General features: G+C 33.8%; 1 pseudogene; it reads right to left on the reverse strand.

Moving 5' to 3' along the window:
- Positions 1 to 40,469: 40,469 nt before the first annotated feature.
- LOC149553637 (protein argonaute PNH1-like) lies at positions 40,470 to 113,365 on the reverse strand (annotated as a pseudogene).
- Positions 113,366 to 144,179: the final 30,814 nt, after the last annotated feature.

Here is a 144,179-nt window from a genome sequence, read left to right on the forward strand (position 1 = left end):
TCATCATGATTCATCATTGCATTTTCATATCAACTTAGAGATATATTTTCTTTCATAGATTAATCTTGCATTGTTAATTCCTTTCATAGATTAGATTTCCTTTCTTGCATTGCTTTTCATTGTTGTCATTTAGATTAGCTTGCATATTTATTTGCATATATATTTGATATCATGGAAGCTAGCACTCTTGTTTTTCCATTTTGAATCTCTCATTTTATGGTATACTTGCATGGGCACAAACTAGGTCAAACTAAGGGCCTCCATTACACACCCTTGCACTCCATGAATAGAGAGCTATGAGTCGCCATTTTAGATCTCATTCTTGAGAAATCTTGGATATAATGACTCATAGAAGTGAATCAATATTTTAGCACACATTTTTGGCACCCACCATGGGGCAACCCACCTTTACATGTTGGTTTTGGCTATTTTTTGAGCTAACCCCCTTTTGCAGATTTGTTTGGAGATTAAAAACCCTAAATTTTAAAGACCTAATCATATTTCCTAAATGAATTGGTCTTTTGGTCTCAAATTTATTTTGTAGGTTGGAAACATTTCAGAGAAGATATGGTTAAAAATTCAGATTTTTCTAAGAAAATTTGTATTTTTATAGTTTGTTCTTTATTTTTCAAAACAAATCATTTTTGGGTGCAAATTAGCAATTTTTTTAGAAAATTCTATATTTTTGGAAATTTCTCTAAATTCCAAATAGGTTTATTTGTTTTCTTTTTGAGTTTATAGTTCATATGAGGGGTCAAACACCCAATTTACAAAAACTAGTCTATTTTAACAAAATGGGTCCCTAGGGTGCAAATAAAAATATTTTTCTAAAATTATGACATTTTTGGAATAGTTTCTATTTTTTTATTAGGGGTCTCTTTTGTGTATTTAGGGTTTTGGGTCCAAATTCATGGCATATAGATCCAATCTTGTTGACTAGGTCAAAAATCAATTATTTTTTTTAAAAAGGGCATTTAATGAGTAACTTGAATTTAATTTTCACATGGTTTAATGCATGATGTTAGTTTTTATTTGGTTTATTTGCTAGATATTATTACTCTTAATAATTAGATTTTAAGATCTAACCCTAGGGTTTGCATAAGACATATCTATCTTATACTAGTTTTCTTATTGTTTACTTGGAGTGCTTGCTTGGTTCATTAGATTAGTGGAGTGATATGCGCACAATGATTTGGATCTAAGGTGTTCTTATACATCTCTATAAAATTTAGACTTTGAATTAAAAGTGAACCTCTCATGTGTTTGGCTTGAGTGTTTTACATGCTTTCGTAATTCAAATTTTGATTGGTGCTCTAAAATTGGACCTAGATTTTCTTTCTTGCATACATGTTTCACATAGTAATTAGACCCTATGTAGACTATTTGTGGTGATCTTGAAAGAGTGGGCTTCATTCACTTGCCTTACATGTAAATCTCTTCTTGACAATAGATCCCCTTGTAGGTAGGGAAGGATTTGATATTATTTAATTGTCTCGCTTGGTTTGTCTTTGACATTTGCTAGTACTTTATCTCTTGAGATTGGTGATGATTGTTGTTGACTTTTCAAACCTCAGTGAAGTGATTTCAAATTAGTGTATCAATGAATTTTTTTTCTATGTTTGGGTGAGGTGAAGAGGCTAGAGGAGTATGTTGTGTTCCCTTTTAGGCACATCAAAAACTTGAAACCCTCAAATATAAACTAAGTCCCCATCTAGTCCAATTTTGTGATTCTTCCTTGATTAGAGAGGGTTAACTATAGTGGACATTCCTTTTATTAGGTAAACCACATGGATGGAACCTCAAGTGGTAGTAGCCACTTTCGTCGTGGTAGCAACACTCGCTATATAAATATCCTTATGTAAGAAATCTCCATGGGTGTAGTCTTTTGTTGGGCTGTCAAATTTCCTCAGCATCTCCAATTGATTAAATTCTCTAAATGTGTCAAAACCGTAGTGCGCCAAGATTGGATTTTTCCCACTTGAGATTGCAAGAGTTGCAGAGTTGACCAATAAGAAGAACCATAGTGCAACCCATTTTTTCTTGTCTAGGACTATATGTGTGATTGGAAAATATTTTGAGAACATACTAAGTAGTGGTTCTACGAATTAGACTCATACTAAGACACTATTCTTGTTTATGCACAATGTTTCTTTTTCCCTTGCCCATTGCTTGTAGATGTTTACCTGAACTCCTTGAATGCTTTCATGTGTGCCTAATTTATGATAAAAATATATTGATGCATCTAGTTGGTCAATTAAAATGAACAAGAAGACTTAGTTACCGAGTTGAAACCTTTCTTGATTTTTTATTCTATTATTTCTAGTTCTCCTTGGCTGATTCAAGTTAGATTAGGTCACTTACATTGCTATTGGAAGTTTGTTTGCACCTTGGATTATTGTGTTTTGACCTCTTGAATTAGTAATCTTTGATTTTACGATTGACCTTGCTTGGATCCGGTGAGTTAGAAACTATCCTTGTTGAGAAGATAAACCTTTGGATTCTTTGATAACACACTTGGAGAGTCCTAGCAATCTCTTGTCCATTCACTTCCATTCAAATTAAATTTCAATTAATTATAATTTGGGTAAATCATCCTCCTAATCCATATGTGCGATTGTATTCACCCAAAGTAGTGGGCACCTTTGTGGTAGTGTTTGTTTATACCTATTGTGAAAATTCTATCATATCATCTCTCTTTTGGACAACTTAGTGTTTTTACTATCCCAGTTTGGTACTAACATTTCTTAGGGTTATCCTATCAACTAGTATCTTTTCTTTCATATCTATTACAAAAAAATATCAAGTAGATCAAGGAAAGTGACCTCAAGTTGTTTTTTAAACAATAACCCTTAGTTAAAACTTGCCAAAGACTTAAGAAAAATGAGCATAAAAAGAAAGCCTTCCTAGATGAACAAGCTGCAAAGGAAGAGCAATTTAGACTCCTAGAGTTGGAGAGACAAGACCTTTATCTCACTAGCACATAATGGGAATGGAATATGAATTTTAAAATTATTAGAGAAGAAGATTACATCAGCACATGAATCATCTTCTTTAAAGTCTACATCTTCTACTCCAAGACATTAATTATCTTCATCTTCTAGATCCAAAAACCTCTTGAGAGAGCAAGTGAGTAATAACTCCTTTGCACAGATGTCAATATTTCATGATGGACCTATCTTTGACCAAGATGAGAATGACAAAAATGGTCCTATACATACTTTTGAGAGAAATTTTACTCCTTTGGGATCTTCATGTGACATGGTGCTTGAGACCTTAGTTACAAACAAGATCATTACTTTACCATACAAATTTTCTACACCTTATGAACCTAAGGTAAAAACTTCATGGTAGAGAGATGATCACTATTGTGGCAACCATATAAGAAAAGGTCATAAAACTGAAGTTTATATTGCATTAAAATGTATAATTCAAGATCTTATTGATGATGGAATCATTGATGTTGAAATTCCCAAAGACTTTAATGATGAATATACTTCTATTGAGCAAGATCATGTTGATGAATCTATGTCTAGTGATGGTTTCCTTGATACCTCCACTTCTTCCAATATTTATGAATCTCTCAAAACTTCAAATATATCTAACATTCTTTCATCAAAAAAATATCCTAATACCTTTTGCATTGACTATGTGTATCCTCAAGGGCTGCCTCTAAAACAAACTCAAGCTACTCTACACTTGGTTGCAAACATTTTTCATGCTACTAAGACTAAACATGTTCAACCTTCATGTGAAGCTATGCCTACTATGCTCACTTCAGCTAGTCCTTCATTACCCCTTCAAGATCCTATCATGCAAATCTCATACACTCCCTTAGAAGTGGCTCCATGTCAAGAGGACTCTAAAAAAGATAAAGCTATGAATGTCAAGAAAGATCAAGATCAAGCACCCTTCCATCTCCTTCAAGATGTCACTCTTCCATATCCTATGTCTTATCCACTTTCAAAGTATGATGAAGACACTACTTCCACTATTTCCCTCAAGCTTACTAAAAATCATGAACAAATCTTATGCTTATGTTATCCAAAGATCCTTGTCAAGATCAAAGTATTCCATCTTCTTGTTCTACCACTCCATTTTCGCTTCCACTTTCTACTCTTCCTAAGTATTATCAAGCTCCAAACAATCCTATCAAAGAAGTTGCTCCTATTCAAGATGATCATTATCCTATTGAAAATCCTAATGTTCACTCTAAAAATGTTGATGTCCTTGGTTGTCACATAGATGTTGATGGACTTATTGATTATCCTTTCTCATCTTCCATGTCCATCCTTGGACTTCCTCCATCAATACTAAGGGCTTCATGTCTTGCTTCCATCTTGGATCCTTATGTCCCTTCATTTCCTCCTCCTAACTCTCCTAATTTTTCATCCATCTTGGGTCCTTACATCCCTCCATCTCCTATATTTCTTCACGATCCATTTAGATGCATATCCTTGAATGCTTTTCATCTACCCATCCATCTAAACCAATCATATCCTCCTTTTTCTTCCATTTGTCCCAAGTCTTTTGGAAGTAAATTGAATGTTCAATACAAGAAAAAGAAGAAATAAAAGAATCCATTTAAAAAAGAAGATCACCATGTTTCCTCTAATCAACATAGAGGGATAAAGTCAAAAGAGATATCTAAAAAGAGAACTACAAAACAAGTATGGGTTCCAAAATCCATCATTGTAGATAATCTCTCTAAATCATCAAAAAGAAATGAAAAGCCTATGACTATATGGATTCCAAAGTCTCTCTTAAAGAGTTTAATGTTGAACTTCAAGTGAAGTTGACATTTAAGCTTCCAAAGACTTCCACTTCATCTTCTTCCAAAATAATTCTTCCATTCCATGTGCTTAAACGAACTCTGCTATCCATTCACCATATTCCTTCACATATTCCTTTGTTTACATTTCCTTCATCCTCTCGCCACCCTTCAAGGTGTGTGTTGGCATTGATCTTTCCTTCCTTTCCATCTACCCTTTCACAATCCTTCCATTCACTATCCTTCTACCTTCTATCATTTTTCCTCATTTTCCTATTCCTCCTATATTCCAACCTCACTCACTTTCCATAAAACCTTATCCTCCATTTTTCTCTCCTATCTTCCTTTCCCTATCAAGATCTTTGAGCATATAATTTTGAATCCTTGGTATATCATGTTTTATCCTTTCAAGGAGCATTATCTAAAAGCTTGCCTTCTTCCAAATTTTTCGAAAAAAAAAAGAAAAAGAAAATTAAAATGAAAGTGTGCCTTGGTGAAAACCTAGAAATAGGTGCCTTGGTAGAAAGAGTAAAGAGAAATAAATTCATCCTATGGTGAAAACCACTCCCTTATGGCACCTAGGATAAGTACCATGATGAAAACCTAACAATCAGGCATCATGCATAGTTCCTTTACATCTTTCATCCATTATGTCATCTCTCTTTGATCTTGACAATGTTGACCTATACACAAATAGTTGGCTATCTTGTGAGCTATCCTATGATGATCTTGCTTTCATTCCTTTCATGTTTAGCCTTCATATCTATTTTCCTCCATTCCTTCTAGCCCTTTTCTATCCTTTTCTCATTTTGTCTTCATCTAATAAAAAAGAGAAAAACATGATGCTATGAAGTCTATTCACATTTCTACTCCTTTGGACTGCATCTTTTCATGATTTTACATTACTCTTACATGACTTATCCTATGTTGGCCTTTCATTTCTTGTCCAAATGTACTTTACATGACAATTTTTCCCTAGCTTGGGTACTCTTAAGGAGTTTTCCCTTGAGAATGTCTTCTCTTCATTCTCTTGTCTTCCATCTAATCCACCAGCTTGTTAATCCATCTTGTCATCCACTTGCTAGATATTGGGACTACACGATGTGATCTTTCTTGGGAGTTTGATGCTCATTCTATCTGAGGGCATCCTTTGTATATATTTATTGATCTTGAAAAAATCTTTTAAAATGATATATTTCAAAAATCCAAAAAAACGTTATATTTCAAAAAATCCAAAAAAAAAGATATATTGTCAAAAATTCTAAAAATTAGAAAATGTCCTAGAAAATGATCATCTTAGTGAAAAACTAGCAATAGGTGCTTTGATGTAACTCCAAAAAATTCATATATTCCAAAAAAAATGATGATGATGAAAAAAATATTGCAAGAAGATCCAAGTGGTGAAAACCTGGAAACGAGCACTACTTGAGGCCTTTGCACCCCTATTTCTTAGTGCATGTCCTTGACACTTAGCCTTTGTCCATCATTCATTGTCCTTGTTTCTTTGGTTTGGAATTGGTATTTGTCTTTGTCTAGGGGGCATAACTATGTTAGCTTTGGTCTCTTGGATGCGTTAGTCTTTAGGATGCCTCGCAAAAAGTATTTTTCAAAACCACCCCAACTGTATTTTGCAATACAACCACTGACAACAAGTGTTTTTTTTATTGGTTTGGTCCTACCCAGTTTTGTCATGTGATCTTACCTACTTGCAAGCATTTGATCCTTATCCTCAGAACTCAATATCAGTTAACACACTTAAAGTTTTAAAACATAAATAGTTAATGCTTGAGCTATGTCATGATCTTTTCTTTGTGTGCTGACTATTATTAATTTTTGTTGAGTGTCCTTGACTAATAAGTCTCTCCAATATGCATAGCTAGAGGACTTGGGGCATGGGGCATATTTTTCTTTGCTTTCTGCTTGTTGGTGTGGTCTTAAAACTATTGAGTGTCTCTTGTTGTCCCCTTGAAACACTTAGGAGATTTTAGGCATCATCCTTGACTATTTTTGTGCAACTATTCTTATGGTCCTTCCAACATCTATGCCTTGATGCAAATGTGGTTTTGCTATATTAAATTGGGTAAGCTAACATCAAAATCATCTTGACCTTTATGTCTTTGCTACTTATGTTAGAATTTTTCCACATTCTAATCCAATATAACTCACATTCATATCTTCATAGTTGTGCTTGTGACTAGTGATGACTAAGTGATTTTTTGATGTCCATTAATAATAGCTCAATGATGAAAATAAGTACCTTCGCACTCTTTCATGAATGATGAACACAAAATCCTATGTTATAGTTTCTCTATTGCAAGTACACCTTTGCATTTTCATGTAGCTTGCATTGTTAGACTTCATGCTACTTTACATTTTTAGGCTACATTATGAGTTTGAGAAGGTTTTCCTTCATCTTTCTTATGGACTTTTAATCAACTATTGTCATGTCTTGATCTTAATTTCCTTATCTTCTTTCATGATCTCAATTAAAATTTTCTAGCTTAAATAGTTGATTGATTTTGAGGCATTCTCCTTCTTGAGGAAAATTATCTTTCTTCTTTCCATTTCTTTCCACCTCTTCCAAACTTCTATCTTCCATTTTCTTTCACCCTATTTCTTTTCTTCTAATTCTACTTTGGGGCATAATCTTTCATGCTTGATGATCTCCCTTGGTTCTTTGATCCTTATATTTTTCATTTTATATCAAGAACCTTATGTTTAGTTTGATTTGATCAAATTTACCAATTTTTTGTTTCTCCTCTATTTCATTTTGATTTCGATCATGAGGGGGAAACACCTATCAAACTTCAATCCTTGATTCAACTTTATCAATATTCATTTTTCTTGTGATAGCCTTGTCTTTGTCAAGAAAAAATTGTTATAAAAAATTGTATTCTTTGTCCTAATGTGTCCCTAAGTTGACCACACACATGTATTGTTTTGTGATCCCAAATCGACCTCACACTTCAACTACATTCTTTGGCTACGTGTGTTCTTGAAATGATCACACATTAGTCAAAGAAGGGCCAATGTATGCACCCTAAAATGGTCACCTAGACTATGGGCCCCCATTCTTCAATTTATTAATTTCTTGAATTAATTTATCAATTTTCTAAATCAATGCATCATAATATTTTATTGAATCATTTCAAATCATTTTCCTTGATCAAATTGCAATTAATTTAATTATTTCAATATTTCCTAAGATTTGATCATTTCATCAATAATCTTATTTAATTATTAGAAAACATCCCTTTTAAATAAATAAAATAATATTATTTAATCAAAAGAAAATCTATCTTTTAATTAAATAATTTTATCTTTTTTTTGTACCCCACCATATGGTATGTTATAGTAGGTATAAAGTTACGTTTTACTAGAAAATAACTTGGGTCTACTAATTACTAGTCTTGGTTAATGCATTGCATCACTTGTCTCTATCTTATCTTATCAAATCTATCTCATCTCTTACTTTCTCATAGGTGTCAAACATTAGGCATTCAAGCCTTAACTCAAACATCTTGTAACAAGTCATCTCGTTCTATTTCATCAAGTGAGAAACTTACACACATCTTATTTGTAAGATTTTGCAACCTAGTGTTGCAAAATAAATTATGAATCTGGTAAAAGAATGAAGCCAAATTGAAAATAAAAAAAGTAGAGTAAACAAAGACACTAAAACAAAAAAATTTCTTTGTCATTGATTGATAACAACAAAGACTTATGCATGTGGTTAATGATACAACATTCGAGCTGAAGTTAAACAACTTCTTACGTAAATTATGGATAATAACATTGGTGAATGGTATGAACAATATGTTAGAATTAGTAAACACTAATACCCCCTTTAATTCTACCTAAGGAGAAAATTCTAGGCAAAAGAAAGATGGAAGAGGGAAAAGTCCAATGGGAATAAGACCATCCCTCAAAATGAATGTTGAAAGAGAAATAAAACTACTGTAATAAACTTTCTTTGACCCCAAGGAGATTTCTAAGAAAGTGAAATGGAAGAGAAGATAGATCCCCCATAGTGTGTAGTGAATGGTAGATGCTCAAAATTATGTGTGAAAGGTGGTCCATGATCTTTGAACAACATTCTTCCCTTTAGGAAGAAACAAAATTGAAAATGTATGAATGAAGTCTCCCCAATCCTAAAAATAATATGTAGGAAGAAAACTCAATATGAATGATACCTTTAAAAATATCTCCATTGTCTCCATGTAGATCTTGAAATGGCTAGAATATTTTAGAAACTGATGGATAACATAATCAAAATACACATTTATCTCCTAAGAAGGAAAATATATCTCCTCAAAATATTGTGGAAATATATTGTCATCTAGAACCGAAATGAGAGATTCTACAAACAAAAATGATATGTCTCATAGAAATTCATCCCAATGAATTGAATCCTGAAGACACTAATGGTCCTGCTGCAAAGAAACATTGGAAGAACTCGATGAAGAAACTCTAATCTTTGAAAAAACAATAGGAGCACTAGGGTTATCAATAAACTGATCATCCACAAAGGATGTGCTCACACAAGATGAGGCAACTAAAGTATCACCCATAGAAGTTTGGTTATCCAAGGAATCATCACTTTCAAATGAAGAATCAATGTCTCCATACAATTGTCAGATGATGGTCCAAGCAATGAAACGGCACTTTGTGTACTCTATATGAAATAAAATATCCTCAAAAATAGTAAGACATATTAGTCCATATACAATGTCATTACTATTAAACCATGAAATTTTCTATTCACAATTGTTGGGCTTAGAAATGTTTCTACGAAGATAGGGCAATAGATCTTGCTCAAGGTAGTGATTCTCTATCTCATTTTTCCAAGATAGATAATTCTCTAAGGTTAGCTTGACAATAGAAGGATGAAAATAAATACTAAACATCATTGATCTCCCCAAAAAATGGAACTTTATCTCAGTTCATGATTGCAAAAAAACACATTAACAACCCCCAATCTAATGAAAAATTGCATTTTAAACAAGCTCTAATTTGAAATACCTACAAATAAAATCAATGCTTCTTCTTCCAACTCCCGTGTGCTCCGATACCATGTAATATTTTGCAACCTAAAGATGCAAAATAAATTAAGAATCTTCTTTAAAAATGAAATCAAATCGAAGAACAAAAAAGTAGAGTAAACAGAGTTGCAAAAGCAAAAAAATTCTTTCTCATTAATTAATTACAATAAAGACCTACACATTTAAGTAATGATCCACCATTCAAGCTGAAGTTAAACAACTTCTTATCCATAAATTGTGGATAATAACAATGGTGAATGGTATGAATGGTATGTTAGAATTAGTAAACACTAACATTATTTACCAAACAAAGAAGTCAATAAACTCTAGTTGTCAATTAGCTTAAATGGTACACTTTTTATGCCTAACAAACTAGGATTCAGAGGAATCGAGTAAGAAAATCTAATTTTTTTGACAATTGTTTTGTCGATACTTATGTACTTGGATAGCTAACCCATTAGTTGGATTTCTTTCAAATCTAAATCCATATCCAAGTCAGGGTCATCTATATCTCTAGATCCAATGATGGATCCCAACCCCAAAAAAACCATGGATAGTCTTATGGGAAAGGAGAGTGAAGACCAATGATACTAAAAAGAATAGGCCGCACAAGCTTAAGCACAAAATTTTTCCAAATGCACATCCCAACACTCATCTCAACCTATTGATTCATTTTGTGACAATGACAAGGAACCTGTTGATGAGGACATTCTCTAGTTTCAATAGGACAAGATGAAATAGAAGCTTATGAGCATCACCCTCAATCAAGAGAAAGAGAAAAACTTCATACACTTCCTATCTCAAGGAGTAACTCTTCCCCCTAATTTTGATGTCGAAGGACTAATTCAAAAATAAGAATTGTCTCCTTTTTTAACTTTGAAAAAATAAGTAGAGGAGATGCAAAAAGAACTTATACATCTAAGAAAAGAAAAAGAAAAACCTAAGATAAAATACTCATTGGAGGATATTTGTCTTTTCCCATTTGAAAAAAATGCTTCCTTTTTCTTTAAAAGTTTAGATCTCAAAGTATGACAAATATGATGGGAAAAATGATCCTCAAGACAACATAAGGGATTTTTGTGCCCTTAGTATGGAGTTCATGCATGAACAAACATACCTAATGAGACTATTCCCTCATAGTCTTAGCAGTCAAGCCATGGAGTGGTTCACCAAACTATCTCTACCTAGACAATCCTTTGAGCAACTACTAAAATGATACATACAACAATAGTCTTACAACATCCAACACATTGTGAGCATGTTGGGTTTCTGTAACACTAAACAGTGTGCTATGAGTCATTTGCCACTTTTCTTTAGTGATGGAGGAAGATTTCCTTATGCTTTTTGGAAAACAATTTTTCCCTTAATAGATATGAGCTTGATATCCTTGCTTTTGAGAAAAATATCAAGTTAATTTAAGAACTATTTGAGTTTCTACAAAAATGAAACCCTCTTCTTGTGTGTGTGTGTGTGTGTGTGTGTGTGTGTGTGTGTGTGTGTGTGTGTGTGTGTGTGTGTGTGTGTGTGTGTGTGTGTGTGTGTGTGTGTGTGTGTGCACGTGTGCACGTGTGCATGTGTGTGTGTCTTAGCACTATTAGGCACAACTAACCTTCTGAAATATATTCATTAATTGTCCATTACAAGATAATGTCTCTCACAAGTATTTTTACCAAAGAATACTAAAGGCCATAAAATTAAGTTCATCAAAATGAAAATAATGTGCAATCTTAAAAACCATTCAAGTTTAATAACATTGATTATTACTATTATGAAATTGAAACTATAGCTTCAACTTTTCTTCCCTCAGTTCCTTTCTATATCAAAATAAGGATTCATCCAAGATAAATCAAAAGCATCTTCATATATAATATATTTCCATAGGAAAACAAATCACATACTAAAGTAGACACCAATATCAATGATTGAGAGGCTCTAATTATAAAACTAACAAAATTTAATAACTTTTATTGTAAAGTTCTTAATTCAATTAAAAAGTATAGATACTAATTTAAAATAGTTTTTCTTTGTACCACTAAGAGTCAACCTTAAACCAATATCAAGTTGTTACATATATAACCCACAGGGATGCAATAAACCATGATCTAAATTACTCCACTAGGATTTAATAGTTTTGTAGTTGCCTAACTATGAAAACTTTTAAAGCATAATAAAAGTAAAAACTAGACTATGGAGATCATCTCCAGCTAGGAAACTCCAGGTCCCACCAAATCCTAGGATTTATCCATTGAAGTATCAGCAAGTCAGTCATTTTCTAGTTTTTATATGCTGAAAGTGGAGATAACCGGCTGGTAAGACAAAGCAAGATATATGAGATCCTTTGTTTCCACACCTCCTTTTCTTTGTAAATTTCTTTGACCTTTTCTTCATGCATTTCTAGATGTTTGTAATTGATTATCATCATTTCTTATACATGAGCTACATTGGAGAAGTCATGTGTTGTTGGTGTTTTCTTTTCTTTCACCTCCTAGAATTTCATTTACACATCTTTGGTGATCTCTTTCCTAGACCTAATTGAATTCTTTTCTTCACCGATGAATTATTTATCAAACCATTTAAGATCACCTTGGATAATATCATCCACAATTTTGAGCCAGTTGAGAAATTCTTTGATTTTAGAGATACCTTGTACAATGGCTTATTTCCTTCATTCGATGCAGTCTTTATATACATAGAAAATAATTTCATCTAGTCTTGGCACTTGTCATTCTGCAAGGAATTTATGCAAGTCATAGTCATGTACTTCTTCCATTAATGAAACTTCTTTGACCCAATTAGCTTTTTCTTTCTCATGAGAATCAATGTTAGATTCTATTTTCCTGGTCACATCAATAGTTTCTTTTCAAGTTCCACTCAAGGGATTTACCTATTTGATTGTCTCAACCTAGAAAAATTTAAGCCATTCCTCAACATTTTAGAAACTATTTTTCTCCTCTATAGATGATCTAAAAACTTTTGGTTAATTGGGGACTTCACTAAGTGGCCTTAGTTCCATGTGTTGGATAGCTTTGATATATTGGGCCATGATATGCATTGTCTCTTTCATATCTTGCATATCTTTGGCCTCCTTCTAGACTCAAGCAGTGATCTTCTTGTTAGAAACCTTGAAGATCTTCATATCAACTACCCTACTTCCTCTTCAAAGATCTACCTTTGATACTTAGTAGTCTTGAGTAGTCATTTCACCCTCATCCTTATCTTGAAATGGCTTGGCAATATCTACCAATCAGTGCCCTATGTCTTTATGGAACTCGAGCTTGGATTCAGTCTTCAATTTCTTGGTCTTAGATGGCTTTTCTGTACATTACTTACTAAGTCATCAATAGGTAAGGCCAAAGGCACTATACTTCACTTCTTAGCAATTGAAGTATCTAGCCATTTGGGCGTTGTGTGGGTCTCCTCTGGTATTATGAAACTATTAGTTGAACCAAGAGAATCCATAGGAATGCTACTTTCTCCACCCTAAGTTTGTTGGTTTTCTATCATGTCTAAAATGTTGTTGCTAGGAATTTTCTCTATTCTAGGCTCCAATCTTGGAGGATCCAAATCTACTAGTATCTCGTGGCTCTCCTTGGGGTTGTGTTCCTTTTGTTTTTTCTTAGTACTTGAATGAGTTATCCTTTTGTTAGGTCATGCTCTAGGTTGAAATTGAACCTCAGATGGGGTTGGTTCAACTTCAAGTTCCTATTTACTTACAATAGAATCATTTACGACATGGCCAGTGAGAGAAATCTATCTTTTGGAAGGCTTCTTTTTCTTAGACTTTGAATGTTGCTTTGATGACTTAATGATAGTTTCTTGAGTCTTATTTTTTGTAAGCCATTCTTCTATCCTTTTGATCACACCTGCAATTCTAGATTGTAAATCATCTTTTTTCCTTTTCTCTCCAATCTAGTTCAGGAATCGAGAAGCATTCTATTTGTTCAATATACCAAGAGTCTATCACATCTTCCTTCTCATCATCTTTTACTCCATTAATGTCCAGGTTGATCTTGAAGATTATCACCTGATCTAAGGTCATCCTTGACCACAACTTTTTTTTGACTTCAAATTCATCGGAACTCTTAGTGAATATGATCAATTAAACTATTTTGTAACTTATAATAACACTTGTGGATCTTTTATGTTTTTTCCAAGTTACTATACAAACAAATATATATATGAAATAAAGAGGCATGTCACTTGAAGAGACATGTCCCTTTAACATATTAACTTACATTAGTTATAGTTATAGCACAAGTAGTATATCCTCAATATATTATAATGGTTTGATAACAAGTTAAGAGCATATATATATACATACACTCTTAACATAAGTTAATTATTCCATATATATTATTTGTCATATATTATTTATATATCTCATATATATAATATAATTTATCTAACAGAATTATAAAATTAACAAGAACAATTGGCCCAATAATCCTCGATATGAGAAATATGCCAAAATTTGGGTGTGACATTGAGATTCTCTTTGGTGAACCCTACATAATCAAAAGCTTTTATCATGGCATAAGGTTTAAGACAAAGGTTGAGGATCTCCTCTTCCACCATCATAGCATGTTTGAGGCTTGGACACCTGTAATGACCCAATTCTAAAGGGAAGAGTACCCCTGATGCTTTCTTAGAGTTTCTAGATAATTTCTCAACAATGATTAGTTGTCTCCATATCTCCAATAGAGCAATATTGTCTAAGCAATATCGAGGTAACTTAAGGGGTTCACCATCAAAAGCTTTGACTCTAAGGTAGGTTAATTTTGGGAACTAGATGAAATGGAAGTCATAGGTATCAATCACCTACATGGCCTCTTCTACGAATTTGCAATTTTCTTTCCCTTTGAGCTCAAAGACTATCCTTCTCAAAAATACATCATTCATTCTTTTGAACTCTTGAGAGGGTTTACTGGCTTGAAGATGCTTATAGTATTGATATATGTTCATGTCTTCCATCCATGGCTCATGAGGAAGACCTTCCCAATCTTTTGAAACAACCAAAATATAGACAATGTAGCATGACATGAAGAAAGGAGAAAAAATAGCCAAACTCAATAACCCTTTGTGTAATCTTTCTACTATTAAATCAACCTAAACGATGAATTTTTCACCTTTTGTATGAAGAAATAAATCCATTCCTCCCAATGGAAAGCGTGTTCATTTCCTTTCACCCTATTCAAGAGGAAAACTATATCTACAATTTCCTTAATAAAATGCTCAATAGTTAGAGGTTTAGGAAACCTTGACCCCCTTTTATCAGTCTCAAAAGCCAACTTTGTGTGACTAGAGAATTCTAATCTTTCTTATTTTCTTTGTATAATTGTGCCACTTCTTCAAAGGTCCAAGGCTCATAATATTCTTTATGGAGAATCTTCAAAGTTGATACAACAGTAACCCTATCAATTCTTGCCAAGACTTCTCCTGAAATATTCTTTATGCACCTATTTTGGGGGTCATAATGATTTGCACATTCTATTACTAACTTAGGACACACCAAAGCGGGAGGAAAAGTTGTAGCCTCTAATAACCCACTATTGGTTAATTTCTCAACTATAGTTCCACTCTGGTCACTTCTGGTTCTTTCCACTAACTTTGTTAAGTTTACATTTACTAGAAATGTGTCTTGAATTTTAGGAAGAGAACTAAATAAACATGTCTTTTCAAGTTTGGGAGTTTTGATCGAAACAACCCAACATGTTAATTTGAAAATGAAACTAACCCACCACATTCAATTGCCTGAAATTCTTAAAGGGAAATCATAACAGGAAAATCACATAAGGAACTACTTGGTACTCACCGATTTCATGTATGAAACTACTCCTACAAACCCTTACTAGCTTCATTGCTTCAAATCTCCAAAGTAGCAAATTAGGAAATAATGGCAAAGAAATCAATACTTATGGTGCATTTTTGTGAAAGATTAGAAATGGATACAGGAGTGTGAAATCATTAATACATTCATATGAAGATTTAATTGACAAGACATTTTAGTCTTTTCAATTAATTACTCCTGTCAAATCAGCACACAATCTCACTTTTGATGACCTCAACTTATAATCGCACTCTGTTTAATGATGACTTGTACTTTGGCACACGCTCTCCAATTGTCACTATCATCATGCCTCAATGTCCGACAATTCCATTATGTAGGACTTTCCAAGATTCGGGATTGATACCTGTTATTTGGAAATAATACCTGCATAGATAAATTGTCCAGCCATAATTTATTAGTAAAATCATAACATTGAACTTGAACTTGAAATCGGTAGGTTCCAAATTCAAGTTCAACTTCAACTTCAACTTGGAGATGGGTAAAACCAAAATGCACAAAATAATAAGAATTACTATAACTATAACAACGATGTCCCATGAACACTCTAGAAACTGAAAAGATTGACATCTTTGTCAATAACCTCATCCCAAAGTTACATTACAACTTGTGGAAACAACTACAAACTACCTTTGATAAGATGCTATAAAGTGTGTTAAGAGTCAAAGATGTCTTAATCAGAAAGGGAGAACTCGCCCTTAGAATTCAATAGTTATATACATAAACATAATTGAATCATCATAGTCATTTCAAATGAAAATAAAATATAGAGAAGTCCAATTCTTTGACAAATCTACATAAAAATCCACCAAGTATCTACGTGAAACCAATACCCAGAGCCAAGATGGTAAGTAACTTCTCTTAGTAATGACCCTACGGGTTAGGTTTCTCGATACTCGATCTTGACTATCACTTTAGGCGGCTTTATTGTGAGGATAACTCTTGCTTACAACAATTTAACCTATGATATGTGGTTGATGGGATCCACCATGTGCACCACCGTAGAGAGTTTATAAGAAGATATGTGGTGATTAATAGTGGGACATAGTTATCCTCCATACAAAATATCACTCAGTATGTAGAGAATTATATCAATTGTACATATACGTGGCATACATACATTTGATATAGTGTGCTTTGATTCAAGTAATAGTAATGATTTTCTCACATTTTGTATTTGCTCATTCACCACCATCATGTCACAAAATGCTTTCTATCAATAAAAAAAGAAAGAAGCTTTTATAGTCACTATACCACCCATCTATTTTTAAGTCTAGTTACGATAAGAATAATATAAGACTACCTTATACTCCTTTAAAAAGACTCCCAATTATACTACAAACAAAATATATATACTTACCTCTACAAAATTTAAACTTATAACCTCTATTTGTAGAAGATGATGGTAAAGACAATCTTACCATACCATACCGTTATATAGAGATTAGCTACAATGATAATGACCGAAGCATAGACAAAATCTGATTATTACACACCATAAAGTGCCCATCCAATCACCTTCTAATGGTTTTGTATTGGCGTGGTAAAACTTTGCATGTCTCCTATGACAGATGAACAAGAAAACATCCGAAAAGAAATTACAGTCAAAACAAATTCCACCCGATCAATTGATTTCACACCAAGAAAAGAATACGAATCCATTAGGTACACGAGATCGGACCAACCCAGGGCAGGAAGAAACCCCCAAAAGGCTCCAAATTCCGCCCACAAAATCTCAAATTTGTTCTGGACACAACATTAATGGCGGAGGAAATCAAAGATTACAATTTGTGCAGAGCCGAATTTGTGTATAAACTCCAAAATTCGAAATCAAAATCGGAAGGCACAATATGGGATTGTGACAGCACTCTGTACGACTCCTTTGAATTGCGGTCTTTTTCGTTTCAGCTGAGCAGAGCGCTCAGGGTGGTCTCGAGTTCGAATCCACCCGATGCTTCTCTGCGACCAAAAGCTGGCAGCTGCTTTCGTGCTTTCTCAGATCGGCGAAATGAAGAGGAGATCGATTCAAAATCCGATTTTTATGTTCCTAAACGCAAAAGCCTTGCGTCATGGTCGCTCAAGAAATTGGTTGGTGCGTTTCACAGGAAAAGCAAAGAAGATAAAATTCTCTGAAGAAATCATGAATTTTAATAATGCGTTTTGTTAGTCACAGGATTCATCATTTGCCCACATTGGTTCTATTTAACAGCACAATAATCCTGATTGATAGTGTACAAAATAAAGTAACGTCATAGAATTTCTGTCACCTAAATTCATTTATCTATATGCAGGTCAAAATAATATCATTATGGCTTGAGATGTAATTTCATTACTTTTGTTACATGTTAATGGTTCATTGGTCTACTGGTTCAAATCTTGTCGAGTGTAAGGTTGTGAAATGATAAGGGGTGAGGTTGGGATTGTACAATCTAAATAAATTTGGTAAAATGGATACACCTAATCCTTGGCTCTTAGCCTAATACGTTTCAACATAAGATTCATGCTCCCATAAAGAATAATTAAATACGACTTTGTGGTGAACATCTTCTATGAATAGTATTATTGTTATATAAATGTTGTCATGGTTGTTTGTACTTATTATTTTTCGATTCCACTAGTTTGGTTTTGAGCATATAATGATTTTTTTTTAATTTTAAAAGGTTACAACTCTACCAATACTTATCATATGTAGTAGCTTTTTAAGGAATTTGTAAAGTAATAAATTCAAAGTCTTAAGTCATGAGTATGCTTCCCAAGATCCTGGGTTCGCAATTGAGGCTCAATTTTAAGTGATGTGCATGTGCATGCCTAGGGGGATTAGTCTTGCCTGAGCTCACCTCAAGTACTTATGATATGGATTGATAAGCATTGAGTTGGGTTGCAAGGATACCCCTTAGGCAAACAAAAAAAAACTTTTAAAGTAATAATCTCAAAGACATGTTATGGTAAGGGGGAGGTAAGGGCTATTGTTTCTCAACTTTGGTAGTTTGGTTTTGGGGGGTAGATCTATTATCTTAATTGTATGACGAAGAAATAATATTATGGGATTGTTTCCCTTTTCTAGGGTCATATGTTTATGTTGGTTCTTAGCTTTGTCAATTATGACTTTAGGGTGTAACTTTGTTGCCTCTATTTTATGTAAATATAATATTATTATACATAGGACCAACTGTACTTTTATTTTTTAATCATACTAGTTTGGCTTTGAGGCATGATTCATATGATGTATATTTTTTTGAAGATATTTTAAATAATAGTTTCTCTATGTAGTATTTCCACTAAAAAGTAGTGTTGCAAAGTAATAATGTGAGAGACATTTTATAGTAAGGGGAAAGTAAGGGGTGGTGTCCCTTAAAGGTGGTAGATAAATATTTGACCTCTCTCAAAGACCAAATATAATTGTATTACTTTTAGAAGGATAATGTTGCAACACACTGTTAATTGGTCTTGGATGCATTAGGTACTGAATTCCTTTTCTTAGTGTCAAGGATTGAGAGCATATCTATTATGTCAAATTCATATAAGATTAGGCTGGAATATTTCATATAATCATCAAGCTTCTTCAACTTGGTTCCAAGGATTGAAGAATAATTGTTCCCCAATTTTTTTCTTGAAACTCAAACTTAACCTCTAACTAAGTCATCAACTTCCTTTTCCTTAGAGTTGCGGATATAGGGACCTATGCCTTCCATCACACTATCAACATTATTCAATGTCTTGTCAAGGACTTAAGGCATTCATTATACCAATTTTTCCAAGTCTTGAACTTGGCATTCCACTAAATCATAGACCTAGAACTAAAGAGTATGCATTCCACTCAATTTTCCTAAGACTCATATTTGACATGTTTCCAAATTATCAACTTCTTTAACTTAGTACCAAAAATTGAGAACTCTTTGTGTGCCAATCTTGTCTTAACCTTGAACTTAACCTTGTCTTATAAGTGATCTATGAGGATTTTAGTTGCTAGATTCCACAATAAATTTAAGTTTTTCTCTACTTCCCTTGAAATATTATCAACAATTTGTTAGCATGAATACTGATGATATTCCTATGGTAGATTATCCTAGCATTGCTGGAGAATGTGGAAGATTGTTAGTATGACCATATGTTGCATTTAGGGAAGTGTTTGTCATTGATGTCAACATAATGGTTATTTTGTGAAGATTGGCATAGTAGCATACAAATATTGAGATCATATGATTAAAGGATTGAATATGAGGTCAAGCACAATTGAGGACATGTTCTACAGTGTCCTAATATCATGGTTAAGAGTGCATGTAGAAAGTTGAAGATTGGTGACAGTTATTTGAGATTTTCAAAAGACAATATATAGACAGAGTTCCTGAGAAGTGGTTTCTGGTAATCTGATCACATCTACTAATAGTGATAGAATCAGGTTGAGCACATTTAGATAGAGGTAGTAGACATCATGTGATGATGTCAATGAATGTGTGAAGTCCAATGTTGCATGTGTGAAGATTTGTGAAGACTCTGAGCCCGCAGTATTATGTAACTATGAAATTATTTAATGTAATGTGTATTATTTTATCTTAATGAAGTCCTATTGTAATTGAAAATTGAGAAAGCCTCAAGGCCAATTGAATAAATTAATTTGAGGACTTGTTATAAAGGAATTTTTTTCCCCTTGTGATTAACAATGAATATAACAAAATGTATTAAAGTAAGCAAGTGAATTGTAAGTGTGAATTATATGCGAGTAATCAATCTAAGAGATTTGTGTGATGCAAGTTTGTAGATCTGGTATCGAGATATGAGAAGTATTTGGTGTAATAGAGGTGTAGTGAATAAATGAAGAGATTATATTTGGCAGAGAGTGCTAGTGAACAACTAATCATTTGGTATTGTTCTGAACGCAATAGTTCATAAGCCATTTGGACAATGAGTTTGGTGGTCTTGCCCCTGATGCCATTTGGATAGTGGCTCTTTCTACCTTCCACAACTCCTAATAGGGTTGGAACCTCCTCACATGGATTCAAAGTCTCCTACTAGGGACTGATATGTATTAAATGTATTTCATTGGCTCCTAACAAAGTCCATCCTCTTGCAAGGAATTTATATATAAGTACATCATTGTGTGGGTACCATCCCTACCAAGGTTTTCCCTCTAATCAAGGGTTTCACTAGTTAACAAATCTGGTGTTATTGTGTATAGTTATCTTCTTGCGGTTATTGCACTTTCTGATTACATGTTTTATATTTAATAAGGATAAAAAAAGTCGTTTTGATTGCATAATTGATTCCCCCCCCCCTCTATTCCTTGAGACTTAAAGTGGCCAATGATTGTGAGTATTAGTAAAGTGAATATAAAATAGTTTGACTTAACCAACATTGAACATGTCCCATTCTTATATACCAATGTACATATTGATATTCTTTTTAATTACATTAAATTTCTAAGAGATCTTATAGGACAAAAAAATTACAATTATAATCAAAAATATTTTACAAAACTAGTACACAATACAACCTCGCTATGATAGGTCTACACATGTTGTCACTTGTGTTTTTTTCTATCTCCTTGTTCATTTGCCCACTACCCAATTTTGACCAAGCTATTGCAATAAATTGTTTCCACATTTATTAAATCTATTTAATTATGATTTTCTTATTGTGTGCTCTCTAAGGCCTTGGATTAGAGGAATTAAAGCATATATCATTTTGGAGTAGTGTCATGGTGTATCCAAACATTTTTTACATTTTTGTAACTACTTACACAAGGTTCTAATACAAGAAATTTAAGGATTGAAGCCCATGTAACCTTTTCTCATAACTTTCTACACATCATTAAATTCATGTATATCATTAAGTCATTGATCAAATTTCCCTAATCCATATCTTCAATATACATTCCTCTTGCTTGATTGTTCATGAAATGATATTTTTACCCATATTTTAGTCAACTTGAACTCCCATCAACTAGATTGGATCAAAGTGGCACTAAACAAGCCCCTAGATCAAAAGGGCTTGGAATGGAGACTTATTGATTTGAACAAAAAAATTATAATTAGGTCTTTTAAGACTCTATATCCATGAAATCATATCTTTTACTATATTAGTTAACCTTAATCTTTCATTAGTTGGATTGGACTGAACCTCTTGTTTAAGGGACTTTATTTAAGTCCTTGATGTTACCATCAAACTTGAGAGATTACATTTTACTCATATTGTTTAACCTTAAATTTTCACAAATTGACTTAGATCAAACCCTAACGTTGTCAATATAGCCTCATTTCTAAACTAGACTATGTTAGCCTTCATTGACAACATGGATTTAATATAATTCTGGTCAAACTCTTGATATAATCAAGTATTGAACCCCTTGATCTAGGAGTTGACCCAAGCAAAATGATAGATAAGTTAAAATTGAGTATCATTTTATGGATAAAGAGTGTTGGATTGAAAGCCTAGAATTATCAATAACAACTCTCATATTAGAATAGTTCACCAACCAAATAATGCCACAACACCATACAAATGCTATAAAATTCTTGATCTAATCTTATTAATTTGAGTACACAACCTACATTAAGTCTGTTGCATTAAATTTTGTAAGCATGTAAGGAGGTCTCTCATTTCTCATTTGTAAAAAAGTAATGCCAAAATAATGGGTCGCATGTTTTATATTTAAACATTGAAAAGGCTCCAATTAAAGGTGAATAAATTGAACCATGTTTTGCCACTACATAAGACTATTGATGTGCTACTAGTTTCTATTAAATAAAGGTGATTTTAGGTTTGATCTATGTTTTCTTTTCTCCAAAAAGTGGGATTCAATTTATGTGAATTGATTCAAAATTGTTAGAGCAAGTCCCCATGCAACTGTTTAGCTTATTTTTTCTAGCATTTGTTTCTCAAACGTTTTAATATCAAATTGTGGAGCTAATGGACCCATGGTCATTATATTTTTCTACTTATTTTTTAGCAGCCATCATAAATGCAATGTTTGAATGAAATTATTGATAATAACTTTTAAAATTAAAATTTAAAGAGAAAAATGGAAGAAATAAGAGGGAAATCAATTTGTGATGTCATGTCTAATTTTATTCTATTTTTTCTCAATAAGTAGTTGCTACTTATTTCAGCCCCCCATCCCATGCTCCCCATTTTTTCTAGCTTATTTATCATTTTAAAGTAGTAGTTGCTCCACTAAAATAGGAAAAGATTCTAATTTATCCTTTAATGTTAATTAAATATTTGCATGGGAATACTCCCTCTACTTAAAATCAAGAAAATTTTTCCTTTAAGGGTGGGTTCTCATAGAGGGGGGTTTCCTTTTAATGCAAGGTTGATATTTTTTTAGAAAATTTAAAAGGCGAGTCCTTGAATTTTTTAGTGAGAAGTTTCAACTCATAAGTTTAAGGAAAATATTTCTAAATTTTATATCTTGGTAACTTTTTCAAAATTTAGATGAGAATAAAGTGTATCATTTTTTGACAAGTTGCTAAATCTTCCCCCTAGTTGGTGGGGCTATTTTAAGCCCCACCCCATTTTTACCCGCTCAAAATAAGAGGCCTAAAAAAGTGGGGCTCCTACTTTAAAGGAAAAAATTCTAATTAATTATATAGCCCCCAAAAAAATCTTATGGGACCTGTTATTTGAGGGTGATCCCACAATAATGGGTTCCACTTTTTGACCAATTTTGACACTAAAATCAATATTTTTTCAACAAACGTCACGTTCAAGTGACTATATCTCCAAAACTATAAATAATTTCTCGATGACATAAACTAGTGATTTTGAGTACTTTGTTCCTACTCTGTAACCATATTTTTTAATCTAAAAAAAAAAATTATTTATGTCAATTTTTTTTATCTCCTCCAAAAAGTGGTACATAATAAAATTCAATATTTTAAAAAGTGACAGTCCGTTTGACACACATAACTTTTTTTTCTAGAAATGATAATGAAGTAATTCTTTCGGTGTTGGATTTGTAACATCAATATCCAGTGTCTGCATTTGGTTTGATTTATTTTTGTTGAATATTGTATAGTTTATGAAGTTTTGAAGTGACATGAATCGTAATTTAGACATATGTTCCATTTGACACAGATAATTTGAAGTCAATTTATCATAAACCATTTTTTTTTTTTTGAATAGAAAGGTATCTCAATAAGCCAGTGCCTCCATATTTTTCAAAAAAAATTTGACCTAATTTACTAATTTTTCCGATGTGTCAAAGTCGGTTGATGTTCAATCGGTAATGAACCTATAATGAGTTAAACTCATATTTGAAAGTCTTAATGATTAAATTATGTAATAAAATTATAGTCGTTGGAAAGCTTGCTCCGAGCAGCACATTTTGACATTTTTTATTTTACAGTAGGAGATCACTCTCCTGCAATTATGGCAGTCAAAAGAGCAAAATAAGAAGAAAAAAAAGAAAAAAAGGTTAAAATTTTTGTGATTTTGCATGTTCGTGCGAACACGTTTACCATGTTCGCGTGAATGTATGTTCGCGCGAACATGCAAATCATGTTTGCGCGAACATATATATCACATATGTTCGTGCGAACATACAAAATATGTTCGCGTGAGCATAATTTTAAAAAAAAGTTCGCGCGAACATATGGTAAACTCAATTTCTCATTTTGCAATTTTTTTCATTTTTGTTCGTCCCACTAAAGTGGAACCCATTATTGTGGGTTCACCCTAGACCTAAAAAATAGGCCTATAGCCCCCCCTTATGGGACCCTTGCCCAAGCAACCACATGGGAACATAGGGTTGGTTATTGTTTGAATGAAAAGTAAGTTAAAATATAGGGGGAACAAGCATAACCATGTAATTCAATCATTATGGGTATTAACTTATTTGCCTTTAATTTTTATTTGAATTTTGTTTAGGTGTTTATGCTATATCTCTACCACTCGAACCAATATTGTGGTTTTGTTTTTGTTATTTATAAATGATTCTTTAGAGGTGTTATTCTTGTTTGATCTACCAAGCTAAAGAATAGTAATGTGATTGAAGAACAATCAATAGTATTTAGATCTTTTCAAGATTTCAAGAATTTGCCAATCATATTTTCTATATTATTTTCTAATTTGTTCTAATCTAATAATCTATTGATCACAACAAATGTGTATATGTATATAAATGCAAAGACTGATGTATATGCATGTATACACACATACTTTACCTCTTAAAGAATAATATGCAAATATGAAAATTTTGAAGAAGCTTTGTGCACTCATATACACATTATCTTTTTAATAATATAGTACAAGCCCCCCACACACATATGCAAGTCTTAAAATTTTGCATTGAAACTAATTATTCTAATGAAGTTCTTAGTTGTCAAATAATTAATACTTGAATCTCGTAACATATTATTCACTTGCACACATAATCTTTTAAGAAGTACTCTATTTTTAAACTTATATATAAATAAGATTTAACTATTTGTGCATGAAGTAATTTCTTTTAAATATTAATAATTTGACATAAAAGTTTTAATGGATTAATATATTGTGATATGGATGTTAGAAATCTCATGTTTCATGAGTTAGTAAGTAAAACTCATCAAATCATGTTTCTTTAGTAATTATCAAGTCATTTTTAATCCATCAAATCATGAGAACGAATGATACAATTAACCTCTTGTATCAAAACCATTTATATCTTTGATAAAGTCTCTAATATAAACAACCAATAGAATTAGTGATATCAAATTTCCTCAATTATTACAATAGTTTATGACTTGTTATGATCATGTTATAGCTTTTTATCGAATTTTTATAATAATTGAACTAATAGTAGAAAGTTCAAAAAGATTAAAAAAAATATTTAAAATATTGATTAAAAAGTCTCTAACAAATCTATTTCTAGCAACTAGTAAGAGATAAGTTTTATTTTATGGAAGTCCTCCATGAAATCATTTTCATCCACCTGAGAGCACAGCCATCCATATGATTAAACCTCTTCTATTAAGAACCAAAGAATAAGAGGTATCTATTCAATCAATTGACTTGGTGCACTATCCCAACTTCATCTGTTCAATGTGCAAGTAACTAATATTAATTTAATAGAATGAACAAAGATTCCCCATATTTTCAGGAAGTACATGAATATTTTTCATCAAACATTTATAAACATCTATAAACATCTACACACTATTTACATGAGAAAACCCCAAACCTCAAAAGAACCCTAATAAAATCCAGAAAAAAAATCTCAATTTAGACAAGAGCTTTTCTGTACTCTGTTCTTCTTCCAGTGAAATCCAGCGACCGCTTTCTTGAGGTACCAAGACGAATATCTCCTTCGCTTTGGAAGCAAAATTTCATCTTCCAATTGCTGCTCATAATTCACCTCCCGATTTCGTCGAAGCGAGAAACTACGAAAACATCCAAAACCCTCTTTTTGAACAGAAGCGCTGCGGGGACTCGATCTCGAGACCATCGACAAGGCTCTGTTCAGCTGAAAAGAAAAAGATTGCAATTCGAAGGAGTCGTAAAGGGCGCTATCACAGTCCCATATTTTACCTTCGGATTTCGATTTCGACTTGTGCAGATTATACCAGACTATTTCCTTCACCAGATCATCATTTCTTTCGTCTTCCGCCATTGTATTTTCATCTTTCGCCATTGTTTTTTCGTCTGAAGCAAATCTGATTGTGTTCCGTTTTAAAGCTGTTTTCCACGCTCTCTTGACTCGGCTTTTTAAACGCGCTGGTGTGTTTTCACGTGGTATATATTTTATTTATGTCCGCGTCATCCCTTCCTCCACGTTTAAGGCCTTTGTTAATGTGAATTTCATTTCGTTCACACGTATGGGTCCTTACCTAGTATTGTTTTTTCCCATACAAGTCAAGTATTATATTGGGAGAAAGTACTTGTAAGGTTCCGAGTAGTGGTATGGTACCTCTCAATGATTTGATACGATTTTGTTGATCCAAAATTCAATTTTTTAATAATACTAGCTATATATACCTCTATATATATTACGTCGAGAGTAATCGTTCTCGAGGCGCCTATTTTTATTTAATCTCAAAGTTATTTTAATCAAAGTTGGGATTAATGAAAATAAAAATAGGCGCCTTGAGAACGATTACTCTCGGCGTAATATATATAGAGGTATATATAGCTAGTGGCAGTCGCGGCGCAATAGGAAAAATATTTACTTTTTATTTTTTATTTTAATAAGGTTACTATAAAATTTTTAATTAATTTTTAATTAGAGCTGTATGAAGTTAGTATAAAATTATACTTCAAAATATTTTTAAAAATTTAATATAAGGAGTTTAATATAGATTAAAAATATATTTTTAATTTTTGGGATATTGTAATGTAAAATGTTATAGTCATACATAGATATATGGTTAGGGACAAAGTTACCATTATAGTTAATGTTAACCTTAGGGATATAATTAGGGTTAGGGTTAGCATTAGAGTTAGGGTTGGAGTTAGGGTTAGGGTTTGAGCTATGGTTAAGGTTAGGGATAGAGTTATGGTTATGGTTATTGTTAGAGTTATGGTTATGGTTTAGATTAGAGTTATGTTTATGGTTAAGGTTAGGGTTAATGTTATGGTCATGGTTAAGGTTAGGGTTAGAGTTATGGTTATGGTTATGATTAGGGTTAGTGTTAGGGTTATAGTAAGGCTAACGTTAGAGTTATGCTCATGGTTAAGGCTAGGGTTAGAGTTATGCTTATAGTTAGGGTTAGGGATAGGATTAGAGTCCAATTATGGTAGAGTTAGAATTAGGGTTAGAGTTAGGTGTAGAGTTATGTTTATGGTTAAGGTTAGGGTTAGAGTAATGCTCATGGTTAAGGTTAGGGTTACGGTTAAGGTTTGAGTCAAATATTATTTTAAATTTAATATAAGGAGTTTAATTTAGATAAAAATATATATTTTATTTTTGGGATATTGTAATGTAAAATGTTATAGTCATACGTAGATATATGGTTAGGGACAAAGTTAGGGTAAGGGTTTGAGCTAGGGTTAAGGTTAGGGTTAGGGTTAGATTCTAATTATGGTAGAGTTAGATTTATGGTTAGAGTTAGGGGTAGGGTTAAGGTTAGTGTTAGGATTAGAATTAGGGTTAAGATTAGGATTAGAGTTAGGGTTAGGATTAGGGTTATAGATAGGGTTAGGGTTAGGGTTAGGGTAAGGTTCTAGGTTAGGGTTAGGGCTAGGGTCAGGTTTAGGGTTAGAGTATGAGTTAGGGTTAGAGTTTGAGTTAGGGTTAGGGTTATAGTTTGAGTTAGGGGTAGACAGAGCATTATAATTTGGGTTAGGATTAGGGTTAGGTTTAGGGTTTGAGTTTGAGTTATGGTTAGAGTTAGGGTTAGAGCTAGAGCTAGAGTTAGAGTTAGGGTTAGAATTAGGGTTAGTTTTAGGGTTTGAGTTGCCAATAGAGTTAATTTTACAGTTGGGTTAATGTTAGAGTTAGGGTAAGGGTTAGAGTTTTGAGTCAAGGTTAGGGTTAGAGTTATGGTTAGGGTTAAAATTAAAATCCAATTATGGTAGAGTTAGATTTTCAGTTAGAGTTATGGGTAGGCGTAGGGTTACGCTTATAGTTAGGGTTAGAGTTAGATTTAGGGTTAGGGTTAGGTTTATATTTAGAGTTAGGGTTATATATAGAGAGAGTTATATCAATGTTAAGGTTAGGGTAAGGGGATTGAGTCAGGGTTAAGGTTAGAGTTAGGGTTAGGGTTAGGGTTTCAGTCAGGATTAAAGTTAGGGTTAGGGTTAGAGTCTAATTATGGTAGAGTTGGATTTACAGAAAGAGTTAGATTTAGGGTTAGAGTTAGGGGTAGGGTTAGGGTTAGGGTTAGGGTTAGAGATAGGGGTAGACAAAGGGTTAGGCTTAGGCTTAGGGTTAGGGTTAGGGTCAAGGTTAGGGTTAGGTTTAGGGTTAGAATATGAGTTACAGTTAGAGTTTGAGGTATAGTTAGGGCTATAGTTTGAGTTAGGGGTAGACAGAGTATTAGAATCCTAGCTACGATTAGGGTTAGGTTTTGGGTTACGGTTATGGTTACGGTTAAGGTTAGAGTTAGGTTTAGGGTTATAGTTATAGTTAGGGTTAAAGTCCAATTATGGTAGAGTTAGATTCAGGGTTACAGTTAGTGGTAGGGATAGGGTTACAATTATAGTTAGGGTTAGGGTTAGGGTTAGAGTTAGAGGAAGGGTTATATTTAGAAGTTTTCTTATGGTCACAGTTATAGTTAGGAGGGGAGTAAGGGTTGGGATTTTAGATTATATTTATTATTATATAAGGTGCCCTATATAATAATATGTATATTCCCACGCTCATGGATAAGGTTAGGGAAAGAAGTAGGACTGTGGTTATTAGTGTTACATTTAGAATTTCATTTAGGAGGGCATTGTGTGCTATTTTTTCCCCCTATTCAACCCATCACTGATGTCTGATCTAAGAGACCTTAAATGGGATAGGTTCTTTGCAGAGGGTTAACATCGCTAAAGTTGGCGGCTAACATTTTGTGTTGGCTCGATTTCTTCATTGACCACGCTGGATCATTTTTTCTTGGTCGGGTTGATTCATGCTGCGAGATTCGATACCTCTTATTTCTTCACGAGCTATCTTCCCATCTTCCCAAAAGTGCAAGATGTTGCCATGCATTCCCATTCTAACGTTTCTTTATATGGTAGTGTCTTCGAAACACTCTAAAGCCTAGAATTGCACAAGATGCTGCCATGCATCTCCATTCTGATGCATCGTCATGCTACATTGTTTCTTCAATTCTTTGAAGCCCAAAATTGCATCATGCTACCACGCATTGCCTTTCCAACATTTCCTCACTCCACAATGCTTTCATGAGTCTTTAAGACCCAAAATTGTGCCACATGGAGGGGGTTCACACCTTTTGTGCTATCTGCTTCGTTTGTTGGGAGGAATCTCTTCACTACATCTTAGTCATCCATTGGAAATAAAGCCAATCTTGATCGACGAATGTGACTTAATCCTTCATTGGGAGGAGTTTCCTCGTTGCATCTCAGTCATCCTTTTTGAGGGGAGAATCTACATCGACGGTTGCGACTTAATCCTTCATTGGTGAGGATTCACGATGCATCTATGCCGTCTATTTCGAGAGGAAGACCTTCATCGATGACCATCATTCATTTTTGGGGAAACCAAATTCCCCCTTGGGATCAACCTTGCATTTTTTGTGGGAGGTTAAGACATCATGTTATCTCTTTTCATAGTTTTTTGCCAGCGACATGAATGTCTTTCCTCTTCTTTCCATGAGTCTTCATTCTAGCACCTCCTTAAGCTGCATTGTTTCTGCAATGCTCTAAAGCCCAAAATTGCATCATGCTACTACATGTCACCTTTATGACATTTCCTCACTCTGTAGTGCTTTCGCAAGGCTCCAAGACCCAGAATTGTGCCATGTAGCGGGGGTCCCCACCTTTCATGCTATGGTTACAATTTAGATTTTAGGGTTATGGTTAGAATCAAGGTCAATTCTAGAGTTTATAGAATATTTAGAGTTAAGATTAGGGATTAAATATACATGAGGGTTAGCATTGGGTTGTATGATAATTACAGTTAGGATTATAGTTAGATATATCATTTAGATTAGGTTTTAGTCAGGGTTTAATTAGACTTAAGATTAGGGTGAGGATCAAGTTGAAGTCTATATTAGGGTTCATATCATGGTAGGATTGAAACTAATGTTAGGGTTAACATTGAAATTATGATTAGGGGTAAGGTGAAGATTTATATTTGGTCATGATTGTGGTTTGTGCTAGGATTAGGGTCTAAGCTATGATTAATTTTATGATTGTACCTTTAGGGTTAGGGTTTTGTTTAAGTTTATGATTATGGTTACAACTATGGTTTATGGTTCAAGTTTAAAGTTGGGAATGTGATTAGGATCAGGGATTAGTAAATTTTTTAAGAGTTTGGTTATAGGTTTACACCATGGTTAGGACCTTGGGACTGGATTTAGAGTTTAATATCATTGTTATCCATATAGGTAGGTTTAGGATTTTGATCAATATTTTGGAGTTTTTTTTTACATTATGGTTAAGGGTTAGATTTTAGGGTTAGGACTATAACTAATATTAGTGTGTAGGTTTTTGGTTTAGATTATGGTTTGGACTGAGATTTTCGTTATATCAATAGGGATATGTTTTAGTGCTATAATTATAGTTTAATGTTGGATTATAGTTATATTGTACATCATTGTTGGGGCTAGGGCTAAGGTAGGGGTTGTTGTTAGGGTTAACTAAGGATGACAATTAGGATGGTTTATCTTTTCAAGTAGAAAAAAAAACTCATATTGATTCAAAAACAAAGAAATTATACTTTGAAAATATTTTTCTATGTCATAATAGATTCATTTATTTTAATTATTGTATTAGTTAATTAGTTGTTTGATGTTTCAAAGTAAACATGGCTTATTTTATTTAAATTTAAATAATATTATTATTTTGAATTGAATTTAGCTTAATTGTTAATGATCATATTTATATTTCTAATATTAACTCCAATTTGATCAAAGACCAAATATATTTTTGGTATTTTTGTAAACGAACTTGCTTAACACTTCCCTATTTCAAAGTTAATAAAATATCATTTCTATTGTCTTAGATTTGAGAGTAAGTATATTAAATAAGTAATAATAAATGAACATTATGATTAATATATTTCTAAAATAAAAATATATTACTTAAAAACTTGTTTACTTTAAATGAATAAAGTACTCATTTACTTGTAAATTTTAAAAATAGAAATTAATCTACATATATATAAAATATTTATTCTTTTTCCTATTTGCATACAAATTAATTAAAATCTAAACTTTAAACTACATAAATATTTTTAAAATATATATCCATCAATAAATAGTTTAGAATAAATTAAAATCTAAAAATTAGACACATATAGAATCTTTTTAATTTCTATATACATGTTTTTCTAATTTATTTCTACAAACATGCAACTGATATTTCTATTATCCATTTTTTTCCATTCTAAAAAAATCTAGATGTAAATAGAATTTTTTTAGATGCATGCAATCTTTCTAATTTTTTCTACATACATATATTAACATTTCTATTTTATATTTTGTTTTTACATTATGGTTATTTCAATCAAAATATCTAGATGTAAATAGAATTCTTTTCAATAAATCTAGATGTATATAGAATTCTTTTAATTTTTTACATACATAAAATCTTTCTAATTTTTTTCTACATACATAAAAGAATAATTTCTATTTTCTATTTTTAAAAAAAAGCTATCATAAAGATTGATAAAAAAATTGATTGCATATGCATTCTTTAGTTTGTGCACTAAATGCACAAAATAAATTGTATAGATTAAAACTTCCTGTGCTGGGCACGGGAATATACAATAGAAATATCAGTTACCAAGAATAGTCGGCCATAAGCAATCAAATCTTAAACTCTGCAAAATTTCTTGCAAGCAATCTTTGTTCTGTCTTCGGCTGAAAAGGAAAAAAAGAATTTCAGATCTGAGATTGTTTAGATTGCCCTATTCGATTCAAAAAGCCATGGAAGTCACCGCAATTACATCTCCAAGAGGCCTAATGTGCCTTGATTCAGTACCCACATGCTTATCTCCACGAAAAACTCTGCACAGGTCCTCCAGTGGCCTCAATTTCGGTCATATGAACAAAATTCTAAATCTAAATGAAATTAATTAAAATTGAAATATAAATCAAAGTAGAATATTATAACTAATTTTGAATTTCAATTTACTTCTACATCTAAATCTAAATGAAAATGTAAATAAAAAATAGAAATCTCACCTGCAAAAATGTTACTCCAAAACTTCAATTTACTCCTATTCAAAAACTCCAATCTAATCCTCCAATAACGTCCACCTCTTCCTTCCTGCAAAAACATAAAATGAAAATGAAATGAGGAGCCTTGGTTTTATAACTTCTGAGAGGCTCCTCATATCCCCCACAGATGTCTCTTCACATTCCACGAATTTGTTTCAAATTCCACCACTCCCCGCAAAAAAAAAGTATTAATGTGCATGCAAAATTATATTTAACAAAAAAAAAAATCATATTGAAATTATTTCGCCCCTATTTTTTTGGGTCCTACTTTTTCGGGTCCTACTTTTTCGAGCCTATTATTTCGGCCTCCATTTGGCTTCCTATTATTTCGGCCAGCTATTATTTCGGGAATTCTTTTTTAATATTTAATTTGGAAGTTTGTAACTGCTCCCAATTCTTTTTTATTGACAAGGAATCTTGGCATATTCTCGTGCTGGGCATTTGTGCTGCCATTGTATAGAACGCCTCTCGGCGTAATGATATTAGTATTTGTAGTTTTACAGTTTTAGTGTTGATCATAAGTTTTATAGTGTATTTCTTAGATTTAAAAATTTGATAAATCGTGTGATGTCATATTCTTGCATTAAGGGTTCATTTGGTTTTTGGAAGATGACGGGAATTGACTTTTTCAAAATTTGGATTTGAAATTTTTTGTGTTTAATTGTGATATTGCTATCACGGTTTAGCTGTGTGATTTCAAGTCAAACTCATTGACCCATGTTTCATGAGTGCTAAGTGTTCCATTTATTCTCATGAGAGATGGATTCATGTTGAATCACTACTCATGAAACATGGGTCAATGAGTTTGACTCAAAATCACACAGCTAAATCTTGATAGCAATATCACAATTTGACTTGCTGTGCAAATTTCTTGCTTATCAATTTTTGTGTTTGTTTCAAAATTGGAAAAATGGAATTAGCATATCGGACTTCCAATTTTGCCTCAAAACCAGGTTTTCCAACTTCTTAGTAGTAAGTAGGAATTGAAAATCAAAACTTGGTTTTGTTTTTTAAGGAGTGTAAAAACAATAGATTGGACTACTTTTTGAAATTTTCTTTCAACTCCAAGCTTAAGCATAAAAATGTGTCTTCGCACGCATCTTCCGAATGAAACAAACAGTTCAAGCAAAATCTCCAAAATTGGAATGAAGATTTGCAAAACCTTGATTTGGCTAAACCAAGGTTTATAGAAACCCTAGTTTTTTAAATTCCACGAACCAAACAGACCCTAAGAGAAGATGATTTGGTGTATAACTTGTAGTTTGACTTTTCTTTCGGGTCTAGTTAGATACTTTTATAGGAGTTATGATGATGAAATATTATATTTGATGATGTGGCCCTAAAACCCTTATCATAAGTAGAGAGACATGCCAAATAAGCTACTATCAAAAGAATGAATTGATTTGAAAATTTCACATAAGATTTTGAGGTTTATGAAGTTAAAGCAATCAACCACAAGCTCCTCTCCCCTATTATGAAATAAAATGCCCACATATTTATTAAGCATGCTTTACCAAAGAAGCTAAACAATCAATCAATTAGAGCCTAAAGGACATTCAAATATCACAAATTTAACTCATTTTCACATTATCGATTTCACCTTTGTAAGAGATTCATGTAAGGTTGTAACTAGTCTTTGAAAGCCATTAAAGAAAAAATTTGATTTTATAAGACATTGCATTTTTGTCATTACATCGTTAGACATTATACTTATAGACAGATGGAAAAACCTTCGCCAATCAAAATAAAAAGTACAGTCTATTTATTACATTTTTAATAGAAAAGAATAATGAAAAAAAATGCAACGACTTTGATTTTATAATTAAAAAGCACAATTATTATTCCATTAATTAGGTCGATGTATGGGATAGGGGGTCTAGGCAATAGATTTGGTCTCTAGTACTAGAAATGAATTCTAAAAACTGCAAAATATGAAAAATCAAAGTAACAAAATAAGGGCAATGATTAATTGAATCAACCTAGGGGATAGGGGGTCTGAATTCTTCTTCCAAACTCTAAAAAGTAAGGAGGCCAGAGAGAGGAGTGACCATATATGTGAAGATGAAGTGCAACTAACCTCCCATAAGGGCATCCTCAAGGCCTTTATCAATTATTACTACAAGTTATTTTCTACTAAAGATGATGGCCTTAGGATGGGTTGATAAGTAATATTAGAAACATTACTCTTAAAAGGATCTCTAATGAGAATGGCATTGATCTATGTAGGGATCTAACCATTAAAGGGGTTTAAAATGTCATTCGGAACCTTAGTAATAATAAAGCTCCAGGATCATATGCGATACTAGTTGAAATCTATGAGGAGAACCTTGATTAGGTTTGTGCTAAGCTATTGGAAGTTTATGAGGAATCCTGTTATAATGTACCTTTGGGAACTAATATTAATGTTGGCCTCATGAAGCCCATTTCCAAGGAAGGTGATGAGACCTTGATAAAAAAATGGAGACGTCGGGCTATTAAATATTTCATATAAGATTGTAGCCAAGATCTTAGCTATTAGAATAAAAAATATCCTCCCAAAGATTATTAATCCTAGTCAAATTGGTTTTGTTAAGGGGAGGTATGTTTTGGAAAACCTTATTACTTGTTAGGAAGCTCTAAATTGGGTCAAAGTCATTGGAAACAAGCTCAAATGCTTCTCATTGACTATAAAAAGGAATATGAAAGGCTAGAGGGGAAATTTATTGATATGATGTTGGATGCCATGGTTTTCCCCAAAACTCTTCACAGTGTGGTCTTCACCTTTCTTTTTGGAGCTATGGTTGTAGTTGAAATCAATGGATGTAGGTCTAAAAATTTTAAGATGACTAGGTCCATCAAGCAAGGATGACCTCTTTCTCCTTCTCTCTTTGATGAATGTTATCCTCTGATGGAGCCTCCATCACCAACTTCTCCCTTACTTCCTAGTATTTCCTCTTCTTCTCTACATGATTCTTTATTCTTTGAGGAAGATCTTGATGATAATCCACCTTCCCCACCACCCCTTGATGTTCTGCGATTACCCAAGTGGGCTTGTGATACTATTGATGCAGTTGGACCTATGGCACAAGATCCTTTAGATTCTCATCACACTCGTGCTTAGACACCTAGTACTAGACTATTGAGTCATGCCAGTTCAAATGATCTACAAAGTTTTTCATAGGTGACAGGACACTCAGAGTGGAATAGGTCTATGGAGAAGGAGTACTCTTCTTTAGTGAACAACCACACTTGGGATCTTTTTACTCTTCCAAAAAGAAGAAAGTTGGTTCGATGTAGGTGGGTTTATCGTACCAAGCATGTTGCAGATGGTTCTATTGATATTTACAAATCATATCTTTTCATGAAACATTTTTCATAGGTGGAAGGTATTGATTACTCCAAAACCTTTGTTGTTGTCACCAAGATTAATTCCATTCACCTTGTCCTCTCTCTTGCATATTCTCAAGGATGGAGAGTATTTCAAATGGATGTGAAGAATTCCTTTTCACATAGAGACCTACATGAGGAGATCTATATGGAGCAACCTCAAGGTTTTTTGGAGGACTCTTAAATGGTGTGCCAACTTTGGAGGTCCTTGTATGGTCTCAAACAAGCCTCTTAGGCTTGGTATGATAAGATGGATTCCTTCTTGCTTGCATTACACTTCACACACTGTCATTTTGATCCTACATTGTACATTTAGCATCATGGAGTTGATCTATTGATACTTGTGCTATATGTTGATGATCAAGGATAAATTTAGTGGTGAATATTCACCAAATGATGAAGTTCACTCATTGAGAACCCTGAATTTGGCAAAATACATTGCATTTCAATGGTCCCATGCTTAGGCCAATTGCCAATAATGATACATATTTATTTTTATTTTGGCAATGACTTTTCCAATGTAATCTAATCTTTCAACATGATAAATTAAATATTTTTGCCTACAATTTTTGAGGCATGTCTTATTCGATGGTCACATTTGCCAATCTATGGTAAAACATTAAGTTAGATTATATGTAAAGTACATAAACTTGACAAGTGTCTCTATCTGAGAGACTTTCCAAGGAACTTTTTATCCTTCTAATCTATGGCCCAAAATACATTTTATTTTGGAAACTTTCTCTAAAACTTGTTGTTCTTTAATATTTTATGCTGAAATAGGATTTATATAATTTATTTAGGATCATCTAACAATTATTAAAAAGGGTTATTATATTTTGGATGATATAAAATTATGGTTTCTAGTTATTTATACTTCTGGTCATGATTTTATGAAATAATTAAAGATTCAACAAGGTTTTACAAAATTTACATACGATGGAAAAAAATCACTAATAAAATTAATTTTTTCCTATTTTGAAATTTTTTTGTTAGAGTAAATAATTAATTTACTAATTATTTATTCTATTTACTTAAGCTTACTTAGGTAAATGCATTCATTTATTATTTGTAGTCTAGGAGTTAGTTATAAGTTGTTGACAATACGGGAGTTTGTTCTCTCCTAAGTCATACTTATCCTCTCACATTGTTTGAGGACTTTCCACCTTATGTGGATGTATGCTTAGTTGTCACACTTATCTCCTAGCATCTTCTAGCTTGTTCTGGAAGATTCTTGGAGCTCTTTATATTTGGGCTCCCTCATTGTATTTTCAGAACAACAACCCATTCTCATTGTAAATACAATTTCATTGTTTTTGCATACTTGTTGTCTCTCATGTCTGTTTAGGGTTTTTTCCTTTTCTCCACACTCTTCTCTCCTTGGCTTCTCTTTGTTAGGTTTTTGCATGCAGGTGATCTTGGGTGTCTTTGAAGTTGGATTTCATCAACTCCAACAAAATTTCCAATACAAATTAAATTATTCCCCCTAAAATAATGTTGGATTCGATACAATTTTATACATTTTTCCAAATGGGGTTTCTTAAAGTTATCCCTATTGATGATCTCATTATTACATGTAGCTCACCCTCTATGATGTAGAGTGTCCCCCTAAAATAATGTTGGATTCGATACAATTTTATACATTTTTCCAAATGGGGTTTCTTAAATTTATCCCTATTGATGATCTCATTATTACATGTAGCTCACCCTCTATGATGTAGAGTGTTCAAATGAGCTTTGAGAGTGTAGTTTGAGATGACATACTTTGGACTTTTGTATATTTTTTGGGCCTACAAGTTGTTTAGTCTTTAGATGGGATAACCATACTTCAGTAGAAGTATGCTCTTGATATGCTTCAGAGATCCAACATGCTTGATTTCAAGCCTACTCCAACACCTTTTTAGTTGAGTTTTGTTTTATCTACCACTTTCTCTACTCCTACAATGGATTCCACTTTATATAGACAACTTTTGGGTAGTTTTTTTATACTTGACACACATATGCACCCTGATCTTTCCTTTGCAGTTGGCTCTATCTCTCAATTCTCACATGATCCTCATCAGAGTCATTGGCAAACTGCCAAATATATTTTGAGGTACATTTGGGGTACGACATGTTATGACATCCACTATACATCAAAGGATACTCACATTTTTGGTTATATAGACATAGATTGGGTTGGTGATATTGATGATCAAAGGTCTACTTATGGCTTTGTTTTATGTCTTAGTTCTAGTCCTATTACATGGTCTTACAAGAAGAAGCATACTCAGACATTATCATCTATAAAGGAAAAATATAGGGAAGTTGTGCTAGCTAGTTAGGAGGTTGTATGGTTTCGATAGTTGATGATAGAGTTTGGATTTCCCCTTGATAGTTTCACCTTTCCTTGGTGTGACAATCAAACTGCCATACACATTTCTCGTAGCCCACTTGAGCATCAGTGGACCAAGCACATTGAGATTCATATGCACTTTATTAGTTTTTTTTTGCTATGATAGTCAAATGACCATCAAATTTATGCTCATCACTTGTTGACATTAGAGTTGTATTAGCACTCCTAGCACCCCTTCTGGTTCTATTTGGATCTATTGACATTAAGTTTAATTTTTCTAGCAGTGACTCAACACTTAGTTAAATGATTACATTGCTATCCAGCTCTATAGTTGCTACCGAGCTTATCATTCATCCTAAATTATTAACCAATTGTTTCAATTGCTCCCAAGCCAAGTAGTCAGAATGCAGTGTCTATCAAGCACTTGAGACAATTTACAATGTTTGTGTAGTGCCTACCCTTGTCCACATCTTTTCTGGACATATTATTGCTATTATTATCAGACTATGATAGACTAGCTTTATGTTAATGGATTAGTGGTATTGTTTTGACACTATCAGACATTATGTTATGGATTCAGTTGTTATATGATGAGATCATTTAGACTTTACATTTCATGTATGTATGATGATCATTATATTGTTTTTAGTTATTGTTGATGATTAGTTAGATGGTTTATTATCTCATGTGTTTTATTATGGATACTTACCCCATACTTGCATGTGTATGGTGTGCATTTTTTCTTATTGTATGGCGTTTCTAATGTGGTTAAGGAAGGGAGTCGTAGTCACCTGCTTAGTCAGGATCTACATGATGCAACACTTCCTGCCATTTCCTGTTTAGCTTAGCACTATATATATATATTGTATGTACATGCATGGTTTTTCTGCAGGTTGCAGGTACTGGGTATCGACTTCCTTGAATTGCCAGGATGAGCGTACCCTATTATACTATCTCAATGATAAGAGAGGGGAGATAAATTCTCAAGTCCAAATCCCAAACCCTAAAACCATTTGTCCTAGTGAGTTAGGACAAGTATCAGAGTTGAGTACCCACTGAATGTGTCAGATGACATATTTCATGATTTTTAATCCTTTAGACTGATTTTGTATGAATTGTCCTATGATGGGTTTTCATATTTTATCTTGGAGGTCTATGGTGAATTTTCTATTAATTAAGTCTCAACAAATAGATTTAATTAATAAATTAATTATTTGAGAAAATTAAATATCATGATCTTTGATATTTTGATTATAATTAATTAAAGGAGAATTAATTGGGAGAAAAGAATTAAATAAAAGAAAATTAGAAATTAAAATAAATAATAATTATAAAATACTAATAAATTAATAAACAAATAATAATAATAAAAGTTATAAAAATTAAAATAAAATTTATAAAATTAAAATGAGAGTTATAAATATTTAAATGGAAATTATTTAAAAAGTAATTGGAGTTATAAGCTTGCATGGGAATTAACACAGTTCTCTATTTCTCATGTGTCAACAACACGGGGGTTAGTGCATCAATTGAGCACATGGTGTCTACAACCCTATGGCTCATCAAAAAGGTTTGAAAAAGACCCATGCTTAGTGGGTGACACCTTCCAGCTGTTTCTAGAAGCATTCTAGAGGTTTCCTGAGAGCTCTTTATATTCAGGCATCCTTAGAAGCTTAGATATAGCATGGATAGTGTGGAGAGCAATTGGAGCATTGGAGGATTCAAGAATTTTGAAGAAGGGAGCTTGTTCTGCGGGTTTTCTGAGGAAGAGTGAATTAGCATCAGAATCCGGGTAGATTCTTGTGATTTTACTTATGCTATTTCTGCATTATGCATTCCTGTCTTCTTCGTGTCTTCTGAGGAATTTCATGTTTCTATTGTATAGTTGAGTAGTTATTTGTTTGAGAATTTTATATGCATAGATCTAAAAGGATAACGGGGCTAGGGTTTAAACTCATGACCAAATCCATTAGATTAGTGGATAAATTTGGGATTTAAAAGTTTATAAGAAAATTCTGAGAATTAGAATATATTGTGTATTTATATGTTTATATTTTTAAATCTGCAAACATATATATATATATTATATCTATATATATATATATATATATGCATTATTTATACATATACTGTGATATAAAATTTGTATATGTACATATACATATATATATATATATATATGTATATATATATTTAATTGAAGAATCGAATATCAAATCGCAGTACAGATTCATATTAATTTCGCATGAGAACGTTTTTTATAAAAAAAATGTTATTAAAAAAAAAATCGCATTGGAAAAAAAAATATAATTGTTTATGCGCAGTGGGAGGGACAGTACTCGTACCCCACGCGCTTTGCCAGGTGCGGAGTACTCGTCGTCATAGGTACTATGACGTTAGCAGGTACTACGTACCCGCTGTTGCCGCAAGCCTGCGATCGCAGAGCTCTGCGTACCACGACAACAGTATATAAATGGAGTTATGTGTTTTTTTTCAAAACACATTTTATGTCATGTGATATGCTTTTTTATAAAAACGTTTATGTGGCATAAAACGTTTATGAAAATCGATTTGCATTGTTATTTAATTTTCATATGATATATGATGTAAAACGAAATTGTTAATTCGATTTTATGAAATAATAAATATTTATATATTATATATGTATGTATATATATATATATTTAAATATAAATATAAATAAATAAATAAATAAATATATATATATATATATATATATATGTATGTATATATGTAATATGTAAATATGTTATTAAAAGATTTAAAATTATTTGATAAAAGATTTAGGAATTCATCTTTAATAATGATGAATAATTTTATAATTTTATAATTTAATTATAAGATTTAATTAATAGTTTTAAATTATAAAATATATAAAGTATATGAAATTTAATTAAAAGTTGGTGGGGAACGATTTCAACATAATATTATAATTGGAAATTGGATTTTAAACTTATAAAGGAAAACTTTTATCCATCCAAAAACAATACATGGAAATACGTACAAAACGTTCCTTCAAATTCTTTCTCTAAATTTGGAAAATATAAACCGAGACTTTTACATTCAAATTTGAAAACTTAGCAAAACCAAAACATGTGTTTACATTGTGTATTCCTTATGCTAATGTTTTGGGTTTTGGGTTGACTAGTGTTGACCAGTATAGGATGTCTACCAGAGGCTTGGGGGTTTTGTGATTGTGATGTCATGATGATGTTTTATTCTCGATCTTTATAAACCCAACCATGATTATGTGATGGAATGCTCTATGTATTGGTTGTGATTACTGATTGTTAAAGTTGAGATTCTTATGTTTGAGACCCTTGACTTAATCATTATTTTTGGTCATCGATCAATTATCCTTGGTTATATTCTAGTCGCCATGATGGGACTAATATGTGGATTTATTCTTAATGATGTCATGTTGTGACATGTTTGACTCAACCATTTTTGGAGTCTTCGATCAGTATGATTGAGATATATTTTGGTTATTGAGAACCATTGGATACTTGATTATCAATGATACTTTAGTTGTCAATAGAGAGCTGTTGTGGTCATGATTTTCTATGGATGTTGTTCATGGAGATTTGATGCTTTTATGCATATTTGATGATTTTATCATGGATATTTGATGATTATTATTGTGGATATTTGATGATTTTATTATGAATTTTCTTTGGTGATCTCTATGATTTATGATACCATGAGCATTAGGGTAGGATGTCTGCATGTAGTGTCGGGAAGTGGCTTGCAATGGGGGCCGGGGCCCTAAGAGGCTGCCAGGGTAACTCATTGTAAGTTGGATTAATAAGTGATAACATTCACACTTAATACTAACTGAATGAACCTAAAAAGATAAGAGTTTTTGGTTCTCGCCCATGCCTTGAGTGCTTGTATAGGCTAGGATGGGAGTAGTGAGAACGCATGGTTGTGACCTTGCATTCCATAGTATGCCTTGTCAGTATGAGAGGATACTAGTGGCCGCATGAGATTTGTATGGACTCGTGGAGTTTAGCTAACTGTCAGGGTAACTTGTACGAGATAAATGCGATGACACTTTCCCGCTTGCATAGTAGGTTCCTACATGTCATTGTGTGCCTCTGGGAAGTAGATGTCTGTTTTGTGATTAGAACCTTTGAGTTAGTATACTTTTAGGATTCCTGGACTTTAGAGACTTGTGCTATGTGATTTTGATAGCCTGTTTAGGACTTGAGATTATCTCCTCAGCACTGTGGGAGTGGACCACTTAGGTACCATGCGGTTAGGTGGTAGTGTATTTTCCACTCTTATCATTTGAGATTCATTGAGACATCGTGGCTGAAGCGTCCTTCGTGATGGTGGATATGTATCCTTTCATTGATGATTAACATATGTTAGATGATGTTATCTTATGCTTATATATGCATGTTAGATTACTTTCTACATATAATGTTGTATCTATTAGGAGTGACATTCCTACTATGTTAATGCCGATGATCTTGTCGGTGATTTGGGATGTTACGCACGGAGGGATGGCTAGGGCCCACGATGGTCTAATGATGCTATTAACGGTTGGGAGGAACCGTGCACTTAGTTTATTTTTTTTGATCTTTATGATGGATGTATATGACTTCTATGATGATGTATCATGTGTATCATGTGATTATCTTTACTTTGATGTATCATGGATTAGGATGAGATGATGTACCTTATTTCACATATGTATATTCTTTTAAGCCTTCATACCCTGTGACATGTACAGTGGATGATTGAGCATTTGGAAATGTAATGTATGAACATTGGACTTATCATTATTATTTCATGTGGTTGTTGTACTAGATGGATTCATGTATGTAATTCAACGTTAAGGGATCTTAAAGAATGTAATTTGTGGTGTATGTTATGTTTACTCTTTAGATGGACATTGCTATTGCTTCCGTTATTGTGAATAAGTTATATGTGGTGTTTACTTTCATGTTATTTTTAAAGAAAAATAAAAAAAGTTACCAAACTTAGTGAAATTCTAGGTTAATTCTTTGTATCCCTTGGCGGGGCATTACATTTGGTATCAGAGCCCGAGTTTCTACATTGGGAGCTCTGGGAATTTTGGAACAACTAGAACTTGAACTATTAAGTGTATCTTTTCAACTTGAAACTAGGTGAACTGGAAACAAGACTTGAACTGTTACTTGTATATTTTTCATACTTCAACACTTAGTTGTCAAAACTGAAATTTTACTTAGACCTAAACATAGGACTAAACTTAGTCTATTACAGACATGTGTCTTTCGATTGTAATAGTACTTTGTACTGTTGTAGGATGGTATCTGGGACTAGGTGTTCTGTTAGAGGTCGTGGTAGAGGTCATGGAAGAGGCTGTGGTCGTGGCAGAACCGTCAGTGCCCATGAGGGATCGGATCGTATAGAGAGCAGGGAAGAGCACTCTAATAGGCAGCAGGAAGAGAGCCGTAGAAAGGACCAAGCTGAGTCTGAGGAAGTTGGTCTGAGATAGTTGATGCAGACTATTCTAGAACGTCTACCTCCTATTTAAGAACAGCCTAAAGTGCATCAGACAGAACAAGAGCATAGAACCAGATCTAGAAGTCCTCAGAAGGATTGTCAGAGGTCCATTGTGTCCACTCAGATGAAGGATCTTTCAAGATCCAAGGTTAAGCCTTTCAATGGACAAGGTTCTGGTTATGTGGCTGAGTAGTGGCTTATATCTCTCGACAGGATTTTTGCTATGCAGGACTTTGACAGCAATGTTAAGGCAAGATTTGCGATCACCAATTTAGAGAATTTTGGGGCCACTTGGTGGACAATTGAGGAGAAGAAGCTGGGGATCAATATGAGAAGTGTCACTTGGGAACTATTCTTAGAGAGTTTTCGAGAACGATTCCTACCAGAGGAATGGAAACATCAAAGGGCAGATGAATTTCATAATCTCAAGCAATACACTATGTCAGTGACTGAGTATGAGCGTAAGTTTTATGAGCTCATGTCTTTTTCCGGGTTCAGTGAAAATTCAGCTCGGTTGACACAACACTTTATTAGGGGTTTGAACAATCGTATTATTGGGGGTGTCAAAGTATTTGAGCCAAAAACCCTCAAGGATGCGGTACATCGAGCAATCCTTGTTGAGCAAAGTGTCAACCTTGGTCAAGGTGGTTTTGTTGGAGCGCCAGCAGCATCAGGATCTAAAGGCAACTTCAATTCAGGTGGTAATAAGAAGCCTTTCTTTTCTAAGGGAAAACAGTTTCAGCAGCAGTCTCAGCAGACGCAATAGCAGAAGGGATTCAATTCTCAGGCTCAAGGTGGTGGCAAAGGTTCCAACTTTAAGAACAACTGCAATGCTCAATGCAATAAACAAAATCAGCCCAATCAACCAGCTCAGAGTAGTTAGTCGTTTGTTAGTAGGAACAACCGTCAGCAATCAAATGTACCACCTATGGGTAGAGGATCTGGTAGGAATACAGAATGTTTTTCATGTGGATGGATTGGTCATTATGTAGCTCAGTGTCCACAGGGAGCACCTCAGTTTTCAGGACCTAGGCCTATAGCTTTAGAGCCTACAATTGGTGATGCAAGTAGAACTCATAGAGTATTTGCAGCAGTTGACCACCGTCAGGTGGATCATTAGGGAAGAGTGGTTGAGACCACAGGTGCTATTCGAGGTATATCTCTTTCAGTATTATTTGATTCAGGAGCTACAGATTCATTTATTTCACCATCTATAGTTTCTAAGTGTAAGATGGATGCGGTGAAGCAAGATCATGGTTGGCAAGTGGAACTAGCCTCAGGTATCAAGGTCTCCACGAACTCTGTAGTTCATAAGTGTGGGCTTAGCTTAGGAAGCTTTGTTTCTATAGTGGATCTTCGATTCATACCCCTTGGTTCCTATGATGTGGTTTTAGGCATGGATTGGCTTGGAACTCATAAAGCCAATATAGATTGCAGGAAGAAGATTATTATGTGCCAAGATGACCAAGGGAAAGATGTGAAGATAGTTGGGATACCAAGGCCTATATCTCTGCGGATGATTTCTACTATGCAAATGAAGTGAAGTTTTCGTAAGGGATGTCAAGTATTTTTTGTTATGGTAAATGATCTTGATGAGGAAGATCCTATGAGGAAGACTTTAGATCACCCGATTTTGCAGGAGTATGCAGATGTTTTTCCAAGTGAGATTCCAGGCATGCCTCCAAAGAGGGATATCGATTTTAGCATTGATCTAATTCTTGGAGCGAAGCCTATCTCTAAAGCTCCTTATCACATGACTACACAGGAACTAGGTGAGCTACGTCTTCAGCTAGAGGAACTTCTAGCCAAAGGGAGCATTCGACCTAGTGTATCACCATGGGGAGTTCCAGTGCTCTTTGTGAAGAAGAAAGATGGTTCTTTGCACCTTTGCATCGACTACAGACAGTTGAATAAGGTGACTATTAAGAACAGGTATCCTTTGCCTAGGATTGATGACTTATTTGATCAGATCAAGGGAGCTACAGTATTCTCCAAGATTGACCTTAAGTCAGGATACCACCAACTTCGCATTAAGGAAGCTAACATTCATAAGATCAATTTTTGAACTCGCTATGGGGATTATGAGTTCACAGTGGTACCTTTTGGGTTGACTAACGCTCCATCAGTGTTCATGAGTTTGATGAATGGTGTATTTTGATCATATCTTGACAAGTTTGTACTTGTGTTTCTTGATGATATATTGATATACTCTAAGAATTGGAAGGAGCATGAGGAACACCTGCGGTTGGTATTGCAGTGTTTGAGAGACAATCAGCTTTATGCTAATGCAGCTAAGTGCAAATTCTTCAAATCAGAGATTCAGTATTTAGGGCATGTCATCTCAGGTGATGGTATTTCGGTGGATCTTGCAAAGATTTGGGTGATAATAGATTGGCCGACATCGACTAACATGTTAGAGATTCGTAGTTTCATGGGCCTAGCAGGTTATTATCACAGATTTGTCCAGAACTTCTCTAAGATAGCACATCCTATCACTTCTCTTCAGAGGAAAGGACAGAAGTTTGTGTGGATAGAGAAATGTGAGGAAGCATTTCAAAAGCTCAAGGAGATTTTGACTAGTGCACCAATTTTAGCAATACCTGATCCAGAGGGAGATTTTATGGTGTGTACAGATGCTTCTCTTGAAGGGATTGGGGCAGTATTGATGCAGAATGGATGGGTGATAGCGTATGAATCACGCAAGCTCAAGGATCATGAGTTAAATTATCCTACGCATGATCTTGAGTTAGCAGCAGTAGTTCATGCTTTGACAAGATGGAGACATTTCTTGTTGGGGCACAGATTTGAGCTACACAACGATCACCGCAGTCTTCAGTATATTTTTACTCAACCTAATTTGAATGCTCGCCAGAGACGATGGATGGAGTTTCTATGCGAGTATGATTTTGAGGTTAAGTACATTCAAGGTAAGGAGAATGTGGTGGCAGATGCTTTGAGTCGCAGGAGACATGTGGTATCATCTATGACTCTTAGTGTCGATTTGAGGAGTCGGATTCTTCAGGCACTTCCTACGGATTCATGGTATCAAGAAGTGTGCAGAGAGATAGATTCAAGAAGACCCTTGGAAGGTAAGTTTGCAGGTTATGTTCGAGAATCAAATGGTCTTTTGAGACATTTGGGTAGGATTTATGTGCCATTACTGGATGAGCTTTGCACCTTGATTCTAGCAGAAGCCCATCGTACATCGTACTCAGCACATCTAGGTGTTAAGAAGATGCATGCTGATTTGAGACATTTGTTATTTTGGTTCAGAATGAAGCAAGATATTGCTGATTTTGTGGCTAGGTGTCTTGAGTGTTAGAGAGTCAAGGCAGAACACCAGCACCCGGCTGGACTTTTGCAGCCAAATCTCATTCCATCTTGGAAGTGGGATATCATCTCTATGGATTTCATTATAGGATTACCTATGGCTATTCGTCTTCATGATGCTATCATGGTCACTGTTGATCGGTTGACTAAGGTGGCACATTTTTCACCCATCAGGTCTCCTTACACAACAGCTTCTGTAGCTAATGTCTTCATGCGTGACATTGTGAGATTACATGGTATTCCTAGAAAGATCATTTCTGACAGGGATCTTGTATTCACATCTGCATTCTGGACATCGTTGCAGCATGAGCTTGGAGCGCAGTTAAACTTCAGTTTGACATATCATCCAGAGACTGATGGTCAAACAAAGAGGGTGAATCAAGTTTTGGAGGATATGTTACAGATGTATGTGATGGATAGGCAGACATATTGGGAGGACTATCTCTATCTAGTGGAGTTTTCTTACAACAATGGGTATCATAGTTCTATTGGCATGGCACCTTTTCAGACATTATATGGTCGTCCTTGTCATACACCCTTGAGTTGGGACAACCTTGAGGATCGCATCCTGTTGGGTCTTGAGATGCTTCATGATATGGAGCAATAGGTAGTGCGTATCCACGAGCATTTGACTACGGCACATGATAGGCAGAAGAAGTATGCTGATGCTCATAGGATTGATAAGCAGTTTGCAGCGGGAGATAAGGTTTTCTTGAGAGTGCGATCGCGAAAGAGTCCAATCCGTTATGGAAAGGGTTCTAAGCTAGCACCTCGTTTTGTGGGACCATTCGAGATTCTAGAGAGGATTGGCCCAGTTGCTTACCGCCTTGCTCTACTACCCAGCCTAGCTCGCATTCATGATGTTTTCCATGTTTCAATGCTTATGCAGTACATTCTTGATATTGTGCATGTTCTTGATTGGAATGCATTGCAGGTAGAGGACAGGCAGCTAGCTTTGGAGCCGATTCATATTCTGAAGCAGCGGGGGTTGAACCTCAGGGGTCGAACCATCGAGCAGGTAAGGATCCAATGGGACCCTACTGATGATTCTTCAGCTACTTGGGAGGATGCAGCTAGATTGAGGGAGTTATATCCCTACTTGTTTGTAGGCTTCCAGGAGTAAGCCTAATCCAAGGGGGGGTGGATGTAGTGCCTACCCTCGTCCACATCTTTTCTGGACATATTATTGCTATTATTATCAGACTATGATAGACTAGCTTTATGTTAATGGATTAGTGGTATTGTTTTGACACTATCAGACATTATGTTATGGATTCAGTTGTTATATGATGAGATCATTTAGACTTTACATTTCATGTATGTATGATGATCATTATATTGTTTTCAGTTATTTTTTATGATTAGTTAGATGGTTTATTATCTCATGTGTTTTATTATGGATACTTACCCCATACTTGCATGTGTATGGTGTGCGTGTTTTCTTATTGTATGACATTTTTGATGTGGTTAAGGAAGGGAGTCATAGTTACCTGCTTAGTTGGGATCTACATGATGCACCATTTCCTGCCATTGCCTGTTTAGCTTAGCACTATATATATATATTGTATGTACATGCATGGTTTTTCTACAGGTTGCAGGTACCGGGTATTGACTTCCCTGAATTGCCAGGATGAGCGTACCCTATTATACTATCTCAATGATAAGAGAGGGGAGATAAATTCTCAAGTCCAAATCTCAAACCCTAAAACCATTTGTCCTAGTGAGTTAGGACAAGTATCAGAGTTGAGTACCCACTGAATGTGTCGGATGACATATTTCGTGATTTTTAATCTTTTAGACTGATTTTGTATGAATTGTCCTATGATGGGTTTTCATATTTTATCTTGGAGGTCTATGGTGAATTTTTTATTAATTAAGTCTCAACAAATAGATTTAATTAATAAATTAATTATTTGAGAAAATTAAATATCATGATCTTTGATATTTTGATTATAATTAATTAAAGGAGAATTAATTGGGAGAAAAGAATTAAATAAAAGAAAATTAGAAATTAAAATAAATAATAATTATAAAATACTAATAAATTAATAAACAAATAATAATAATAAAATTTATAAAAATTAAAATAAAAGTTATAAAATTAAAATGGGAGTTATAAATATTTAAATGGAAATTATTTAAAAAGTAATTGGAGTTATAAGCTTGCATGGGAATTAACACAGTTCTCTATTTCTCATGTGTCAACAACACAGAGGTTAGTGCATCAATTGAGCACATGGTGTCTACAACCCTATGACTCATCAAAAAGGTTGGAAAAAGACCCATGCTTAGTGGGTGACACCTTCCAGCTATTTCTAGAAGCATTCTAGAGGTTTCCTGAGAGCTCTTTATATTCAGGCATCCTTAAAAGCTTAGATATAGCGTGGATAGTGTGGAGAGCAATTGGAGCATTGGAGGATTCAAGAATTTTGAAGAAGGGAGCTTGTTCTGCGGGTTTTTTGAGGAAGAGTGAATTAGCATTAGAATCCGGGTAGATTCTTGTGATTTTACTTATGCTATTTCCTCATTATTCATTCCTGTCTTCTTCGTGTCTTCCATATGTCTTCTGAGGAATTTCATGTTTCTATTGTATATTTGAGTAGTTATTTGTCTAAGAATTTTGTATGCATAGATCTGAAAGGATAACGGGGCTAGGGTTTAAACTCATGACCAAATCCATTAGATTATTGGATAAATTTGGGATTTAAAAGTTTATAAGAAAATTCTGAGAATTAGAATATATTGTGTATTTATATGTTTATATTTTTAAATCTGCAAACATATATATATATATATATATATATATATATATATATATATATATATATTATATCTATATCTATATCTATATATATATATATATATATATATTATATCTATATCTATATATATTATATCTATATATATATATGCATTATTTATACATATACTGTGATATAAAATTCGTATATGTACATATATATATACATATGTATATATATATATTTAATTGAAGAATCGAATATCAAATCGCAGTAGAGATTCATATTAATTTAGCATGAGAATGTTTTTTATAAAAAAAATGTTATTAAAAAAAAAATCGCATTGGAAAAAAAATATATAATTGTTTATGCGCAGTGGGAGGGACAGTACCCGTACCCCACGCGCTTTGCCGGGTGCAGAGTACCTACCGTCGCAGGTACTACGTACCCGCTGTTGCTGCAAGCCTGCGACCGCAGAGCTCTGCGTGCCACGGCAACAGTATATAAATGGAGTTATGTGTTTTTTTTCAAAACACATTTTATGTCATGTGATATGCTTTTTTTAAAAAATGTTTATGTGGCATAAAATGTTTATGAAAATCGATTTGCATTGTTATTTAATTTTCATATGATATATGGTGTAAAATGAAATTGTTAATTCGATTTTATGAAATAATAAATATTTATATATTATATATGTATGTATATATATATTTAAATATAAATATATATATATGTATATATGTAATATGTAAATATGTTATTAAAAGATTTAAAATTATTTGATAAAAAAATTAGGAATTCATCTTTAATAATGATGAATAATTTTATAATTTTATAATTTAATTATTAAGATTTAATTAATAGTTTTAAATTATAAAATATATAAAGTATATGAAATTTAATTAAAAGTTGGTGGGGAACGATTTCAACAAAATATTATAATTGGAAATTGGATTTTAAACTTATAAAGGAAAACTTTTATCCATCCAAAAACAATACATGGAAATACGTACAAAACGTTCCTTCAAATTCTTTCTCTAAATTTGGGAAACGTAAACCGAGACTTTTACATTCAAATTTGAAAACTTAGCAAAACCAAAACATGTGTTTACATTGTGTATTCCTAATACTAATGTTTTGGATTTTGGGTTGACTAGTGTTGACCAGTATAGGATGTCTGCCAGAGGCGTGGGGGTTTTGTGATTGTGATGTCATGATGATGTTTTATTCTCGATCTTTATAAACCCAACCATGATTATGTGATGGAATGCTCTATGTATTGGTTGTGATTACTGATTGTTAAAGTTGAGATTCTTATGTTTGAGACCCTTGACTTAACCATTATTTTTGGTCATCGATCAGTTATCCTTGGTTATATTCTAGTCACCATGATGGGACTGATATGTGGATTTATTCTTAATGATGTAATGTTGTGACATGTTTGACTCAACCATTTTTGGAGTCTTCGATCAGTATGATTGAGATATATTTTGGTTATTGAGAACCATTGGATACTTGATTATCAGTGATACTTTAGTTGCCAATAGAGAGCTGTTGTGGTCATGATTTTTTATGGATGTTGCTCATGGAGATTTGATGTTTTTATGCATATTTGATGATTTTATCATGGAAATTTGATGATATTTGATGATTCTTATTGTGGATATTCGATGATTTTATTATGGATTTTCTTTGGTGATCTTGATGATTTATGATACCATGAGCATTAGGGTAGGATGTCTGCATGTAGTGTCGGAAAGTGGCTTGCAATGGGGGTCGAGGCCCTAAGAGGCTGCTAGGGTAACTCATTGTAAGTTGGATTAATAAGTGATAACATTCACACTTAATACTAACTGAATGAACCTAAAAAGATAAGAGTTTTTGGTTCTCGCCCATGCCTTGAGTGCTTGTATAGGCTAGGATGGGAGTAGTGAGAACGCATGGTTGCGACCTTGCATTCCATAGTATGCCTTATCAGTATGAGAGGATACTAGTGGCCGCATGAGATTTGTATGGACCCGTGGAATTTAGCTAACTGCCAGGGTAACTTGTACGAGATAAATGCGATGACACTTTCCCGCTTGCATAGTAGGTTCCTACATGTCATTGTGTGCCTCTAGGAAGGAGATGTCTGTTTTGTGATTGGAACCTTTGAGTTAGTATACTTTTAGGATTCCTAGACTTTAGAGACTTGTGCTATGTGATTTCGATAGCCTATTTGGGACTTGAGATTATCTCCTCAGCACGGTGGGAGTGGACCACTTAGGTACCACGCGGTCGGGTGGTAGTGTATTTTCCACTCTTGTCATTTGAGATTCATTGAGACATCGTGGCTGAAGTGTCTTTGTTGATGGTGGATATGTATCCTTTCATTGATGATTAGCATATGTTAGATGATGTTATCTTATGCTTATATATGCATGTTAGATTACTTTCTACATATGATGTTGTATCTATTAGGAGTGACATTCCTACTATGTTAATGCCGATGATCTCTTTGGTGATTTGGGATGTTAAGCACGGAGGGATGGCTAGGGCCCACGATGGTCTAATGATGCTATTAACGGTTGGGAGGAACCATGCACTTAGTTTATTTTGTTTGATCTTTATGATGGATGTGTATGACTTCTATGGTGATGTATCATGTGTATCATGTGATTATCTTTACTTTGATGTATCATGGATTAGGATAGGATGATGTACCTTATTTCACATATGTATATTCTTTTAAGCCTTCATACCCTGTGACATGTACAGTGGATGATTGAGCATTTGGAAATGTAATGTATGAACATTGGACTTATCATTATTATTTCTTGTGGTTGTTTTACTAGATGGATTCATGTATGTAATTCAACGTTAAGGGAACTTAAAGAATGTAATCTGTGGTGTATGTTATGTTTACTCTATAGATGGACATTGCTATTGCTTCCATTATTGTGAATAAGTTATATACGTATTTACTTTCATGTTATTTTGAAAGAAAAAAAAAAAAGTTACCAAACTTAGTGAAATTCTAGGTTAATTCTTTGGATCCCTTGGCGGGGCATTACAGTTTGCCAAGCCATAGAGTGTTTACTGAGCTTCAAAGACTATGTATAGTGCAAACCAAGTGTAGCAGAGGCTACTAAGCTATTCAACAGAATTGAAGAAGATAGTAGTGTTAAATAAGCTTTGATATGTTAACCAAGTTCTACTATATCTATTGAGCTCACAATGTTAACAATGTGAATCTAATGTTGACCAAGTCATGTAGTGTCAACTGAATGATTCAACAACTACCGAGTTTTTTAGTGTTCACTGAGTCACATAGTGCTGACTGAGTTTGAGTTACTTAGAAGAGATTAGTATGGACCGAACTTCAAGTTCAACTGAGTGCCAAATTTTTTTGAGTGTTGACAGTGTTTTCCATGTATCAAAATGTCACCGAGTTTGTCTTTAGAACCAAAGTTACAACAGTTGGGTCAACTTTGTGAATTATGATGGAATTGGTAGTGTAGCTAACTCAAGTAAGTTGTTATTTGGATTGGTATATATGTAATGTATTGTATCATATCCAAACATATTATTGAAGAATATTATGAAGTACATGAGTTCGAATTAAAGAAGACTACAAGCAATATAAGGGACATCAGAGATTTATCTATCATAGCCAAGTGATCATTGCAATACAAGGAATCTCAACCAGAAAATTAGAGTTGTGGATCAGAGATTAGCAATTGGTTATTCCTAATAGGTGCATTAGTCAAATCCTTTAAAAGAGTAGACTTAACAGTCTTTGCTAAATCTCCTAACCAAGTGCATACTTCATTGTATGTTTGTAAATCCTGTAATAAGGTGGACCTCACTGTCCTTATTGCTCCTAACAAGGTAGATCACCAAAAGTGGTCAATTGTAAGCCTTAATAGGTTAACTTTATACAGCAGTACTAAAGCTTGTGGGTATTATCCCCACCTCAGTTTTACTTTCTAATTGGAAGGTTTCTGGTGTTAGAGTAATTAAATATTTTCTAAATAACTCTAGTTTTCTTAAGCTAGACTTTAGGCATCTAATAATTAATTTTTTTATTAGTTATTATGATGCAACCTAGGTTAGACCTTTTTTAGGGTTTCAATATCTGCTATAAGGATGATCTCTCATTTATTTTTAATTGATACATTTTCATTGTTGATTATAGAATTCTATCTTTTTTCTCATCAAGAATGTCTCGTCTATGGATCTGGCAATTCCTGCCTCCATAGCTTTTGCTTCTCTCTTTTTGTGACAGTTGTTTGCATGCAGGTGATTCTTGGGAGATGCAAGGTTGATCTTTCATCAACTTCAACATGGTATCAAGGCTCCAGATCTTCATGCATTCTTGAGAGATTTGGCATCGATTTTTAGATCTAATCTTTTATAAGTATTTTGTATTGGATCTGGGGGGGATCCTTTTTTCAGAGTACTTTGAGCTTAAATGGACATCACCATTGATCTCAAAATGCTCAAAAACCCCCATTTCCATATAAGATATGTCCATTTTGGATGATGTTGAAATCTAAGGCAAAATGTGTTTTGCACCAAGGCCATTTTTGACCTGGGCACACAAAATGATGCGATAATTTTTTGATTTTATTTATCACAAAATTAATACAATTTTTTGGAATATCAATCTCCATGCACTTTTTTTATTTAAAAATTGAAGAGAAGGCGTCACAGAGCTAGATGCATGTGTCTTTTGAGATTAAGGCTTAGTATAGAGGGTGCAACCATGACTTAGGGAAACACAGCTTATCTTCTGGCTCTAGCTTGAGCCTTGCTCTCTAAAGACTATAGTCCAGAGCTTTCTACGCCACTCTTGGGTAGCCTAAGGCATTTGCAGGGCTTGCTCACCCAACAAAGACAAAGAAGTATGGAGAGACACCATGGACAAAATCTATAACATTGGAATTACTGCTCCCATGCCTGTTCAGTGTGAAATTTTTGGGATTATGACACTATACATGCACCTTCACCATGTGCCTTAGGTGTTTATTAGCACTTAATTCCATGTGCTTGCCATTTTTCCAAGGTGGAGGCATTGCAAGTTTTGTTCTAGAGTTTTTATTTAATTGGAGGAGCTAACAACCAATGGTAATTCCATAAATTTGACATTTTTTGGATCAATGTGGCATGTTGAGGTTTTGTGCTCTCCTTCTCCATTGGGATTTTCTTCCTTAACATCAGTGCTATTATTAGAGGGCTTTAACGAGACTATGAGATTGGTGGTGATTATCAATTTTTCATTGAGAAGAGCACACAATTTTTTATTGGAGAAGGGCCTCCTCTTGCCACATTTTATATAGACTCGCACGCCAAGTCTACTCAAAGACTCCTCTTATAGTCAACACATTATTAGCATATGCAAGAGTAGATTTGTTTCATGTGAGTGATGCAAAATTTTGGAGGAAGCACTACAATTTTTGGCTCTCATGCCATTTTCTTGGAAGCAACCCACATGGATATGTGTTGGCCTTTGGTTAGAAAGTCAGTAGTCACTTTCTTTTTGGTGGTTTTTCCAATGTTTGGTGGTTTCTTAGAACTGTTGTTTTTTGGCAAACCCACTGGTTTTACTCATTGTGGTTTGGAAATTTAGTTCATCTAAGTCCATGGACTATGGTTTGGCCCTTGATTAGTGGTTGTGATATTCCTTAGTGGTGTGCAATATTACATTTTTTTACATGCAAATTTGGTGTTTAATATTTTTAACTCATGATCTTCATTGGCCATCAAATTTTAATTTTGGCACCTACTCTTTTACTAGTGAGATTATTTTCACATCTCTATCTTGTTTTCGATGCTCAAATTTTTTCTAATACGGGTTTTTTTTTGGCATTTTTTTGCGTCAACGGTCATTTTTCCATCAAATTTGGGCTCTTCACTTTTTGATATTAGTACCACATCAACATTGCATCAACTTTCTTGTCACCTCCTTGTGCTCTATTTGGACCTACCTTTGCATTTTTGCTCATATCTTAGGCATATAGACTTTGTTTTCCAAAAATGAGATATCACTGTAATGCTAGTTTTGAGCTCGTCACAGTGGTATAGTTAGTTTTCAATTTTGATGGCTTTTTCTATTGTCAAAGTCACAGGTACAATTGTGCACTCTAGGAGACATATCTTGAGCATCTTATCTCTGATTTAGGACTTCTCTATATCATTGGAAGATCTTTATGAGATCTTTTTAGTGATGCTAGTTGTTTTCCCAAATTCTACTCTAGATATATTCTCTTTAGTCTTTTGAATTTTTGCATTCTAGTGGATATCTTGGTTGCTTAAAGTGAAGGGATTGATTTCATTACTTCAGATGGTTTGTCATGACTTGTATTATATATTGTATTAGACTATGTCTCTTTTGGTCTATTAGACATAATTTGTATGCATTCTTGCAAATGTACTAAGGTAAAGTTCCATATTGCATATGTATCTTTGTTTCAATTGGTTTGCCTTATTTTTCCTTTTGATTCAAGCAATGTCATCTGAGGACACTTGTGCAAATTATTGTATTCTTGGGATTCATTATGTCCTGTGCCTTACTGTACATGCACTACTTTGATAAAGTACCATAGGGGGTCGATATTTTGTCTTTTTTTGTTATCTTCCTTTGTCCAATGAGTGTCCCTTCCATGATATTAGCCTCATGACATGTCTAAGATTGATCACCTCAATACACACATATGTAATGTTATGTGCATCTTGATCATGGTTCTTTGACATGCAATTCTTTTGCCCACTTTTCCACTTAGCTGTCACCTCACCCTTGTCTACATTAGGGGAGTTCCTTTGTTGTTTCTCATGCTAAATTTGTGTGTTTGATTGGCTCTTTAGGCTTTGACGTTTTATGTCATATGTATCTTCAAGTTCTATTGTTTTCCTTTGTGTGCCTCTTGGTTTGATGTAGATTATAGTCTTCTCTCCCTGGTTAGGTTCTGCTTCAGTGGACGTTCTTCATATCAAAAATTACTTTTGACAGAGCTTTACAACTTCTACATGCTTTAGTAGTGTTATTTATGATCATCTTTCATTCATATCTTCTACGACATTCCCTAATTTGGAGGCTTCTTTAGTCCTTCACTAGTTTCTTTTAGCATGTTTTTCCATCTCTTTTTGGAGTAGAGTTTTTCCCAAGTGGTTTTCTCTATTTCTCCTCTTTTCAAAGATTTAGTTGTGCTTAGGTATCTCATTAGGCTTTGTTGCCAGGACCCAAATTCTACTTTCTGTAGTAGTTTCTAGTTTTTAGCTACTCCCTAAGTTTATCTTAAGTGGGGTATTAGAGTAATTAGATATTTTTCTAATTAACTCTAGTTTGCTTAAGCTAAACTTTAGGCATCTAATAATTAATTATTTTATTAGTTATTATGATGCAACCTAGGTTAGACCTATTTTATGGTTTCGATCTCCTTTATAAGGACGATCTCTCATTTATTTGTAATTGAGACATTTTCATTGTTGATTATAGAAATCTATCTTTTTGCTCATTAAGAATGTCTTGTCTATGGATTTGGCAATTCTTGCCTCCATAGCTTTTTCTTCTCTCTTTTTGTGATAGGTGTTTGCATGTAGGTGATTCTTGAGTACTATGGGGTGGATCTTTCATCAACTTCAACATCTGGGTTATCATATCTTGTGTCAAAGTATTATGAATGTTTTATTGCTTTCATTCTTTTAGGCATGCAATTAGATCAAAATATTAGACAAAGGATTAATTGGTGAAGTAAGATAAAAAATTATTGGTTCTTGATTCACCCCTCCTCTCTTAGTAACCTTGTCTACCTTATATTTCCAATAGGACCTACCTTAACATTTTTTCTCATATCTTAGGCATACAAACTCCATGTTCCACAAACACGATATTGCTAGAAAGCTAGTTCCAAGCCTGTCATAATGGTATAGGTAGTTGTCTATTTTGATGTATTTTTTATGGCTTTTTCTGTTGTCAAAGCTAGGGGTTCTATTTATCACTCTAGGGGACACATCTTGAGCATCCAATATCTGATTTGGGAATTTTGTATATCATTAGAAAGTTATTTTAGAGATCTTTCAATTAACAATTGTTGTTTTTCCTAATTTTTCTCCAAGCACATTCTATTTAATTTTTAACATTTTCACATTCTGGTGAATATCATGGTTATTTCAATTTTGGGAATTTAATTGTTGCTTTAGATGATTTTTCATGGGTTGTACTATCTATTGTATCTACCATATGTCTCTTCTAGTCTTTATAGACATTATTTGTTTGCATTCTTGTAAGTGTACTGAGATAAAGTGTCATATTCCTTTTGTATTTTTGTTTGTATTTTTTTTCCTTCTTATTTTAGTAAATTCATCTGAGGAAACTCATGCAAATTATTATATTCTTGGGATTCACCATATTTTGTGCTTATTGTATATGCATTACCTTGACTAAAGTGCCATTGGGGGTTGATGTTTCACCTTTTTTTGTCATCTTCCTTTGTCTAGTGAGTTTCCTTTCTGTGATATTACCCTTGTGACATGTCTGAGACTGATCACCTACGTACACACATATGTATTCTTTTGTGTTTCTTGATCGTGGTTCTATGACATACAATTCTTTTGGTCCAATTTTTTGATTTCCTATCAACTCACCCTTGTCTGTATTAGGGTGGGGGAGGGGGTTCTTCTAGTTGTTCCTCATGCTTCCTTGGTTTGATGGAGTGAGCTATGTATTCAATATTTGTTCCTATGTACTAGCTGGATGTAGTGGTTGGGTACCTATGCATTTTAGTGAGATGAATCATTTTTCATATAAACACTTTTTACTTTGTTCCTACTTTGATTGTAGCCTTCCATGTTCAATTGATCAGCTCTTTAGGCTTTGGTATTTTATTCCATCTATATCTTCGAGTTTAGTTATTTTCCTTTGTATGCCTCTCAATTCAAGTAGTGTCTTCTAAGATAACTCATGCAAATTATAGTCTTCTCTACCTAGTCAAGTTCTATTTTAGTGGAGGTTCTTCATATCAATAGTTTTTGACAAAGCTTTGTAGCTTCTACATGCTTTAGTGGCCTTCTACATAATCATCTTTTGTTCTTATCTTTTGGGACATTCCCTAGTTTAGAGGCTTATTCAATTCTCCACTAGTTATTTTAGCATTCTTTCCATCTATTTTTGGAGTAGGGATTTTCCCATGTGGTTTTCTCTATTTCTCCTCTTTTTAGAGATTTGGTTGTGCTTGGGTACCTCATTAGGCCTTGTTGTCAGGACCCATATCTACTTTCAATAGTAGTTTCTAGGTTTTCAGCTACTCCTTAAGTTTATTTTAAGGGAATTAAATATTGTCTAACTAACTTTATTTTACTTAAGAGAAACTTTAGGCATCTAATAATCAATTCTTTTATTAAATATTATCATGAAACCTTGTTTTTACCTTTTAGGGTTTTGATCTCCTTTATGAGGATTGATATCTTTGTAATAATTCATTCACTTTTGATTGTAGCAATTCATCTTTTTACTCATCAAAAATGTCTCATCTATGGATTTGTAAATTCTTGCCTCCATTGCTTTTTGCTTTTCTCTTTTTGTGAGAGGTGTTTGGATGTAGGTGATTCTATAGAGTTATGGGGTCGATCTTTCATCAACTTCAATACTTCCCTTCATTATATTTTTTCCAAACAAGGAGGAAATATTCGAGATCCAATTCACAGATAACATTGCCATCATATTTGACTTAAAGGAAGATAGTATGGTTCATCTAATGGAGAAGTTAAATCTATTTTTAAGGCTTCAAGTAGTAAGATTTATTTATCAAAATTTCATCCTCCTAGGATAGAATAAAGACCCACTTGAATGGTGTAGCAAGTTTATTATTGGTTGGGGAGGACCTAGCCATGTTGTTAGATACCTATAGTAGTACATTTGAGGTCATTTTTTTGACCATTATTGGTCAAAATTTTGACCCAAATTTGACCAACCCATTGGTCAAAATTTTTCTCGTCAAAATTTTGACCAACCTACTAGTTGGTCAAAAAATCCACAGAAATGGTGGCACAATTTCTGCCAAGCATTGGTTGAAATTTTGACTAATGCTAGTAGAAAATTGCACAACATTGGTCGAAATATTGTCCAATGCTTGGTCAAAAAAGTTTTGAGGCTCACACTTGTTGAGGTCGACACTTCAACAATGGCCCTTCCTATGAAATTGCTATCTAAAACCTTTCTAATGAGATAATGTGTTATCAGCTCTTCATCAGTGGGATGGAACGTGAATTTAGAAGGCAGTTGTACATCACCCATATCATAACTATAACTAAAGAGCCTCTATTATCGAATTCTCTTCCCTATCACCCATATTCATTTCCTTTGCTACAGGAAATAGGGAAGAGAATTCAATAATAGAGGCTCTTAACTTTTAGTTACAGTCATGATATGGGTGATGTACAACTACCTCCTGGATTCACATTCCATCCCACTGATGAAGAGCACATAACACATTATCTCATTAGAAAGGTTTTAGACAACAATTTCATAGGAAGGGCCATTGCTGAAGTGGACCTCAACAAGTGTGAGCCTCAAGGAGGGTTCAATTCCTTCCTTTATTATTCACTATGCATATAATCCCACACATCCATTTGATCTCGAATGATGATATGTACTGAATGTTGAGTGTCTATGCTGACTGCTCCAAAACCATCCATTTCATGCCTTCATTTGTACACAATGTCTTTCTAGTTTCTTTATACTCGTATGCCCATTTCATTTCATATGATCATCTGAAAATTGTGTCACTCCAAGCTCTTAACTATTTCCTCTTGATTGATCATCTCATGACTATTGAATGAGAGCTTTAGGATAAGCCATAAGCATCCATCAAAGCATAAAGGATTTTTTTAGATAGTGTAGATGAAGTAGTAGCATTTTCCTTGGGAGACATGCTTGCAAAATGGAAGCATAGATAAGTCATGTGAACTGTTTGAGAGGATGCCTGAACATAATGTGGTCATCAAAAGCCATGGTTGCTAGATATGCACAAAATAGATATATTGAGAGAATATATTTGTTTAAGTTGCAACTGCCTTAGTAGACATGCATGCAAAATGTGGAATCCTAGATGAATAGTTCAATTGAATCCTCTTCCTGGAGGAAGGTTACAACAAATACATAGTTCAATTGAATGGTCTATAGATACCATCAGGATCAGCATTTTGAACAATCCATCAGGATCCTAAATTTCCACCCCCACATTAATGAGGCTTGGGTCAAGCACTTCTTTTGGTATTTGAACATAACCAATGCAGGTAATAAGCAACAAATTCTATATTAGAGTTCAACTCTAGCAATTCAAATACTGTTTACTTCATGAAGAATTATCAAGACTTGTCCTTGAAAAGTTGATATCAATTTTTATTAAATGTAGTGATCAGTTATATCGAAGCTAAGCCACAATGTCAAAAACCTCATGCCAAATAGATATTTAATGCCCATTCCCCATTACATTGAAAGTGAGAAATGAAAATCTACTATTCCCTCAAAACATTTACGTGCTGAAATAACTCATCTAGTGATATCCAATTGATTAAATGGTTTTCAACCAACAAAACATTTCTGAATCTGTATCACATAGTTCAAGTGAAAGAAAATTGTCCCTTTTACATTAAAGAATTTAATAGTTGAATTTCCACTAATGGACACAAATACTAAAAGAATGAAATCTGATTTTTGCAATCCACAATATCTAAATTGTAAAATGAACCTAATAACTAAAAAAATACCAAAGAGAATGTGGGACATCCATCATCATGTATCTTCAATGCTCCCTAAATGAAGGATTTGGCTTCATAAACTTTAAAACATTTGAACTCAAGGATTGTAAGGCTCCAACACAATTTCAATACCCCAATACAACACTCTCTCAATTGTTCCAACAATCCAATTCTCTGCCCTTTAGGCCTACTGCATACTTGAAATGGGGATGAATTTGGCTTTTCTCAATATATTTGACAATGTAATGATGCTCACTAATGTCCTATTTGGTATATTACAACATATCATGGATTTCCTTATGTTTGTTTTGGATTAGCACAACTACCCTTGACTAGTAGTCTATTTTTATGCATAAAATTGTCTATTTTTTCAAAGGAAGTATCATCAAATGACATCCAATCAACCTAAACTCCTGGACAGTGACTTATTACCTCTCTAATTGATTAATCCCAAAGGAAATTGATCTCCAATACCCTGCAACATCAAAAACCCCAAACTAGCACTCCTAAACCCTTGAACTAGGGTTTCCTCAATCCCTCAACTACACACACTTCCAATCCCAATTAACAATGGATTCACCTTCACATGAACATTGTTTAATGTCTCCAATCATCAAATAGACCCCTTGTTTGAGTAGAATGTCTACTACTATACCTGATCATGCATTTTTAATGCACTGTCATGTTGTTGTTTAACTAAGATCACTCCTATCTTGTTTAATCTTGCATGTGCCTAGTTAGTAACTTATACTACATGTCAATTCTAGTCATTCCATGAATATCGAGCCCCCATACTCATGGAATGATTTCCATTATTCTTAAATTCTATTGCAACAAGTAAATAGTTAAAATAAGTCACTGGTTCTACAACTAGTGCGACAACAAGTTTAACAAAATGTGGAAAACATCAATTAGAAATGTGGATGGTTAATAATTCCTATCAATGCATTAATAAAGCAAACCAAATTGATTTGAGACTCCAAAGGATCAAGGAAATCTTATAGAAATTGAAGTTTTATTGCTTGTGGTATTACACTAGTCCGTACACCCGACTCTCTCTTCTATATCTATAATAGCAGCTCCCTCTTATATATATAAGACTTCACAATATAACCAATTCAACCAACTATCATTGGGTTGAAAGGTTCAAGTCTAAAACTAATACTTCCCTCCAAAATCTAAATGACCATTATATGTTTGAAAATTTGAACTTAAAACATAAATTGGCTTATTAAACATTAAAGCCCTTTTCTCATTATTAAAGTCTTACACCTAGTTTCCTAATATCCCTACTAGACTCATCCTCAACCTATCTTAGAATCCTAGAAACCTTATTTAGAACATTGTTGAAACTTGGACAACATTGTTCTCAAGCTGATACTGATGTATTATATTGAGGCCCAACACCTCAAAATGTTGGAACACCTTTAATTCTTATGCAAATCTATAACTCATATTGGGCCTGCAAGAGATGAATTATGCATCAATCCCCTATGGACTAGTACAATTCACTATTGCCATGCATAATTTCATCTTGATTCAAATCTCCATAAGGTAATGCATTAAATGTGAATCAAACAGTCTGTTGTAAAACATCAACAAAACTAAAATTTGATCAGCACTAAGTTATGCCCTTCCTAATTAAGTATCAATCCCATATAGACTAGTGTAATTCATAATTACCATGCATTATTTGATGTTGATTGATATCTCCTTGAGACAATGCATTAAATTGGAGTGAAACATAGTCTGCCAAAAAACCTTTAACAAGACTTAAAAGTTAAATGTTATCAATAATAAGGTATGCCATTTATAATGAGTAAAGCGCTTTCTGAATTGTACTGGGTGATTGATCAATCAAGAGGAAATAGTTGAGAGCTTAGAGTGACACAATTTTCAAATGATCATATGAAATGAAATGGGCGTGCGTGTAGGAAGAAACTAGAAAGAAATTGTGTACAAATGAAGGCATGAAATGGATGGTTTTGGAGCACTCATCATAGATACTCAACATTCAGTACATATCATTATTCGAGATCAAACTTATATACAGTCAGCATGGATTGAAAATCAATAGTAAACATAATAAAAGCATAGAACATTATTAAATAAGGCCAGTAAGTGATAATTCTCCACTTGCTAGAGCAGAATGGCCCATCTAAGGATAGAAATAACATAACTTCATCTACTAGCTTCTAAGCAGTGTAAAACAATCATCAATACAATTAGCAAATTGAGAAACCCAATCAACAATTCTTGTCCAACATATTTGAAGCATTGATTGGAAGCATGGTGGTTGTTTCATGTCCTTGGTTGGGAGCCTCAATTAATAGATGTAATAGGAGTTAATAATCAATAAAAGAAAACCTACTTCCAGACCTTAATTCCACCTGAAGATATCCAATGATCATCAATGCAGTTCTACTTTCACAATATCAATAATCCTGAGTCTTAAGTCCTAGAGATCATATCCATCCTCTACCTTGACTAAGAATCTAGATTATAATTAGCTTATCATTTCAATACAAGAAAGTCTCAGTACTACTTGGTACCAATATTAGTGCAATATCCAAGTAACATAAGGCTGCTCCAACTACTAAAACATAATGATATCAACATTAAGTTATGTGTCGTGATCTCAAACTACGAGCTACAATTTAACACAAATGTCTTATATTCATTTAAAGAGGTTCTTCTAAATCTATTTCTTCTTTCAATCATTTTATCTTTGTTATTCCTAGCTAAAATAAATGAATATTTCTAAGTTTTGAATCTACATGAACAGTGCACAACTTTTATTCAATAGAGGTATGAAGAATACTCGTGATAGATAGTTGTTGTCAGTATGCTCCAGAATACTGTCAATTGGCTTGTTCTCATATGTTTTGATTGTCTCCAAGTAATGAGCACACTCTTCCACACTACAATCTCCAAACAACAATCCTAATTAAAGACAAAAAATTCTCCCATTAAAAAGAAAAAAAATTGCACAAGTTATTTACAACAGGAATAAGGGGCAATATATCCTCAAAAGGTGTGCTTAAAAAAAGCACACATAATGAAATTTTTACAACATCGATCTTGTAGGGTAAAAAAGATTACTTCAAGTTCAAAGTGAATAATATTACAATAAAACTAGAAAAAAAATCATCACAATGTTGCATAGATGAGCAAGTCTCACCAACAAGCAAGCAATTATCAAACATGAAACAATTACAACAACACTTGAGCATTGTAGGCAAAAGTAGTTGACTCACAAGGATAAAAATAATTTCATTGATGTAGAGTCTAAGATTTTTAGCTCAAAATTTTTAGAAAAAAAATTTGTTAGCTCAATTTTTTTAGAAAAAAAAATCAAGTAAACATTACAATCAACAAATACACTTAAAAAGCATTGGACTTGGAGATTTCTTACCTTTAAAACTTCTAACTTTTGCAATTGTATAGTGTACTGTCAATTAGATAGCAATTAGCATATTACCAATTACATAATTTTATTATGAAGTTGTATAATGTAAATCTAAGGAATTAGAGAAACCGTCCCATTATCCAATTCGTGATCTATGTGTATGACTGTAGGCAGTTAGCATATTCTTTATAGGGCCTGTGGGAATATAAATAGGCAACCATTACCATTAAATATATAACCAAAAAATCTTTGATTTCATTTGTATTCAAAGCTTAACAATTTCACATCTATACATTACTTAAAATGACAAAATAGTACTTTTAAGCCCAAGAGTATAATCTATGAGAATGGAGTGGTTTGAGTTATACCTGAGCATTGACAATGTACTGCTTCCAAAGATGCATAATATTGAATGTTGGGCATCCCCTAATCCTTTAGTCACGTTCCCAGTCTAGAAATTTATTCTTATAAATGATAAAAACCAGATCAATTTTTGTTATAATACATAGCAAAGAAAACATGACAAGTTGATCTAAGAAATAAGTATTATACCTGTATCCTAGCATGACTACAGAGATAAAAGTGGAACTCTATGGGATGGAAAATTTTGGAATCAACCATAGTGCCTAACAAAATTTAGGAAACCCACATCAGTGTTACAAATTGACACCTTTGAATAGAGTAGAACAATACTATATAGCCTTATAGGATCTTCCTACCTAGCAAGATGTTCCCACTTTTGTCTATAGAATGCCTATCTGCATGGTTGTTTGCAAATAGTCTAGTATGGTGCCTCTTTTGAACAACAAAAAATGTCATTGGGGATTGGTAATTTGGATCAAGAGATGCACAAGCCTGTTCACACCACAAAACTTTTAGTTCATATAGCATTCAACTGTCTTCTTTAACAAAATCCAAAGAGAATACAAACAAACTAATGATCCATGTCAATCTCAATTGAATAGCAAGTACTATAGTGAGTATTAGGAAACTGACCCTGTGAATAGCATCTAGTTCATAAAGTAGAACTTGGTAAAAATGTCCTTCACTTACACCATCTCTGAATAAATAGCAAATGAATAAATACCAAAGCTGTCACTAAGGAGACATAAGAAATGCAGAACTAAATCTCACCACAAAAACCAATCAAAATGAAATAAATTACCTATTAAATATGATTCGTAGAGGCTTTTGTCATGTTACTTTGCAAAAATAAATCAATAGCTCCCTGCAAAGAATCAAAGTGAAATAATCATTCAAATTTCCTATTATCATACTTTAAATTTTGAGTAGCAAGTGAATTTCCAAAAATCATATTTTTAATTTTGAGGAGTAGTAACTTGTCTAAGAATTTTCAATTTCATTGGTTGGTTCAGTGCTAATAAAATGCATAATGATCAAGGAAGAAATTGTGCCCTAGAGGGTTTTCTTCTCTTTGTCATTTAGTAATTCAAAACACATCCCTAATCCATGGTGTGTGAAGTTGTAAAAGTTTTCCCCAAGTTAATTCCTTGTAAATTAAATCTCTTACATTCTAGATTTGCAGATTGTACTGGCTATACATTGTCACTACATAATATAGGTAATCATCCTAGTTTAAGATTGAATATAAATTGAGTAGTATATGTTGGTATAAAAGGTGGTCACTATTTCAAGTAGAACACCTCCAAATCAAATATAAACTGAATCAACATCCTAGCATTTACATCTCAAATAGAACTTACAAGGACATAAAAAAACGGGCAAACATATGATATGTACCAAAAGACTACTTTTAAAATGCAAAGTTATAGTCAAGCAAATCCCTAGCACAAATACATACCCCTAAAATATATAACTTTTGAACCAAACATGAAACAATCTTTTGCTAAGTAGCATGGAAAGCCCATAGACTAAACAAATACCACATATGATGCCTATGTTATCATTCCTCTAGTAATAGTGCCTCATACTGGATCTTGCCAGACTTTATGCAAATCTTGAATGAGCTCTTGTCGATGTGCCTGAGCACAAACTAGGCCTGCATACTTTGTGACTTCAGGCCAGTCTTGAGATGCAAACACCTAACATTTGCACCAAACCCAAAATATTATGATAAGCATTTTTCATATGAATTGTGTGAACCAGAACAACAACAAACAATGATCTATATCTGCCCCAAAGATGATAGTAGGTATATCACTAACCAGAGAAATCCTTCTAGAAATTGCATCAGTTTTCTTCCACCAACCTAACATGCAAAGCATCAACAATGAAAAATTAATAAGTTACATTTTCTTCAAATAGACATAAAATATAGAATATCTATGGGCACACTAGAACTGCAAAATCTATCTTCAATACACACCTTTACATTAATTTTGAGGGCCACATTTGCTAAATATTGCTTGCTCATTTTAAACACATGCTTTGTCAGGCAACATTATGAAACTAAGTCGAGATCAGTTTCACATATTCACTTAAGGTCACCTAAAGCAACACAAGACAACTCATCATTGACTAATATAATACAATGCCGCAACCCATCATAGAATAACAAAAAATGATTCTTCAAGAAACTTCATTTATTTATAGAAAATAAATCAAATACCAGAAGACCATTTACTAAACTCTTTCAAATTCTTGGATGAAAATAAAGGAAAAAATACACAACATACAAAGAACCATTTTTGTCATGAAAAATGACTATAAGAAGTTCTAGCACTTTTGTCTTGAGTCTTGCATTTGCCTCTTTACAGATGGTCTTCAAGGCTCTCTCTACTTGTTTGGGCCGTGACTAATGAATTTGCATCACAGGGTTTGGGTTGAAATTCTATAGTCAAACAAGAGGACATCACTTAACAATGAAGGACATGTCAAACTATTTAAATTATTATGGGTGTCTAAATTGTAAGTTAATTCCATCCCGAAAACTTGGCACCTCTGTGCCAACTCTTGACAAAACCCATGGGCAACACTCTCTAAACACCTTGTGAAAAGTTTACATAGGCCCAATAGTTTACAGTTCCTCCTTTCACCATTTTCTATTTCATGAAATATAATAACAAATTCTAAGCACTTTCATAGTAACACTTGCATCAAAGCTTATGTAAAATTTCTCTATCAGTAGAACTTAGAACTAAATAATTAGCATACGAAGTAAATCAAAGACATTTGAACTAAATAATTAGCATACAAAGTATCAAATGCACTCTTTTAGTCTTTAAAATATGCAAACACTTCATCCATTACCTTATTCATCATATTCCATTGTCCAACTTGAGGTAAGCAATCCTTTTCCTTGCTAGTTTCATGATACTTCAGCTGCACAATAATTGTTGCATTCATAGTTAAACATAAATGGAATAGAGAAAATTTACTATATATTACACAAACAAACCATTTTGAAAACAAAATAAAAGGTAATGAGGGAATCAATACCCAAGGTGTAGGCAAAATCTAGGCTTCTGCTAAAGTAAGCTTGTCACTAATTTTAAGTCCAAATTCTTTTGCATATGGATCTTGATGGTACGCATTGTGGAATATAGTTTTCATAGAAAGAAGCAATAAATTAGTCTTAAAAGTTACAAAGTAATCTAATAAATCTTTTTTTTCTTGAACTGTGCTAAAAACATCTGGGGCACATGCAATCCTACATGCCCAAAGAGATTTCTTCATTCAATTTTGGGATACAATTTTGTAGGTCCTCTGTGTGTTTGTTTTGATCTCTATCTGCTGAGCATAGCCAGTCTTCATAAGTCAACTAGGGAGTTTTTATACTTGTCATTTTTACTTATCAGGCATCACATGGCTATCTCAATAGTCCCCTAGTGACATTATAATATATTCTATTTCTTGATTAGTAGGATTAAAAAATAACTACCTACAGCTAGGCCATTATCATGCCCTTGTGTACTATGGCAACATCACTATAGCAGCTATTAATTTTAGATTTAATATTGACTATTTTAAATGGCTTTAAGTAGTCATTACTTCAACCATACAAGGTGACTAGGAATCTTGAGCTTTTGGAGCTCTTTTTAGTACTCTCTAGTAGCTCCAATACATCTTATTAAAAAATCTTCTATAGATCCTTGCATTAGCCATTACAATTATCTAATGATTCACATACTTTGGGTTGATGAAACCACTACTTTGAGATCATGGGCAATAGTGGGCTATATCCATCCATATACAATAATACAAGGGGGGGTCTCAAAAAAGTTAGAAGTTACTACTTCCTTAAGTGATTAGAGAAGAATTCAAAGAGAAACCAGTGTGTAATGAGGAAAAACCTCAAGTTTAGAATGACTTCCAGATCAATATTAACACTATTTTTGGCATGTTTTAAATTTAATTTGTTTTTTCGTGTAATTGTTGCAAGACTTGCAAAGTGATACTCCTGAATGCTATTGTGTCAATAAAGTTCTATTTTCATGATTTAGATTATGAATGTGCATTGGTCAATAATAAAGAATTATTTGTTACATTTCTATTTCTCAAATTAGAAGTTGCTACTTCCCTAAGTGATGAGGAAAAACCCAACTTTGGAATGAATTCCAGATCAATATTCACACTATTGTTGGAGTGTTTTTTTTTTTTTTTTTGTGTAATTGTTGGGAGGCTTACAAAGCTATACTTCTAAATGGTGATGTGTCAATAAAGTTATATTTTCATGATTTGGATTCTAAATGTGCATTTCTCAATACTAAATAATTATTTGTTGCATTTATTTTGATATGTAGCAGTTGTTGCAACAATTTGAGGGCATGTTAGCTACTATAATTAGCTATCATTTGGGCAACACATTTATGTATGCATCAATTATTGTACTGGATTTCCTAATATTACAACATTGCACAAAATAGAAAAAATACTTATTTAAATTATATCCAAAGACATCTTTAGTGCAGGGAGAGAATACCTTTAAAATGTCCATCCCTCATTCTTGAGGATTTTGACATGTAACTTTTAGAAGGGCGATAATTTGCCTTTCATTCAAATGTTTTGAATAGCATTGGCCCTCTCCTATTTTACAGACCTATTTAGTTACACCAATGAGTATTCTGCATAAATAGATAGAAACATAACTAAATTCTATAAAGCACTTCCTATTCCAAAAGATTTATTTGAATTACAAAGGCATACCTCCATTGGAAAATAGTTTAGCCTATGCTGATTTCCAACTTGTAGGCATGGAAAACTAGTATGATGTATGGTAAATCCATACATCTCCTAGAAATACTCCATCATAGATTTCATTGTTCCTTTATCATCCATAGGAAACCTATAAAAATAATATAATTAGCAACAAGATGTTATGTACCATATATAGGTTAACTTGCAGCCTCTTGTAATAAAAATATTTCCATTTTCATATTACTAATATTAAGCATCCTGAGAATCTTACGTTAATTCTTGGGTGGGTTAAGAAGTTAACCCAGAAATATGATATTTCCTCTGCATATTTGCTTGATGTGTGACCTCAACTTTTACAACTCTCAAGGCCTTCTTAATCTGTCTCAGTAGAGATGTCCTAATGACTATATTAGACTAAATTCATTATTTACATCCACATTTTAAAATTATCTTATATAATCCAATTGGGTGTTCTTGAAACCCCATACCTTGATACGATTGGCATCACACAATGGTCTAGATCCCATGTGCCTATTTAAGAGCTGAGCTACAAAATCAATAACATTTAGTGGCTCAATGAAGGTAGTCGATAACATATCTACAACAAAGGAGATGGTTGTCGATTGTTATTTTTAGGTCACCATTCAAGTGTAAACTTAATAATTACTCCTTGATACAAAATATAATATAATGATATGGGAAACATTTGCTAATAGAGAAAGAACAATTATCCTAATTAGTAAAAGGTTAACAAACAATATAGCAGAAAAATAACAAGAAGATGAATTAGGCTCTATCAAAATAAGGACAAGATGTTGTTTTCTATTTAGATGGAAGATTTTTATTAATGCTTAAATCAATTTTGAAAAAAAGAGATTCACTTCTAGCAAGATTTCTTGATAGGGATAGATTTTAGACCATTGAGACCTCATGTCATAAGAAGAGGAATTGGTCTCTATCAAAGCTAGGACAATATGTAGGTTTTGGAAGGTATGGAAGAATATATAAATTATGTGCATGTCTTTCAAAACAATGCTTAAATCAATTTTTTTTTAAAGAGATTCACTTCCAACAAGATTTCTCGACAGGGATAGATTTTAGACCATTGAGACCTCATGGCATAAGAAGAGGAAATGGTCTCTATTAAAGTTAGGACAATATGTAGGTTTTGGAAGGGTGAAAGAATATATAAATTATGTCCAGATCTTTTAGAGAAATGCTTTAAAGTTAGCAAATGGGACATTAAATAATTGAATGCTCACCAAGTAAACTTTTGGCTTCAAAGACAATCACCTCAAAAAATATGAAAAGGAGGCAATGCAGATGATGAGGTTTTGCACTAAAATCATGTGACCTTCATGGATCACTCCTTGCATCCCCCCCACCTTCTTGTGATTTGGTTGTTGTGAATTTCAAACCAGCTCAATTTATGTAAGAAAACCTTGCAATGAGACCCTTGGTATTTTAATTGCCTTGTAGGAGGACAAAATGTAGGTTTCTCAAGGTATGGAAGACTTCTAGTAATGCTGAAATAAATTCTAAAGGATGGGGATCACTTCCAGATTTTTCTTACGGGCAAGATTGTTGGCCATCAAGACCTCACATAGCAAGGACAAGATATAATTTTCTATAGATATGGAAGACTTTGTAGCAATGCTTAAATCAATTTTAGAAAAATGAGATTCACTTCCAACAAGATTTCTCTATAGGGATAGATTTTGGCCTTTTAGACCTCATGGAACAAGAAGAGGAATCAACCTCTATCAAAGTCAGGACAAAATGTAGGTTTAAGAAGATATGAAAGAATCTTGGCAATGCTGAGATCAAAATTAAAGGACAAGAATCACTTCCAACAAGATTTCTCTAAAGGGCACGATTTTGGCATTCGCAATCTCATGGACCAAGAAGATGGATTGGCCTCTATCAAATTCAGGACAAAACATAAGTTTTCTAAAAGTAAGAAATATTTTTAACATTGCTAGAATCAATTTTCAAAGGACTAGATTCACTTCCAATGAGATTTTTAAATAGTTCAAGATGTTGGCCTTCAAGACCTCACAGAACAAGCAATGGAAAAATGTAGGTTGTCTAAAGGTATGGAATATTTTTAACATTGTTAGAATCAATTTTTGGAGGACTAAATTCACTTCCAACAAGATTTAAATAGTTCAAGATTTTGGCCTTCAAGACACTAGCCTCTAACAAGCACTGGCCTCTAACAAAATTGGTATAGAATGTAGGTTTGTAAAGGTATGGAAGAATTTTAGCAATGCTGAAATCAATTTTGATCTAGGAGGCCTCATATGGCGAGAAGAGGAATTGAGCAGTTAGGCAAGTAGTTAGATGGGAAATCAAAGGCTATGAAAATAAGAAGGGAAGTCTAAGATTTTGCTGATGATGGTACACAATTGCACACTTCTTAGTTCTCCACATACTTCAAGACCACGAAGTAAAAATCAAGAACACAAAAAAAACATGTATACAAGAATATGATTCCTAAGTGTAGCCTAAAGCATGCACAACTTACTTTGTACTGCAAATCCATCTAAAAATAGAATAACAAACAAATTGGTTTATAGTATGAGATTTGGTCTTTCGAGTTGTATAAACATAAATCATAATCATAGTATGAGCAAGCACAGTTCCTTTGATACGAGAAATGACTAACTCATTAAGAAAAAAGAAAAACATGATATAACCCCATTGGAAACTGCATAAAATGCATCTGCATGGCATTTTAAAGTAGGCACAATTACTTTTGTACACAAAAACCAACTAAATGGTAAGAAACCAAAAAAAATAAAATAATAGATGATGTGATTCCCATATGGGGCTACAGAAAGTGACTCTGATGAATTATTGCCTAAATAGAACACAATTATGTTTCTGCTTAAAAACCACAAAGTAAAATGCAAGATCCAAGTGACACAAAGACACTTAGTATGATGTTCAATTAAAACCTTGGAAAAAAATGATACCATTATAGCCTAAGAAGCCATAGTTTCCTTTCTAACTAGAGGAAAAAAGGGGAACAAAGAAACAAGATCAAAAAATTGAAAAAAATGGGGAACATGAAAACAGGGCAAGAAATACCTTTGATGGGCATCTGTTCTTGCTTGGTCTATTTGTTATTTACTTGGTTTGGCTTGATAGATTAATAATTTTTGCAGATAGGTTTCCCAAAAATTGCATTGATGTTGATTGAAGAAAGGGCTACTTCTGGCATAATTTCCCTATCTACATGAGGAGTTGCTTGATCTCCATTCTTAGTGTTCTCTCCATTGGGGTTGAATCTCCTAGGAGTCATGGAACCAACTAATCCTCCTTTCATTTTTCTTCTATCCTCATCTCTATTCCTAAGTTCCATACCCCTTTCGCATATCCCTCCTCCTTGATCGAGAAGCAACAAAAATTTGTATGAAAAAAAACCCAAACATTTTACCTCAAAAAGCTCCCGCCTAAAATTTTCTCTTTTTTTTAATATGAACTTGAGTTGGTTAAAATTTCGTCCAACTTGGGCATAAAACCCTAGTTTGGTTGAAATTTTGACCAACATGGGGATATTTTTTTTTTAAAAATGAAATCATAGGCCAATATGGCCTTTGGTAAAAAAATTTGGTAGAAAAATAGGGGTAAATGTACTAGTTGTGCTAGGTATTATTTTGTCTATTAACCCTAATATTCGAGAGATGTGGGATTGGATTAAAGATAATTTTTCTAAGAAGTTGAGAAAATGGAATAATAGCTATCTAACCATGGTTAGTAGAGTGAAAGTATGTCAAACAATCCTATCCTCATATTCATTATACTACTCTTCAGTGTGGCTTTTGAATCAAATTTTTTTTTATTTCCTCTATAAAATATAAGGGATGTTATGTGATTGATGTTAAATGATGCATGAAAACCCATGCGATTTTCTAGGAGTGGTGCTCTAATAATAAGGTACTTGGTGATTTGGGATTGAAATACCTTAAAAATTGAGGCATTTCTCTTGTTGTCAAATGTATTTCTAAGGCTATTCATGGAGATGAACCCTATAATTTTTTATTAGAGATAATATTGATAGAGTCCATCCTTGTGGTAACAAGTTTTGATTAGATCCTAATATTCTAGACCTCCTCACCCAAAAACACAATGTCACAATTAGTGGATCCAATGTTTCTAAGTCCATTTGGAAAAAGTTGGAAGTATATTAAACTCTTTTTTAAAGATGTTGGGCTTTATGAACAAAATAATCTTATTTGTGGACAAAAAATGATGTGATGGAACCTAACTTGTAGGGGAAAACATCTGAGTCTTGTCCAAGGCTTCTCAACCAAGACATAGGCTAAGAAAGGTATATGAGATCCAAAGATATTGTCAATGATAACCTCCTTGTTTCGTGGACTTCTCTAAAAGAGAAGTTTTCTACTCCTGAATCCTAGAGGAGATATTATTCTATTTTTAAGAGAGTTTATGACTAGATTGCTTATTTTAATACTTATTTCTCTACTAAATCATGTTTGTTTCATCTTTCTTGGCCCGATTCCACACCCTTCCATTTGGTCAAGTCCAAATATGTCTATAACCTTCTCACACATTCCCATGATATTATTAACACCCCATAAATTGAACTGTATCATCTTAAATTGAAAAATCTCTAATTTAATGAAGGTTTAGCACCCATTTAATATAATTCTATCATTTATTTGCATTTATCTTCTATTTTCTACCATTTAAATAGTTCATATCATCTCATTGGACCTTTTATTAATTTTAGATTTACATAAATGGGTCGAAACTTTATTTCTCTTAAATATTGTGTCCTCATTTGTTAAATAATTTAAACTAATATTTAAATTTAGTCCTATCTTAGATAATATTTTATTTCCTCTATAAACTAATATTATGTGTCTCCTCTTATTTTCTAAATTAGGGTAGAACTTTATTAATTAAAATTTATAATCCTTCATTTACTCCCCCAAGAAATTATTAAAGTTTGAGGCATTCACAAGATCAAGGAGTCTCACTCAAGCTCTCAAGTACTCAACTCTTCAAGCAATTCCTCCATTGATGATCAAGTATTCAAGCATCCAAGAATTTGAAGGAATTTATCTAGAAATATCTTCTTTAAGATCCTTTGTTACATCTTCTACATCCATTCATCTTCATCTTCTTGATCCAAATGAATCAGTGAAGTGAGCATAGTACATTCGATTCAAGAAATCCTACTACTATAAAGTAATTTTGCACATCTATTTTACATTTTTTCTATTCAATTATTTTAATTCAAGATTAATTCCTAAATTGGATTTTGACTAAGGAAAACCTTGCATAATTAGTAAAAACCCTTTTTTTATTGCAGTTGTGGATCTCATATTGGGAAACAAGTTGTAGATCAGACTATCCTTTTCAACTTTTTATAGAATTACAAAATCAGAATCAACATCACACTCTTTCCATCAGAGTCAACTAGATCAGCCATGATCCTTTAAGGGTGATAATGTCAACCTTGATTTGGGAGTTCAACCCTTACGCATCATTGAACAATTTATGGGTTTTGTCCATCTCTCAATTTTTGGTCTAAATTAAAGGATTCAACCCTTTTGAAGGTCGTTTGGTAGCGTGTTTTTAGGTTTCTATTTCACAAGGTAAGTTTTTATTTCTTCTTTATTTGAATACAATTTTCCACTTCCTTGCACTTAACTCTTACATTTCACATCCACTTAATTGCTCTTCGTAATTCTTGCTACACTAGGGTTTCAAGGATTTTTGCATTCTTTCTCCAACCCTATAACCATTAGATCTTTGTTTAATGCATTAGTGCTCCTTTATCACTCAGTTGACACTAATATTTCTAGATCTAGTTACCTTGGAAATGGATTGAAAGGATAAATCTCCTTGAATCCCTCTTTAAGTTGTGTAAGTATGGTTATGTGATGAAATTAGGGTTTATAACCTTGATTCACATTTCCCCCTATACAAGAACCTTAAGTTTGAACCTTCAGTCTAGTATAAAGTTATGAACAACCTTTGGCAACATCCGTGCGATCCTACAATTATTTGCTTCTTATAGCACTTTGTTTGCATAAGCTTCCTTTAGAAATCAAGGAGGGATTTTAACATTTTCTCTATTAATAGAAGCCCAAAAAAAATTCATCTTGTTTTCTTTGAATGTGTTTTTTCTAGTAAAATTTGGAAAATGTTTGGTTTAAGCCTCAACAAATGTTTCTTCTTTTTTAGTATTCTTTATAGATCCTTTGTCAACAACAACAAATAAATATTCTTTGGTCTATCTTTTCTTCTATATTGCTTTGGAAAATCTTAAAAATTTGGAATAATGATATATTTAAGGGGAAATCCAGACACCTTACTCAATCTTTGTGGAGACTCATTTATAATGATGTCTCTCTATAGGTTACAACCATCATTAGGATGATAGAGAGAAGTTTCTTATGGATTTTGAAGGAAGGTAGGGTTGTGATTGAAAAGAATTAATTTTCTAATGGATATACTACAATCAAAGATGTATATATGAAATTGATGTCACCATGGTTGAGTTAATTCATAAGCTTAGAAGTAGTAGACAATGGAGAAATTATAAAATAATAGGTTGTAAATACTAAGGAGATTAGATCACTAAACATCCAGATCTAATTGTGAACCAAGCTTCCTCTCCTATCAATATCACTACCTCTGACTCCAACAACAACCTCCCAGATTATGTGGTGGATGGTCTCGACTTTGTTGTATTCTTAATATTCTTACTTATTATGGATTGTAAAGATGCCTTATGTGTGATTTTAATTTATTGATACATGCTAATTTATTTTTTTTGGTGCTCAAGTTTCCTATTGGTATATGTTGTAGGTTGAGCTAGTTTTTGCATCCTCATATGAGTTATCTAAAATGAAAATTGATGATATTCGAAAAAAGAAATTGGATAGTGAAATTGGTTATCCTTTGATGAGAAGGGAACCACATTCAATATTATGGCCAATGAGTCTATCATCTAAATATTGTAACACCTTGTTAGGGAACTCGAGAGGACAACACATCCAACCTCTAAAAGTTGCAAGATTTCTTTTAAAGCTAACTAACATGAGCTGCATCATAATGTTACTTGTTTTTAATGTATAAGTTAGCAATATAATCTACATTACATGATTATCCACTCAAGTCAAAAGTTGACTAAAAATCCTACATCCTAATAGAGTTCCCTAACATTGTTGCTTAAGTAACATTATCAAATCTATCAATTTACTAAAAAATTATAAATATATTCATGATATTATAAAATCCCACTTTGTGTTCATTTTAATGCACCAAAGTAAATATTCTTAGCTCAATATTTTTCCTTAATAATAATAAATTAGTGTCTAACATTACTAATCAATTTATCAACTCTGTAGCATTCATCCATTAACTATGCATTTATATTATAATCATTACATGATCAATTACCAATCTTCCATTCATACAAATTACATTTAATTGTGGGAGGAAGTGATCTACATTTATTTTCTTTATACTTATTAATCAAAATGTATTAAAAATCTAAATATATTTACTTCCTAGATTCATTTCATTTCCATCAACTAGTAATCCATATGGGAAAAAACTTTTTTGAAATAATTAGTTAAATACATTTATTTCTTTAATACTGACAACAAAATTTGAATTATGACATAGTCTCTTTCCATTTTCTTTCACCTAGATCCATGCTGCCCCCCCACCCCCCACCTCACCTTACATTACTTTAAATTTGAAATACATCAAAAATCCATAAATTGCATCAATATGCCATATACATCATATTCCTTTCAGGAGTATAGATTTACATGAATATTATATATATAATTACATCTCAACATGATGCAAGGTACAATATGAAATCCTAAAACTAAAAATCTAAAAAGATCAAATGAAAGGTCTATCCATGCTAGCCTAGATAATATCTTGATAATAAAGAGATTAACTAGTTAATGAGAAGTACATGAAGAAAATGGTAGAAATCAATCTAAAGACTAAATCAGATGGCAGGAACATGAGGATTGACCTCATAACTAAAACTAATGTAAGGGTAATTAGTAAGATCATTGGCTACAAAATGAACCATAGTACAAGGTTGAACTTGGTATCTGTTGGATTTATCCATGCAACATACCTTATGACAACAAAGAGAGATAAAGTTCACATGTGTGAGATAGTAAGGAAAGAATTCTTGGATAACATACAAAAATGGATTAAGAAAAGTACAGTGCTCAGATTTGAAGCATTACTGACACACCTATTGTTCCAAGTAGTTTAAATTTGAAATACGTCAAAAATCCATAAATTGCATCAATATTCCATATACATCATATTACTTTTAGGAGTATAGATATACATGAATATTCAATATATGTTATTTCATCTCAACAGGATGCAAGGTACACTATGAAATCTAAAACTAAAAATATAAAGGGATCAAATGCAAGGTCTATCCATGCTACCATAGATAATATCTTGATAATAAAGAGATTAACTAGCCAACCATATGGAACTCATAGGCCCACTCCTTCAAGCTAGGACATACACATAGCCCTAACACTAATAGTCATCTACAGACCCTAGACCCCAAGTTGGCACATGTATGATCAAACAACTTTCATGAAGACAATGTTCTTCAATTGTTCTATCACCAATCCACCTTCTCCCACTATCATCCCTAATTTGTACTAGCAATAGTAGCATGGGAAATGCATCAATTAATCTTGTGTAATGTAAATCTTCCCTTTCTTAGTAATTTTATAACGGTTATCACTTGATTAACTAACTCATCAATGTGTTACCATGGAAACCACTCAAAGACCCAACCATCATTCAAATATACTCAACTAGAGTACTTTGGTTCTTTACCCATAAAGTAAAACCCAATAAATCCATAAAGGAATCACATCACATCATGAAACATGCCATACAAAAATCATAGTATCACATTTCTAGGTTTAGTTGTTCACATTTTTACCCTTATCCACTAAATAACTCTAAATCCCATACAAACATTTAAATTGATTGAAAATGCTCAAAAATTTGTAAAAGGCATAAAATATTAATAGGCTTCATCAATTAGAGTACAAAGAGATCAGATCATCATAAAATAGGTTGTAATTTGTTAGAAATTTGTTTAGTACTCCCCTTGGGATTTGTGGCAAGGGCTTAACAACCTCCTACATACTATAAGTTGAGTGGTTGTATTAGGCATTGATAGATCAGTCTTTTGGTGCAACAACAATCGCACTCTAACAAGAGGTATCGGATCTTGGTCATAGGTTTGAATTCTTAGACCAAGGGAAGATTGTTGGAAATTTGTTCAATGCTCCCCTCGAGATTTGTGACAAGGACATAACTACCTCTAGTGTACTATAAGTTGAGTGGTTGTATCAGGCATTGATAGATCGATATTTTGGTGCAACAACAACCCCACTCTAACATAATTACCTTTAGGACTTGTATCAAACAATAAGATATCATTTGACCTAATTTTAACCAAAACAAAGAAGTTATGTGCATACACACTTGCATGGTTGATTCAATGCACTTCCATTGAGGATTATACACACTTTCATATCATTCACATAATTTGGCTAATAAAATGCATTAAAATACACTTTTCTAGATTGACTTCATTTCCAAAATTGGGCAAAATCAGTGCACTAGAAGTAGAATCTAAGGAAGGTCAATTTGAGATCTCCTAAATTCCCTTCTAAAACTTCTAATAGGAAATCCTAAAACATAAAATTTATTAGTGAAATCTTCCATTAATAGAAATAGGCCCTTTAAAACAAATGAATAATTATGTCTACAAATCAAAATAATGAATTGTAAATTTATTTCAAAAAGGTATTTGATGATTCATGAACATGATATCATCTTAAGAAATACATAGTACTATTATAGAACATTCATTTTATGGACTCATTCATTTAAATTTCATGAATACATCCAATATTATATACACACATAAAGATACACATCCTTGAAAAATTTTTCTTTTTCAAGAGTGGATCCTACTTCAATTCCTAAGTAGACCCTCAATTGAAGAATATAAGGGAGATCCAATCCAACCAAAAAACCACTTTAGAAGAGGATCAAACAATGTAATCTATTTCAAGAGAGTCTTAATATAAATCAATACTTTTTGTTTCCCTCAAATTCTCAGGCTCTCACATAATAATTTTTTAATTTTATAACTTTATCTTCTAAGATTTACAATGCAACTCAAATCCTCACAAGCATCTTCATCCCATGCACATGTACATACACACAATACTAAAAATAAATTAAGTTAATCATAATACATAATTACATACGCATGATTAGTGTAAGACATATTGAATAAGGAGCATGACCCTTGGATCATTGGAAATCTTTCTATTGGAAATATAAGAGGAGTAACTAAGAGGGAAGGGGCGATTTAGTTACCACAAAAATAAATCCAAGATCCCTTAAGATGTCAATACAATACAAAACCAAAATCTTGTTGAAGTTCTATTAACACTAATATTCTGTTGTAGCTTAGTTAACACTAAGAATTATCGTTACTCGATAAACATTGAAATAATTACTTCTCATGGTATTTAATGTAATTAACCTTAATTAACTAAGTTACAGAATCATAAAAGAAATAACATGAACAAAGGAGACACCAAGATTTAATGTGGAAACCGAATTTGGGCAAACCACCAATTGCAACTAGTTAATGTTTTTCACTCTTTAGAAGTGAGCCTCGTTAGGAGCTAACCCTATTAAAGTTTACAAAATACACTATTAGGTGTGACCCTGTTAAAGTACTTAATTCACCCTATTAGGAGTGGCCTTGTTAGAGGTCTTCAGACACTTCAATCTAGAAATTCCACCTTGTTAGAGGATTTACAAAATAGCTTTTAGGCTAACTTTGTTAGGAGATTTGACTCATTGCGAAAATTGTTAGAGAGTAACAATGACTTGACTTGATTGTTGATGCAACTAAAATTGCTAATTTAGGTCTTCATTTTGGCTTGATTACTTGAACCTTCTTGATTAGATTATTCTTTGTAGCTCAGTCAACTTGAATAGTCTATTATCCTTCTTATTCACTTCATTTATTCATCTTCTTCTCTTCCACTAATTCACACACTTCAAACCTCAACTTGACCTTATATTTATATGTTTTACTTTGTCAAGTCATCTTGAATAAAATTTTAAACAAATAATTTCCATCCCTTAAGTTGGCTAGAAATAACAAATAAAATTTTCAGAATCAATATGTTGTCATAGGAAAATCCTTCGTTAGCTAACCGAACTTAGTCAACACTAACTTAGAGAATAATTTCCTTTGGTAACTGAGTGAACTCAATTAACACTGGTTCCATGCCAACTTTCCTTTGGTAACTAAGTAAACTCAATTAACACAAGTTCCATGCCAACTTTTTTTTGGTAACTGAGTAAACTCAATTAACATAGGATCTCCCTTCAATGCCCAAGTGAGCTCGATAGATACTAACTTTGAACTTGGTTATAACTAGAATGCTCAACATACACAAGAAACTTCCTTCAATTCTTGAGTGAGCTTGGATGACACTGACTTCTTGGTAAATACTTGATATTTTGTGGAACATCAAAGACAATAAACAATTAAATTATTTTTTTCAACAATCTCCCTCTTTGGATCGATGGCAACATAACATGTCATAATACAATGAAATTTTAGATAAAAATAGAAGTAAGGATAATATCCTTAGTTTTATTTTGATTATCATCCATAAGAGCTCCTTCTATCCATATAAACTCCCACTAACATCAATCTCTCCCTTTAGGATGATTCTTTAATTTCTCTCAATGCAATTTCTCTAATATGACAACATAAACTCCTTTTTTATATGACATCATAAACTCTCCTTTTTCTTTGACATCTCAATCTTTCTCAAAATTTCTCTATTATGACAACATAAAATCTCCCTCTTTGACATCTCATGCCAAAGACAAACTTCAATGGACTTTCCATGTACCTGATGTATTGATTCATATGCAATATGTTCTTGACTAATCTTCAAAATGCTTGGTTGATGCATCACTAACCATTGTTTGGTGAGCATTAGATAGGGAAATAGCCCCTAGATTACCTCTTAGATACAAAAATGCATCCTTAGGTTATGGTTTGGTGAATATGTCTATAATTTGTTCTTTTGTATTCACATATTCAAATCTCACCTCTTTATCTTGCATCAATTCTCTTAGAAAATGATATTTTATTGCAATGTGCTTTGTATTGGTATGCATTAATATATTCTTGGATATATTGATTGTATTGGTGTTATCATAGAAGATAACTACTAGATCCTTGATTTCTTTCTTCATACCTAACAACCGTGGTTTGAACAAAAAAATATTAGAATGATTGAGTATTGTTGCAATATATTATGCTTCTGTTGTAGAGTGAGAAATGCAATTTTTCTTCTTGCTTGTCCAAGATACTAGCCTCTTTCCAAGAAATAATTCTCCATAACTAGTGCTCTACCTATCATTAATACTGCCTGTCCAATTAGTATAAGTAAAAGCTTTCAATTCAAAATTGCCTCCTTTCTTGTACCACAATCCATAATCTTTAGTACCTTTTAGATACCTCATAATTCTTTTTATTTTCATCATATGATTTTCCTTTGGATTAGTAGAAAATATTGCCACCATACCAACTACTAATGCAATATCAAGTCTTGTGTGAACTACATACTCAATTTTTCCAATCATTGATCTATATGTAGTCTAATCTACCTCTTTGGAATCATCATTTTTGGAAATCTTATGTCCACTAGCCATAGGTGTTCCAACTAGTCTAGAATCATCCATTCCAAATTTCTTCAATATCTCCTTGATCTACTTTGATTGAGTAATTTAGATGTCATCCTTCTTTTACTATATTTGTAGGTCAACAAAGAATTTGATCTCTCCAAACATTGGCATTTCAAATTCTTTACTCATTTCCTTAGAAAAGGATTTGTATAAGTAATCATATGTAGTGAATAATATATCATCTACAAAAAATTTAGCCAACAATATCTTCTTTCTTGGTCCTTCCTTGACGCATAGACTGTTGTTGTCATTTGTTCTTTGAAAGCCAATTCTTATCAAATAACTATGTAATCTTTCATATTAGGCTCAATGGGATAATTTGAGATAATATAAATCTTTGTATAATCTTCAAGCCATATCCATTCTATTAGGATCTATGAAACTTTCAAGTTTCTTAATGTAGACTTCTTATAGAATTCCATTCATGAATGTTGATTTAAAATACATCTGATACACTTTGAATCCTTTATATGCATCATAAGCAAGTAGTGTTCTAACACCTTCCAATCTTATAATAGGAGAAATTTTTCACCATAATCAATACCTTCTTCTTGAGCATAACCTTTTCATACTAACCTTGTCTTGTTTCTTGATATTTCTCCATCTTCATTCATCTTATTTTTGAATACCCATTTTGTGCCAATTACATTTTTTTCCTTGGGTCTAGGAACAAGATTCCAAGTTTTGTTCCTCTCAATTTTTTCAATCTCTTCATTCATTGCCTCATTCCAACTTTCATTGTCTAATGCATCTTTAACAATTCTAGGTTAAAACTTAGTATGAAAATATGTACCTTTTAATTTTTTCCTTGTCCTTGTGCCTTTTGATTGATCTCCAATGATTTTTTCAGGTGCATGCTATCTTTTGACATATCTAGCAAGTACTAGTACCTTGATTTAGAGCTTGTTTCACTTGATTCGCCATGCTCAAAATGGTCCTTTGAATCATGCTCAGGTCCCATTGTTTGCAAATTGGGTCCTTTAGACTATGACTCAATTTTCATTGTCTACAACTCAGGTCTTCTAATCATGACTTGATTTTCATTGTCTGCTATTTGGGTCCTTCAGATTGTGACTCAAGTCCTTCAAAATGTTACTCAGGTTGCACTGGTTGCAACTTGGGTTGAAATAGATATTTAGGGGACTCGGGTGGTGAAGATTATTGATTTCCAATTGGATTAGCTTGAACTTCAAGTAATGTATCAGGTTCAAATTAGACAAAGCTTCTATAGTTTTCAAGTTCTTTGTTACTTTCTTCTTCACTCCTTTTTGCAAACTCATCAAATTTTACATGTGCACTTTCTATGATCTTTTGAGTAGTAAGATTCAAACATTTATATTCTTTTTTTGTTTGAGTATCCTAGGAATATGCCCTCATCACTTTTCACATCAAATTTTCATTTCCTTGTCTCTTTTAAGGTATAAAATTTGCTTCAAAATACTTAAAAATAATAGACATTAGGTTTATAGCCATACCATAGTTCATAAGGAGTTTGATCTGTGTCTATTTTTTAGTTGAACTTTGTTCAAGGTATGCACTATTGTAGTGATTGCTTCTTTCCACTTTTTGATTGCAATTTTTTTTTTCTATCATCACTATTCTTGCACAATCCATATGGATCTATTTCTTATTTATATTATGCCATTCTATTGAGGTGTAAAAGGTGTAGATACCTATCTTTTGATTCCTCTTTCATTGTAGAATTCATTGAAATTATTTGAGATGAATTCACTATTGACATTATGGTCAAGTTTGTTTATTAGTGACTCACACTTAGTCAAAATGCTAGCAACTACTAAGCTTATCTTGTAATTTATAGTGTTAACTATGTAATCCAAGTTCTACCAAGTTCTAGAATCAATATTTAATTCACATCAAATAGTATCTACCGAGTTAATAAGTAATAGTACAAATCGAGCCTCATAGTATTAACCAAGTTGCATAGTGTCAACCAAATGATTCATTTTATACCGCACTCATAGTATTAGTGTTGACCAAGCCAGGCAATGTCAACCAAGTGATTCAATGTACATGCTAAGTTTTGTAGTGTTCATCAAGTCACCAGTCCCAACTAAGTTTAGACTACTTTGAAGTGATTAGTATGAACCAAGATTCTATGTCTACCAAGTGCATGATGATGCCAAGTGTTGACAATGGTTTTCGAGTATCAAAACCTCACCAAGTTTTTTTTTAGAACTCGAGTGCCAGTAGTTGAGCTAACTTTGTGTATTTTGGTGAAACTTGTGTTGTAACTGACTTTGATGAATTATAGTTTGGATTGTTATATATGTAATTTATTATATCACATCCAAATATGAGAATGTGAATAAAAAGAACATATGAGAAATCATGAATCTAAGATTAGAGAATGAAATATTAAAAAATGATGTAAACACTGAAAAGAAAACCAATGAGAGGATGATGAAATCTCAAGCAAACATAAATTGATTGAATGAGAAAATTCAATATACACATAAAGGAAAAACATGAATAGGATACATAGAAGAAGGTGAATCATCCAAGAAAGGAGCTCAAAATAATCAAAAGCCTACTTGCAATCATAGTGGTAAGTTAGGTCACACATCGAAAAAATGTTGGAGTAATGGTAAAGAAAAATTTAATGAAAAGTGTTACAGTTGCAACAAACATGGTCATAGAGCAAGTGAATCCAAGGATAAACCTAAATTTGAAGGTAAATGTCATAAGTGCAAGAAGCATGGACACAAATATTCTTAATGAAAAACCAAGATATTGAACCTAGCCAGATAGATTGTGAAAGCTATATTTGGTTGGGACTACAATACATGGTGTAGATGCCACTACTATGGAGAATCTAGGCACATTGGAGAAAATTGTGCAAAACATCACACGAGGACAAGAGACACCACTAGAAGATGCTTTATTTGTATATAACTTGGACATCTTGCCAAGAACTATATGAACACTAGAAGAATTAAAGATGAAAAGAAATCCAAAGCTAACAATATCTAAAAGTAGATGAGGTAGCAATGGATTCCAAAATCTTTTGAGAATGTAAGTTTGAGTCTTTAAGAAAATGTCACTCAAGATTTGGTTGACTCAAGCATTTCAATTTGATCTCCCACAAGAATGCCTAGAACTGAGACTCTGAAGCAGACATCTTACATTAGTTCTAGCTAGCTAGAAAGAAAGATCCATATCAATATTTAAAATGCAAAGGGATCACTAAGTTATTGTAGAAAATTCAAGACCTTACCGAGCTAGGTCAAGTTGCAAGACCCTATTGAGCAAGGTCGAGATACATGAAAATATTGTTTGGACATCGAGCAATGAATGACTCTACCAAGCATTAAGGTTGAACTAAGTGGAAGATAGTCTATCACCAAATGAGAGATCATACCAAGGATTTATAATGATTGAAGTGTGAAAATTTGTTAAAATTAAGAAAATCAAATTCATTTATCACTCTAAATTTTTGAAGAGCTATTTGCAAAGGGTGATTTTTGTGCTTCCAAGTGATTTGTGTGTTTTTTGTTGAAGATTTTTTTGTTTTCATAAACCCTACCAAGCATGGCATCTTCAAGCAATAAAAATAGGAAAGGATCTAATTTGTTGGTTCGTGGAATTGAATGGAAGGCACCAAACTTCAAGTTGAGTCTAGCAATTGTAGAAGTACTTGACCCAACTAAAGCTCAGTTGCTGATTCCACCAAAGGTATTTCTTTTTAACAATATTTGCTCACATTTTTTTTGTTCGATACAAGAAATTGGAACCCTAGAAATGGATCAATATTTGAACAAGTTATGTTTTAATGGTGTGTTGAAACCTGAGCATCAACATTTGGAGACCAAGGGTTTGACACACATTCCACATATGCCCCAAGATTTTTAGATAAATGGATAAAGTTTTCTCTCAGCCATGTGCACAATCAAAAGTTATGGCTAGACCAGCCTATTCTAACAAAGAAAATGATTCATTGAATCAAAGGGCTCCTGATGTTCAAAAAGGAAAAGATTACCAAAACCCTAAGTCAGGTAGATTTGGAAAACAAGACTCTTGTCAAGTTGGGTGGAAGAGGTATGAAGATCAACAATGTGACTAACATGGAGTTGAAATTTGAAATTCATGTGATAGTTCATGAGATCTATAACTCCATTCATCTCAACAACATGTCGTGTGAGGTAGTTGATTTGACTCTCAAGGTAGTGAAGAACAACATGTCCTTTGACCTTTCTAAGCTAATGCTAAATCAATTCAACAAGAACATGGAAAGCATCAAAATTTCAAAGAACAAACTATGTAAGTTTTGTTCACTCTTGACTTGTGTATTCTTCTTTGTGCAAAATTTTTCCCTTCTAAATGCTTAGTCATATGGAGAAAAAGATGTACTAGTACTATATCAAATTAATGAATATATAACATAGATGGGTGAGAACATTTTCAGTATCATGGAAAATTACTTTGATTCATTCAAGGAAAAGATAAATAACAGATATAAAATTCCAAAGGAACTTGTAGAAGATTACAAGGATGATGTTTTTTTTTTGGTAGTTTGTGACATAGTGCACATTCAAGTAATCAAACCTAGAGTGGTGTGGATTAAGCCTCTAAGCTATGAGTTTAGAATTGATGACACCAAGGATATCATTGAGGAACTATTGAATGAACCTGTAGATCCCAAGGCCACATATTTTGGTACCTATGATGAAGCCAAAGCTAGAATAGAACTTGAAATCAAGATTCCTCAAGTAGTCAGTAAAGGAAAGAAGTGGATAAAAAAACTAAGACAAGCAAGTTCTACTCTCTTATTAACAGAATGAAAAGGAGATGATGTGCAAGAAGATGATGTAGAAGATGAAGAAACAAAGTCTGAAGAGGAATGACCTATAAGGAAGAAGGGAAAGGTTATCATTACCTGACCCACCAAGACATCTACTATAGTATTCACAAGAAGAGCATCCAGATCAAGAAAGAAATTGAAATTAAGTGAGGAAGATGCTAAGGGAATTATTTTTAAGAAACCTCCACCTACATTCAAGAAAAATTAAAGGAAATTGAAGGAGGAGTTGGAATGAAAAACATTAAATCTCTCAAATATGAGACCAGGAATGTAGATAAGAATAAGTAAGTTGAAGACATGATGATGTCAAAATTGGGTCAATGGAAATACTCACTTGATCAATGTGTACAACAAATTCCCAATGAGCTTATGCAAGAAATCATGCCAAGATGGGAAAATGCTAAGAAAAATGCAGAATACATATATGAATAGACTCTAAAGTAGCTCATGTCGAGTCTTAGTGACAAAGAGGTAAAAGAATCCATGAAAAATGAGAAAAAGCTCACTTAAAAATTCACTTAAAAATTCAACACATGCATGATATTGGTAAATGACATTGAACATGTGGTGAAGACAACTACAACCACATGGAAGAATATTTACAAACTTCATCAATTGGGTGATTTTTCTATTCATGTTAGTGACATAGATGATGGAGATGACAAGGAAGAAAATGACAATAATAATGAAGAAGATATAGAAATAGATCATGTAAATCTAGATGATGAGGAGCAAGAATAGGAAGATATAGAGGAGAATCTCCCTGAGATTCATAGTATTGAGGAAGCTAGCCTAGAGAAGATTGCAACAATAGTTATGGACTCATTTCCTCACTCTCCAAGCAAAGCTTTAATGCCATCAAGCTCAAAGAAATATTCTATCAAGTTGGTTGTGGAAAACACTACTACACCATGCACCCAATCAATCTATGCACCTATTTAGCTAAGTACCATATTGACTAAAGTGATCAACACTTATCTACTGAGTAGCTAGTGCCTCCTCCATCATCAGATTTGGCTACACAACAACTAGGTATTTCTATTATTAGTGCAATATCTAATTTTATTGCTAGCACATCTATTTCTACTATTGTTACAATTCCAAGTGCAAATAGTAAGTACAAGAATAGTTGAGAGCAAGCCACAACTAAGTACTAAATTTTTGAGTAAGGATAAAGGTAAAGAAGAAGACATTGATCTTGATGAGGATATAGTTATCCTGAATTGGGATATCTTTACTTTAAATCATGATCAAATGAATGTCATAGATAAATTAATACAAAAGAAAGCTAACCAACAAAAGATTAGAGAAGAGAAAAGAAGAGAAAACCAAGTGCTTGAAGCTATAAAGAACATATTTATAGATGCACTAAGTATAGAGGTTGATAGTACTCAACCTATTTTGGTTCAGTTAGCAGAAGTTGTCTAGAAATTCAATGAAGATCTGAATGGATAAGAAAAGTTGTTATAGAGAGTAGAGAGGAAATTTGAGAACAAAGTATTGGAGCAAGTTACATTGAAAATTACAATAAATCAAGTATAACTATCTACTATTCTCAACTCATTGGAAACTTTTGCAAATAATGTAACATCATTATTCAACAAGTTATTTGATACATCTATCTTCACTCAGGGAATCAAAGATAAACTAGCTAAGATAGATGAAGGCTTGAAGGCAAGTGCACACCAGTTGTCACTTGACCCAAGCTATAGTTCTACTCACTATTCAAAGATAAGATTTATGACTAATTTGCAAATATAATTATTAAGGGAAGAAGCCAAGATTAGGGCCACACTTGTAGACATCCAAGGCATGATTCTCCCAGACATGGATGCATTGTAGAAACATATTACACTTACCAAAACTCTCATCCATGATAATAACTTCTCAATAGCTGATCACATGATGGAGTTATCAACAAAAGTGTAGATCGTACTTCATGCAAGTAAGGTGTTACAAGGAAATTGGGACAAGACTATGGCATTGATTTTGAGGATACATTCTAACTTCTTGTCACATTTTGACATTACCATGTAGCATACACCTTTGGCATTTATGTCAAAAGGGGGAGAATATGTGATATATAAAGGGAAGAATAAAAGATAGAACACACACACACACACACACACACACACACACACACATAGAGAGAGAAGTATAATATGTGTATATATGTATGGGGGAGCAACATAATATTATACATTTACATGTTTAGATAATTAATAAACATCTCTTACAATTTTTTTTTTGAAAAATCTCAAAAACATAGTATCTTACCAAGTTGAAGACATGGAATGAAGACAAAAGAATGTTTCAAACTTGAAATTGTGAGAATTCAGTTTTGGATTGATAATTGTTTTTGTCACTAATGCCAAAGGGGGAGATTATTGAGATTATGGTCAAGTTTTTTTATAAGTGACTCACACTTAGTCAAATGGTTGGCATCTATCGAGCTTATCTTGTAGTTTACAGTGTTAACTGAGTAATCCAAGTTCTATTGAGTTCCAAAATTAGTATTCAATTCACATTGAGTAGTATCTACTGAGTTGATAATTAAAAGTGTAAACTAAGCCTCATAGTATTAATTAAGTTGCACAGTGTCAACCAAGTGATTTAGTTTATACCAAGCTCATAGTGCTAGTGTTGACTAAGCCATGCAGTGTCAACCAAGTCATTCAATTTATATGTCAAGTTTTGTAGTGTTCACCGAGTCATCAGTGCTAACCAAGTTCAAAAAACTTTGAAATGATTAGTATGAACCAAGCTTCTACATCTACTGACTGCATGATGATGCTGAGTGTTGAGAATGGTTGCTAAGTATTAGAACCTCACCAAGTTTGTCTTTAGAACCTTAGTGCTAGCAGTTGAGCCAACTTTGTGTATTTTGGTGAAACTTGTGTTGTAGTTGACTTTGATGAATTATAATTTGGATTGATATATATGTAATATATTATATCATATCCAAGTATGAGAATGTGAATAAAAAGAAGTCACATGAGTAGGAGTGAAAATTCAGAAGGCTACAAGTAGTATAAGGGATGATAAAGATTTATCTATCACAACAAGGTGATCATTACATTTCAAAGGAATCTCAACCAATAAATCAAAGTTGCAGATCAAAGATCAACCACTAGTCCATCCTAATAGGTGTATTAGTTAAATCATTTCATAAGGTAGACTTAATAGTCTTTTGCAAATCTCTTCATTAAGTATATACTTTATTGTATGCTTTGCAAATCCTTTCACAAGTTGAACCTATCACTCCTTATTGCTCCTAATAGGGCAAATCATCAGAAATGATCAATTGTAAACCTTAATAGGTTAACTTTATGTTGCAGTACTAAAGCTTGTGGGTATCATCCACACCCTATTTTTACTTTCTATTTGGAAGGTTTTTGGGTCACCATATCTTGTGTCAAAGTGTTATGAATGTTTTAATGCTTTCATTTTTTCATGCATGCAATTAGATTAAAATATATATGAAGTATTAATTAGTGAAATAAGATAAGTTTTATTGGTTCTTGATTCACCCCTCCCCTCTCAATAACCTACCCTATCCTATATTTACAACATTCACCTCCTCTATCAGACCTTAGACACTTTAGTTTATTTTTTGTTTCTTTCTGAACTCTAGCCAGATACCATTTGAACTTTTGAAAAGCTTCAAACTTATGTTTGAAGTACATCACTATCATCATCCTAGAATAATCATCAACAAATAAAATAAAATGCTTATCTTCACTGTAGCTTTCTATGCCAATAGGTCCATAAAGGTTTGGATGAACCAGCTGCAAGACTTCTTCAGAATGACAATTCTTGCTTTTGAGGCTTATCTTTCCCATCTTTCCAATTTTATTGCACATGCCCATATCAAGTTTCTTTAGACTTGGAATACCTCTCACTCTTTTATTTTTTCTTATGTTGACCAAGTTATCAAAATTCACATGACACAATCTTTTATGCCATAACCAAATTTCCTCTACTTGAGCTATGAAACATGAAATTTTAGTTAGATCTAGATCGAATAGGTTACTTCTTGTTTGATTGCTAGTCCCAATTAGATTTCCTTTCCCATCTGGAAACTTAGCCTTCCCATTCATGAATTCTACCTTGAATCCAATGTTTTTCTATTGTGCTACACTAAGTTGATTGTGTTTCAGTCCTTCAACCCAGTAAACATTGTCACATCTAAGTTCAACAGTTAATGCAACACAACCTTTTCCCTTTACATAACAGGGTTCATCATTTCCAAATATGACACTCCCACCATCATAGTGTTCAAAATGCTCAAATTTGGATTTATCACCAGTCATGTGGTGAGAACAACCACTCTCAATAATCCATATGTCATTCTTGCTAATATGAGAAATGAGGGCCATCTTATTATTTTCATCATTTGATTAATCTTTTATAGCAATGTAAAACATTTCATCATCATGACTACTATATGAATCTTTAGCTATGTAACAAGATTTCTTACCTTTATCCTTGTAGTCTTTGTAGGTTTTACAATCTTTCTTTCCTTTGTACTTGTCATGCTTCTTTTCTTCTTTTCCTTCTTTGTTTGGATGCCTTGCAACAATGTGACCAACTTCATCACAAGAAAAATAGATTAAGGCCATTTTACCTTTGTACTTTCCTTTGCCTTTAGGGAATCTTCTTGTAAGCAGGGATTTAATGGCTTCAACATCATTGATGAGACTAGAATATGGTCTATTTTATCATTTCATTGTCAGTTGAATTTGAAAACTTTCTAAAGACTTTGAAGTTTAAGAACATGATAGTTATGATAATTTTAGATAGATGTGTGCATAATTACTTCCCAACACTAAAATGAATATGCTATGAAATGATATGTCATTTAATTACAAAATAGTGAGAATGATGTTTTTCTTCCTTAGCTAGGTTGGGTAGTTCTCCTATAGCAATGTGACATAGGGTAAACTAATTTAAATGACATATTTTGAATTAGTCTTGATGTATGTTATTACTTTGGAGGCACTAATATTTTGCAGACTTAAAGGTGAAGTCAACTCAGCTAAGTGGAGTTAGCAGCCTGAGAAAATAGTGGTATTTTTCATTAATGACCTTCCACATCACCAACCATTTCATCCATAATAGCCAGTACCTATTTTTAGGAAAGTGGGGTCAAAGTAGGAAATCTAGGGGTCGTGAGGTCCTAAATTCATGTTCCATTTGGTGCCAAAGTTAATTCATCTCTTGTAATATTCAATACTGTCCATTATTTCAATAGTTGATGGAGTGTACAATATAGGAATTCTATTCCTAGTTTGTGCTTAAATAATTGAAAGTTTGTGTTCTAGAAATAATACTTAATTAGTGGGTTTTAGTAGAAAGAAGTTTTTTGAGTACTGAATGTAACCCTGTTGTTTATCAATATGTACATTTACTATTGTTATGAATAAAAAGATCATTTCAAGTTTCCATCTTTGAGTAGTTCTACTTCACTTATCTGTAAGGGCCCACATAGGGAGTGAACTAATTAATTAGCATAGGATTTACCTTTAGTTCATAGAACTAGAGTAGACTTTGCTATTCTTGTAGCCACTGATAGCAAAATTAGTGGACTATTCCTACAACATAGGCAGTTGAAGTAGTTCTCAGCTATATTTTCATGCTTTGTAAAAATATATTTGATTCTCAACTTTAGTGTAGATTTCTTGTAGCATAATCATTTGAATTTTTCATAGAATAATTCTTAAGTTGAGAAAATTTTGAAGCATATACTTTGCAAACACCATTTCAAGTTTACATCCTTGGTTGATCAATTAAATGATTCCAAATGAGTTGGGTTAGAAACACTTAGGATGTCCAATCCTGGATTAAGAAGTCCATTGTTGTAGTATTTTGATCCCTTTCTTTGGCCAAGCATTTTTGGCTCTGTTGACAAGGATGGTGTTAATTCAAACCAATCTTTGTAGTTGCATTTTTATTCCTCATAGAATAGAGTTTAGTGTTAAAGAAGCATGTTATGCATAGAAGAAGAGACTACCTTGGGAGATTCCTTCCTCATGATAACTAGGAAGAACCATCCAATCATGTTCATCCTGAACTAGATGAAACCCAAAGAGAGAATAATGAAGACGAATCCTTTGAAAATTTATTTGTTGATATTCAAGCTGAAATACCTTCTTCATCTTTAGAAGAATCACTCCACTCGAATGAACTTTTTGCTGAGCTTGCATATCAAGATAATCCACTAGCCATTATTATATATCAAGCACCACCTCTTCCTCCAAAAATGGCTATGCCTACCTTTGATTTTCCTATTCCACCTCAGCAAGGGAATCAAAATTCAAGGAACATACCTATTGCTTCCCTTCCAAAATTCTATGGCCTTATTATAGAAGACTTTGAAACCTTTCTTTTTGAGTTTAACATTCTCTGTAGGAGCTATGACTACACAACTGATGCCCATAAGTTGAAGTTGTTTCCCTCTACCCTGAAGTAGGCTTCTCTAAGATGGTTCATGGGGTTGGGTGTAAATGTTGTAGCAAACTGGACTGAAATGAGTAATTTGTTTCTTCAAAAATATAAAGAATATTGTAGAGGTCAAGATATGAAGAGGGATACCATTTTTAAAATGTCACAGAAGGAGGATGAAACCTTGGAAGACTATCTCTAGATTCTCGTTCAATGTGCAGTGGAATACATAGCATAACCTAAATGAAGAATCTAAGAAGCATCTTTTTTAGAGAGGTGTGCAAGAAGAAAGCATGGAAGCCTTGGACCTAATGGTTGGAGGAGATGTTACACAAAGGACTTGGAATGAAATTAAGGAGATATGCCAAAACTATTCAAGAGCTACTATGAAGAAAGGTTGAGGACTAAGGAGCCTACCACATATGACCAATGGTGGGTCAGGAGTATCTAAGACAGAGTTATCTAACCTACTATCTAACTTCAAGCAAGATATCATTAATGATATCACTACCCAGTTGGATACCATGCAAGGCTGAAGGAAAAAGGATGAAGTTGATGCTATGTTGACTGAATTCTACTCTCATTGCAAACAAAGGAAGAAGAATGGCACAAGCAAGACCATTGCAGCTATGAATGCACATCCAATGCCTACTAAGTTCAAAGAAATTGATGAGGATACAAGAGAAGTGATTTTTTTTGCTTAGAGATGACCATGGGCTCAAAGAAAAGGTATGCCTTAAGAACCTCTAAATAATTTTGGTTATAATAATAATCAATGGCAAGGCACTACTCCTCCAAATTCTACCCCTCAAAGGTAGAATTGGAACAATAATTGGCCCAACCAATAGCCATAGTATAACCAAACCTACCAACAACCACCTCAGTATCCCCAGAAAAATAATCAATGGCCTCAACAAAATAACCTATATCCTCAGAGGGACTCTAACTAGCCACTTCTCTACCAGGGGAATTGGTAGCAACCACCTTAGTCGGGGCCTAGCCAACCACCTTAGCAGCAAGCCCTAATGCCTTCACCTTAGTAGCAAGCCTTGATGCCTTTGCCTCCTACAACCAATGCTAGCCCATAGAAGCAACCACAACTTCCTACTCAGCCAACACCAAATCCCAACAATAAGCAACATGCTTATTCTTTGCAAATAAATGGTATTCATATAAGGTCTAGAACCAAGTTGTTTGCATCTAAAGGACCTATAATAATTGAGGTTGCTGATACTAAAAATGTTCCAACAAGTCAACTAGTTGATGCTTCAATTCCCCCATCTGTACGAGCATCTACTCCTCCATATCTGCAAAGGTTAGTTCCTGTAGCTCCATCCAAACCAAATCCTATAGCAACTAATCTCCTAGATCAACTTAAGCAAATGACTATCCAGATTCCCTTATAGGATGTGCTTAAGGAGATTCCCCTTTACAATAAATCTTTAAAGGATGCACGTGTCAAGTAGTTTGGTAGAAAGAAAAATGATCCTCCTATTGTCCATGTGTTGGGACAACTTTCTGATTTAATGTTGAGTAAAGCCATGACGCTTAAGTATTCTGACCCAAGAAGTCCTGTGGTTACCATACACATAAAAAACATCTAGATTTAGAATGTTTTGATTGATTTGGAAGCATTAATTAATGTCATAACTAGAGAAGTCTTGTTAAGATTTAGCGTTATTGGATTAAGGGACACTCCTACAATACTTTAGTTAGTAGACAGCTCAAATGTCAATCGTGATGGTATGATAGAAGATATCATTGTGACCTTGGATTCCCTAGATATTTCTTCAAACTTTTTTGTGTTGTCACCTAGAGGCACCCTTAGAGGATATCCATTAATCTTATGAAGACCTTGATTTTCCACTGTAAATGCATTCATTACATGTTGATTAGGAAAAATGACAATATCAGATGGTGCCAAGACTAAAAAGTTAACTCTGTACTCTCCTACACAACCACAACTAGATCTTGACCAAGTTTCTTGGCCAGACCTTAGTGATGATCCTTTAGAAGCTAATTATGTTCAACAGCTCATGATGGTTGAAAGAAACTCATTTTTTGTACTAATCAATATGATTCTGAGGAGTCCACTTCTAAAAATCCTCTCGGATCCTTACAAACTATATTACCTAAACATGATGCACCTCAATCTCCTGTCGCACCAGATTATGTTCATACATTATTATGCCATGAAATTAAATCTCCATCAATAGCAGAGGTTTTACTAATGGACAAGGTAAAGAGAGTTGAGATTGATGTAGGAAAAGAGCTAAATATCAATAATGACTGCATCTCAGATGACAAGTCTCATTAAAATATTGCAAGATAGTCAACAACTCTTTGCATGGGAATATACTGACATGAAGGGTTTAGATCCTAGTGTTTCTACACATAGGATATTTATTAACTCAAAATGTAAGCCAGTGAGACAGCCCCAAAGGAGAGTAAACCCAACATTAAAAGATATAGTCAAAATAGAGTTACAAAAACTTGTTAGTGCTATATTTATTTATCCTATTTCTGATAGCTAGTGGGTGTCACCTCTAGTTATTTTTCCAAAAGAGTGAGGAGAATGGAGAGTATATGTAGACTATAGGGAGCTTAATAAAGCCACTAAAAAGGATCAGTTTCCACTACCCTTTATTGATCAAGTATTGGATAAATTAGTAGGAAGGAGATATTTTTCATTTTTAGATGGTTTTAGTGGATATAATCAAATCTAGATCTCTCCAAAAGATCAAGATAAGAGAATGTTCACCTATCCATGGGGAACATTTGCTTACTTTGTCTCACCATTTAGATTATGTAATGCAGCTACAAATTTTCAATGAGCAGTACTTAGCATACTTTTTGACATAGCCACTGATTCTGTTGAAATCTATATGGATAATTTCACCACTTATGATGACACATCTCAACAAGCTCATGCAAACTTGGAGAAGGTACTAAAAAGGTGTCAAGAATACAACCTTTCTCTTAATAGTGAGAAGTGTTATTTCATGATGGAAGAAGGATTTTTTCTTGGCCATGACCTTTCCTCTTTTGGAATTCAAGTGGACCCTACAAAGATTGTTGTAATTGCTAATCTACCAATGCTAACCAAGAAAACAAATGTTAGAATTTTTTTTGGACATGCCGGTTACTACAGGAGGCTCATCAAAGACTTTGGTAAGCTTGCTAGTCCCTTGTACAACTTACTTTAGAAGATAGTTGAATTTGAGTGGACAAAAGACTATGAAGCAGCATTCCAACAATTGAAGGATGTTTTGAGTATGACACCTATTCTTAGAGGACCTGATTGGAAGCTACCCTTCCACATTCATACTAATGCATCTGATACTGCTTCAGAAGTAGTTTTGGGACAAAAAGAAGGTACTGTTGAGCATGCCATTGACTATATTAGTAAGAATTTGTAGGGTGCTGAGTTGAATTACACTATCACCAAAAAAGAATTGCTTGTTTTTGTGCATGCACTTAATAAATTTTGGCATTATATCACAAGCTATGAGGTTTTTTTCTACAGTAATCACACTGCTATAAAATATTTGATGAACAAGCCTACTATTTTTGATAGATTAGCATGTTGGCTACTCCTCATGCAGGAGTTTAATGTGAAGATAATAGATAAACTGGGCCGACCCAATGTAGTAGCAAATTTTATGTCATAACTTCAAGTACTTGATGATCATATAGCCATAGATGATAGCTTCACTGATGAGCATCTATTTTCAATGGATAGTTGTAACCCATGGTACATAGATATAGCAAATTACCTTACTACAAGAAGAACAAAAACATCACCACACTTTTCACCCAAGAAACACCATCTTTTTGTGGAAAAGAGTTTCAATTTCTCATGGATAGCCGGGTTGATGTTCTACACTGGACCAAATCAAGAAACTCACTAGTGTGTAAAGGAAGATAAAACTTATGACATCCTATGGGCATGTCCTAATGAACCATGTGGGGGTCATTTTGCAATAAAGAGAACAACCTACAAGATCTTGACAACTGGATACTACTATCCTACTCTCCACAAAGATGCAACAAAGTATACAAGGCAATGTGATTGATGCCAACACATGGGAAGACCCACTTAATCTGGTGAAATGCCTCTATAGCCACAGGTGGCGATCATGCCTTTTGACAAGTGCAGTATTGACTTTGTCAGTCCAATAGAACCCTCTTCTCATGGAAAATCATACATCTTAGTATGTATTGATTATGCAACTAAATGGGTTGAATCATAAGCTATGACACATGCCAAAGATCACAAAGTAGAAAATTTTCTATATGAATGCATATTTACCAGATTTGGGAGTACCCAGAGAAATTTTAATAGATCAAGGAGCTCAATTCACATCTAACCTAATTATAGAACTTATGAAGAAGTACATGATCCATCATGGCACATCTTCCCCATACTATCCTCAAGCTAATGGTCTGGTAGAAATCACAAATAGAGAGATAGAAGCAATCCTCACCAAAATAGTTTCTATTCACAAATGGGACTAGGTTACTCAGCTTCTTGAAGCAATTTGGGCTTACAATACTGCATGGAAGAGCACCATTGGAATTACCCCATTTGAATTACTTTATGGTAAATTTGCTTCCATGCCTATAGAATTTGAGCACAAGACTTTAAAAACTACTTTGGAATTGGATGTTGATCTTTTAAAAGCTCAAGAAGATAGGTTATTGTAGCTCAATGCCTATGATGAATACCACAAATCTACCCTACATAATACTGAGATAATCCAATAGCAAAAAAAAATAAAATGGTATGATAAGTTCATCCACAACAGGAAGTTTTCTATTAGAGACTAGGCCCTGCTATATGATTCTCATTATCAACAAACTCCAAGAAAATTACAAACCCATTGGCTTAGATTGTATGTAATCATTTTTGTGTTTGAGAATGTTGTAGTACAATTCTCTACCATTGATCCCATTCACTTTAAATTGCTTGTTAATGGGCACTGCTTAAAACTCTACCATAAGCTGTCTAGTTGTGAAGAGTTCCTACAATAATTCCTGCCATCTATTGATCCTACAATTCCTACAACAACTGCAAGTGAGTTTCCCACTCATTTATCATCCTCTCTCTAAGTGCATTTCACTCATCATAATAAACTACTTTCCTAGTGAGAGTATTTTCTCCATAATAATTCCACCTCACTCCACTCTTTCTCATCTTCCATCTCACCTCATCCTTCATTAACTTGCATGATGGTATCATTTGACAACATGAATTACAAGGTTTGTAAACATACTCGAGTTAAATATTTTTCTTAATGTGTTGTTCTATTTTTAGTTACCTTTTTTACTGGAAATTATATGAGCTATTGCCTAATTTAGTTGGGGAGAGGGGTGTTATATTTCATTCATTTTTTTAATCTTTAACTATTCATACTATTCTTTATATGCCACCACACAATAAAAAGAATGATGTGATGTGATAGTTACCTTTATATCACAATTTTTTGCAAACTGGTAAGTACTCTACACTCGAAATGTGTCACGCTCTAAACCCTTCTATCCAAATGATTCCATGAGTTGGAATGTTCAGATGCCAGCTTAGAGCTCCCTATCCACGAAGTGCAAGAAGGTATGTTTCAAGTTTGAAGGCTCTTAGCTGAGCCTTAGAGATACACTTCTTGCTAGTAAAACATGCAATGGGATGTTCCAAAGACAAGATGCAAAAATGAAAATGTCTCAAGGAGTTCCTCAAGAATGCAATGCAACTAAAGATTAAACTAGAATAAATATGAAAAGTGCAGCTATTCTAAGCATGGATGAGAGTGTTACAATCCAAATATTAAGCTATGTGAGATAGATGATTGCAAAATAGAAGTTAAACTAACATGCAACATGAATCTAAGCTAAAATGCTATGGTATGAGAGAATGTAGATAAGAAATAGAAGTTCTCCACAAAGCTCCAAAGAAACCTGTCAGAAAACCTACATCATAACAATATTCAAAAGATGGATAGATCCTTTGAGGGGGAAAGCTCTCTCCCTTTTAAAGTCGTACAGATGGTAGAGATCAAGATGAAGATGGTGGATGATCAACGGTGGAATTTGAAAAGTGGAGTGATCCATGTGCACACACAAGTCAACCAATAGAATATAAGTTGACTTGTCACATAAGACAAAAGTCTCACAAGCCTTTTCTTTTAATTGTAAAATAGAAAAAGGACTTTATGTGTGCACTTTAAGTGGGTTAGAAGAATGGGGTGTTTTATTTAATTAAAAGGAGACATGTTCTTTTAATCAAATAATGAAATTAGGATAGCATAGTCAAACTATAGGTTATAATCAAATAAATTGATTATTAGCAATTTGGTCTAGATAAATGATTAAATTAATTTAGCCAAAATGCTGAGAAAGGGGCTAATAGTCTAGATGACCATTTTTAGGTGATTACATTTGCCCCTATTTGACTAATGCATGATCGATCTGGGAACACATTATGTCAAAGAAAATCGAAGCCAAGTAGGCGCTGATAGATATAGATATCTAATTCCAAAGAATGAAATGTAGAAATTGATAGCAAGTCCTGAGTGCACAGCCTGATAGCAGTAGTATTGAACACTAGGAAGATGATGTTAGGATCCGAAAAGAATTCAAACACCTAGCAAAGTGAATAGATCGAGAGCAAGTGATAAGGTCAAAAAAATGTTCTGAAGAAATAGATAGCTATAGCAATCAGTGATAGAGTATTTCTGCCCCCTCGAGATCGAAATTGAAATGAGTTAAAGGGATGTAGAAATTGGCTAGACATGAGAAAATTAGAATATAGCAATGTCCAAGATGATAGATACATGATTAGAACTGAAGAATGACTATAAGAAATTGATAAAATGCCCTAGTTTGACTAGAGTTGACTTTGGAAAAATAGCATAAAAATTATGTCAAAATGAGTAAAAAGAGTGATTTTAGACATGAAATAGTGAATTGAAGTAGATATGAAGTATGGAAATGATGAAGACATGAAGAAATGAAGATGCCCCAGTGATGATTTAGAGATTAGACCTCAAAAGGTCAGCTAACTACTCAGAAGAAAGTAGAATTTTAAAAGACAATTTTGACCATCAAGATGAACTTGAATTGGATTTTGATCTTGAAAATGAATCTAGGATGTTGAAATTATTTAAGAGGTCAAAAATTTATATAATGTGATGATAAGATAGAAAAGAGATGAAGTGAAAGATTAAGAAGGTAAAGGACATGAACAAGAAGAAAGTAAAGAAATATATGAAACGAGTTAGCCGATATGTCTATGAAAAGATGAAGAGAGAGCTCTCCCCATATGCAAGAATGCAAGACTAAGCTAGAAAATGAACCTAAAATGTAAGCTAATATAAAAAGTGGTTTACCAAAAAGAAGTGCATAACATTTAGACTCTTAATTTCATCAGTGAGCATTTATTAGGGACATCATAAGATCATACAACCATCATTAGTATAACTATGAGGATATGAATATGATCGAGATCACATAGGTATGTGGAAATCCAATCTAAGCATCAAAGACATGTAAGTCAAGATGACTATGTGATTAGATTCCCTAAGTTTAATTTAGCAAGATTACACTTGTATCAAGGTATAAGCTCGAGGATAAACCCCAAGTGCGATCTTGTGAAACAATCGAGGATGACACATTTGTAAGTCAAAATGTTGGATAGGACAAGAATAAATGCTTACAACACTATAGACAAACAAAGTATACCCACAAGTAGAAATCAAGAAAACATGCCCCATGCCCCTAGTCTTCTAGTCAATGACATCCTTGAAAGACTATCAAGGATGGAACATATAGTAAAGAAATCATCATAGACAGCACACAAAGTAGATAAAGATCAACATAGCTCAGTTGTTTAAATGTTAAAGTGTGTGTGTGTAAGTCACTTGGCCATTTCTTCAAGACTTGATTCTAATAGTGAGAAATATCGTGACATCAGAGACCGTAGGTAAACTATCTAAAAAGTGTTGAAAAAGACTTGATGTCAAGGTGGGGGAAGTGTTGAGAAACACTATTTTGTGAGTTGTCAAAGAAACCCTAATGCACAAGACTACCTCAATAGGCTAAGCAGTTGTGCCCCCAAGACGAGGACAAGAAACAATTCCAAGCTAGGAAATGTGTAGCAAAATAGGTGATTAAGATTGATAGACATAGGTGCGAGGGTTTCAAGTAGTGCCTGTTTCTAGGTTTTCACCACTTGATAGATTTTTTTCAGGAATTTTTTCAATTTTTTTGTATTTTTAACTTTTTTGATTTTTTTGGCGATACATCAAAGCACCTATTGCTAGGTTTTCACTAAGATGATATTTTTTTAGGACATTTTTTTATTTTTAGGATTTTTTTAGCATCATATATGATTTTTTGGATTTTTTAGAAGGTTTTAGAGATCACTAGTTCTCAAGCAAGATCACATCATTTTCTCCCAACGTCTAGTAAGGTATAGGACATGATGGAGAAACAAGCCAGTGGATAAGCAATAATGCATAAGAAAGGAATGTGAAGCAAGTAAAAGTGATCCTCAAGAACTGACTCCTCAAGAGTACCCAAGCTAGGGAAAGAAGTGAATTAGTCATATGAAGCATATTTTGGATAAGCAATGGAAGTAATGAGAAAGATAGTGTGTAGGATAAGCGGTGAAGCCAAGAAGTGTGATAACATATAAGATAAGCGATGGAAGCCAATGAGTAAGATAGCATGAAAGCATGCAATCCAAGAGAGTAGACATGTCAAGAGGCCTATGAGAACCATATTTTATTTATTTTGATCAAGACTCATGGGGTCAACTAGATAGGATAGCGATGGGATAGAGTAATAAGAATGAAGCTAGATGTGAAAGATATGAGAGAATGAGAAGGATGGGGTGAGTGATAGATAAGATAGCCAATACACAATGATAGCTCAACATTTTCAAGATCAAAGAGAGAAGAGGGGATAGATGGATGATGGAAGAATTACACATGATGCCTATTTGCCAGGTTTTCATCATGGTACTTATCCAAGGTGCCACAAGAAGTGGTTTTCACCAAGGCACATTTTCATTTTTTATTTTTTTCCTTTTTTTCTTTTTCTTTTTTATTTTTTTGAATTTTTAGAAAGAGCTCAAGCTTTTTGAATTTAGATAGTGCTCCTATAGGAAAGATAAGCCATGATAAGCCAAGACCATAGAAAGGTATGCTCAAAGATGTTGATAGGGTGATGAAAGGGAAATGGTAGTAGGAAGAATATATGGAGGATAAGAGTTCATGTATAGAAAGGAGGTGTAAGCTTTAGAAGATTTCATGTGGGTAGCTAAAATATCGGACAAGATCAACATTGACACACACCTTGAAGGGTATTGGAACAATGGAGGAATCATGGATGAAATAGCTTGAGATTTAGATGTATGAGGTGGTAGAAAAGATTTGGAAAAAAAGTGGAGTGGAAGGCTTTGGAATATTTTTAGGAAGATTTTTGGACGAAGATGGAATAGAAGCCTTCGGAAGCTTGAATGTCAACTTTGAAGTATTTTCAATATTAAATTCTTTTAAAAGAGACTTGGGAATCCATATAGCTTTAGATTTTCTTTTCGATACTTCAAAACACATTTCTTCAATAATGGGTTTAGGAACCCACATTTGCTTTGATTTAGCTCTCTTAATAGTTGACCTTTGCAGTCTCTTTTATGAATTCTCCTTCTTAGCATTCACATGTCGATTAGATGGGACATAGTGATCTTTATTTTTCAATGGATTCTTATGTTTATTCTCACTTCTAAAGGACTTGGGATTTGTGGATGAATAAGGCTGATATGACTAGTTTAGATGGATAGATGGGTGAAAATTCATCAAGGATGAGTGTCTTTGTTGATCTTGAGGTATGATAGGAGAGCTAGAAGTGGAAAGTGTAGGAGATGAAGGAACGTAAGGCCCCAATATGGATGGAAGGTTTGAAGGCTTTAGCTCTAATGGATGAGGACCAATGATAGAATTAGGATATGCAAATGGATAGTAAGAAGGGATATCAACATCTTTAGAGTGAGCAACATGGTAAAAGATATCAACAAACTCATGAGTAGCTTTGATAGGAATAACATTTTTAATAGAAGCACTTGAAGCTTGAGCACAATTTTAAAGTGGATGTGGAGAAGTAGAACATGAGGGGATCCTTTGATCTTGACAAGTAGCTTTGGATAGCATGGGAAGAGAAATTTTCTCATAATTTTTAGTAAGCTCAAGGGAGATAATGGAAGTGCTATCTTCATCATACTTAGGAGGTGGACAAATATAGGATATGGAGGGGAAAAATCTTGAAAGAGATGAACAGGTTCTTGATCTTGATCTTTCTTGACATTTATAGCTTTTTCTTTTTGAGCGTCCTCTTGACATGGAGCCACTTCTAAGGACAAGGGAGAATGAAGAGTGAATGGAGTAGTGCTTGGATTAGGCATAGTAGTGCATGAAGGTTGAGGATGTTTAGGATTAGTAGCATGGAAAAGGTTTAGAGCCAAGTGAAGGTTAGCTTGAGTTTCTTTTAGAGGTAGCCCTTGAGGATACACGTAGTCTATGTGGAAAGAATTAGGCTCTTTATTTAATGGAGGCATGTTGGAAAGATTTGAAGTGTTGGGAGATGCACAAGTGTTGGAAGAAGTGGAAGATGTAATAGAACTGCTACTAGACATAGGTTCATTAATGTAATCTTGCTCATGAAAAGTATCCTCATCGCATGAATCATTAGAGGTATCAATAATTCCATTATCAATAAGATCTCGGATTTTATGTTTTAGCTCAATGAAATCTGAAGTAGCATGGTCATTAGATTGATGACATGCACAATAGGTATCCAAGAATGGATTTCCATAGGAGATAGACTTAGGAAACATGATGAGCTTGGTGCCAAGAAGTGTTCTCAAAATGTCATCATAAGAATTCCCCAAGGGAGTAAAATTTCTCTCAAAAGTATGTCTAGAGTCCTTTGGTTATTTCTCAAGTGAATAGAATGCATTCATGTCTTCATAATTATCTTCATCAAAGATGGGTCCATCATGAAATTTTGGCATAGGATCAAAGAAGGTATCACTTGCTTGTTCTCTAAAGAGGTCTTTAGATATAGAAGATGAAGACATTTGATGTCTTGAAGTAGAGCATGTAGACCTAGAAGAAGAGGATGACCTCAAAGAAGGTGACTCACATGCATGTAAAGACCTTAAGGAAGATTCATTTAATGATGCAATCTTCTCCTCTAACCTTTTCTCAAGTTTAGACTTCATTTCTATCATGTGCTTAGAGAGATGAAGGTAAGAAAGATCATTTGTCTCTTCTAGTTCTTTATATTGTGCATATAGATCTTGAAACTCTTTAGTGACATGGAGGATATCATGATCATCTAGATTTGGTTGAGGTTTGGTAGCACAAGCTTTGAATTCCATAGTGATAGATATATAATCAAGCATGAAGGAGACTAGAGGAAGCTAATAAGGTGACACAAGATAACTTGATGTCCAAACTAGAGAGGTAGATTATTCACTTGCCAATATAGTAATGATAGAGTAAAGTGACTTGTCAAGAAAGTGTCCAAGTTACTTATGACACTAGTATCTCAAGTCAAGAGCTAGGCAAGAAGCCAATAGCTAAGTAGATAGAGCAAGTGGGGTGACAAGTGAACTTTCCCAACCTAAGAGTGCAGTCAAGAAATCAAGGTAACCATTTCAGCAAAAGGATGACTAGCAAGCGGACATAGACCATGAAGACAAAAAGACCAAGAGCACCAAGACCAAAGAGTCACTTTAAGCATGTTCAAGAACTAGAGACATAGAAAATAAAAATCAAATGATGAGACTACCCTTAGCAAGAAACACAAGAAAATGTTTGCACTTGATGTTTTGATTTGGTTGGCAAAGTTTGACAATAGTTGATAGCATAGCAAGTTTGATGTTCAAAAGAAATTTCTTTCCAAGCAAGATAGTGACACATGGAATAGTCTTCAAAAAATCAATCAAGGGACAAAGAACCTTGCATGATACAAGCATATTTGAGGTCTCAAAAGAATTCCCTAGAATTATCATCATGTGTATGTTAAAAAGATTTCCACAGGTCTAGCACATTCAAGAACACATCAAGCAATATCTACCTAAAGGACATGGTTCATTACTCAACAGCTTGGCCCACGCTTTATGTTCCTTTGCCTCACACTAAGTGGTTTCCCATAAGAGATATTGGCTTTTTCATGGAAATTCCATAAGCATAACCAAGGGAACACAGATGGTGAGTGTAAAATCTTGGGGTGATCCGAGTAGTCCACTAGGATCGATCCTTGCACCAAGAAGTTGAGCGACTAAAAAAGGTAGTTACTAACTTAGGGTGTTTAGATAAGGCTTCCGTTCATAGCATTCCTCTTGCTCCCAATTATAGGACACCTCACCTTGCGATGAGTAACCAATCTTGCGACCACAAGAATACCTTAAGCATTCTTGCCTAGTGATCTCCCTATGGTCGAAATCCCATAAGCAATCACACTAGACGAAGACAATCACTATGTCTACCAAGGTTTTGTGTCCTTGATAGCCTTGATTTTATAGTGGGTTGGAAGAGCCAGGTAATCTACTTGTCCCCACTTGGGTCGTTCCTCTCAGGTTGTCCGAGAGTAGGCCCTCTAAAGGATTCTAAACTACACAAAGAGTGGATCAACTTTTGGAAGTCAAGATTTTTGATTCACCATAAGGGTGAAGAGTATACTCTCCTATTCCAATCATTTTCTCCCAAACATGCCAAAAAGATTTAGTTGCCTCTTACTCTTGAAATCAAATGGTAAGTCAAGATTTTTGATTCACCACAAGGGTGAAGAGCATACTCTCCTATCACCAAAAGATCTCAATTGTAAGTTTTAATGTGCCTAACAATAAACAAATAGTATATGCCGCACATGTAAAAGTAAAGAACAAGAAAAATTGGATTTTTATGCGTTGGGCAGCCCTGCAAACAATCGTTAGTAGCCCTTGTGCATTTGAAGCTTTGACATGCATTCTTTTTATACAATGTTTCAATTTTTTTTACAAGGATGGCAACCTGCAATCACAACTTGTTAGCACCACAAGTTAGTGTGAAATAACATAAAAAACTAAAATAAAAAATGGTTAGTTTCCTCAAATATCTAAATTATCTTCCAATCAAGTGTATGCAAAGAAAGGGCAAACTAATCACAAATGCTCTCATTTTTACTCTTTGCTTTTGATCTAGTCAACAAGATTATACTTTTTTTCTATTATTTCGGATCCAAAAACAAAAATGAAAAGAAGATACCCCTACTAAAAATTAGAGAGCTTTCCAAAAATGCAAGAAATTAAAAAAAATCTCTTCATTTTCTCTCTAGAGACTGATTTTGTCAAAATAGGCCAAATTTATCAAATCGGATTTTTGATCCCTAATACAACCTAAAAAGTCAAAACACAAAGAGAGTACCCCTCTTACAATTCAAAAATATTTTTGAAAATGTAAGTTTTTCTAAAAAATGCACTGATTTGCGATTAAAAATAACTTTTTATGAAAAACAAAGAAAAAATCATAACTCCCGTAAATCACGTCAAAATGCTCTAAAAATCAGACTGGGATATTTTGAACACATACACAACTTGCAAAAAACATTTTAGAACAAAAATCTAAGTGGTTTAAAAGATATGATCAAATCTTTAAACCAACTAGATTTTTGACCTTCAAACCAATCTACTTATGGGTTGGCCTTAAAACCAAAGAGATAATTCTACAAAAGCACTTGATTAGATCCAATATGCTGCTATAAAAACACTAGAGATAATAAATTAAAGCAAATGGAGCTAGAAACTTGATTCATGCCCCACGGTGGGTGCCAAAAATGTACACTCGAAATTTGTCACGCTCTAAACCCTTCTTTCCAAACGATTCCATGAGTTGGAATGTTCGGATGCCGGCTTAGAGCTCCCTATCCACGGAGTGCAAGAAGGTATGTTTCAAGTTTGAAGGCTCTCAGCTGAGCCTTAGAGATACACTTCTTGCTAGTAAACCATGCAATGGGAGGTTCCAAAGACAAGATGCAAAAATGCAAATGTCTCAAGGAGTTCCTACAGAATGCAATGCAACTAAAGATTAAACTAGAATGAATATGAAAAGTGCAACTATTCTAAGCATGGATGAGATTGTTACAATCCAAATATTAAGCTATGTGAGATAGATTATTGCAAAATAGAAGTTAAACTAACATGCAACATGAATCTAAGCTAAAATGCTATGGTATGAGAGAATGTAGACAAGAAACAGAAGTTCTCCACAAAGCTCCAAAGAAACCTATTAGAAAACTTACAGCATAACAATATTCAAAAGATGGATGGATCCTTTGAGGTGGAAAGCTCTCTCCCTTTTAAAGTCATACGGATGGTAGAGATCAAGATGAAGATGGTGGATGATCAACGGTGGAATTTAAAAAGAGGAGTGATCCATGTGCACACACAAGTCAACCAATAGAATATAAGTTGACCTGTCACATAAGACAAAAGTCTCACAAGCCTTTTCTTTTAATTGTCAAATAGAAAAAGGAATTTATGTGTGCACTTTAAGTGGGTTAGAAGAATGGGGTGTTTTATTTAATTAAAAGGGGACATGTTCTTTTAATCAAATAATGAACTTAGGATAGCATAGTCAAACTATAGGTTATAATCAAATAAATTGATTATTAGCAATTTGGTCTAGATAAATGATTAAATTAATTTAGCCAAAATGTTGATAAGGGGGCTAATAGTCTAGATGACCATTTTTAGGTGATTAAAAGTATGAGTTCTAGCTAAGGTACTTTATGCAAAATTAAGTGATCTTAAATGCTAAAATGTTAGTTACTTAAAAAAGTACTATCACTTTTCTTCTTGTCTTGTTCGAAGCTTTTCCATTTTTGAAATTACTCTTGTAATCACTCCAGAAGAACAATGGGGGGTGATTTGAGAAGAAGAGAAATACCTGACCATGTAATATTGTTAGGAGACCCAATTTTCCAACCTATATTTTAAGCCAGGTGGTAGACGAATTACATCTTCAAACTATCTGCATGGGATGAGGAGCTTACCTTAGAAGTTTTGCAGATGCCGAAGGATGGTTTTTCCATAGTCAGAGGAATAAGGGTTTCATTTTCACTTGAGATTGTAGCTGAGATAATGGAATTTCCTCTAGCAAGAGAGGAGTTGTCAAACAGATTAGACCTAGTTTTGGCCAAAGCCCAATTTATAATGCACACAAACCCACAGCTTCAAATAGATTGGAAACAAGGTACAATCCGCACATCTTTACTAGAACCATTTAACTAATTTACTAGCTATATTGTGAGATATTTTACTTGTGAGAGGAGACATTCATATTTACATGCCACACATTTCAAAATTTTGAGATTCTTAAGATATGTTGACTACCCTTTAAATGTTGTTCATTTTATGTATCACATTTTGCTAAAAAGAGCTACTGTAGTGCAAAAAGGAACCAAAAGATGTTTCACACCACTATTTTATCAAGCTCATCATCGAAAAATCCCTCAAGGAACAACTCAGGATATTTTGGGATGATTTTATTTCAAACAATATGCAAAACCCTATTAGGCAACCTATAGAGAAAATTAAGGAGGAAAATGAACCTCAAGAAAATCCTATAAGCCCAATACCAAAATCTTCCTCATCCAAACCCAAGAGGTCACAGAGAACCCCAATTTCCACTCCTATAGCTTCTACCTATAGGTTGGGTCCAACATCTAATAAGGGTAAAAGGAAAATTAAATTTTCCCCAAACACTAGCTCTCCTTCAGTTCCTAGGGTTTATAAGAAGAAGAAAGAGAATGTACAGGAAACATCTCCAAAACTTCCTATAGCTTCAAAGGTAGTAGAAGTACCCCTCAAGTGTAGAACTCGAAGGAGCCAATTATTTGAAAAACCTGATTAGGGTGTGTCTTTTCAATCCTCTATGTCCAAAACTGTAACTATTGAAAAAGAGCAATCCTCTTCTGATGAGGATAAGATCATCATTGAATATGGTTCAAATGAAGAAAGTGTAGAATGTATGCCTATAGTAGTAGGATCATCCTTTGTCTAGATGCCCATCATTTCCATAGATTTAGACAGTAACAATAGTGTATTTGTCAAAGTTGTAGACTCTCCTCCTATTCTTTAGAGGGGAAAATTTCATGAAAAAGATATTATAATAGATTTGGATAGAGTTAATGCTATTGCTGAAAAGATTTGTTTGCAAGGACTTGATGTTTTAGCCTATGTAGCCCAACAAGCTATTCCTCTTGGTCCTTCACTTGTGTCACATGTTACTTACCATCCTAGTTCCACTATTTCATTGTTAAGCATTAATTCACAATTATCTAATCAATTAATTCAGGAGAGGGAAGAATGGAAAATAGAGAGAGAGAGAGAGAGAGAGAGAGAGAGAGAGAGAGAGAGAGAGAGAGAGAGAGAGAGAGAGAGAGAGAGAGCCTCAACAAAACCATCTTCAATCAAACTCAAGATTTGATTGAAAAGGATGTAGAGATTGAACAATTAAGTGGTAAACTTGCAAAATTCACTACCATGGTTCTTGAATCGATGTCTTGTCACTCTCTTTCTCTTTTTTATGCTTTCTTTTTTAAAGAAAAAATTGTTAATTATCAGATGACCTATGTAATGCAAGGTAAAAGTTTAACGTTGAATAATCCTTAGGAAATTTTCCAAGCTTTTCATACTACCCCTGTAGCTATAAAAAATTTACTCAGTGAACTCTTTTTACTTAATTTAGTAGTCCCTGACAATAGAGATTAGAAACCTCTACTTTATGTGGGTGATACTCAACTCAGGGCATTGATGTCTTCGATCCAAAATGAAGTTAGTAGAGAAAACTAGGCCCACCAATACAAAGAATTAGAGTATGAGATTCCACTTTTTCTCAGGCCTAAAGCCAAGGATGCTAGAACATTGTACTATGATTGGTTAAAAGTTTCTCAATCAAAATTTGGAAACTAGATTATTTCTCCTTTAAGGGAGGAAGCCTATCAATAATATAAAGCTATGGAAAAAATAGATCTTCCTACAACAAAGAAGGGAAATCAATGGCACTGGATATGATTGAGTGAAGACTTGTAGAAGAAGGAACCTCATTCTCTATTGAATCTTGTCATGGCTACTCGATGAGCACCCTAGTATATTAAGCTAGGGGAAGAAAGAAAAGGTGATTGGATTCCTTTAACTTTTCAACCTCCACTGCTATTGTTCCCATTGCTTGCTAATAAACAAGATTTAGAGAAATTTGATATGACAGAAGAGCTCCATAGATGGGAAGGGTATAGGAAGAGTGAAGGCTTTTTTTGGAACTACGCTACATGAGGTAAAGGATAGAGTGTTCCCTCAGATTTTAGGATGGCTACCAGGGTAAAAAAAATCATAATTTTTTTAGGACAAGTCAAAGTTTCAGTTGGGGGGAATGATGAGACTAGAATATGGTCTATTTTATCATTTCATTTTCAGTTGAACTTGCAAACTTTCTAAAGACTTTGATGTTTATGAACATGATGTTTATGATAATTTTAGACATATATGTGCATAATTACTTTCTAGGACTAAAATGAATATGCTATGAAATCATACGTCATTGGTTACAAAATAGTGAGAATGATGTTTTTCTTCCTTAGCTAGGTTGGGTAGTTCTCTTGCAGCAATGTGACATAGGTTAAACTAATTTAGATAAAATATTTTGAATTATTCTTGATGTATGTTATTACTTTGGAGGTACTAATATTATGTATACTTAAAGGTGAAGTCAACTTAGCTAAGTAGAGTTAACAGACTGGGAAAACACTAGTATATTTAATTAATGACCTTCCACATCACCAACCATTTTGTTCATAATAGCCAATAACTATTTTCAGGAAAGTAGGAGTCAAAGTGAGAAATCTAGGGGTCATGAAGTCCTAAATTCATGTTCCATTTGGTGCCAAAGTTAATTCATCTCTTGTAATGTTCAATGTCATCCATTGTTTCAGTAGTTGATGGAGCCTAAAATCTATAAATTTTGTTCCTAATTTGTGCTTAAATAACTAGAAGTTTCTGTTCTAAAAATAATAATTAATTAGTGGTTTTTAGTGGAAAGAAGAAGTTTTCTAAGTTTTTGAGTGTTGAATATAATCTTTTTATTTATCAGTATTTACATTTATTGTTGTTATGAATAAAAAGATCATTTTAGGTTTCCATCTTTGAGTAGTTCTGCTTCACTTCTTTGTGGGGGCCCACATAGGGAGTGAACTAATTAATTAACATAGGATTTACCTTCAGTTTGTAGAACTAGAGTATACTCTTTTGTTCCTACAGCCACTAATAGTAGAATTAGTGGACTATTCCTGTAGCATAGGCAATTGAAGTAGTTCTCGGTTGTATTTTCATGCTTTTTAGAAATAGATTTGATTCTCAACTTTAGCATAGATTTCCTATAGTATAATCATTTGAATTTTCGTAGAATAATTCTTAAGTTAAGAAAAGTTTGAAGCATATACTTTACAGATACCATTTCAAATTTAAGTCCCTCATTAATAAATCAAATGAGTCCAAATGAGTTGGGTTGGAAACACTCAGGATGTCCAATCCTGGATTAAGCAATCCATTGCTGTAGTATTTTGATCCCTTTCTTTGGCCAATCAATCATCATCAAAACTATCTTCTTCTTCACTTTCATATTGTTTTCCTTTAGATTTTCCACCTTTCTTTTTTGATGAGTAGTCCTTTTCAATTAATAAAATTTACTAAGTTTACAATTCACAAAAAAGGGGCTAGGGGATACAAGATCACCCCGTGAATGAGTTCACACGGTCGAAGCCGAAATTAACAACATGGCCTCAACCAAAAACTAATCACTATTCATAAAAAAAAAACTTTTAACAACCTTAGGTTGCCAAGGCAGTACCATCAGAGGGAGGATCATCTTCATCAGGAAATCCCCACGCATCAGTGGGATTGTGGGGCAGACTGGGAACAATCTAGCCATCAGCAGCATCAACAAGATCTAGCGTAGTTGTAGTCTCTGCATCCTTCTTGTCTCGCCGTGGAGGAGAAATTGCCAAGGCCAGCTGAGGAAACTTGCCAGAGTGCACCTGTCCAGGGGGAGGATCCGGGGACCAGCCAAAAGCTCGCCTAGGGGGAGGAGCTGGGGACCAACCAAAACCACCACTCGGTGGGGAAGTAGAGCAGTGCCTCCAACCACCATGTCCACTACTGGGAGAGTGGTGGCAAGGACCCTAGGAGCATGGTGTGTGTGAATGGTGGCCAAAGGACTGGCGTCGGGAATGGCGACTGCGAGATGACAAGGCATCGGTCAAGGCATCCAAAGACACTCTAGAAATGGTGCATGGAGCATTGCCCCAATGATTTAACAATTCCTGTAAGTGCGCAACTTCTGGGAAACTTTATTAGCTTGCACCTATATCTGCATAATAACATTGTTACAAATGCATGCCTTAGTGTACATTGCAATGTTTACAACCAAAAAATTGTGAGTGAATAAAACTACATTCCTTTCTTTCCACAGAGAAAACAAAATTTCCATCCTAAAGGTATGCCAAATTTGGGAGAACTTTCGAGGAATTCTGGGGAAATCACCCAGCAGGATCATGTGCCATGAAAAAGGTTCGAGCTTGAAAGGCTTGAAAAAATCATGAATCCAGTGCCAATAATTCTGAGCATGCTTGCAAAACTAGAAAATATGCAAAAAGGACTCAGGTTGACCATAGAAGGGGCATCTGGGATCAGGAACCCCAATGTGCTTGAGTTGAGGCCCTAGGGGAAGACCTTGGAAGGCAAGGCAATAAGCAAAGTGGGAAATCTTAGGTTCTATAATGGCACTCCAAATGGTGTCGAAATGTTTTCTCCATTGAGAAAGTGAAGATTGCAAATGCCACCATTGATTAAGCATGTCCACCATTGGAAGGTGGGGCGAAAGCCATCTGTACCCCGTATTGGGCTTATAATTGGTTAATGGTGTGGTAGGATACCACTTCCAATCATGCCACCAAGGACGAACAAACTAAATCCCCAATTTATGAACTAAGTGCACAGGGATGGAAGACAAAAAAAGGTCATAAGTCTGGTGATCAGAACTAACAAGGTGGTACTAAACTTGCATATCCTCCCATGACCTAAAATTCATGGTGACTCTTGAAAAAAAATCCTAGGTATTGCGGATGCCATGTTTAAAGAAACGCAGAGCACGGGCACCTTGAGTCTTGGCAAGAGGAGTACCCTAGATGGAAAACAGGGGAGACCACCAAATATTCTATTGATTTAAGGATAGCCCATTGCAAAACTCATCACCAGCCCAATGAAGCCAAGGTTTAACAGCTTCTCAGGCTTTCCAGATGCTCTTTATAATAAAAGAGCCTTGTATGACCACTGGTTCACGCATAGTGAGAAGGGTCTAAAAACCAATCCCCTTCCATGCCGATCTATTAACAGGCAAGCCAGAAGAAATGCAATGCCTTACCAGTATCTTCCAAGATTTATCTCTAGAAATAGCTCTGATAATCCATTTAGCACAAAGGGCAAGGCCCTACTTCCAAGTGGAAAGTAGGCCAAGACCCCCAGATTCCCTTGGGAGACAACAAAAATCCCAAGCAACTCTGTGAAAACCATGATGGTCAGAACCAGAGGCCCAAAGAAAATCTCTAAGAAAATGTTCTAGTTTGAAATAGGAAGCTTTGGAGGGAGACCATACACATGGGTGGCAGCCAAAATCTTAGACCAAATCTGGAATTTACTAGCAAGAGAAAGCAGCTTAGTGATCCAATAATCAAGCTTTTTGCTAATCTTTGCAAGCACAACATTCCAAAGTTCCACAGGGGAAGCCTGGAAAGTAAAGGGAGTGCCAAGAAAGTGAAAGATTTCTCCATGATTAACCCATTTCCATTGAAATTGGTTGAGCCAAGGTGGAGCTAGCAAGAAAGACTGGCAATAAAAGAGCATTTTATGCCATTGAATGGCAGAGCCAGAGGCTTGACAAAAAGTGTTCGGACAATTTAAAGCATTTTTGATGTTTTCTTCATCTTCAAGAAGAGTAAGAAAAGAATCATCAGCAAAATGACCATCAACTAACTGGGAGGAAGAATCAGGCAAGGAAATGCCATGGACCAGTCCTGAAGACACAAAGTGAGCAAGTAAATAACCAAAACCTTCAGCAGCAAGGACATAAAGCGTTGGAGCTAGCAAAAAACCTTGCCTGATGGAGCAAAAAAGTCCAAAAGCCTCAGATTGCAAATTATTGATGGTGATGCAAGCATTAGCGTCACTAAAGAGCATCTCCACTGACTGAAGGAAATGGGGACCAAAACCCAGAGCTTGAAGCATAGCCAAAATGAAAGGCCATTCAATGCGATCATAGGCTTTAGAAAAATCTATCTTTAAAAAGATATCCTACTACTTGGACTTACGGGCCCATTCCATACCTTCCCAGATAGCAATGATGTTGTCAAGAATATATCTAGATTTGATGAAGCCAGTTTGTTCAAGCCGCACAATTAAAGGTAGCATATGGCAAATTTTGAGAGAGAGCACCTTGGCAATGATCTTATAAGACACATTCAGGAGGGTGATGGGCCTCCAGTTGCATTTTTCCTCAGGATCACCAGCTTTAGGTATGAATATAATATTTCCTTTATTTATGATCACTCCTAAGCTTTTAGAATGATATACTTCAAGATAAACTTTGTGCAAATCAGGACCAATTTGCTCCCAAAGATGTTTGTAAAATTCACAGGGAAATCCATCACACCCAGGGGATTTCTCATCTGCCATAGAGTAAACTACCTCTTTAAGGTCTCGGAGGGAAAGAAGTTGCTCACAGAAAGCACGTTGCTCAATCGCGAGGCGGTTTGGAGTAACAACGATACACTTTCTGAGAGCCTCCTCTTGAGCAATCGAATTGTCCTGTGAAGCAAAGACGTTCTCATAGTGAAGAAAAAATGCTTGCAGGATGTCGGGTGGACTGGAAAGAACATCAATTCCCTATTTTATCTTTTTAATTCCAACATTGGTATGATAGGCTTAGAGAGCCTGGAAGAACTCCTTTGAGGCTTTGTCACGAACCTCCAACTAGTGGAGCTTTGATTTGGGCTCCTCAGGCAGCATAGTTATTAGCAATTTTCTTATCATGGCGAAGCTTGGCAAGCTAAATTTGTAAATCCACATCAAAGGGGTTGAAGGTGAGAGCTTTAGAGGCTTTTTTGAGGGCAAGGGTGTTGGCTTCATAAGACCGTTTTCTGAAGATTTCCAGTTGATGCCCGTGGATGAGAAAAAATTAAGTAGTTCTAGTAATGGTGTCATTCCACCATTGAATCCAACCCCGATGGGAATGCGGACATGGCTCCAAATTCCAGACATGTTGGATGTGGGAGATGGTGGAAGCATCCAACAACACAAAGCTATGATCTCAGCGCAATCTTTTTTCTCCTTTTTTGAAGATTGTGATTTACCTGTTATTCCATTGATAGATGTGACATTGTTAGACCACTATCCCATTTATTTTGGCATTTCTTGGAAAACAGCTATCCCCAAGGTGACCTTTCTTTTTGAGTGAAAGCTTAGCTTTAAATGAAGACTCAATGGTACTAGAATTAGGAACATAGTTATCAAAGTTGTCTAACTCAAAGGATGTCAACCTTCCCATTAGTACATCCAAAGCTATATCATTTTTGGGATTAAATCTCGTTTCTTGAATAGCTGAAACTGTAATTTCATAAATAGGAAGAAGAGTTTTGATTACCTTGCTGATCATTGTCACATTATCTATTTTCCCTCCTCAGGCTCTTATTGCACTCACACTTTCTTTGATTCTTTCACTATATTTTGCAATGTTTCCATCTTTTCTCATCTTCAATTCATCAAATTGACCTCTTAGAATTTCTGCCTTAGCTCTCTTTACATTTTCATATCCTCCATAGATATCTTTCAACTTGATCCACATTTCATGAGTAGTAACACAGTCTTTGACTTCATCAAATTCAACATAATTAAGCATAGAGGAAATTCCAATCATCATTATGTTTTGATTCGTCCTTCCTGTAATTTATTCCACTATCAAAGTTTAGTAGGTGCCACATACTTTTTCTTTAGGTATTTTAGGCCTGAGTCTCCAATGATTTCCAAATGCAGCTTCATGAGTTCCTGCTACGTTTGGAAGTTATCTCCATTCATCTTAGGAATCTCTCTTATGTAATACATCTTGACATTTAGCTTAGGTCCTTGAAACTTTCTCTGCAAATACCAAATGCTCTTATACCGATTATTGGAAATATAAGAGAAGTAACTAAGATGGGAGAAGTAAATATTAGTTACCACAAAAACATATCCAAGATCCCTTAAGATGTCAATGCAATACAAAATCTAAATCTTGTTGAAGCTCAATTAATACTAAGAATTATTGTCACTCAGTTAACACTAAAATAATTACTTATCATGACATTTAATGTGATTAACCTTTATTAACTTAGTTGTAGAATCATAAAATAAATAACATGAACACAAGAGACACAAAGATTTAACATAGAAACCCAATTTGGGAAAACCACCAATTGCAACTAGTTACTATTTTTCACTCTTTTGAAGTGATCCCTATTAGGAGTGGCCTTGTTAGAGGTCTTTAGACACTTCAATCTAGAAATTCTACCTTGTTAGAGGATTTTCAAAATAGTTGTTAGGCTAACGCCGTTAGGAGATTTGAATCACTATTACAAATGTTAGAGAGTAGCAATGGTTTGACCTTATTGTTGATGCAACTAAATTTTCTTATTCAGATCTCAGTTCTAGCTTGATTACTTGATCCTTCATGATGAGATTATTCTTTGTAGCTTGGTTAACTTAGATACTTTTTTATCCTTCCAATTCGCTTACTCTATTCATCTTCTTCTCTTCCACTTATTCAGACACTTCAAATCTCAACTTGACCTTATATTTTTATGCTTTACTTTGTCAATTCATCTTGAATACATTTTAAAAAAAATTCATCCCTTAAGTTAGCTAGAACTAACAGATAAAACTATTAGACTCAATATGCTATCACAATAAAATCCTTCGTTAGCTAAGCCAACTTGGTCAACACTAACTTAGAGAAAACTTTCCTTTGGTAACCAAGTGAACTCGGTTAACAATTATTCCATGCCAAATTTCCTTTGGGAACTGAGTGAAATCAGTTAGCAAAGGATCTTCCTTCAGTTCTTGAGTGAGCTTGGTAGATACTAACTCTAAAATTGGTTATAACTGGAACACTCAACATACATAGGAAACAACCTTTGATGCCCAAGTTAGCTTAGCTAACACTGGCTGCTTGGTAAAGACTTGATATTTTGTGTAACATCAAAGACAATATACAATTGAATAATTGTTTTTAACAATCTCCCTATTTGGCATTGATGGCAACACAACATGTCATAATATGATAAAATTTTAGAGAAAAATAAAAGTAAGGATAATATCCTTAGTTTCATTCTAATTCTCATTCATGAGAGATCCTTCTATAAGTATAAACTCCCTTTAACATCAATCTCTCCCTCTAGAATGATTCTCTGATTTCTCTAACTGCTATTTCTCTAATCTAACAACATAAACCCTCCTCTTTTTTTGACATCTCAATCTTTCACAAAATCTCTCTAATATGACAACATAAAATCTCCCTCTTTGACATCTCATACCAAAAATAATATTCAATGGGATTTCTATGTACTTGATGTACTAATTCATATGCAATTTTCTCTTACAATATTGCATCAACTTGATTGATCTTCAAAATGCTTGGTTGATGCATTGCTAACCTTTGTTTAGTAAGCTTTAGATAGGAAAATAACCCCTAGCTTACCTCTTAGATACAAAAATGCATCCTTAGTTAACGATTTGGTGAATATGTCTACAATTTGTTATTTTGTATTCACATATTCCAATCTCACCTCTTTTTCTTACACCAATTCTCTTAGAAAATGATATTTTATTGTAATGTGCTTTGTTTTGGTATGCATCACTAGATTCTTGGATATGTTGATTGCACTAGTGTTATAACAAAAGATAACTATTGGATTCTTTATTTCTTCCTTCATACCTGACAATAATTGTTTGAATTTAATAATGGTTGAATAATGCTACAACATATTCTACTTCTGTTGTAGACTGAGAGATGTTATTATGCTTCTTTCTTATCCAAGACACTAGCCTCTTTCCAGGATAGAATGCTCCACCACTAGTGCTCTTCTTTTCATCAATACTTCCTACCTAATTAACATTAGTGAAGAGTTTCAATTCAAGTTGTCTCCTTTCTTGTACCACAATCCATAATTTTAAGTACCTTTTAGATACCTCATAATTCATTTTATTTCCATCATATGGTTCCCCTTTGGATTAGTAGAAAATATTGCCACCATACCAATTGCTAAAACAATATCAAGTCTTGTGTGAACTACATACTAAAGTTTTCCAACCATTGATCTATATGTATTCTAATCTACTTCTTTGCAATCATCATTTTTGGAAAGCTTCTGTCTAGTAGACATAGGTGTTCCAACTAGTTTAGAATCCTCCATTCTAAAAAATTTCAATATCTCCTTAATGTACTTTTATTGAGTAATGTAGATGCCATCCTTCTTTTGCTGAATTTGTAGGCCAAAGAAGAATTTGATCTCTAAAAGCATTGACATTTCAAATTCTTTACTCATTTCCTAAGAAAAGGATTTGCATAAATCATCATATCTAGTGAATAATATATCATCTATTATAATTTTTGTTAGAAATATCTTCTTTCTTGTATAATCTTCAAACCATATCTTTTCCGTTAGGATCTATGAAACTTTCAAGTTTCTTAATGTAGACTTCTTTTTGTAGAATTCCATTCATGAATGTTGATTTAACATACATCTAATACACTTTTAATCCTTTATGTGCATCATAAGCAAGTAGTGTTCTAACACTTTCCAGTCTTATAATAGGAGGAAAATTTTCACCATAATCAATACCTTCTTCTTGAGCATAACCTTTGAATACTAACCTTGCCTTATTTCTTGATACTTCTCCATCTTCATTCATCTTATTTCTGAATACCCATTTTGTGCCAATTACATTTTTGTCCTTGGGTATAGGAATAAGAGTTCAAGTTTTGTTCCTCTCAATTTGTTCAATCTTTTCATTCATTGCCTCAATCTAACTTTCATTTTTTGATGCATCTTTAATAGTTCTAGCTTCAAACTTAGTAAGAAAACATGTACCTTTTAATTTGTTCCTTGTCATTGTGCCTTTTGACTAATCTCCAATGATTTTCTTGGGTGCATGATGTGTTCTGACACATCTAGCAAGTATAGGTACCTTGGATTTAGATCTTGTTTCACTCAGTTCACCATGCTCAAAATGATCTTCCAAATCATGCTCAGGTCTCACTATCTACAACTTGGGTCCTTCAGACTATGACTTAGTTTGTACTAACTGCAACTCAATTCCTTTTGATTATGACTCAATTTGCACTATCTATTACTTAGGTCCTTTTGATTGTGACTTGGGTCCTTCAAACTATGACTTAGGTTGCACTAGCTGCAACTCAGGTTGAACTAGAGATTTAGTGGACTCGGGTGGTGAAGACTATTGATTTCTAATTGGATTAGCTAAAACTTTAGATAAAGTATCAGGTTCAAAGCAGATAAATCTTCTATAGTTTTCAAGTTCTTTGTTGCTTTTTTCTTCACTCTTTTATGTGAACTCTTCAATTTTTACATGTACACTTTCTATGATCTTTTGAGTAGTAAAATTAAGACATTTATATGCTTTTCTTTTATTTGAGTATCCTAGGAATATGCCTTCATCACTTTTCACATCAAATTTTCATTTACTTGTCCCTTTTAAGATATAACATTTTCTTCCAAATACTTTGAAATAACAAACACTAGGTTTATAGCCATACCATAGTTCATAAGGATTTGATCTATGTCTTTCTTTAGTTGAACTCTATTCAAGGTATGAACTGTTGTATTGATTGTTTCTTTCCAATATTTGATTGCAACATTTTTCTCTATCATCAATGTTCTTGCACAATCCATGATGGATCTATTTCTTCTTTCTACTATACCATTATATGAAGGTATATGAGGTGAAAATACCTATCTTTTGATTCCTCTTTCATTTATGAATTCATTATTTGAACTTATTTGAGATGAATTCACCTCCTCTATCTAACCTTAGACACTTTAGTTTCTTTCTCAAATCTAGCCAGATACCATTTGAACTTTTGAAAAGCTTTAGAATTATATTTCAAGGACATCATTGTCATCATCCTAGAATAATCATCAACAAATAAAATGAAATAATTATCTCCACTATAGCTTTATGCGCCAATAGGTCCACAAAGGTTGTATGAGCCAGTTCCAAGACTTCTTTAGAATCAATTTTTGCTTTGGAATCTTGTCTTTCCCATCTTTCCAATTTGAAATTTTTTGTTGGAATTCTTTAGAATAACTATGAGGGGTGGGGTTGAATTAGTTACCCAAGGTCTAGCTATATAGATAAAACTTTTCACAGGTTAGTGAACTCATAAAACATTTATCATTATGCATGCATCCATAATATTATGCATTCACTTAAAACTTGTAGATTACTATCAAATCAATTTGTAGAAATGTAAACATGAAACATAACAAATTCAAAAACACATTTGACACAATAATTTATGTGAAAACCTAATTTGGGAGAAACCACTAGTAACATGCTACTCTTTTTCACTCTTTTGAAGTGATGCCTTGTGAAAGGCCAACCCTATTAAAGGTTACAATACACACTGTGATATGTCACCCTATTAAAGGATTTCAATCACCCTATTAGGATTGAGCCTTGTTAGAGGACTTTAGACCATTCACTTGGAATGTCACCCAATTAAAGGATTACAAATGACTATTAGATCAACCTTAATCCAAAGGATTTACCCTAGACTGATACAATTATTAGAGAGTAATAGTAAGGCTTTGATTTGATAACAACTTAGAACTCCATTTGCAAATTACAAATCTCTATTGTAGTCCTCCATTCTTCCTAGCTTTCATGCATTTTAGTTTTGATAGCTTTTTCACCCTTCAATAATTTATACCCTTAAGCCTTCTTTCTTAACATGCCAATGCAGACTCTTTATTTAGGTCACTTGATGAAGCAATACCCTTGACTTCTTGTCTTCCTTAGGTTCTTGCATGTGACAACCCTTGCTTCTGACCAACCATCACTAAAAATAGAGAATTAAAATATTTTCCCATTCATTCTCCATTGTCCAATTTAGTGTTAGGATAGATTAAGATTCAATGAATCTACCCCTCATTCCATATCTATTCTAGAAATTTCTACTTCAATCCTCTTTAAATTAGCCTCAAAATAGTTTACCATGAATTTTGAGCCACCAACTCATCAATCTTATCTTTTATCCGGTTTACATAATCTAAGAAAAAAAATTTGTTAGCATAGATCCATCAAATTCATGATCTTTCTAATAATGTTGGCACTTGACATTAACTTGTTTCTAATGCTCAACATATACTATGTTTCTCAACATCCTCTAAAAAATTACTCAGCATAAACTAAAGTTTACTAGTGCTCAGCATCAACTAAATGTTACTCAACATCCACTATTTTTCTTGGCATACACTAAAATAAACTTGTACTTAGCTCCAACTGATTTTTTTGCTCGGCTTGCACTAACTTTTCTCAACACCTACTATCCATTCAATCAATCTTGGCAAACAAACTTTATTTAACTTGTTCTTCTAAACTTTTTTAATGTAACCAACCTTTGCAACCTTAAGTAGATTATCAATGCACTATGATATCACTATCTTAGCTAATTCTTGTAATCCTTTATATATCATAACTAAACCTTTCCTCTAGGTACTATTGTTACATATTTTGATCAAATACTCTTCATCAATTAAACAAGTGATAGTACTTAAATCATGTAAGTAGTTTTCTTACCAACAAAAAATAAGTTTGAAATTAGTGACAAAATAATGATTTAAACAAATTTATCATACTTGTATCAATATGTTTTCAACAATTTTTGCACATGCCCATATCAAGTTTCCTCTGACTTTGAATACCTCTCACTCTTTTATTTTTTCTTATGTTGATGAGGTTATCAAAATTCAAATGACATAATCTTTTATGCAATAACCAACTTTCCTCTACTTGGGCTATGAAACATGAACTTTGAGTTAGAGCTAGGTAGAATAGGTTACCTCTTGTTTGATTGCCAGTCCCAACTAAATTTCCTTTCTTGTCTAGTAGCTTGGTCTTCCCATTCATGAATTCTACCTTGAATCCATTGTTGTTCAATTGTGCCACACCAAGTAGATTGTGTTTCAATCCTTCAATCCAGTAACCATTGTCATATCTAAGTTTATCAGTTAATGCAATGCAACCTTTTCCTTTGAGATAATAGGGTTCATAATTTCCAAATCTAACACTCCCACCATCATAGTGTTCCAAATGATCAAATTTATATTTATCACTAGTCATGTGGTGAGAACAACCACTATCAGTAATCCATATTTTATTCTTGTTGATATGAGAAATGAGGGTCATCTTATCATTTTTGTCATCTGATTCATCTTTTATAGCAATGTAAACCATTTCATCATCATCACTACTACTTGAATCTTTAGCCATGTAACAATATTTCTTACCTTTATCCTTGTAGTCTTTGTAGCTCTTGACATATTTCTTCCTTTGTACTTGTCATGCTTCTTTTCTTCTTTTCCTTCTATGTTTGGACACCTTATAGCAATGTGACCAACTTTTTCACAAGAAAAACAAATTAAGGGCATTTTACCTCTGTACTTTCCTTTTCCTTTAGGGAATATTTATGCAAATAGGGCTTCAATGACTTCAAGATCACCATTAGAACTATCTTCTTCTTCACTTTCATATTGTTTGCCTTTATATTTTCCACCTTTATTTTTGAGTGAAAGCTTAGCTTGAAATTCAAACTCAATGGTACCAGAGTTAGGAACTTAGTTATCAAAGTTGTCTAACTCAAAGGTTGTCAACCTTCCCACTAGTGCATCCAAAGTTATATCATTTTTGGGACTAATCTAATTTCTTGAATAATTGAAACTATAATTGCATAAACAAGAAGAAGAGTTTTGAGTGCCTTGTTGAATACTATCACATCATCTATTTTCCCTCTTGAGGCTTTTATTGTACTCACACTTGCTTTGATTCTTTCACTATATTTTAAAATGCTTTTATCTTCTCTATATTGGAAATATAAGGTAGGCAAGGTGACTTAGAGGGGAGAGGTGAATCAGGAACCAATAAAACTTTATCTTATTTCACCAATTAATCCTTCCTAAATTATTATGATCTAATTGCATGCATGAAAGAATGAAAGTAATAAAAAAATCATAACACTTTGACACAAGATATGGTGACCAAAAAACCTTCCAATTAGAAAGTAAAATTGGGGTGGGGATGATACCCACAAGCTTTAGTATTGCAATATAAAGTTAACCTATTATGACTTACAATTGACCAATTTTGGTGATATGTCCTATTAGGAGCAATAAGGACTATGAGGTCCACCTTGTTAAAGGATTTACAAACATACCATGAAGTATGCATTGTGTTTGGAGATTTAGCAAAAGATTGTTAAGTTAGCCCTATTAAAGGATTTGATTGATGAACCTTTTAGGATGAATCAGTGGTTGATCTCTTATCTGAAACTCTAATTTGCTAAATCTCTATTGTCCCTTATACTACTTGTAGCCTTCTTCAATTCACACTCATACACTCCTTATTCTTCTTTTTATTCTTATGTGTATATGATACAATTTAGTACATATATATACCAATCCAATTTATTACCTTCTAGAGTTGACTACAATATCAAATTCATCATAATTCACAAAGTCGGCCCAACTGCTATAACTCAAGTTCAAAAGAAAAAATCTATGATGTTCTGATACATGACAAACATTTTCAATGCTCAAAAAATTTTGGCACTCAGTCGAAGTTGAAGCTCGGTGCTTACTGATCACTTTTGAGTAGCTCAAACTTGGTAGCTATTGAATCACTCAATTGACACTGCATGACTTAGTTAACTCTAGATTTTTTGAGTTAACACTATGATCTTAGTAGATGTTGTAGAGCTTGGTTAACACTATAGGGTTTGGTTACCACTAGAGTCTTTGTCACATCCACTAGATAGCTTGGTAGACACTGCTACACTTAGTTTATACTGTAAACTATCTCTAATGCTTGGTAGATGCTATGTAGCTTCGCATGAATTGCAAATTGTCTATTTAGCTTAGTAGCAATTGAGACAGTTGGTTAACTCTACTAGATGAATGATAAGCTCAGTGAAAACTATAGAGCTCAATAGCAATGTAACCATTTGATTAAGTGTGGATTCATTGATAGACAAATTGACCTTAATGTCAACAATCTCCCCCTTTGGCGTTAGTGACAAAAACACTTATTAAACCAAAAAAATTGAATACTCAAAATTACAAGTCAAAAAACTTTCTTTATCACCATATTGTGTCTTTAACTGGATTTTGACTTGCTTCTACTATAGCTTACTAAAATACTCTATTTTTATGATTTTTCAAAACATACTTTTGTAAAGATATTATCTTCTTATCTGAACATGTATTTGCATATTACTATACTAAAACCCCATACATATATCTCTTATATAAATACATCTAGAGTATAGTATTCTTCTCCCCCTTTATCACTAACATTCTATATAGATAATCTTCTATATATCAATAAATACACTTCTCCCCCTTTGCCAATATTATTCTCACCCTTTTTTATAGAAATTCCATAGGTGTGTAATATCTACAAGTTAATACCAAAGTGTGAAAAAAATCAAAATATACCTTTAGAATTAGTACCATAGACTTGTCCCAATTCTCTTGTAATACCTTACTTGCATGCAAGGTTATCTGTACTTCTGTTGACAATTCCATCATGTGGTCAACTATGGAATAGTTATTATCATGGATGAGAGCCTTTACATGTGTAATGTGCTTTTGTAGTGCATCCATGTTTGGAATAATCATGCCCTAAATTTTTGTAAGTGTGGCCTAATATTGGCTTCTTCTCTCAATAATTCTACCTAAATATTTGTCAAATATCTGATCTTTGTACAATGTGTAGAAGTATAACTTCGATCAAGTGATAGCTAGTGTGCACTTGCGTTCATATCCTCATCTATCTTGGATAATTTATCCTTGATCTCCTTTCTGAAGATAGATGTGTCACTCAGTTTGAAAAATAATGAAACAACATTATTTATAGATGTTTCTAGTGTATCAAGAATGTTGGCCAGTTCTATTTGATCTATTGTAATCTTTAGTGCAGCTTTCTCCAACACTTTTTTCAAATTTTCTTTTAGCTCTTTGCAATAGTTTTTCTTGTTCATTCAAATCTTCATTATACTTGTGGACAATTTTAGCTAATTGATCTAGAATAGATTGTTTTTTATCAACCTCAATACTTAGAGCATCAATAAACATGCTCTTTATGTCCTCAAGGACTTGCATTTTCTTCTTCTTCTCTTCTCTAAGCTTCTATTGCTTAGCCCTTTTCTTCAAGAGTTCACCCAACATATATATTTGATCAGGCATAAGGATAGAGATATCCCAATTTGGAATAACAATGTCCTCATCGAGATCAATTTCTTCCTCTTCTTCTTTACCCTTAACCTTTGAAATGGTAGAAACAATTTCTTTACCCTTATTGAGAACTTTTGTGCGTAGTTGAGACTAATTTTCAACAGTCATTGCACTAGCTATGGATACACTTGGTATTGAAATAATTTTAGAAATAGATGGTATAGAAATAAATGTAGAAATATCACTAACAATAGGAATACCTTTTGGTTTCTTGGTCAAGCCTAATGTTAGAAGAACTTTCTTCTCGACAGATAAAGTGTTGGGCACTTTAATCAATGTAACACTTGGCAGTAGAGATCCAAAGATTAGTTAGGTGCTTGGTCATCTAGTGGTAACCACAACCAACTCAGTAGAAGTCTTCTCTAAGCCTAATTTAACTAAGGCTTTTGTTAGAGAGTGAGGAAATGAAGTCATAACTAATGTTACAATCTTCTCTACAATAGTTTCTTCAATACTCTATATTTCTAAAAGACTTTCCTCAGTGGCTTCCTGACCTTCCTCCTCATCATCAAGATCAACATCATGTATCTCCACATCACTTCCATGTCACTTCCTCTTTCCATCATAGTCATCACCCTCATACATCTCTTGTCTTCCTCATTCAAACCATCCCTTGATCATTGCTCTTCATCCACATCATTTCTTTTTCTTCCTAATCTTCATCCTAGTCATGCTTCATCATCATCTAGATCCAATTTCCTCTGCCAATCTCATAATGCATTCTTAATTCAATCCTTCAAATCATCAATATTCTAATCCAATCCCTTGTCAAAATCAATAATTTCTAATCAATTCTTAATTTGATCTATTTACATATTCCTCCATAATCAATCTTCCTAATTCTATTCACATTTTCTTCTAATTCAACTTTTCATCAATCTTCTACTTTGGGCATAGGAGCATTGTCACTAACATTGGACTTTCATTCAAATCTAACATTCACTTGTTTGCAATATCATGGGGTTTTTATCAACTCAAATCAAACCCTAATTCAATAAAATCATATCCAATCAACATCAAATCAAAATCAAATCAAGTCAATATCAAGTGCAATCGAATTCAAATCAAGTTAACAAAATGTCCAAACTTGCTCCTAGTCCTAAGTTCGTATCCCATCCATCATCCATCTTTCATCACTTTTCATCTAACATCTATGGATCTGAATTTTCTTAATCAAATGGTTGACAATCTTCAAAGACAATATGGAGTTATACCTCCTGTTCAACCTACATATCAAATTCATCCTCAAAACTTCATACCCAAGTCTCATCCATCTCATGTGCATTATTCTTCTACCTTTGACAAGGGAAATCCACCTCATTATCCTTCACCTACATACGATTCCATTCATAGCCCACACACTTCCTCAAACACAAATTCCCTTGCCATGGAAATGGAACAATTAAAGAATTATCTCTTGGCAAGCCAACAGAAAGAGGCCACCTTCCATGCCATGTGTCCTCTTCCCCCATGTTTCAAAGATCCTAGTCCTCATGTCCCATCCAACCCCAACCCTCCATTCAATTCCCTGTATAATCCTAATCCTCCAAAAACCTCATCCCCACCTCGTAAGGGGTTTTTCACATCACTCTTAGCTAACTGTAAAATACAAAATGAAGAGAGCCAATTACCCACAATCATACACCCAATTCCATCTCAAGACCTTCCTCTGAAGCATGACATTATATATTCCTCTTCTCCTCTAGATCCGAGCATTTCTTCATCCCATCATTCCCTTATCCCTCATGATCCATTTATCCCTCTTAGTCCACCTCATGATCCCCTTCCTAATCAAGATCAAGATATTCCATGTACCTCCAATTCCACTACATCTCAAGAGTTCGCATCCATAGATCCTCCACTTCATACAAAAGTTCCTTCCACTCCATCCACTAATCCTCCTCCATGTCAAGATCAAATCCCTCCATTTCATGATCCTATTCCATCTCATTATCCACTCATTCCACTCCATGATCCTCTTCTAAGTCAAGATCAAAGCACCCCTTCATTTTCTTTTCATGATCCAACTCCATCTCCAAATCCTATTATCCCCCATAATCCCCTTCATGATCCTAATCCTCCACATGATCCTATCACACCTACCACATCCACTCATGAACCCCATATACATGGACTCACATCTTGTGTTAAAATGATAACTATCCCATTGAAGAAATAATGTCTCAAGATGTTGGTACACCTTCCACTTCTTCCAACTCCAAAATTCCTCCATCCCAACCTACACATTCCCATCATCCATCTTCCAAGTCCATTTTAGGACCTTATATCCATATTCCCATTCCTTCCTCACTTTCATCCATTCTAGGTCCTTATGTTCCATTGCCAAATCCTTCATCCCTTCCTTCCATTTTGGGTCCTTACATACACCCATCCACCATATCCATGTTTTCCCCTTTATCCCCTCATGCTCCTAATAAAGATCAACAAAGGCACACATCCTTGAATTCCTTCCAACATTCACCATCCATTTTCTCTTCTTCATGCACCCATACCATAGCTAATGGAAGCAATTTTGGTGCCAAAGATAAAGAGCATAAAGCCAAAAATCCACAAAAGCCCAAGGATCAACATGTCCCTTCTAAAAAATATGCTCAAGAAAAGAAACATCTGATCCAAAGAAAAATCAAAAAGCCACAAAGGCTAAAAATAAAAAATGCAAAGATTATGTGGATTCCAAAGCTACTTAATGTAGCAATGAATCTCAAAGAAAGATTCCAAATGGCATCCAATCTTGCTAATCCAAAGGCTTCCCTCATTCATAAATCATCCCAGCTTCCATTTTCTAAATCCATTTTGGGTCCTTATGCCCCAAAATCGACCATCCTAAATCCATTGTCACCTTCTTCCATTTTGGGTGCTTATATTCCAAAATCCAAACTTACATATCCTCCACAATTTCCTCCTCTCCATCACCCTTCAAGGTGTGTGCCAATGATGATCTTTCCAAGTCTTCCAAACTAATATTCATCAACCATGTCTTCTTCCCACCCACTCTACCACCTTACTCCAAACCTTTTCATAAGTCATTCTCCTCCATTCACTATCCTACCAACATCTATGAGAAAATAGTAAAAATTCCTTGAAAATAACAAAAAAAAAAAAAGGAATAAATTTCAAGGGATACCATCCATATAACTAGATGCTTGAGTCCTCCCTTTTTCTCCATTGCCTTCCAATTCTACATATCCATCCATTCACTTTTCCTCTTCCACTTGCACTCCACACTGGGGGCAAGCTCTAGCCATACTACACTTCCATACATCTCTTCCATCCTTCCATCTACATTCTTTGATCTTGACTTATGTTTTCCTTTCATCCATCTATGCACTTTCCATATCCCTTGCACATTATCCATACATTTTCCTACATGCTTCCATCATCCTTTTAGGAATTTGATCTTGACATCCTATCCATATCTTCCCTTCCATAGTTCTTGTCATGTTCATTTTATCCATTTTTTCCATTCATACTCGTACATACTTCCATCCCCCTTTCATAGGTCCTTGGTCTTGGTTATCCCATACCTTTCCTCCCCTTCATATCACACACTTCATCCATATCCTTCATATCATTACCCCTTTTCCATACCCTCCCTCCCATATCCCTTATTCATTTCACTTTCATGTCTATGCTCATAATTAATACTAGAGGCACAATAACACAATGCTAATACATGCTTTGGATGCACACATTCCTTCTCTTCCTTCATATGCTAGCCTTTGTACCATCATTCCATTTTCATGCACCCTTTCCACCATATTTCCTTCCATTTTTCTATCCTTGGAATGGGGCATTTGAACTCCTTTGAAACATGGTCCTTGGTTTCACATTTTCTGATCCCATATCATTTGGCCCCTCATATCCTTTCACCATTCCTATCATCCCCCAACTCACATTGCTTTTCCTCCATTTACCATGCCTTGGTTCTCCCTTGTCATTGGTCCCAATCCATTCCATCCATTCTATCCATTCTCTCACACATTCATTCAATCAATTCATTTCTATCCATTCTATCCATTCTATTCCACATTCAGTCATATCACATTCAATCTAATTCTTCCAATCACTTCCATCCAATTCATTCATCCTCTAATTCAATCAATTTTCCCTTCTTCTAATCCTTTCACATCAATTTATATTCTACTCTAATCATTCTTCATCTCATCAATATCTATTCTTCCAATCTCATCCACGTTCATTCTTCTATCTGCCCTAAAAGAAATTTTTTTTAAAAAAAAAGTCTCACTATGCAATCAATACTAATTCAATCAATCTAATCTTGTAATCTTGTACATCAATCTTTAATCAATTCATCAATTTGCCCCAATCAGCTGATAATTCATTTCTTATATTCAAACATCACTATCATGGGATGAATCCTTTCCAATCCTTGGATGTGCATTATGCTTAGCATTAGCTTTGCCATCCTTAATCAATCATCAATCAATCAATCCATTAATGGGTTTTTAGCTTGACTAGAGGCAAATTGTTGGTTTGATTTTGATTTTTTGTGCATGATTTCTTGTTACTTGTATGCATCAGTATTTTTTGCATTTATCATGGTCTTTGCATCCTATTGACCCCAAGAATCATGGTCTTCCATATCATGGTTTCATAAGGCATATGGTTGTATTAGACCCTTTTTATCATGTACTGTACACATTGTCATCTTGGTTCCTCATACCTTGGTGCATAGTGTTAAGTATAATATCAAACTTTGGTTGTTCACACCATTGAAGCATAACTTTTCCACTCCCTTCCATCTTCCTATCCATTTCAAGAGAACATCTGTGTTCTCCTAACCCGCATGTCCTCTCGAGGGGGCATACCCTTCCACCCTCGTCATCCTTTCTCATCCTTCCATGACTAGGGAATCATGCTACTAGTCTTATCCTTTCATCCACTATGTTTTTTTTTTTTTTTTTTGATATAACATTACTAATGCTATATCAAAGAGGGGCAAAATGTAGACACCTAAATTTGTCCAAAACCCATTTCATGACCAATTAAATAAATATTTATTGTTTATTTAGTTCCCCTACCTTAATTAAATAAATTTTATATTTATTTAATTATGTTTACCTTTCCTTGATCTAAATAAACTAAGGTTTATTTAAATCCTAGCCTTCCCACTTGCATCCTAACCCATTCCTTTTAATTAAGTACTTCATTTACTTAATTGATTCCTTGCCTAAACCCCCTTGGAATTAAATATTACATTTAATCCTATTTGAGCACATGGCTCCTACCTTTAACCCTCACTTAACCTCACTACTCTAACCTAACCCATCATGCTAAACCTACCCACTTCCTTAATCATGCTTGCTTTGCATAATCACCTAGCTAATCACCTTTTAATCCTAAGTGTGTGCTCACACATGTGTGAGAGATGTTCACACTTTCCTCATCCCTCATGTCTTGCATGTCTCTTGCACACTTGTCCTCTTGCATGAGAGTCAAGGTGTCTCACACATTTGTGAGAAGTCGTGCCTTCTCACACCTCTTGCACACTTGTCCTCTTGCATGAGAATCAAGGTGCCTCACACATGTGTGAGAATCCATGCCTTCTCACACCCCTTGCACACTTCTCTTCTTGCATGAGAGTCAAGTTTTCTCACACATGTGTGAGAAGCCATGTTTCTCACACCTCACTGATCATGTGACCATCAGAGTTTTCTCACACATGTGTGAGCATATTGCCCCCTTTGAATGGTCAAAACCCTAATCCATGTGGAATCTACTTGGCCTCCACCTCATTGACACCTCATTGATCCTAAGAGATCTTATCCCTCCATCTTGCCTTCAATCTTAGCTATCTATTGCATCCATTTTCTTATAAAAGGAGAGTCCTCTCCTCATTTTCAAAAGCACTATCTATGCCATTGTTATGCTGTAGGAATTATGAGCAACCACATCCCATGAGCAAGAAAACCATCAACCACTTCATGATTTGTGAGGTTTGCATAGTGCTATTTTGATTTCATGTTATGCTTTTTACATGTTTAGCTTGTATTATTTTGAGGTTTGCATAATCATATAGGAATAGATATTAGTTTCTTGATGTTTATTCCCTTAGTTACATTTTTATGCAATACACTCTCCTAACTTAGTAAGAACTACCAACTTCGAGAACTTCAAAACTTGATAACATCACCACCATTCAATCTAACCTTGGTACTTGATAGATTCACCAAATTAACACCTACATTATGAAATTATATGTAACCTAACCATGCTTAGTAAGGTCTTGAGCTTATTTTATCACTCAGTGATCCTTCTACATCTTGAATGCTAATATGGATCTTTCTGCTTGCTGGCTGGAACTAATGTTAGATGACTTCTTCTAAATCAGAATTCTAGTGCTCTCTATAAGGAACTAAGTTATAATTATTGGGCCTCCCAACTCACTAACTTGGGTGTCAAAACTTTTATGACTTTTGATAAGTAGGAGATAGTTTTTCACAACAAGTCAAATTGTGATATGAATAACAAGATTTAACTGTGTGATTTTTGAGTCAAACTCATTGACCCATATTTTATGACTTTGATTTGCATTCTCTAGAGATTTTAGTACCCATTGTCATCTCATTTGTTTTTTTATATTGTCACTTTTGACTTTATTTTCATCTTCAAATCTTCCTATATTCATATAATTCTTGACAAGATGTCCAAATTCTATACAAATAAAACATATTTTTATAGTATCTCTTTTCCTCATGTGATATTTCACATAGTTTTCTCCAATGTGCCCAAACTCACCACAATAGTGACATCTATGCCATGTGTTGTAATTCCATCCAAATATTGCTTTCACAATTTGTTCTATTGGGTTCCACTTCTTGGTTTTGCACTTTGGAGATTTGCATCCTTGTTTCTTGAAATTGTGACACTTTCCTTTAAACTTAGGTTTATCTATGCACTCACTTGTTCTATGTCCATGCTTGTTGCAACTGTAACACTTTTCATTAAATTTTGCTTTACCATTGCTCTAGCATTTGTTTGATGTATGAGCTACTTACCATAATGATTTCAAGTAGGCCTTTTGTTCTTTTGAGCTACTTTATGAGATGATTCACCTTCTTCTGTGTATCCTAATCAAAATTTTTCTTTGTGTCTATACTAATTTTACTCATTTAACTAATTCATGCTTTCTTGAGATTTCATCATTATTTCATTGTTTTTTTTTTCAATGCTAAGATCATTGAATAGTCTCTCATTCTCTATCCTTAAATTGATAAGCTCTTGATTTGCATCATTGAGTTGACCAATAAAGTATGTTTTTTGAAGGGATAGTAGCTTAATTTCATTGTCCTTTTCTTCTATCACTTCTTTGGCTTTGTCTTTTTCTTTCATGACTTCACGCAATCTGACTGATTAGATTTCTTGCTCTCTTTTCATCTTTATGACTTCTTCTTGAAGATTGGAATTATTCTCCAATAGGTCTTTGATTGTTGCATCAACTTGATTTGAATTTTTTTTTGGGCATAAGTCTTCAATTTTTCTTTCAATGTAGAGATTATCATCCATTTTTACTGCAAGATCTTTCCTTCTTTTCAATGATTGAGAGAGTTGCTCCTTTGTTTTCTTGAGTTGTCCAATGGCTTCTAATCTTATCTCAAGTTGTTAAACTTCTGATGTAAGAACCAATATCTCTAATAAAAATTGCTGGAAATATAAGGTAGGCTAGGTTACCAAGAGGTGAGGGGTGAATCAAACACCAATAAATTTTTATCTTATTTCACCAATTAATCCTTCATAAATTATTCTGATCTAATTGCATGCATGAAAGAATGAGAGAAATAAAATGTTCATAACACTTTGATACAAGATATGGTGACCCAAAAAGCTTTTAATTAGAAAGTAAAACTTGGGTGGAGATGATACCCATGAGCTTTAGTACTACAGTATAAAGTTAACCTATTATGGATTACAATTGACTACTTATGGTGATCTTCTCTATTAGGAGCAATAAGGATTGTGGGGTCCACCTTGTTAAAGGATTTACAAACATACAATGAAGTATGCACTCTGTTAGGAGATTTAGCAAAATAAGGATGAATAAGTGGTTGATCTTTGATCTACAACTCTGATTTGCTGAATGAGATTTCTTGTATTATAATGATCACCTAGTTATGATAGATAAATATTTACTATCCCTTATACTACTTCTAGCCTTCTTCAATTCTCACTCACACACTCCTTATTCTTTTTTTATTCTTATTTGGATATTATACAATGCATTATATATATATATATATATATATATATATATATATATATATATATATATATATACCAATCCAATTCATTACCTTCTGAAGTAAGCTACAATACCAAATTCATCATAATTCAAAAATTCAGCCCAACTCCTATAACTCAGGTTTAGAAGACAAACTTGGTGATGTTCTGATACATGACAAACACTATCAACACTCAAAAAAATCTACCACTTAGTTGAAGTTGAAGCTCGGTCCATACTGATCACTTTTGAGTAGCTTGAACTTGGTCAGCACTGTGTGACTTGGTGAACACTAAGAAACTTGGTAGCTACTAAATCACTTAGTTAACACTACATGACTCAGTCAACACTAGATTCATTGAGTTAACATTGCAATATTGGTACACACTATAGAGCTTGGTTAACACTAGAGTCTTCATCACATCCACTAGAGAGTTTGGTAGACACTACTACACTCAGGCTATACTATAAACTATATCTGATGCTCGGTAGATATTGTATATCTTAGCATGAACTTAAAACTGTCTATTTAGCTCAGTAGTAACTAAGACACTTGGTTAGCACTGTTGGATGGATGACAATCTTGGTGAAAACTATAGAGCTTAGTAGAAATATAACCATTTGACTAAGTGTTGAGTCACTAATAGAAAAATTGACCTTAATATCAACACTCTCATCTTCATTTGATCAAACTAACCTCTTAGACTTGATGCCTTATCTCTCCTTACATTTTCACTTTTCCATAGATATATTTCAACTTGATCCACATTTCATAAGTAAGAGCACAATCTTTGACTTTATCAGATTTAGCATAATTGAGAGTAGAGGCAATATGAATCACCATTATGTTATGATTCTTCTTTTCTGTAATTTGTTCCATTGTCAAAGTTCCAGTAGGTACCACATACTTGTTCTCTAAGTATTTTAGGCCTAAGTCTCCAATGGTTGTCGAATCCAACTTCATGAGTTCTGGCCATGCCTAGAAGTTATCTCTATTCATCTTGGGAATCTCTTTTCTCTAAGACATGTTGATCTTTAGCTTAGGTCCTTGAAACCTTGTCTGCAAGCACAAAATTCTCTGATACCAGTTGTTAGAAATATAAGAGGAGTAAATGAGAGGGGAGGGGTGAATCAATAACCACAAAAAAAAAATCAAATATCCCTTAAGATGTCAATATAATACAAAACCAAAATCTTGTTGAAGCTTGGTTAACACTAATATTCTATTGTAGCTTGGTTAACACTAAGAATTACTATCACTCGGTTAACACTAAAATAATTACCTCTCTAGATGTTTAATGTTATTAACCTTATTAACTTAGTTGAATAATCATAAAAGAAATAACATGAATACAAGAGACACCAAGAATTAATGTAGAAACCCAATTTGGGAAAACCACCAATCACAACTAGTTACTATTTTTCACTATTCTAAAGTGAGGCCTGTTATGAGCCAACCCAATTTAAGGTTAAAAAAAAACTATTAGGTGTGACTCTATTAAAGAATTTAGTTCACCGTGGTAGGAGTGGCCTTGTTAGAAGTCTTGATCAAACATTTCAATCTAGAAATGCCACCTTGTTAGATGATTTGCAAAATAGATGTTAGGCTATTTCTATTAGGAGATTTGACTCACTATTACAATTGTTAGAGAGTAATAACGAATTGACTTGATTGATAATGCAACTAAATTTTTAATTCAAATCTTAGTTCTAGCTAGATTACTTGATGCTTCTTGATTAGATTTTTCTTTGTAGCTTAGTCAACTTAGATACTCTATTATCCTTCCTTCATCTTCTTCTCTTTCACTTATTCACACACTTCAAACCTTAACTTGACCTTATATTTATATTTTTTAATTTTTCAAGTTAGTTTGAATATATTTTTAAACAAATAATTTTCATCCCTTAAGTTGGCTAGAACTAACAAATAAAACTGTTAGACTCAATATGATGTCATAGGAAATCCTTCATTATTCAACCCAACTCAGTCAAAACTAACTTAAAGAAGACTTTCCTTTGGTAACTGAATGAAATTAGTTAACAATGGTTCCATTCTAACTTTCCTTTGGTGATTGAGTGAACTTGGTTAATACAAGATCTACCTTTAATGCCCAAGTGAGATTGGTAGATACTAACTCTAAACTTGGTTATTGTTGTGGTGTCCACAACACACACCCCATTCCTCACAGGAATTGAGACCCCCTACTTTTTTTGACTCCTAGACTAATAGTTCAAGAGTCAAGAGAAGAAAATTTGGTTGGAAGTTAGAATTTTAGAGTAAAAAAACCGATTTTTTTTTTCAAGAAATCAAGAAGTTACTTTAAAATTTTTTTTTAAAAAAATCATCACTGCGCACACCACCAAAAGTAGCGCATGGCACCATAAAGGGTTGTGCATGCTTGAGCATCGTGTGTGGCACCACAAAGGGCAGTGCGCATGGCACCACAAAGGGCAGCATGCGTGGCATCACAAAGGGTTGTGCACGCCATGTGCACCACCGAAGGCAGCATGCGCCCAAAGTGTGCGTTTGCTACCAAGGGTCGTGCACGCCTACCATGGCACCACAAAGGCCCTATGTGCACCTAAGGGTCGTGCATGCCCAAATGTCCCATTTGTGCTCCCAAGGGCCACGTGCGCCAAAGTACCATAATGCGTCAAAAAGGGCCACGCATTCCATAATGTGTTGGACGCTCACCTACGTACTCCGTTCATGTGCCATGCCGTCCATTCACCTCTAATTTTCTTTGAGTAGCTAGTTTTTGGGGTTTTTGTTCCAGTGTCATTAAGGTTTGCCTTAAATTTAAGTATTTTTTCATCTCTACAGAATAATGTTTGCTTCTTTTTGTAGGTAAAAAAGGTATCTTTAACTTGTCAAGACCATAAATTTTGACTTGAAGCTCATAATTCAGAATCGTTTACACCATTGGAAAGAAGAACTGAAGATCTAATTTTAGTCCCTAAAATAGTGAGGCTTTGGTTGCCCAATTTTAGGGACCGATAAATGTTTCAACTTGAAATTTTGAGCAACAGACCTCTGAAAAAGCCTTTTAAAAAAGCCTAGAAAACTTTGCAAAAAAAATAAATATGAAAAAGTTTCAAACATTTGATCATCTAGATCACTTGGTTTCTTGTCAGGAAGGATAGGACAGTTGGAGAGAAGACAAAGGTCAAAGATTTAGAGGTTGGACACATGAAGTGGAACAAGTTCCTCATCTTATGCAGCTATTAATGGCAACATTCAACACAGGTGCTTTGGGATTTTAGATCAAAGAAGCAAGAGTTCAAGTTTATGAAAGTGATTGGCTATAAAGAGGGTATAAATCATCAAAAATGGGAAAAGAATATATACAAAAAGGAATCTAAAATCCCATTTGAGCAAAACCCAGAAACCATTTTCAAAATTAACAACTTTAATTGTTTGGTGATTTGAGCTATCGAGATTCGCAACTCCACATTTTTTGAGCTCTATAGGTATGCAGGTCCGTAGCTCCACATTTTTTTAGCTCCATAGGTATGCAAGTCTATAGCTCCACATTTTTTGAGCTCTACAGGTACACAAGTTTGCAGCTTCACAATTCAAAGGTGCACCGATGGTGGACTGCCAGTTCCAAAAATAGCACTTTCTATGCATCGAGAGCACATTCTGATGGCAAGTTAACTCTGACACATGCCTAGTGAAGGGCCAGTTTCCATTTTTGATGCCTCCATGCACTTCCAGTTCAACTGATGGCCTCCTCCTACTTTCTCTCTCAAATCTTCTTTGTTTTTGACATGTAGAGGGCTCATGCATCCAATAAATGAATAAAATATGGATGGGGTCTCTCTAAGCACCAGTTAGATTATTAGTTTGTATATATTTAGTTTGTCTTAATATTTTAAAAGCATTTTATTGCATGAGGATATCTCTCACTCTCAACACAAATTGAAGAGATGATTTCTTTTGAATACCCCATTGTAAAATATAACAGGGGCCACCATTATTATGCAACAAAATTATGCCTTTGGTGCTAGCAATAAAAGTGTAGTTATTCTTGCCTAAATGTTTCATTATTTTGTGGATTTTATTCATGAGATTGTGATTGAACCAAAGGTTTATTGCATTGTTTCTAGTTGTGTGATCTTTTATTTTTGGTGTTCGCTACAGATATATGAATTTTGTTGATGTAACAAGCTTGAGAAGAGATCACCCAGTTGTGTCCACATAGCTTTTTGTCTCACATGAGCGCACTTTTCGTGGCTTTGCAATTTGATGAATAGAAATTTCAATTTCAAATCATTTGATTTCATGTTATTTTGCTTCCATTTTCGTTATTTTCTTTACTAACCCCCTGTTAGAATAGGACCTCATAGTAGCTACATTATTAGAGTTGCATTCATTGAAAAATAGAAAATACAAAAAATATTGTTCTTTTGGTGTGATATTTTGAGACAACAAACAGATTTACTTCAATTCTGAGATTAAAGAGTTTTTAGAACCAAAAAAGGCCTCCTTGTGAACACTCGCATTTATCTTCTACTGAGCAGATTTTGGTACGTTGCAAGACAAATACTAAACCTTGGAGTGGATCCTTAAAAAGATTTTCTTTTCAAGAGAGGAATTACGCAATGGATTCTTGTTGTTGACCTCGTGCAAAATGAATGCCCAACAGTTATAACTAGAATGATCGACATACATAGGAAAATACCTTCAATGCTTGAGTGAGCTCAGTTGACACTGATTTCTTGGTAAAGACTTGACATTTTTTGTAACATGAAAGACAACATACAATTGAATAATTTTTTTTAACACTTGCATCACCCAAAAATATTTCCTTTCACTTTATCTATTTACTATTCATTTTCTCATAGCTTTCCTATCATTTTAGATTGGAATTAGTCCAATGGATTTATTTATTATGCATTTCTTATGCCATTGTCTAAGAATCATGGACATCCTATATATAGCTTCACATGGTGTTCCAGTGTTTTTAGATAATGTTATCTTAAGGTTGGTCTATTCTTATCCCTGCTTTCCTATTCTAATGAATGAGTTGGTGAGATGTAGCTTGCAATAGAGACTCATAAAATGCAATACATGTTAGCATATTATTCTATGATGTAATATGCATTGAAAAAAGATTGACACAAGTATGATAATATGTTTCAATTATTATTTTTCCACTGATGTCAAACTAGCTACTTGTTGGTAAGACAACTACTTAGTTGATTTGAGTACTATCATTTATTTGATTCATGAAGAGGTTTTTATCAAATGAGATAACAAAAGAACCTAGAGGAAAGGTTGAGTTATGGTATGAAAAAGGAGTACAAAGATAAATTAAGACAGTGATGTTATAATGAATTGATTATCTGCATAGGGTTTTAAAGGTTGGATACATTGAATAAGTCTAGAAGAACAAGTAAGAAGAAATGAGTCTGCCAAATTTGATCGAGTGGATAGTAGGTGTTGAGAAAAGTTAGTGAAAGCCAAAAAGAAAATTAATCGGGGCTGAGAAAAGTGAAAGTTTAGTGTATGTTGAGTGATACAATGTAAGTTGAGTAAAGTTGAGTTGATGGTAAGCACCAGTAAACTTTAGTGTTTGTCAAGTGATCTAGTTGAAGACAAGTGGAAGAATAATTTCGAAGCTGAGTGACAACATATTGATGTTGAGTGCCAGTATTCATGTTAAATTGTATATTTGACAAATCTGAGTTGACTATTTTATTTTCTTGAATTTTGTGAAGTGTGTGGAAGATAACTATGATGAGTTAGTGGCACAAAATTCATGGTAAACCATTTTTTAGGTAAATTCAAAGAGGATTGAAAGAGAATTTTCTAGAAGGAACTCAAATTAAAAGAATAATAGATTTATTGAATCCTACCTAACTGTAAAATGGATGATAGAGGATGAAAACAAAAAGATCTTAATTTTCTATTTATAGAAATGGCTAGTCAAAAGCAAGGTTGGTCAATGTTTCAGAACCAAAGTTAGACAAGAGGTCTAAGGTATTGCTTCATTCAGTGACTGTACATAAGAGACTTCTATTGGAAAGTCAAGCAAGAAGGCTTAAGAGTATGAATTCTTGAAGGGTGAACAAACTATCAAAGCTGAAGTATGTGAAAGCCAAGTAGAATGGAGGATTGAAACAAAGATCTGTAATCTACAAGTGAGTTGTAATTTGTTATGAGATCAAGCCTTATTGTTACTTTCTAATCATTGTACTAGTCTAGGGTAAATCCTTTGGATTAAGGTTAACCTAATAGTCATTTGTAAATCCTTTAACTAGGTGAAATTTCAAGTGAATGATCTAAAATCCTCTAACAAGGCTCACTCCTAATACGGTGATTGAAATCCTCTATCCAGGTCACATTCAATAGTGTGTAGTGTAACCTTTAATAGGGTTGGCCTTTCATAGGGTATCACTTTAGAAGAGTGAGAATAAATAGCATGTTACTAGTGGTTTTTTCCAAATTGGGTTTCCATGTAAAATCTTAGTGTCAAATGTGTTATTGATTTGTTATGTTTCATATTTACATTTCTGCAAAGTTCTTTTGAACTAGAACAGTAAGCTACAAGTTCAAGTGATTCTATGATCTAATGGATGCATGCATGAATATGTTTATGGATATGGGTTTACTAAGTTGTGAAAAAAAAAAATTGTACATCTAGACCTTGGATAATTGATTCACCCAACACCCCTCCGCCCTGCCCTCCATTTGAAGGATTATTCTTATGATTTTGATCCTACCTATATGTTTTCAATACACTTCCTTTGTGTTGGGATTTAATGATCAAATAAGCCAACTTATGGTTCACAATTAGGTTAGAAGGTCTAATTTTAAACAATGAGAGGTAGATCCTAGAAGTGGAAGGCTATATTATGGAAGGCTATGACATGAAGTTTTACAAAAGCAATATATTTCTAAAAGTAATTTATAAGTAATTAAGAGGTTAGGTTTATTATTTTGAGGGATCATCATCTACAAAATTGTTGGTAGTTGTATATTGATAATAGTGATGTAAAAGATACATTTTCAAGGCAATGTGTTGATAATTTAGTTATATTCTTCCATATTGTTCTCATTAATTTCTAGTTATTTATTTCTACTATTTCTTACTATAGTTTCAAAATTAGACATCTACCTTGGCTATTCTTTGATCTTAGCTACATCAAGTGGTATCAAAGCTAGTTTTGTTTTTTATGTTGATGATTGAAAGAACTTGGAACCCTGTGTCTGACTTGGATCTCTTATTGTTACATAGTTATAAAAGTTGAGGTTCTATTTTACTTCAACCAGAGGCTAGTGAAATGTGGTGAATAGATAGATTCACAATTAGAAGATTGAGATCATACTTGTGAACCTAGTTGTGGGGTGGTAGAAGATCAAATTATCTAACCTACAATTGTGATGGCCACATATGAAGGATTGGTTGGTTGGTGAATTTTATAAGTTTTCTAGCTATCAAAAAAAACTAATTGTTGGAGGTAGATAGTTTGTGTAGGCATATTATCAAATTGAATTAGGTAAATTAACACTAGTGGTCAGATTGCCAAAGGTAAGAATTAAAGATTAGCATCTTGGTAAACATGTTGCCTAGAAGAATGAATCCTACAAGACTATAGTAGATGATTGAGGATTTTAGAAATGACTTAAAGATATGATCCTAAATGTTTTAGCTAGGGATAGGAGAAAAACAAAGATTGAAGATGAATTTGAGGAAGTAGTTGAATTTTTTTAGAAAACTAAAGTTGACATTCTTTCCTAAGAGGAAACATTGTTGAGAGCTTTGACACAAATGAGCAAGCATCATAGAATTGAGGTTATACAATTTTCTAGTTATTAATATCTAGAGGAATGATACATTAAATTAATTAAATAGAGGATTACTTTGAGCTCAAATATGTTAAGGATCCCCAAAATGTTAGATTAGCATAGACTAATTTGAAGGGCCATGTTGTCTTACATTAGAAATTTTTTATAGAAAGATAGAGAGTATAATGGTGAACCAAAATAAATACATGTAGCATTATGGTTTCTATATTTAAATCTTAGTTCATACCAAAGGACTAGGAACTTTAATTATTTCAAAAGTAATAGAACTTGAAGCATAAATATATAACTCTAAAAGAGTATTTCAAGAAATTTTACAAAATGATAATCAAGTTTGAGAACTAAGAGTCACCCAAGGATAAGGTAGCTAGATATATCATTAATGGTATGAGAATTAACATTCAAGATGACTTAATTAGGATTAGTTATAGTAAAGATTATTATCAATACTTCCTAAAGGAAAAAGATATGTTGAGGAGAAAGCAAGTTACCCCTAGGGTTAAGGATAAATCAGTTGAAAAAGGTATGGATAAATTAGTAATTGAAGATGAATATGATGAGAAGATTTGGAGGAGGAGAAGAAGATGGGAAATTCATAGGAATTTGTTTTAAATTTGGAAATATTGGTCATATGGATTTCTAATATTTGGTTGTTTCCAAGGGTTAAAAAAACCTAGTTTTACATGAAGGACAACTAGGGAAGGATGAACTTGTTGTTCGAAAAGCTACACCTGAGATGGGAGAATCTATGATTTTTAGAAATGTTATGCTAAGTTAGAAGGAACTAGAGCCTATATAGAGAAGGGATTATTATGAACTATTTGTAAGCCTGATAGAAAATATTGCAAAGTGATAACGGATGGTTGAAGTACATATAAGCTTGTGTCTAAGAAAATGTTACAAAATTTAGGATTGAGAAGATTCAAGCATGCTTGTCCTAATGGGATAAGCCAGTTTCTGGATGATTGCATGATTGAACTAAAAGAATAGAGTTGGGTTGATTTCAACATTGGACCTTACCAAGATGAGATACCTTTTAATGTAGTTAATATGAGTGCATACTATATTTTTTGCTAAGATCTTGGTTATATGATGTTGGTGCTATTCATGATTGTAAAGGAATGATGTTTTTGTGATTAATAATGGAATAATATTTACGTTGGTTCAATTGAAGGATGAAAGCATGAAAGCTAAAAATTTGAGCATGAAGACAAGGACCTTAGACAAGTAGATTATTTTGGGCAGAAGGTGATGGATCTACAATAGGTGGTTG

This window comes from Cupressus sempervirens, chromosome 6 (genome assembly GCF_028749045.1).
Source record: "Cupressus sempervirens isolate cs-2001-9-10 chromosome 6, ASM2874904v1, whole genome shotgun sequence".
In the NCBI taxonomy this organism is placed as follows: domain Eukaryota; kingdom Viridiplantae; phylum Streptophyta; class Pinopsida; order Cupressales; family Cupressaceae; genus Cupressus; species Cupressus sempervirens.